The sequence below is a fragment of the Physella acuta genome, unplaced genomic scaffold, assembly GCF_028476545.2.
Source record: "Physella acuta isolate Inbredline_101_S28 unplaced genomic scaffold, ASM2847654v3 ptg000196l, whole genome shotgun sequence".
Taxonomy (NCBI): Eukaryota; Metazoa; Mollusca; class Gastropoda; family Physidae; genus Physella; species Physella acuta.
The window spans coordinates 183,402-327,580 of NW_026731715.1; the positions used below are offsets into that span (position 1 = coordinate 183,402).

Genomic DNA, 144,179 nt, shown 5'->3' on the forward strand with positions numbered 1-144,179 from the left:
TAACGACTCAATAAACTCCACACGATGGAGACATGCGACTAACGACTCAATAAACTCCACACGATGGAGACATGCGACTAACGACTCAATAAACTCCACACGATGGAGCTGTGACATGAACATAACGGCCACTTATGCTGAAAGATCCGCTGAACTGTTGTCTAGTTCCAAAGTTCCTCAAACGGCCACTTAGCTGGAAGATCCGCCGAATTGTTGTCTAGTTCCATAGTTCTATGCCTTAAGGGGGCAGTATCACCCAGACTAAGGGAGGAAAACAAAAATATTCACAAAAAAAAAACTATTCGACATACACATGTCAAAATTGTACAGCAGTAGTAACGGTTCTTCTGCTATAATACAGTATATAAATTGTAGGGTATATGTATAGCAACATATTTGCAAAAAATTATTTTGTTCATATTTTATTACATTTTGAATTTTTTTGTAAACAATTTTCCGAAACCATAAGTAAAGTACTTAAAATTTGCTATAAACCTTCCTTGCGTTAATGGCTATCGTCTGAACTAAAATCATAGGATTCTAATGAGGGATAAATTTTTTAGAAAATTTCTATGTTCAATTTTTTTTTGTTTGACTTTGAAAAATTCTAAAAATTTCAAAATTTGTCACAATGGATATCTTCTAGTTCCAGCGATAGGCTATCCTGTTATGCATCTCCTAGTGTATTTTCAGCAGGAAGGGCCTAAATGTTGGAAAACCGCAGCCACAAATTACTTAGTGAAAAATTTTTGGTTATATTATTTTTAAAAAATGTTTGCATCATACGTTAACTTTCTTTTATGTGCTGTTTTATAGCTCCTTATTAATTACTATTATGGTAAAAAAATTATGTGTGTATGTGTAATAGTTTTTTTTTGGCAAATTTTTTCGTCAATTTTCAAATGTCTGGGTGATACTGCCCCCTTAAGGACGTTGCGAGAAAAGACGAGTCGTTAACAAAATGGTGGAGGGATGTTCTCACAGCTAGACATTAGCGTGGCTTTAATCCGTCAATGTAAAGTTTACATGGAAATGTTAGAAGCACATCATTTATATTTAGTTAGCGTACCCGTCACGCGTTGGTGCGATCGCAGAAGAAAGGACGCAACATTTCAGGAGGATTTCATCAACGCGTTACCAATCGTGTATTTTAGACTAGTGACCTTGTTTTCTAAACCTGAATTATTATATGTAAACAAAGACGGCGCTTCATGGCATGGATCTTAGTTGTTGGGGCATGGGGTTGTCCACAACACGCCTAAGGTGTGCTGTATAAAAAGCTTGAGAGTACGTTGGTGCTACATCTTGGTTTGATTTAGTCATTGATTGAAGTAGCCGATAGTATCCCTAGTGCGTTCTTTAAAACGAAAGTAAGCGCCATAATGATCTAGGGAGTGACCTTGGTACTTGGATCACTAGACCGCCGGCGGACACCATTGGTGCAGGTTCAATGTTTAATCGTACCAATAACTGCTGATATCTTACATTGCCGCCTCTAACTAGCTGATACCTCACATTGCCGCCTCTAACTTGCTGATATCTCACATTGCCGCCTCTAACTTGCTGATATATCACATTGCCGCCTCTAACTTGCTGATATCCCACATTGCCGCCACTAACTTGCTGATATCTCACATTGCCGCCACTAACTTGCTGATATCTCAAAATGTTGACTGACCGTCCTACTGTCAACCTTTCAAAAATTAACACCAATTTAAGTGCACTTTAAAACCTATATGCCGGTAAGATCTATTGACTGAATGTAACAACTAACCCCCCAATAAAACCAATCAGTTCTGGGACCCGTCGACCCCGGTGATGTCAAAGCTAACACCCTTATCACGTGGGTCGCCTTGTCTCGTTCACTGGCAGTCATAAAACAGATAGTGTCGGACAAATGGATTACAAAGTTGGTCGCTAACCTCAATTGCTCGGGGTTGGGGGGGGGGGGAGTTAAACTGACATACAAATCTTAGCCGAGATATTATCTATACCAGAACACCAGCTGTAACACACACACACACCGCTGGAAACATAACGCACACAGAACATCCATACACACGTACACACACACACAGTGTTTCTTCCAGACTTTTTTCTCCGGGGGGGGGGGGGGGGGGGCACTTGAAATTTTCGGGGGGGGGGGGCGGTAGACTTTCTTCGCGGGGGGGGGGGGGGGGGGAGGGGGCAGACACTGTTAAAAGTATATATTTTCTATATAAATTATATAAATTTCATTTCGTTCGGGGGGGGGGGGCGGTAAAATTTTTACGGCAAAAGCCCCCCCCCCCCCCCGAAGAGATGCCTGGAAGAAACTCTGCACACAGAAATATGTATACGTACTGGAATACACACAGCGATACCAGAATGCGTTGACACCCACATACAGATGTTGTTACTGAAAGAAATTACTAACAAACTCAAGTGCCGCACATGAACAACATTTGAAAACAAATCAACCAGCCACCGACTCAGTGTTTCCCAGCGTTTAATGTGACTGATATAGTTCATGTTCCCTCAAAATTTTTGTGTCGCTCATGTTCCCACAAAGTTTTCGTGTAGTTCATGTTCCCACAAAGTTTTCGTGTAGTTCATGTTCCCACAAAGTTTTCGTGTAGTTCATGTTCCCACAAAGTTTTCGTGTAGTTCATGTTCCCACAAAGTTTTCGTGTAGTTCATGTACCCACAAAGTTTTCGTGTAGTTCATGTACCCACAAAGTTTTCGTGTAGTTCATGTTCCCACAAAGTTCATGTACCCACAAAGTTTTCGTGTAGTTCATGTTCCCACAAAGTTTTTGTGTAGTTCATGTACCCACAAAGTTTTCGTGTAGTTCATGTTCCCACAAAGTTTTCGTGTAGTTCATGTTCCCACAAAGTTTTCGTGTAGTTCATGTACCCACAAAGTTTTCGTGTAGTTCATGTACCCACAAAGTTTTCGTGTAGTTCATGTACCCACAAAGTTTTTGTGTAGTTCATGTTCCCACAAAGTTTTCGTGTAGTTCATGTACCCACAAAGTTTTCGTGTAGTTCATGTACCCACAAAGTTTTCGTGTAGTTCATGTACCCACAAAGTTTTCGTGTAGTTCATGTTCCCACAAAGTTTTCGTGTAGTTCATCTACCCTGGATGTTTTTGTTTAACAACTGCCCCTCTTTATCTCCACGCCTCTTGTTGTGTGTTTCTTTCTATTTTTATTCCAGTCAACATTTTCTTCGTGCAGCGTAACCTTGTCCACAGCCTGACCTAACTGTACGTGTCAATCATCATCTTGATGGCCGTGACGTCAGCACCCACTACCTGCCCCAGCTTGCTGCCGTCCTTGTAGAAATGGAAGGTGGGCAGTGAATCCACCCCCGCCATCTCCGAGATCTCCATGCCCTCGTCCACATTGACCTTGACAAAGCTGACGTGGCTGTACTCCGTGGCCCACCTGTCGATGTACGGCGCCACCTTCTTGCAGGGGCCGCACCAGTTGGCGTAGAAGTCCACGACTACCAGTTGCCGGCTGGACCTGATGACGTCATCGAACTCCCCCTTGTCCTGGATCGTGTGGACTCTCAGCTTGCCCTTGTATATCGTCTTCAGCGGGGGGTTCAGCGCCTCTGTCGAGTTGACAGTCACATTGTTGACAACAGAAAAAGTCTAATTGTTAGCATTAAAGTTAACAATTCAATTGTTACCAGCAAAGCTAACAGTCTAATTGTTAACAGCAAAGCTAACAATCTCATAGTTACAACAAAAAATTAACCCACATTTCTAACATTAAAGTTAACAGTCTCATTGTTAACATTAAAGTTAACAGACAAATCGTTAACATTAAAGTTAACAGTCAAATTGTTAACATTAAAGTTAACAGACAAATTGTTAACATTAAAGTTAACAGTCAAAGTGTTAACATTAAAGTTAACAGTCAAATTGTTAACATTAAAGTTAACAGTCAAAGTGTTAACATTAAAGTGAACAGTCAAATTGTTAACATTAAAGTTGACAGTTCAGTTGTTAACAGCAATGTTAACTGTCCCATTGTTGACAGCAAAATCAACCACCCGATCATAAAGAGCAACATTGAAAGTCTTATTTTTTAACAGAACATTTACAGTCCGATTATAAATAACAAAATTAATTAAGTCCGTTTGTTAAATAAAGATTAACATTTGAATTGTTGACATCGAAGTTTACATTCTAATGTATAACATTTGTAATGGACCTACATCCATTGGGACAATAGCCTGGGTCTAAATATTCACGGAAGAGAATATTTCTAAGTCTGTTGATAGTTTATTTTTTGCTGATAAGAATGTAATTGATGTAAAGACCACAACACAAAGTTAAGCTACCCTATCTGATCTGGCAGTCAAGAGGGCAGAAGAAGTAGTTTCTGGTCTCTAGGAGTATGAATAGATAGCGTTGTCAGATTTATACCCAACAGCATGTAATGTATGCATCATGTCAGGTGCCCACTAGAGCTGAGCGGACTGAATGACGTCTTACCGACTCGAACCCTAGATCCGCGATTTTTCCAGCAAGCAGATGCTCTAACATGCCACCACGTCGAAAGATCACATACTGGCTGACAATACTTGAATCTCAAGAAAGGTCAACAAACGGTAGGTCTGGAATCACAGGTCCCTTGACGTGCGAACACCAGCTGTAGTTCAGTAGAATCCCAACCTGTGACCAACCTGTGACCAACCTGTGACCAACCTGTGACCAACCTGTGACCAACCTGTGACCAACCTGTGACCAACCTGTGACCAACCTGTGACCAACCTGTGACCAACCTGTGACCAACCTGTGACCAACCTGTGACCAACCTGTGACCAACCTGTGACCAACCTGTGACCAACCTGTGACCAACCTGTGACCAACCTGTGACCAACCTGTGACCAACCTGTGACCAACCTGTGACCAACCTGTGACCAACCTGTGACCAACCTGTGACCATCATGTGACCAACCTGTGACCAACCTGTGACCAACCTGTGACCATCATGTAACCATCATGTAACCATCATGTGACTAACCTGTGATGCCCACGCCTATGGTGAGATAACTTTTAAGATTGGGTCCTGAAGCTCTATAGCTGTTGATACAAAGTGTTTCATCAAGTTAAACCTAATACGGGATACTTTACTACGAACACTTTAGTAATCATTAAAGCTAATATCTATGCATGGGTAACAGAAAAAAAAAGATTTTTTTTAAGGCAACATATATCAAAATTAAATATCCCAGTAAAAAAAATTCAAATCAAAACATTCTTATAACAAGTAGATCTAGTAGTAATCTCAAGACAAAATAACCTAGTATGAAAAGTCTCATAACACAATATCCCGAAAAAAATATATCCCAAGACAAAATACTCCAGGACAAAATACACCTCTGCACTAAAAACTAGGGAAATGTTAATACACCCCTGCCCCACCTCCAAGGGAAATGTTAATACACCCCTGCCCCACCTCCCAGGAAAATGTTAATACACCCCTGCCCCACCTCCCAGGTAAATGTTAATACACCCCCGTCCTACCTCTCTGGAAAATGTTAATACACCCCCGTCCTACCTCTCTGGAAAATGTTAATACACCCCTGCCCCACCTCCCAGGTAAATGTTGATACACCCCTGCCCTGCCCCACCTCTTAAGAAAATGTTAATACACCCCTGCCCCACCTCCCAGGAAAATGTTAATACACCCCTGCCCCACCTCCCAGGAAAATGTTAATACACCCCTGCCCCACCTCCCAAGAAAATGTTAATACACCCCTGCCCCACCTCCCAGGTAAATGTTGATACACCCCTGCCCTGCCCCACCTCTTAAGAAAATGTTAATACACCCCTGCCCCACTTCCCAGGAAAATGTTAATACACCCCTGCCCCACCTCCCAGGTAAATGTTAATACACCCCTGCCCCACTTCCCAGGAAAATGTTAATACACCCCTGCCCTGCCCCACCTCCCAGGTAAATGTTAATACACCCCTGCCCCACCTCTCGGCGATCGCCCGTGTAACATCCCTGTCGTCACTGGCCATAACCAGACGATCGTCTTTATCCAAAAGTAGGTTGAACCTGGCCTTGACCTCTGCTGCCTTCTCCACGTGCTTCATGACCCGGTAGTAGTCCTGGTCCTGTGACATGAAGTTGCCAGGTCAGTGAACTCGCTCAACATTGATTACATTAAGTACCTTAATGAAGTACCATACAGTACCTTAATGAAGTACCATACAGTATTTTGGTTAAGTACCCTAGAGTACCTTGATTAAGTATCTTACAGTACTTAGGCTAAGTACTCTAGAGTACTTTGGTTAAGTACCCTAGAGTACCTTGGTTAAGTATGTTACAGTACTTTGGTTAAGTACTCTACAGTACTTTGGTTAAGTACCCTAGACTACATTGGTTAAGTGATTGTAGGAAAAAAAGTCACAGGAAAAAAAAACACAGGAAAAAAAAACACAGAAAAAAAGTCACAGGAAAAAAAGTCACAGGAAAAAAAGTCACAGGAAAAAAAGTCACAAATATATATTTGCATGATATTTGTTAATACTTTTATGTATTAAATATTTAGAGAGTGCAAATTAACTTAGGATTAATTAAATGTAATGTAATGTATGTAGGCTGTATACGCATAGGAATTTTTAAAATTCATCTAAAAATATTTATTATGAAGTATGTAGATTGTAATTATTTTAAACTTAAGATTAGTAGCATTTAATAGAATGCTCCTAAGTCCACGGTTTTCATCGTGTTTTTTTTTAAAATACCAATATTAAATTACCGTGAAATGGTGAATTCATCTGACTTGCTGCCCTCAACTCATGGCAACAATAGTTATGTTTAGTTCAACCACCTTTACTGCCCACATTTATCACGCTCATTACATAACAAAACTTAGGATCAAAACAGAAAGCCGACAAGGTTCAAAGGCTGTCATTGACGCGTAACGTCAACAACACAAAATATGTTCGGACAATACCTACTGAGGAGAGGCCGACCAGAGATCAATAGCCTACGGCAAAATGTGCTTAAATTTCTTTTATAATTAACTTTTCTACCGCGTATTTAAATAAATAGGCTACGTAACAAGTTAAGATTGTTGTGTAAATTATCTTAGAGTATTTTTACTTACAATTGTTATAAATCATAATGGTTTTAACGTCTATAAATAATTTATGCTATCAAAAAATAAAACCAACAACAATAAACATACAAAATTTACAATTCTTAACAAATTAATAAAAAATATTTCTAAAAAGATTTTTGTGACTTTTTTTCTGTGACTTTATTTCTGTGACTTTTTTTCCGATAAAATTTTTCCACTGTGACTTTTTTTCTGTGACTTTTTTTCCTAGCAAAAACTGTGACTTTTTTCTGTGTTTTTTTTTCCTGTGACTTTTTTTCCGTTTACCGGTTAAGTACCCTACAGAACGTTGCTAAAGTACCCTAGAGTACCTTGGTTAAGTACCCTACAGAACGTTGCTTAAGCACCCTAGAGTACCTTGGTTAAGTAACCTACAAAACGTTGCTTTAGTACCCTAGAGTACCTTGGTTAAGAACCCTACAAAACGTTGCTTAAGTACCCTAGAGTACCTTGGTTAAGTACCCTACAGAACGTTGCTTAGTACCCTAAAGTACCTTGGTTAAGTACCCTTGAGTACCTTGGTTAAGTACCCTAGAGTACCTTGGTTAAGTACCCTACAGAACGTTGCTAAAGTACCCTAGAGTACCTTGGTTAAGTACCCTATAGAACGTTGCTCAAGTACCCTAGAGTACCTTGGTTAAGTACCCTACAGAACGTTGCTCAAGTACCCTAGAGTACCTTGGTTAAGTACCCTAAAGTACCTTGGTTAAGTACCCTTGAGTACCTTGGTTAAGTACCCTACAGAACGTTGCTCAAGTACCCTAGAGTACCTTGGTTAAGTACCCTACAGAACGTTGCTCAAGTACCCTAGAGTACCTTGGTTAAGTACCCTAGAGTACCTTGGTTAAGTACCCTACAGAACGTTGCTAAAGTACCCTAGAGTACCTTGGTTAAGTACCCTACAGTACCCTAGAGTACCTTGGTTAAGTACCCTAAAGTACCTTGGTTAAGTACCCTTGAGTACCTTGGTTAAGTACCCTAGAGTACCTTGGTTAAGTACCCTACAGAACGTTGCTAAAGTACCCTAGAGTACCTTGGTTAAGTACCCTACAGAACGTTGCTTAAGCACCCTAGAGTACCTTGGTTAAGTAACCTACAAAACGTTGCTTTAGTACCCTAGAGTACCTTGGTTAAGAACCCTACAAAACGTTGCTTAAGTACCCTAGAGTACCTTGGTTAAGTACCCTACAGAACGTTGCTTAGTACCCTAAAGTACCTTGGTTAAGTACCCTTGAGTACCTTGGTTAAGTACCCTAGAGTACCTTGGTTAAGTACCCTACAGAACGTTGCTAAAGTACCCTAGAGTACCTTGGTTAAGTACCCTATAGAACGTTGCTCAAGTACCCTAGAGTACCTTGGTTAAGTACCCTACAGAACGTTGCTCAAGTACCCTAGAGTACCTTGGTTAAGTACCCTAAAGTACCTTGGTTAAGTACCCTTGAGTACCTTGGTTAAGTACCCTAGAGTACCTTGGTTAAGTACCCTACAGAACGTTGCTCAAGTACCCTAGAGTACCTTGGTTAAGTACCCTACAGAACGTTGCTCAAGTACCCTAGAGTACCTTGGTTAAGTACCCTAGAGTACCTTGGTTAAGTACCCTACAGAACGTTGCTTAAGTACCCTAGAGTACCTTGGTTAAGTACCCTACAGAACGTTGCTAAAGTACCCTAGAGTACCTGTGACGTGGGGTTCCATAGCTTTGCATACAGCCGCCCATACGGCAGACCGAGGTCAAGACAACTCCGGACAAGCCGGGCCGTCTGCACGTTTCTGAAGACAACCAAGGCTGCGTTGTTGGCCAGCTGGTACATGGCTTGTACCTGGCCAAACCTGTGGGGAGTGAGGCAAGTCAAGGCTCTAGATGGATGGTTGATGGTGGTGGATGAAGGTTGGGGATGATGTTGATGGTGAGGGATGATAGTGGTGGATGATGGTGAGGGGTGATGGTGGTGGAAGTGGATGAAGGTAGTGGATGATGGTGATGGTTAGGGATGATGGTGTTGGGAGATGGATGATGGTGATGGATGATGTTAGTGGATTTTCATATTATGGTGATGATGGTGGTAAATGATGAATGATGGTGGTGGAAATCGGTGAGAGATGATATTGGTGGATGATGGTGATGGTTGTGGATGACGGTGGTGGATGATGGTGATGGTGGTGGATGATGGTGAACCCAGTCTCATCACACACAGACTAGTCCGTCCTACCCAGCCCAACTTACCTAGACAGATATAGATAGAGAAAGTCCATTGAGAAGGCGGGCACCTCCTTACTGACCCTCCACCTGATCTGTAGTGTAGTCTCACACGGTAGTTTATCCAGCATCTTCTGTAGCTGGTCGACATATTGGCTCCTTGAGTCACTGTTAACACAAGACATGACCTAGCCATCACGTGATAGGATAGTGTTAACACAAGACATGACCTAGCCATCACGTGATGGGATAGTGTTAACACAAGACATGACCTAGCCATCACGTGATGGGATATTGTTAACACAAGACATGACCTAGCCATCACGTGATGGGATATTGTTAACACAAGACATGACCTAGCCATCACGTGATGGGATATTGTTAACACAAGACATGACCTAGCCATCACGTGATGGGATATTGTTAACACAAGACATGACCTAGCCATCACGTGATGGGATAGTGTTAACACAAGACATGACCTAGCCATCACGTGATGGGATAGTGTTAACACAAGACATGACCTAGCCATCACGTGATGGGATATTGTTAACACAAGACATGACCTAGCCATCACGTGATGGGATATTGTTAACACAAGACATGACCTAGCCATCACGTGCCGGGATATTGTTAACACAAGACATGACCTAGCCATCACGTGATAGGATAGTGTTAACACAAGACATGACCTAGCCATCACGTGATAGGATAGTGTTAACACAAGACATGACCTAGCCATCACGTGATGGGATATTGTTAACACAAGACATGACCTAGCCATCACGTGCCGGGATATTGTTAACACAAGACATGACCTAGCCATCACGTGATAGGATAGTGTTAACACAAGACATGACCTAGCCATCACGTGTTGAGATAATGTTAACACAAGACATGACCTAGCCATCACGTGATAGGATAGTGTTAACACAAGACATGACCTAGCCATCACGTGATCGGATAGTGTTAACACAAGACATGACCTAGCCATCACGTGTTGAGATAATGTTAACACAAGACATGACCTAGCCATCACGTGATAGGATAATGTTAACACAAGACATGACCTAGCCATCACGTGCTGGGATATTGTTAACACAAGACATTACCTATCCATTCCCTTTGGACCCGACAGATGAAATAGCGTTTAGATGATTCTGTGACCTTGGCACATGAAGGGCTGGTATGCTCACACTTTGCCCAGCCACCTTCACTTTCCCTAACGTGAGTCAGGTGCCCATCAGAGTGTGCTCTACAATTATTTCGTACACTCTGCCATTCCCCCCCCCCCCCCCCCGCTGTCTCTTTGAGACTGGCCATATAAGACGATGTTTCAGGGAGTCTTTCTTGATCTCACCTGGTATACACTTGGCTAGTCTTGATCTCACCTGGTATACACCTGGCTAGTCTTGATCACACCTGGTATACACCTGGCTAGTCTTGATCTCACCTGGAATACACCTGGCTAGACTTGATCTCACCTGGTATACACCTGGCTAGACTTGATCTCACCTGGTATACACCTGGCTAGTCTTGATCTCACCTGGTATACACCTGGCTAGTCTTGATCTCACCTGGTATACACCTGTCTTGATCTCACCTGGTATACACTTGTCTAGACTTGATCTCACCTGGTATACACCTGGCTAGTCTTGATCTCACCTGGTATACACCTGGCTAGACTTGATCTCACCTGGTATACACCTGGCTAGACTTGATCTCACCTGGTATACACCTGGCTAGTCTTGATCTCACCTGGTATACACCTGGCTAGACTTGATCTCACCTGGTATACACCTGGCTAGTCTTGATCTCACCTGGTATACACCTGGCTAGTCTTGATCTCACCTGGTATACACCTGTTTTGATCTCACCTGGTATACACTTGTCTAGTCTTGATCTCACCTGGTATACACCTGGCTAGTCTTGATCTCACCTGGTATACACCTGGCTAGTCTTGATCTCACCTGGTATACACCTGGCTAGTCTTGATCTCACCTGGTATACACCTGGCTAGTCTTGATCTCACCTGGTATACACCTGGCTTGTCTTGATCTCACCTGGTATACACCTGGCTAGTCTTGATCTCACCTGGTATACACCTGGCTAGACTTGATCTCACCTGGTATACACCTGGCTAGTCTTGATCTCACCTGGTATACACCTGTCTAGTTTCGATCTCATCTGGTATACACCTGTCTTGATCTCACCTGGAATACACCTGGCTAGTCTTGATCTCACCTGGAATACACCTGGCAAGTCTTGATCTCACCTGGTATACACCTGTCTTGATCTCACCTGGAATACACCTGGCTAGACTTGATCTCAACTGGTATACACCTGTCTAGTTTCGATCTCACCTGGTATACACCTGGCTAGCCTTGATCTCAACTGGTATACACCTGTCTTGATCTCACCTGGAATACACCTGGCTAGTCTTGATCTCACCTGGTATACACCTGGCTAGTCTTGATCTCACCTGGTATACACCTGTCTAGTTTCGATCTCACCTGGTATACACCTGACTAGTCTTGATCTCACCTGGTATACACCTGGCTAGTCTTGATCTCACCTGGTATACACCTGTCTTGATCTCACCTGGTAAACACCTGGCTAGTCTCTCACCTGGTATACACCTGTCTTGATCTCACCTGGTATACACCTGTCTTGATCTCACCTGGTATACACCTGGCTAGTCTCTCACCTGGTATACACCTGTCTTGATCTCACCTGGTATACACCTGTCTTGATCTCACCTGGTATACACCTGTCTTGATCTCACCTGGTATACACCTGGCTAGTCTCTCACCTGGTATACACCTGTCTTGATCTCACCTGGTATACACCTATCTTGATCTCACCTGGTATACACCTGGCTAGTCTCTCACCTGGAATACACCTGGCTAGACTTGAGCTTCTGTCTAAATGGCAGCTGGCCGTAGTTGGTGGTAAACTGGTCCCCCGTCTTAAACTTGGGGCGTATCACCCCCATGAGAGACGTCTCCCCCGTGCCCTTCTTGTTCTGCCACCCCACGTGACATGACTCCCGGGCGAAGACGTTCTCGATCCTAGGCATGGCCGCGCCACGTGCTGGGGGTCACGACCTACGAAAGACAATAGAAACTCGGTACACTTGGAGTAAAAAAAAAACGGTTACTAGTTGTCTTGTATGTGGCCACTCGGTGACCTCTATCCGGTGAGTCTGTGACGTCAGATTTTCAAGCTGCAAACAATTTTTCAAATTATTGTATAAACATGCTAATTAAAATATAAATCTTCTTATTGAACTGTGTGACACTTAACTAAAAACTGTTACGGGTCAGTGATTGGTAAAAAAACGCCACAACTTTTCAAAATGGAAAGGGGGTGGTGTGGGAGCGTTTGTTCGCCATTTGGAATAAATATATATAAAGGGCGGGGACACGAACTTCATAGTTGGCCGGGGTGCCGTTGTGGGTAGCTAGGCCTCTGGTCTGGCCAAGTAGTATTGGTAGAGTTAGCTGCAGATCTAGAAATAGAAATGTCCAAACTCGACTGCTCACTAAAACGTCTTGATAAAACCACTGTACAGTGTACATTCTCAATAAATCTTTGAAATATGTTAAACTATATATAACAATCCCATTTTACATGTACAATAAATCTGCTTTTTTTATAGTGTGTTAAACTACATAAAAGAACCAGTTGTACATTTACAATAAATCTGTTTACTGTATTAAAATAAGTTAAACTTTTCTCACCAAAGAAAAAAAACTTTGTTTATAATTTATAATCTATCAAGTTGTGTTGATTCAGAGTTCAGTAGCTTGGTTGAAACTTCCGTTCAGCACTTATGTGTTGGATGCGTACGTTCGAATGGTCAAATCTGGTACACCGTTCTATTGCTTTAAACATGTACTGTCTCATGCCTCTGACATCTAAAGAATTAATAAATATATACAAACGTTTAGAATAACATTATTTTACATATTATGTAGGACTTGCTAAAACCAATAAATGATTTTCTTAATATTTAAATACAAATGATTACATCAAAATAATTATCAAAAAAACGTGAGCTGATCTATTTTGTATCGAAATATTTTTGGAAATACTCGAAGTATGAGAGTTCAAATATTTGAAGAATTCTTTTTAGTATAAAAAAACACGTTGTCATAAAAATGTGTTTTTGTGTCACTTATCAACGCAAACTCCTCCAAAAAGCCATGATTTAAAAGTGGACAATCGAAATTTGTGTTTCAACGACTAGAATAAAATATGTAACAGTTACAGCTGAATGTCTAGAGACAATCGAGAAGGTGGCATCAAAGTAAAAATGACATTGTCCAGCTGTTTGCAAAGTTTATTACATTCATCCTTAAAACACGCCTTTGTTATAAGTCAACAATATTGATTGGATTCCCCTCAGCAAACTTGGCAGATGACCTCTAAGTAAACTTGACAGACGGCATTAAGAAAATTTCATGTCGCATAGCATTGTCATGGGAAGTTGATCTTAGCGTCCTGTTTTAATTAACCAATTTCGTAAAATATGTTTATATTTCGTCTCGGTGGGAGGGGGGGGGGGGGTGGTGGCGATAGACACACACACACAGAGATGCATGAAAGAAGCAATTAACGGAAGAACAAAGAAAGCAACATTTAAGAAAGAATCGATTAAAATAGAAGCTTGCAAAAACAGGCAGAAAATGTAACTCCATTTTACGATACACCAGTTTGAAATCATCAAAAGCTATCTAGATCTATGTGACAAATATTTTCTGGATCCTCCATTTTGTTTTTCTTTTTTTTGTTATAAATATTATAATATAGGACATGTTCTTACAATCCCTTCATATTTTCCACTGACTGCAAACTTATAACAGGAGTTGGTTACTTCTAGTGAAAGCCGCTCTAGCAGTTTACTTCAGGCAGCGCTTAGATCTACATTTTAAAATGAACGAAATTGACAGTACATAAAAGAATCACGAAAGCGGGCAGACAACTCCTGCTAATCCTTGGTATCTTCAGATTACCCTGCTTTAGAGGTTATCTTTAAACTTTTTAAAAAAATTGCTAGCTTGGAAATTTTCTTTGTATTTTATAATTTGAAAAAAATAACACCCGAATTACATATTCAACGTAAACGAACACTCTTCTTGTGCTCCATTGAGAAATATTCAAATTTCCCGCCCCTCAGTGTGAAGTCAAATGAAACTGGCACTTTGAAAAATAAGTCGGCTTTTCAAGTGCCGTCTGGCACCTGAACTTGCCAGACTTTTTGTTTCACCTTGAACACGAGCCGTCTTACGATCCGACTCGTCTGGATTTTGTCACGGTCGCGAGCGCGTTGAGTATTTGTTTTCTGTCTGATCAAACAGTGGCACGGATCCGTTGTAATAGACAGAGATGCGATCGCTCATTGCAATGGGTGAGATAAGTCTGAGATACACAGTTTCATTGATAGGGTTACCGCTCTTGGTTTGGTTGAACGTTAAACCAATCAGGTAGCAAACAAGGCGGATCACTTGGCGGCTACTACAGGCCTGGGTTAAGGTTCAAAGGTGGAGTGTGGGGGTAGGAGGGGGGGGGGGGGCTCTAGAAAGAAACATTTGGGGGCTCCCGCTACTATAAACGTTGTTTTTTTTTTTGGTATCTAAGATTGTTCAGTCTTTTATTAAAGATGTAGAATAATTCAGACCAAGACAAAGAGGCTATAGCAAGTTTTTAATTAAAATTAATTTTCTTTAGCCTTAGTACAAAAAGCGTTCTTAGCAAAAATTGAAAAGATGTTTGTCAACATTATAGGCCTACTATAAAATTCTGAAAGTTTGTGAGAAACCGAAAATAGAGAAAAGCACTATTGCCGGATACTGAAAATCGCTAAACGATATAATGAAATGTTTATATATGTAACTAGGGGAAGTTACCAAGAGACATAACGTGTTACAGTCTGACGTCACAGTGCAGGTGTTGGCTGATGCCAAGGCGTAATATCTCGGGAAGCGATACGAAAGACGGTCTGTCAACTTTGATGTGACAGGATGCAGGTGGCTTATTAAAATCGGACTGTACGACAGAAGCGGCGTAATGCAACGATTACAATTACGATTATGATAGGACCGAATATGAGTACGATTATGAAGGGGAGATAAGAAAGGCGACGGCTGAGCTCGCAGTCAGTCTCTCAGGAAGTCTCTCAGGAAGTCTCTCTCAGAAAGTCGGTCTCAGAAGGTCTGTCAGTCAGTCCGTCAGTCTCTCTCTCAGTGAGTCTGTGTGGCAGTATCAAGTTGGTTATATTGTGTTAAGAAGGACGTTAGACATGTGTATTCAGTTAGATGAAGCCTAGTGAGGACTGTTGGGGGTCCGTTGATTCAGACTATTATTGTGAAACATCTCTCTTGATTCAATATATTATTGTGAAACATTCTTTGATTCATGTAATAAAAGGATCAATAATGAACCTGCATCTTCGAGTATCTATGCTGTGGTCAATGTTGTGTGGAATGAGTGGTTAGACTCGGGAAGGTCACATTTGGCTCTGCGGGCAGGATAAGTCTCGTTACATTTGGCGTTGTCGGCAGGGTAGTCAGAGACTCGTTACATTTGGCGTTGTCGGCAGGATAGACTCGGGGACTCGTTACATTTGGCGCTGCGACCAGGATGAATTCAACGAGACTTGCCGCTTTAGGCACCCATAGTCAACCTAGTTCATAACTGTGTTTAGTGTGTGTGTGAATTCGGACATTCAGGAACAGTGAAAATTGAGGAACGAGGAAAATTTTTTCATACACACACGGTAAGAAAGAACTCTTTTTTTTACTAAAGGAATAAAATGTCTACTCTGGACGAGAAGCAGACCCATATTGTGGTCCTGCCCAGAGAGTCCCACATTAACAAATTTTACGGGGACGGTGATCCAACTTTAACCAACAGGTTCAGTGAGGAGGTCAAAGCGGCCTGGGCCTCGAGAAACATGTCACCAGAGGAAAGATTAAGACTGCTGATGGGCAGTATAGGAGAAACGGTTAGGGCAGAGGTCAAATGCCACGATAAAACCGTCCAATCAGATCCAGATAAGGTGCTGGATCTAATTATGGAGACCTTTGGGGAGAGACGGTCGGGATCGCAACTGCTATCGGGGTTCGTAGGCGTAAAGCAGAGAATGGCGGAGAGTGTGATGGAGTATTCACACCGAATAAACAGGGCCTTTGATTCGGTAAAGGGCAAAACACCTGACATTGATGTACGCCTACTGAGGGACCAGTTCATCGAGGGGCCAGCAACCCCGATCTTAAGGAGAGAGTTGAAAGAGGAGGTCCACAAAGATCCGCAGTTGACCTTCCTTCAGGTCAGGAACTCAGCGATCCGCAGGTCCGAGGATGAGGACCAATCGAACTGTTCGGTAGACCAAATCTCTGTGCCGGAACAGCAACAATCCCCACCCACAGGGACCGGCACGGTGGAAACCATGATGGCTCAACTGTTGGCCCACCTGGATAAGGTTAACCAAAGATTGGAGAGGTTAGAAAGCAGGTCAACAGCTGAGAATCAGGAAAAGAACGGGCCAAAACAGAGACAGGTTGGACGGCCGCGACCCGCCGGTCCATCGCTCCGGTGGACGGCCGATGGTCGACCAATTTGCCTGTCCCTCTCACAACCCGGACATGTGGCACAATACTGTCCGGTGAAACGATCGCCCTCTGTAAGGCAGGTCAAGGCTACAGAGCGGCGAGGTAATGACTTGGTAAACAAAATGACAAAGAAACACAGTAAGGAGAAAAAGAAAGGTAAAACACAACTAATAAAAAAAATGAACTGTGAAATGAACTTGAATGTTGAAAAGTTTCAAGTGAACAATTTGTTGGCTAAGAAAAATGATGATAAGGAAGAAATTGGTAGACTTAAGAATGAGATCTCAATGTTAACCAGGAAACTGGATAGGGAAAGTTCATGCAAATTAAAAGCACAGGAGAAATGTTCATCTTTAGAGTGTCTGTTATCGGAAGAAGTAAATAAAAATAGTAGACAACAGAACAGTGTTGGCAAACTAGAAGAAATGAAAGAGTCTCAAACAAGACTTGAAGAGAAATTGTCCGATATTGAAAAAGAACTTCAAATTACAGCAAGGCTGGGATCCATCGAACAGCGATGGGCAGCAGAATTGGCACTCGTTGACCTAGAGAGAAAACATCGCCCGGGGCGGTCCAATGGCAATGCGGACGCCTTATCAAGGAATCCTTACGAGAAACCGGGTGATGAGGAAGAAACGCTGACAGGAATATGTGAGGTCAGAGCGTCAACAGATATCCCTCATGGGGTACAAGTGATGCAAAACGGACAGACCGGGGTGGAGCACATTTCCACAGAGCCCGGACATAGGGACATTGGTGATTTTAGTTGCCTTAATCACAAAGAGATAAGAAATGCCCAGAGAACGGATAGTGGCTTACAGCCGCTGTTGAAACACGTCCAGGAACAAAAATTCCCAGGAAAAAGGGAACGAGAACAATTTGGTCGAGAAACAAAGAAAATACTGAGTCAGTGGGACCGTCTCAGTATACAGGATGGTGTTCTCATGCGGAGAATTCATGACCAAATTGATGGGACAATACACCAGGTGGTGGTGCCTGGACAATTACGAGAAGAAGTGCTAAGGTTGGCACATGACAGGGCAGGACACCAGGGTCAGGACAGGACGCACAAAATATTACGACGGAGGTGTTACTGGCCCAATATGGAAATGGAGGTCAAACGCCATTGTGAGGCTTGTGTGAGGTGTCAGCATGCGAAAATGCCAGTTGTCAAAATGAGACAGCCATCGGGACACCTATTAGCGACAAAACCACTAGAGATTGTGGCTATGGACTTTACGTCGTTGGAGCAATCATCGGATGGGACGGAACATGTGTTGGTAATGACTGATGTTTTCACCAAATGGACTGTGGCGGTGCCCACACGAGATCAGACTGCCAAAACAGTGGCAAAGGTCTTAATAGAACATTGGTTCATCAAATATGGCATACCAAGACAATTACACTCTGACCAAGGAAGGGCCTTCGAGTCAGAAGTAATTAACCAACTGTGCAGCCACTACGGGATCAACAAATCTAGAACAACCACATTTAATCCGAAAGGAAACGGACAGTGCGAGCGGTTCAACCGCAGCATGCATGATTTGCTGCGTACTCTAGAACCTGAACAGAAAAAACGTTGGCCTGATTTTCTCCCAGAGTTGGTATATCTATACAACTGCACACCCCATGCCACAACCGGCTTTTCGCCATACATGTTGCTGTTCGGACGGGAGGCTCGACTCCCCCTTGACTTGTTCCTAGGAAAAAAGGAGAGTATGACTGGCTCATACACTGTACTGGAATATGTGAATGAACATATGAGACGAATTAGAGAAATGTACAGGGTAGTACAGGAAAGACTAGAACATGAAGCACGGCGAAGGGAACCGCCGGTACAGACAAAGGACCCGCCACTCAAACTGAACGACAGGGTATTACTGCGTAGCCACCCGTTAGGCAGAAACAAAATCCACGATCTCTGGGGACAGGAGATATGGCAAGTCGTGGAGATGCCTAAAGTAGCAGGTGGCCCCTTTAAGATAAGACCCATCGATCACACCAAACCGGATCGGTGGGCGAATATTGCTCAATTAAAGAAATATTGTCATAGTCAAGAAGAGCAGTTACACACAAGGAAACCCAAGACAATTAGGGAACCGGAAACTATAACGGAAATTCACATACCCATCCCGGAACCATGTCACCATCAACAGAGCAACAGCGACACACAAAGGGAGGATACCGGCAACAAGGAGGATCCCGGTCCCTCCAAAAGCAGAGAGACAGTAGACCATCAGATAAGTGGTCCGCGGAGAAGTTTGAGAAACAGAAAGAATACGAAATTTTTTGTCAGCAACCATCAATTCTTTCATGGTCGCGCTGGTATGAAAACAGACTGTTCAAAAAGTCATAAAAGTGAACTGGTGAAGGCACCAAACGAAAAAAGGTGGATGTGAATTCTAGAACTGTTTTGGGTCTGAGGAAGATGATGTAGACACATTGGATATGTGAAATAGGGATAACTGTCAATCTTATACGAATGTGACGACATTGACAGTGAGTGGAACAATGGATTTTTTTTTACGGTGGTGCGATGGACTTTGAAGGACTGCACCTGCCAAGCGTTGTTTGTGGTTGATAACACACAAAAAAAGGCAGGGGTGGATGTAACTAGGGGAAGTTACCAAGAGACATAACGTGTTACAGTCTGACGTCACAGTGCAGGTGTTGGCTGATGCCAAGGCGTAATATCTCGGGAAGCGATACGAAAGACGGTCTGTCAACTTTGATGTGACAGGATGCAGGTGGCTTATTAAAATCGGACTGTACGACAGAAGCGGCGTAATGCAACGATTACAATTACGATTATGATAGGACCGAATATGAGTACGATTATGAAGGGGAGATAAGAAAGGCGACGGCTGAGCTCGCAGTCAGTCTCTCAGGAAGTCTCTCAGGAAGTCTCTCTCAGAAAGTCGGTCTCAGAAGGTCTGTCAGTCAGTCCGTCAGTCTCTCTCTCAGTGAGTCTGTGTGGCAGTATCAAGTTGGTTATATTGTGTTAAGAAGGACGTTAGACATGTGTATTCAGTTAGATGAAGCCTAGTGAGGACTGTTGGGGGTCCGTTGATTCAGACTATTATTGTGAAACATCTCTCTTGATTCAATATATTATTGTGAAACATTCTTTGATTCATGTAATAAAAGGATCAATAATGAACCTGCATCTTCGAGTATCTATGCTGTGGTCAATGTTGTGTGGAATGAGTGGTTAGACTCGGGAAGGTCACATTTGGCTCTGCGGGCAGGATAAGTCTCGTTACATTTGGCGTTGTCGGCAGGGTAGTCAGAGACTCGTTACATTTGGCGTTGTCGGCAGGATAGACTCGGGGACTCGTTACATATATATATACAATTTTGTCAACGGACTTTAACGGAAACGGTAAGGAAGTTATGGTGTTCACATAGACATACAGACACACACAGACACACACATACAAACAAGATTGCAATGTTATGTTTTTCCTACTTTGGACGGTGCTAAACATCGATATTTTTCAAAATCTTGATTTCATTTTTTTTTTTGATGATTACAATATTTCACCATATACGCCTACTCCGAATATAAGACGATTGCTATAAGGCAATTATAACCGACAATAATTTGACCCGTATTGGCATTCGTTCGGTTCTAGAACTTGCAAACAACATTCTAGAACACTAGCTCATTAGACCTGAGACTGTTCCAGTGAACACCACATCATAAGTAGACATAGGCTATGTCCTGTGTGATTTTGTAACATAAAAAACGGACCTAATGTTGAAATTGAGATTAATGCATGCCAATTTTAATTATAATGAAAATAAAATCCCCATGTTTTGTTAATAGGTGCATTAAATGCGCTTTAAGCGTGAGTCGCTTCCTAAAGCTTTTCTTTATAATTTATTTAAATAATAGTGTATAATTTATTTTCTACTTTTTAGTGCATTATTACATAAAAGCTTGTTATTAAAACGTTTTTTATTTTAAAAAAAAAATTCAGCACTTTAAATTTTTAAAATTTACATTAAATTTCACTTAATCGGTTACCTAATTAGTTTTTTAAAGATTGAATTAATGAAAATTTTGATTAAATTAAAAGACATTCTTATCCAATTACTCCATACTATTATACACGCGTCATCACGTTATTTAGATGTGCAATGATTTTTAGTCCAACCACGAAACGTATCTGTCTGTTAGAAGTGTCTGTAATTTCGCTCGGGCGTTTCGATCTAGACTGAGGACAGAGACAGTGAGTTAAACAAAAACTTGTAAAAGTAATATACATCATTTAAATGCAGACGATTGACAAGTATTATAGATCTACTTTAAATACGTGTAAAAGTATATGGTTAAGACATATAATCAGTGTTTCTTCCAGGCATCTCTCCCCCCCCCCCCCCCCACGAAAGTCTACCGCCCCACAAACGAAATGGAATTTAAATAGATATAGAAAATATATACTTTACCAGTGCCCCCCTTCCCGGAGAAAAAAGTCTGCTGAAAGAAACACTACATATAATATAGGCCTTAACTGGCCTAACCATTTCTTGCTAATTCAAAAAGCAGTCACACAGGCTGTCAAAGGGGAAAAACTCAATATTTTAAAAGTTTTTGCTCTCTATTTTGACACCATAAAAATTACTATCTTCGTAGTCACTTTATGAAAAGATTGGAACAAATTACATAAAGCTTAATTAACATTTTCTTCTTCTGCGTTTTTAATTCAGTTTATGCTGGAGGATTTAAACAAGTCCAACTTCGTGGATAAACTTGGACTGTGTTCTCCAGAATTGCAGGTACCCTATAAAGTTTTTCCTTGAGTGGGGTGTATATAGGGCCAGTGTTTGGATCGCGCCTGGTTGTACAAGGAACAATCCTAAAGAATGTGCTGTGTATTCTATGGGGCCATGCCACAAGGACAAGCTATGCCCGACTCAACTTTTAGTTTTTTATACATGTGTTGTTTTAGTCTGTTGTGGCTGGAGTCTGAAGATAATGACAATGTGTTGTTTTTTTGCCTGTTAATTTGTAAAATCCGTCGTCTTTTTTGTAGCTTGGGTGCGTCTCAGAACACATTTGAGATTTATTTATTTTATTTCTTTCAATTCTTATACTTTCTTTTGGGTGTGGCAAGATTTGTGGTTATTTTTTCTAAATCAGACTGTTATTCGCTAACTTTATAAGAATGTAATTTTACATAGAAATCTAGATCTAGATCTTGATCTACATGACCTGTCTTTTTTTTTTTTTTTTTTTTTTTTTAAAAAAAAAGCATACTGAATTATAAATAAAATAGAAATCTAGATCAGATACAAAATAACTCATGTTTGATAATTTAAAACTTGCCCTCAGAAATTTAAGGTATACGTTTTTTTTATACATATGACTAGATTTTAGTTTTTTGTTTCTAATGTTAAAACTTTATTTATAAATATTTAATGTAGGCCTATTACTAGTATTACGGGTAATTAGACTTATCATTAGTAAATATTTCCATTCTTAGCACTTAGTCGTGAAGATAGCTGCTTCCGGTTGACAACCAAAGTTTGAAAATGGCGTCCTCGAATGAAAATAACCAACGTGGCATCAAGCAGTAGATCTATTTTGCTTTCCTTCATTTAAAAAAATATAAATCTTTGTATCTGTATACAAATTAACATAAATACCAACATGTCAGCTGTAACTGAAGTGCCCGGTGTCAATAGTGCTGTGGAAAAATTACAAGAACTTGGTCAGTAGGCCAAAAAAATACAAATAGGGGCCTTTATAATTAATTTTAATATGTTGTAGGCCTAATAGAGGGGTCTATTTAAATAAATATATATTTTTTTTATGCTAGGGCCTAAATACTTAATAAATAGTTAAATAACCTCGGGTAGATGAGGTTCGTTAGCTGGACAAAGGCTATGGAAGCAAATCCAAAAAGAAAAGCAGGCTGAAATTGGAGTCAATGGCCTCAACGGCGCATAACCAGTTGACATGTATCCTTAATTTTGATGGAGGCGTGGTCGAGTCGGCAAAAAGCTCATGGTTGTTAAATTCGAAAAAGTCTCGAGTTCAAATCAAACCCTCTGGCAGAGAAGGCTCGATCCCTTCCAACACTAAAAATTAAGAATGAAGAAGAAGTTAAATAATATTAAGTTTGTTAGATTGATGATAATTTAATGTAATCTGTATGGTAGCTAACCTATGGCGGTAATCTCACGATATAGCGTAGGAAATTATCTGGTAATGTTTGTTTTGTTTTGGTAACATTCGTTACTGTAACAGTGTAAACCATAGTTTATTTGACCCTTGAAATAGAAATAAAGTCGTGTATTAAATTAATGTTATAACTTAATTTAAAGTTTAATTGACAGAAAATTAGCAAAACAATTAGGCCTACTAAATCTAAATATGATTAATAAAGTCGAGTGCAGTAGTTAATGTTTTTTTTTAAGAAACACGGAAAAAAAACTTGCAGAAGATTTGCAACAACTAGATCTAGTCTTAAGTCTAGATTCTAGATCTAGTAAAACAAGACGATTAGATTTACTAAAGTTAAAAGTAGTAAGAAGAACTAGAACAGTGTTTAGTAGCAGCAATAATTAGCACATACACTTAAAATAATTAGAAATACAAAATAATTATCAAATAAGTATTTAAAATGCAACTAAAATCAATCCATGCACATTTTTAAACATTATGATAATCATTATGTATTAAAAATATTATGGCGACAAATAAATGATTGTTTACAGTATTTCTGGTGGTTTCCGGAACGGCTAGACAGACTATGCCATGGTTTTACTGTTTTTACTTCTGTACAAATCCGGAATAATAACTGACTCTATATCATGATTTTACCCCTATGATTATGTCTATGTAGTATGACAGTTGTAGCTGTAGGTAATTGTTTAATTTTGTTAAGAATAAAATGTATAAATATATATTTTTTTGTTTTAGGTGCGCGTTTGAAGACAGAAGATGTCAACTTTAAAGAAAAGGATATTAATAATCTAACTAGGATTGTGGAAGCTCTTAATGAACTGGTATAAAATTTAGCATTAAAATAGAAGGCTATCCTATCCTTGAAAAATAATTGTTTTGTATATCTACATAAATACATACCTAAAAATATATTTCAAATGTTTACCTAAGTGGAAACAGAATCTCATCTACAAGCAACTACATTGAACTAAATATGCCTGGCAAAGAGTGGACCAGATCAAATGTTATCTAATAATAAATCATCTAAAGTGTTGAAAAGATTCTGAAGATGTTAGGTTTAGGCCTACACCCAGTACCAATACAATTTCTCTTTCTTTAACCAAAGAGAAGGGTGTACCAAAAAGGCTTGAAAAATACTAAACTCTAAGATTTTAGTCAATAATTGAACTGCTTTATATTCAGAATTTTATCTGATTTCACCAGGAAGAAGAGAGGAAACTAATGCACGAGAAGCTGGAAATTGAAACAATTAAGTCCAGTATCTTGAGGCATGAGCTAAACTTCCTGCCAGGGCAGATTAGAGATGAAATTATGAGTATGTTTATTAATGTCAAGCAAGTTTTCTTGTGTTGAATAACAATTTTAAGTTTCAGAATTGGATTTGCTTGAAAGTTTCAGAAAAGTATTTTAGTGTAAAGCAATATATTATCTTATTTGTCTCACCTTTTACTAATCAAGTGTTCTTTAAAAATAATACACTTTAAAATGCTGACAATGCAGATGCGGTGAATGCAGCACGCCAGTCTAATGCTGATGCCCTGAAAACTCTCCAAGAGAAGCTAGAAAACATAAATAACAACATTGTGCAGAATGAGAAGATAGCTCTGGAACTGGAAAATGAAAATGCTATTCTTCAGTAGGTTTTCTTTAATTAATGGAATCTTTAATATGTTTCACAAATTAAATGTTGATTGATACTAAATATTAATAAAAATACATTGAGCCTTCTTGATTAATGTCATATTGATTCAAAGAACAATAGTAGGTCATTTAAACTGTGGAATCACAGTTAAGACTAAAGTTCAGTCATAAATAAATCAAACTGTGAAATTATCTCTAGGAAAAAGTGTGCAGTCATAAGTCAATGAGCTGTGCTGTCATGTACCCATTCTTCCAAGCTGCACTGTTAAAATATCCTTGAGAACTATCTTTTCTTCATACTGATCTTTAACATCTATGTTTATAAATAAATACAAACTTGTTAAAATCAATTTTTCCAGCCCAGAAAAAGAATTGTTACATCAGCAACATGAAGAAATTATCTCCCAACTGAATCAGAAAATGGCTGACAAAGCAATGTAAATATATTTATTTTAATTTTTTTTAATTTTCAAAAGTTGAATTGTAGTTAAGATGTCTATTTGTCTTTGGCCATCACAATTCTTGTGTCTAAATGTCTGCTCTGATTGTCTGCCCCAATTCCCCCTGACCATCAGGACACAGATTGCATTGAATGAAACAAGGGACAAAGTCAGACAAACTAATCAAGATGTAAGTCATAGGTTTTTTTTTAGATGCAACTTCTTTCAAATTGTTTTTCTGATGGCCAATGTCCAACATGTAGTCTTAACAGTTTAAAAATCCTGTCCTGGTATGTCCAACATGTAGTCCTAACAGTTTAAAAGCCTGTCCTGGTATGTTTAGATGGAAGATCTGGAGGATGGGATACTTCAACTCAAAGAGGAATTGATACAGGAGAGAACTGAGGCTCGTGTAGAAAAAAAAAGACTGAAAAAAGCTGTCGTAAGTAGAGCTTAAATCTTAAATGATTTCGTACTGATCTTTTGATACATATTCACATTCCTGCAAGTATGTTGTTTATGTCATCAACCTAAAAGCTAATTGTGTCATTATATATTTTGACCTTCACTCTCTCACCACTGACCATTTTGTGACTTCTAACCTTCACTCACTCACCACTGATGATTTTATGACCTTTGACCTACACCCACTCACCATTGTTGGTATCTTGTAGATTGCCACCCAGACAAAGACCAAAGAACAGAGAGAACAGAACATAGAAAAGAAAAAGTAAGCTGGAACAGACTAGAAAACTATTAGAATAAGTCATTTGTTGATTCAGCACTTTTCCACTGTTAGATGTTGTAGGCCTTGTGAAAATGTATTCTAAAGAAATGTAAAATGTATTTTTAAAAACTTAAGATTAAATAATTATTTTATTCAGTTAAAAGGTTTTGGCATAATTCATGTTTTTAATCTTGAATAATCTCCCATTAAAATCTTGTTACAGTGAGTTAGATTTACATCAAGAAAAGCTGTTGGACAGCCAGGGCAAGCTGGATGTATTGAAAAAGGTAAAAGTTTCCAGGAGTAAACATTGCACAATTGGTTGTACAAATGTTCTATCTAGTATTCGCCAATAACCTTTAAATTTTATTTGAATGTTAGCAAATACACATTGATTTTTTTGTTCCATTTTTTAAATTTAATTTTTATTGAGAACATGTTTTTTGTTTCTTGCATGATAAATTCCAACAACAGAGCATTCAGCGTTACGAGGCGTCAAGGAATAAACTAGAAACAGACGAGACAGCACTCATCTCTCATCTAGAGCAACAGCACAAACTCATGGAGCATCAGAGGAGGAAGGGGTGAGCACTGATCTAACTTAGCTCACAATCATGTTTACTTTAGATCATTTCATCAAACTAAAATATTTTGTTCACTCTCATAGACATTTTGATTTATTATCATTTCTCAATATTTAAGTAGTATTTTGATTGAATTATGGGACGGAGTGGTCTAGCGGTAGAGAGCTGGACTGCTAACCCGTAAGTCTCGAGTTCGAATCCGGGTTAAAGTCAGTAGACCGTCCCTGAGTCCACCCAACTCTTATGGGTACCTAACTCACGTTAGGGATAGTAAAGGCGGCTGGGCATAGTGCTGACCACATTATCTCTTCATATGCCGAGGTCACAGAAACAAGTGAACTCTACTTCACTTGCCCCTTAGACCGTCAGGTTTGAAAGGGAAACTTTACTTTACTTGATTGAATTTATTTTTCTGTTTTGTGTTCTTTATTTTCTTTGATTAGTAAATTTTTGTCTTTTATTATTTTATGACTAATTTTTTATTAAATAATGTTTAAGTCTAACGCCATGTTCTTTTTGTTTGTTAAACATGATATTTGTGGTGGGTGGGGTGGTGCCTATACTACTATTGATGATTTCTCTGTGTGGTGTTAGGGCTTATGTGGGTGGGGTGGTGCCTATACTACTATTGATGATTTCTCTGTGTGGTGGGTGGGGTGGTGCCTATACTACTATTGATGATTTCTCTGTGTGGTGTTAGGGCTTATGTAGGTGGAGTGGTGCCTATAATATTATTGATGATTTCTCTGTGTGGTGGGTGGGGTGGTGCCTATACTACTATTGATGATTTCTCTGTGTGGTGTTAGGGCTGATGTGGGTGGGGTGGTGCCTATACTACTATTGATGATTTCTCTGTGTGGTGTTAGGGCTTATGTAGGTGGAGTGGTGCCTATAATATTATTGATGATTTCTCTGTGTGGTGGGTGGGGTGGTGCCTATAATATTATTAATGATTTCTCTGTGTGGTGTTAGGGCTTATGTGGGTGGAGTGGTGCCTATACTACTATTGATGATTTCTCTGTGTGGTGGGTGTGGTGGTGCCTATACTACTATTGATGATTTCTCTGTGTGGTTTTAGGGCTGATGTTATCAACCAAGGCCTGAGGGAAGAACAAGACTTTGAAAACAAACAAAAAACTTTACACAAGAGACTCAAAATTGTGAGCCACTGTTTACCTTAACAGTTGATGTTCAAGCATATTCTTTGTTTTTAATTCATAAAATGTTATCATTTATTTGTTATCTTAAAAATATTGAACTAAAAAGCCAGTCCTGTTGGAATGATTTAAACTTAATTTATGTCTACCACCAGCTGAAAAGTGACATCACTAGAGAAACAGAGAGAACAGATGTTTTGGAACAGAGGAGAACTCAGCTGTACATTGGTAGGAGCTTCTTCTCTCCCTTTAGTTAGTCAACATTAGTAGGAGCTTCTTCTCTCCCTTTAGTTAGTCAACATTGGTAGGAGCTTCTTCTCTCCCTTTAGTTAGTCGACATTAGTAGGAGCCTCTTCTCTCCCTTTAGTTAGTCAACATTGGTAGGAGCTTCTTCTCTCCCTTCAGTTAGTCAACATTAGTAGGAGCTTCTTCTCTCCCTTTAGTTAGTCAACATTAGTAGGAGCTTCTTCTCTCCCTTTAGTTAGTCAACATTAGTAGGAGCTTCTTCTCTCCCTTTAGTTAGTCAACATTAGTAGGAGCTTCTTCTCTCCCTTTAGTTAGTCAACATTAGTAGGAACCTCTTCTCTCCCTTTAGCTAGACAAAATTGGTAGAGACTTCTCTCCCTTTAGTTAGTAAACATTCAAATACTGGTGATAGAAAAGCCTTATGTTTCTTTTAATTAACTAAATAAAATAGATAAAAAAAAAGTTAAAATCCCCAGCCAAGAGCATCAAGTATAAATAGATCTAAATTCAGGCTGCATTTAAAAAATATTTTTAACTCAAAATATTTTTTTTTAAATTTCAGATGTACAAGAAAAACAAAAGATAACTGAAGATGAAGCTAAATATGTGGAGCAATTAGATCTTAGGTCAGTAATTTCTACATTAAATATTATTTGAGTTATAAATATAGTTTTATTTCTATCTTTTGTAAAAACATTTAACCACAACATGTAAGCATGAAAAATATTTTGTATGGTATCTATTGAATATAGCACAAAAACAAATACATATGGGCCCAAAAGCTTCTGTTTTTTTTTTAATAATAGTTGTTTAATTAGGCATATATTTTTTCAATAATTAACATTATCAGTGAGCAGATAGGGTCAGAAAAATACTTTAAAAGCTAATTTTTTGCAAAATTTACTTATTCTTAATATATTTGTCTATTACAGAAATATTGAACACATTCAAAAATATTAAAATTCAATAATGATGAAAAATCCATATTTTCAACTTTATCCACTGCCCACGTTCTTTAACCTTAAGATTTGAAACAAAATTTATAAATATTTACATCTGATGAAACCAGATGAACTGATGTAGTTTTGTAACTCCACAGGCTGCAAGCTGCTAAAGAAAATTTGAGTGAGAAAGCTGAAGAGTTTGGCCGAATGCAAACTGAAAATACACAAATGGCAGATGAACTGATATCTTTAGAGGGGTCTCACAAGTAAGTGGTTCTTTAGGGGTCTCACAAGTAAGTGGTTCTTTAGGGGTCTCACAAGTAAGTGGTTCTGTAGGGGTCACACAAGTAAGTGGTTCTGTAGGGGTCTCACAAGTAAGTGGTTCTGTAGGGGTCACACTAAGTGGTTCTGTAGGGGTCACACTAAGTGGTTCTGTAGGGGTCACACAAGTAAGTGGTTCTGTAGGGGTCACACAAGTAAGTGGTTCTGTAGGGGTCACACAGGTAAGTGGTTCTGTAGGGGTCACACAGATAAGTGGTTCTGTGGGGGTCACACAAGTAAGTGGTTCTGTAGGGGTCACACTAAGTGGTTCTGTAGGGGTCACACTAAGTGGTTCTGTAGGGGTCACACAGGTAAGTGGTTCTGTAGGGGTCACACAAGTAAGTGGTTCTGTAGGGGTCTCACAAGTAAGTGGTTCTGTAGGGGTCACACAGATAAGTGGTTCTGTAGGGGTCACACAGATAAGTGGTTCTGTGGGGGTCACACAGATAAGTGGTTCTGTAGGGGTCACACAAGTAAGTGGTTCTGTAGGGGTCTCACAAGTAAGTGGTTCTGTGGGGGTCACACAGATAAGTGGTTCTGTAGGGGTCATACAGATAAGTGGTTCTGTGGGGGTCACACAGGTAAGTGGTTCTTTAGGGGTCATACAGATAAGTGGTTCTTTAGGGGTCATACAGATAAGTGGTTCTGTGGGGGTCACAAAAGATTCTGTAGGGGTAGACAACGTTTTCTATGACAGTCCGACAACATTTTGTATTACTGTCAGACAACATTTTGTATGACTGTCAGACAACATTTTGTATGACTGTCAGACAACATTTTGTATGACTGTCAGACAACATTTTGTATGACTGTCAGACAACATTTTGTATGACTGTCAGACAACATTTTGTATGACTGTCAGACAACATTTTGTATGACTGTCAGACAACATTTTGTATGACTGTCAGACAACATTTTGTATGACTGTCAGACAACATTTTGTATGACTGTCAGACAACATTTTGTATGACTGTCAGACAACATTTTGTATGACTGTCAGACAACATTTTGTATGACTGTCAGACAACATTTTGTATGACTGTCAGACAACATTTTGTATGACTGTCAGACAACATTTTGTATGACTGTCAGACAACATTTTGTATGACTGTCAGACAACATTTTGTATGACTGTCAGACAACATTTTGTATGACTGTCAGACAACATTTTGTATGACTGTCAGACAACATTTTGTATGACTGTCAGACAACATTTTGTATGACTGTCAGACAACATTTTGTATGACTGTCAGACAACATTTTGTATGACTGTCAGACAACATTTTGTATGACTGTCAGACAACATTTTGTATGACTGTCAGACAACATTTTGTATGACTGTCAGATAGCATGTTGTATGAGTGTCAGACAGTTAAGAGAGCTTATTAGTAGACATGTAACATTTATATTATATGTAACATTGTTTTTATATGTATACACATATTTACCAGTAACAGAAGCTATGTATATGTTTCAGGGCTGTGTTGGCTCAGTTGAACAATCAAATAGAGGAACACAGAGATCAATTGGCTAGAGAACGTAATGAAAGGTTAGTTAGTGTCATAGGTCAGTTAGAGTGGTAGGTCAGTTAGAGTGGTAGGTCTTTTTCTGTGATAGATCAGTCAGTGTGATAGGTCAGTCAGTGTGATAGGTCATTTGGTGTGTTAGGTCATTTAGTGTGTTAGGTCATTTGGTGTTTTAAGTCAGTCAGTGTGATAGGTCATTTGGTGTGTTAGGTCAGTCAGTGTGATAGGTCAGTCAGTGTGATAGGTCAGTCAGTGTGATAGGTCAGTCAGTGTGATAGGTCAGTCAGTCTGATAGGTCAGTCAGTCTGATAGGTCAGTCAGTGTGATAGGTCAGTCAGTGTGATAGGTCAGTCAGTCTGATAGGTCAGTCAGTCTGATAGGTCAGTCAGTGTAAAAAATTATTCAGTGTGATAGGTCAGTCAGTCTGATAGGTCAGTCAGTGTGATGAGTATTTGGACATTGAGTGCCATAGGTTTTAGGTCATTCAGAGTCTGCAGGATAAGTGTTGAATCTGTCAGAATATATGGTATTTTATATTTAGAGAGTTTATATTTAGAGTTTATATCTACCCTCCCCATTTGTAATCTCTTTCTGACCTCTATTAAAAAAATTTCTCTTTGGTTTTGTGATTTTGTTAGAATTGAAAACTTTCTACTTAATTTTGTGATTTTGTTAGAATTGAAGACTTTCTATTTGGTTCTGTGATTTTGTTAGAATTGAAAACTTTCTACTTAATTTTGTGATTTTGTTAGAATTGAAGACTTTCTATTTGGTTCTGTGATTTTGTTAGAATTGAAAACTTTCTACTTAATTTTGTGATTTTGTTAGAATTGAGTTACAGCGTAACAAAGACGTGGTGGGCAGCAATTTACAAAACATCAAAACAGACCAGCAACAATTTATTATGGCCAAAACTGCTGAAATACAAGAGGGGAAGAAAAAACATGTGGATCTCTCGAATGAAGTAAGTTGCATCAGTTCAATTTAAGGCACTGTAAATGCATTTTATTTCTTAAACCAATAAATTGTGTAACACATTCTTAATGACCGTAAAAAAAAAATTCTTTTTCTTTATGCCATAAAACTATTAAGTTAAACCTGATAATATTAATTGTTTCAGGGGGTATCACTCCAAAATGAAATAAAGAAAGATGAAGTAGAAATTCAAGCATTAGACACAAAATTAAAAGCTCTAGAAAAATCGTATGAGGAAATGTTCACCAGTTGTCAACAAAAGGTGGACACCCTGCAGGTACAAGGGAAACCTTTAGCATTCCTTCTTCATTATTTCTCATATTTTTACATAATGTCAATATGGAGAAATATATCCATTGCTTACCTAAAAATTATAAGTCTCACAAAATTTATTTTGGTATGGGAAAACTTTCTTTTCGCAATGTCAAATTTTGATTGACAAGCTTATGATGTTTTGTTTAATCATATTTTCATATGTAGAGTGAAATAGGCTCAATGGAAAATGAGATTTCTCAAAAGAAATTGACTTTGTTAGAGAAAATCCCAGAATTCCAAGAGTATGAAGAGTTTTTTAATAGAAGAAATGAAGAGTATGATACAGTCAAGAAATCTATAGTTGGTAGGTTCTTAAATCGTTTCTATACCTAACACATCTTTACCCTGTATTTTCATTAGTTTCAGTCATTTCTTATTTTTATGTTAAAAGAACAAACCAACGTGAAATTAAAAAATTTTGAGGCTCATTAACCACACATAAAAACTCAATCATTGAAAGGTCTTGTTGTTTTTTTTAAAGTAAAAAGTGTTAAGAAACTCTGAAAAATCTATTTAATATCCTGAATGTTTACTGAATGTTGAAGGATCAATGGACTGTCCAGCCTCCCTTCGACAGTTAGATTCAAGGACATCCATAGACTTCAGTATAACTGATTCAAACTTTACCCCACTCCTACATTTTAAAAGCTACCAGCAATGAAAAATTTAAATCCTTATTTTGATTCCTCTTCTTGTTTCAGTTCTCAAGAATAAAAAGCTGAGTCTGGAGGATACCATGAAAAGAACCAAACGAGAACAAGAAAGTCTTAAAGTTCCTCAGGTAAAACTGGAGAGTTTATTTCTTGGGTGATTTTTATAAGAGCAACCTGGCTGAGCACATAGTTGCTAACCCTGGCATGTCCATCAAACTGTATATCTGACTCAAGCTAGGGAAAACAATGGTGGGACATGGTGCTGGACCCAACCTTTTATCTTTTATATGCTGAGTCAAAGAGACAGATAAATCATAATTAATTTGCTCTGTATAGTATTCATGTTTCAAAATGCTTAATTAACATGTATGTTTTTTTAATTAAAGATATGTTCTTTAAATTGTTCTCAGGCAACACTACTGAATGATCTGAAAGAAAATCGCAGCCTCGTAATGAAACAGATTCAGTCTCAAGCAGACGTGACCAATGAGATGGAACAACAAATATTTCTTGCTGGCTGTCAGCTTAGAATGGTAATGGAAGAGAACCAAAGATTTGAAAAGGTATCTTCATCACCTCACCTGCATGCTAATTGTTATATCATTTTTAAATGAGCAGAGCAAAAATTAGGAAAATAAAGGACAGTAAATTTATTCTAATTGTTCAGCTGGGTGGACTTAGGAATATATCCCTTGGTCCAAAAGCTTGGCCAGTAGTTGTACATGTATTGATGGCATGAGGCTGGGCTTACTGACCACACTATCCCCTTATATGCTGAGGTCACAGAAACAAATGACCATCTGGTCTGAAATGGTCTCCTTACTTTTTTTCTACATCCCATGCAACTGTTTGCTGTTTTAGAAAAAAGACCTTTAAGAGTTATTATTTAAATCTTTACAGTTTACAAACAATATTTTTACCCTTTTCAACACTCATGCAGAATGACAATTTAAAAAAATTTGTTTCAAGTTTATTCTTTGTTTTTATTTTGTTTCTTTTATTACATTTTTCTAACCTTCCCAGGCATGTAAAAAACTAGAAGAAGAATTAGCAGAACTAGAGAAACAAAAGTTGGAAAATGAAAAAGTAAAACTGGCATCTGAAGAGAACTTGATCACACTGAAAAGTAAATAAAAATTAGCAAATCCTTAACTTACTATATAGCCTACCATGTACATCTTAACATTTAAAAAATTATTACACTCTAAATTTTTATAAGATTTTATTTTACATAAATGTTTTAGGAAATCTTTCAAAAAGCATCTCATTGTTTTCAAATATTTTTAGATGAACTGACAGAGAAATGGGAAAAAGATAAACTAATGCAAGAGGTAAGAAGAGCTTGGACATTTTCTTGTAGATTTATATCTACATTTTAGTCATTAAAAAGAAATCAATCAAGTTTTTAAATGTAAATCTTTTTCCAGTTTTTTGCCATACGGGATGAAAAAACTGCTGAAGCGTTTGGCTGTTTGATGGAAAAGACTGGTAAACGTGAAATGAAAATTGATGGTATTGCTGTTAAAATGAAAGCAGAGTTGGAAGTTTTATCAGACTTTCTAGATACCATAGCAACACGGCGACCACATGGTAATTATTTAAATTTGCACTAACTTTTTATTCTACTTTAATAAACTATTACAAAATATTTTATTTGGTATACATTATTTTGAATTGAATTTGCTTCTTTATATTATAAACACATTTAAATTTAAGATTATAAGTTTTTGGTGTTGGGCTATTAAACCAAACGTAAAATAGAGAGAAATTTAATTTGCACAAAGCTTATAAATTTTGCACAAAATAATGTTTTTTGTTTTAATAACCAAATAGATTTAAACAAAAGGTTGAGGTTTATGTTATCATTTATTAAATTTCATGTGACTAACTTTTACAAAAACAGGATCTAAAAAACAGAAAAGGTAACATTAAAAAATCAAGAGTTGTGTGTGCCTTTTTGTGCATTAATACTAGTTATGTCCTTGTGTGATAACAAAAGTTATTTCCCTTTACTCCTGACAAACATTCTTACTCATTTCACTAAGGCTTAGTTTACAACTAGTAAAGCTATTTGTTTAAATACTTATCTGCTTTCATATTTTTGGTATTAAATAGCAAATAGCTAGTTTATGTTTACTGACGTGAAATGATTAAACCATTTTCTAAAAAATAAACTTTAAATGATTTAGTGATAGTCCTACTAATAAAAAGTAGCATGACTTGATTACCCAAATTGGTTCCAAAAGTGAAAACAATAATTTCAGCTCAGTGTCAAGACTCAAGTTGTTAGTGCTAGTTCAACTATCACGTATTAACCTACACTCTGAATGTTTTCCTTTAGTTATGTGTGAAATATAGAAGAAAAAACCACCATGTACTAGTCCAGTAGTTCATCAGTAGTAATCACACCACTAACATACCATGTTAACATTCTTCATCAACTCAGGAATGATTGTACAATAATGATTTGGTCAACATAATTCTTTAATGAACATCTAGAGAATTGTTTGTCATTTTTAACCCAAAAATAAAGTTAACATTAAAATAGATTTTAATTTTTTTTGAATTATTCTCCTTTAACATTATTATTTTCAAAATGTAAATTTTGTTTAAAGACTAGATATTTCATTTTAAAATTTTCATTTGTAAAATGTCCTATAATAATTTTACAAGAACTGAGTTCACAGCTGTCCACAAAAATTTTCTTACCCCACTTTTTAAATGCCTGACCAGAAAATCCACATAAAAAACATCTCAGCTGTCATGATCAAGTCTAGCCCTACATACACATGTTGTATATTTGTGTTTTATTTCAGATATTTATTTGGGTAACTATGCCTTGAGCAATTTTAAAAAACTTTTTAAACCTTATCATTGACTTATACTAGAATGACTTATAAAAATTTATATATATATATATATATATATATATATATATATATATATATATATATATATAGCTGCTTTTTCAATTACCACGAGTATTATTTACTAGGGCATAGAATGGCTTTTGTAATATACTATACAAGCTGACCCTTGCCGTAAACATATGGTCTCGTAAGCATACGCAGCTGTTTCGTTGTTTTATCTTCTATTTTTCAGTAATTCATAATTTACTACCAATTTTGCTTTAAAATACTATCATTAGCTGGTAAAGACGATTATCCTTACCCTCCCTCCCCACCCCACACGAACTCCGAAAAAGCAGCTGTCAGTGACGACAGTTTACAGACGACAATGAATAGTTATGGTAGAAATTGTTATTACCTCCCCTTTTCAAATCTAAATTATCTGCCCCTAATAGCTGACCCGGCTCTACGGTTGTAAGCATTCAGGGTGAACCACAACTCACCTGACAGGTGGGGATGAGGGTGGTGGCTAAGCTGCGTGGTGTCTTCCATGGTCTCCATGAAGAGAATTATATATATAAATTTTCAACTTGATTGATTTTCAGTTTTCTTGGAGTAACTAAGCCCCCAAACTTTCACCAGACAAAGAAGTACAAAGATAGCAGTCTTACACCTAGACAACAGTGACAGCAGACAAGGCTTGTTACCCTACAAGCTTGAAGAATGTATTGGTGGCTTGAGAAGAGACTTGTCAAATAAAATTTGCTCATGATCGGTTGGGGGGTGGAGGAATCAGTAACGTGACAGTATTTTTTTGTTTTAGTTTTTAAAATGTAATTAATGAAACTAAGTTTTTGCAGCTATTTGTTTTTAATTTATCTTGAGAATTGTAATACAATGTGATAAATGTACATAATTTTGTACATAATTTACTTAACTCATTTAATATTTTAATATCTAGAAACTCCAGTTTTTAAAGGTTCTATCAGTTGGGTGTAGGGAGGACAAGGGGGTGTGATTAGATTTGATAGGAGGAAGAAAAGAATGACAAAAAGTATGTCATTCATCTATCAGCTTATTTTACTTTTAAAGTTCAAGATCTATTGTTTTGTCATGGATAGTTACTTCCCTTAATTGTTGACCTAAAAAACCATTTAAAATGTTCTATTTTAATGACAAATATTTGTTAAATAAAGCTATTTAACATCTAAGTTCCCATTTAGTTTATGCATGTCATTTTGTATGTACAATCAAGATCCCTTTTGGTGTAGAAAAAAAAACTTACTTTTAAAAATCAACCAGGCAAGTCAAGAATAGTTCAGTATTTTATTCAAATTTGCAAAGTAACAAATACAATATTTGAACAGATGTACACTATCATAAATAAGATTGATATCACATTACAACAGAAACTAAAAAAAAACTTTGCTTTTTAGGGCAGTGCGCCTCTCCGTATATAAACTATTGACTTCCCAAACAATTCATTCAATGGTCACATTATTTTCACTTGAAAACTCAAATCTAGAAATTGAATACAGCTCTAACAATTGCATAGGGCAAAATTAAATGACTATACCAATAAAAAAATATCAAAGCAGCAAAACTGAAAACACAACAACTAGACATCATTTAACATTATAAACAGCATGAAAGCAGTTGCCAATTTTAACAAACAAATTTTTAAAAATGTATTGTTCACATTAAATTTAAACCATTACTTCCATTTTTGCTAAATGTAAAATCAATGGTAGTAACATTTTTAAAAAATAACTATACAGAAATTATCTTCCCAATTATTAAAAATTTCTTGGTGTGAATAGTTGAATACATTTCTCTGAAGTTACAATCAACTGAAAATCATGTAGTTTAGTGAATAAATTGAACCAAATAAAAATCTATAAATAGAACTAGACAAGTGAAATGTATGGACAGTGTTGCAGCAAACCTGTCTACACAAGCTTCAAGGCAAAGTGATGTATTGCACATGTTCTCAGACCATTAAAACACACTATTTGCCTATTGGAACAGAACAAAACAAGAATGCTATAGTTACTTCAGTATGCTGTGATGCTATATCAAACATGCGGTAGTGATTGTAAATAAAAATATGGCAGAAAGGAAAATCTAGGAGGTCATAAATTTCAACAGGTGAAAAATTCTTACAAAACTAAATGGGTAGCAGAGGACAGGGCCATTTTATGTACATGGAATGTCATTTCAACCCACAGCTAAAATAAATAATGAGCCTAATTAATGATGTCATCTGGAGAAACATCAGTAGCACATTAGATGAGGGTACACTGACAAAATAGATCATTTGACATAAAACACACCAACATTTCAACCAGGCAGATAAAGGGGAGAAAAAATCTTCAGGTCAAAAGTTCAAGGTTGAATGAACTGACAAAAATAAAAGGTTGAGCTCTAGAAAAAATACTGACAATTAGAGTAGATGTATTTGATAGTTGTCATGATGATATCACAATTTCTTCTGCGATGCTACACTGACACAAGCATCTAAAACATTCAAATTTAAAACTAGATGTCGAATGCTTGAGCTTATAATAATTTTTACAAGTTCTCTTTGAACTAGTGGCATAACATCACAATACATGGTTAACATTATCCAAAACTTTATATCAAATAAACTTCTGTCATTTAGAATTATATAACTGAACAAATGGTCATTTGTCCATTAGAATTGTCATACTGAACAAATGCAAGCATCCTAGAAGAAAATAACTTTCATAACAAAACCCTTTCATTCTTCCATCTACACAACTAAGATTAGAAAAAGAAATGAACAACGTTAGTTAATTGTTGTGGACTTCCTAACATGGCTATCCCACTGAGGAGCATGACCAGTTAAAATGTAACCAAAGGATCACAAAGTTCTCATGTGGAAGGTTCCTCAGTTAACAAGACTACACAAACTTAAGTTGACTGTCTACATTAAATAAAATAGATTTTGCAATGTAAACCCAAATCCATGGCTTTTGATCATAAATCTGTACTGATGTTTAAGCTATTAACTAGACATGCCTGTGCAAGCAAAAAAAAATGGATTATGGAAAGAACTGTTTCTTTTCAGTACATTTTTTTTCTTTTAAAATAACTAAAAGTTAAATTACTTTTAATTACAATTTACAATCAATAATTTGTGATTAAATTATTTACTATTCAAAAGCTGACATTGAGCTGTCAGCACAGGCACGCAGTTATTCCTCCTTGTCCTGCAACGCTGTGATACAATTCTTTAGTAGTTGCACTTGAGCCTAGTCACACAAAAAAACATTTTATCAGATTTTGATCTTCACTACAAGACAACATGAGATTAAAGATTTGAAAAATTCATAAAAAACATTTTAATAACAAGCTTTTATGTAATAATGAACTAAAAAGTAGAAAATAAATGATTTTCTTTCAATATATAATAATAATACACTACTATTTAAATAACTATAGAGAAAAGCGTGGGTCACTAAATTATTACAGTTACCAATATCTAGGAAGAGACCCAAGCTTTTCTTTATAATTATTTAAATAGTAGCGTATTATTTGATTAATTCATAAAAAATTATTTAGGCAACCAATAAAGTCAAATTTAATGTCAGATTGCATTGTCTTCATGTCTTGACCCACGTGCCAACTTTAAAACGAATCTGTCAGAACTGACCAAAATTTTGCTCCAGTGTTTCGATCTATGACGACAGATAGACAGACATACTAGACGAGGAAGCAAGTTAAATAAAAGCTTGTAAAACTCACCTTCGCATGCTTCATTTCTAGCTCCACAAGTTCTACCAAATGTTTCCTAAAGTATATAATTCTTCTGCTCTTGAATTCTTGAATTTCTATTTAAATAAAAATTTGAAATCGTTTCATAATTTCTAAACATATTTTGTCTTTAGCAAACATTATTTCTAAGGCATTATTTTATATGTGAAAAAAGTATATTTCGAAATCCTAAACTAAACTAGACAGAAATGACAAAATTGAATGTTTAGTATCAAGAATTGCTATAATATCACCCCCACTCCCCTGATTTTAAAAATGTTTTCATGTGCTGCTTTCTAAAAATGGTAACTAAAATGTGTAAACATGATTTAAGATGTTATTTCTTGTTTATAAAAAGATCACATGATCTTGCTTTTAGAAACCTCTAGATTAGTAGGGTAAAGCTAGAGTTAGAAATTGGTTTGTGGTAGTGTTCATTCAGATGTTATTCATTTACTGTTTAAAACTAATGCTGGCCACATCTCTTATTAGTATTACAGATGTGTAATAGCTAATTGTCTAGGTTATATATTATGGTGAAAGTACATAAGGCTGACTAATTACCTTTTTTGGCAACTTCTGAAATCTTTTCAAACTTTTTACAACATTGTTCTTGTGCTTTCTCAGCCTGAATAAGATAAAAAAAAAATTGATGGCTTTGTTTTAAAATCTGAAAAACAAGAAATTGTGTTTGTTGATGAGAGCAACATGATACATACAGCAGCAACCTCCTTGTTTTTTGTTCGAGCCTTCTCCAGAGCTTTGTTGGCATTCTCGTAGTCGACCAGAGCCCTCATGCGCCTGTACAGCAGGTCCTTGGCTGCCATTGAGTCCCTCATGTAGTAGCGCAGTGTGTCACTCAGCTTCAGGTCTTCATCTGATGCCACACGACCTTCTAGTTTCTGGTGACATCAAGTTACAAAAACACTTCGATCAACTCAGCTGTAAAGGTGTAATATGTAGACAACACTGACACATTTTGCACCTTTGACACTTCATACACCTGTGGCACATTAGGTACACCTGTGATACATTAAAAACTACACTTTTGACACACCACTTACCCGAGCTTTCTCTAAAGCCTCAGCAACTTTACTAAATATTCTGAAAGATGAGAATAAAATAATTTCAAATATTCATAAATGTAAATTACTGGGTTGATCATTGAAACAACAAAAATACCACTTGACTACACTTGACACTATTTGTCAAGAGTCTAGCTAGTTCAGCTATAAGGTAAACATACAATGGATGAGATCAGACCATGAAATTTGTTCTACTAGACACTACACTTTTTGCAGCACTTCATTTTATAAAGTAAAAAACCTTATTGTAATTTTACTTTATGTGATACACAATGAGTGACTAGAACGGCTGAAATTAAATAGTGCTCATTAGTTGTTTTTAAAAAAAAATTTATTTGGAAAGAACTGCCAACTTGAAAATATAAAACATTTGAGTCAAAACTAATCATTCTGATATTAACAACATTGTTATTTTGCTTTTAAAACAGCTTTGTCTACAACAAAAAAAATTGAAGGTATCATATTTCTATTTCCCCAAACTAAACAGACTCAAGGGGTTTCTCTCAGCTGAGCTCACATAAGCTTAGTAATCAGCAGGCCTAAAGCAAAGAAGCCAAAAATGATAGATCTTGAGGGAGTAGCTAGCACCAGATGTTTAAAAAAAATTGGAAACTGTACAGAAAGTACTGGAAGTTTATACCTATCATGTGCCTCATTAGAGCCCCGGAGATGTACATATAAAAAAATAATTTCTTAAACTTTTAACTCTTTAAGACCGTAACGACGCTCCCAGCGGTCGGCCTGCCGGCCTGCCATACCGTAACGCCCACAGCGTCCGATAAAATTTTCTCTATTTAATTCGTTGTTTTTCGAAATCCAAGTTTTTAATCGTAAATCTAGGTCATGATAACGCTAAAGCGGCCATTTTTCGTTGTATTTACTTTTTATAGTTTTCTCGTCAGATCGATTTTGTATTTTATAGAATTTTTTTTGTAAACCAACTCGAAAAACGGCATTTTTAACACTGCGTAATGCCGTTCAGCTGCCGCGTCCAAACGTTTACGTCGCCGCATTATAAAATGAACAAATATTAAAGTTTTTTTATAAAATTAACGAAAATTAAAGTATTTATACTAAGACTAATCCGATCCATGATTTTTGTAGATAAATGGACGTACTTTCATTTTCTATGAATAAGAACTCATGAAAAGTTATTCTTATTATTAATTTTCCCGACAGAAGCGTAATTTTTGCACGAAAAAAAACAACTCTTTATTTTTTCTTCTTTAAAACTAAGTAATTATCTTTCTTCAATAAATAAATAATTCCTTAAAATTTATATCAGTTTTTTAATTAATTTTTTTTTTTTATTAATTTTTATCAATAATCCGTGGGGTTTAAATTAACGGGTAAAAAGATATGGGTCATTTAGCCGCAGGGGTACTGATAAAAAAATGAGGGGAAAAAAATAATTCCGGTAAAACGTGAAAATAATTACGGGCTTAAAGAGTAAAAATAAAAATATGTAACTAATTTAACTGAAATATGATGAAATCAGACTGAAAATACAATTTCTGATAAATCCACTGAAAATACAATTTCTGATAAATCCACTGAAATCTGGAAAGATCACGCCCCTACATACAATTAAGAAAAATGTGTTATATAAGAAAAAACTGTTTATATTATAGATGTAGTTATATTATTATAGTGTATATTACTTTATCTGATGAATTCGTAAGCAAAGAGTTATTTTCAGTCAGCACACATTTCTGTGGCATGATTCTTGGAAGCAGTAAGTTACCTGTCTAGTTCTGTGTTCTCTATTGTTGCCAACTGTACTAAACCAGTGGATATCTGGATGTAAGAATCAGCTACATCTGTAGGGACATAGAATTAATTGTATCAAATATCTTGTAATCAATATTATTATTTACAATTAAAAATGAAAAAATGTGCTAATATCAACTCACTTTTGTGCACCTTTGTCATTCTATCAGCTTTGCCAGTGGCATCTTTGATTTTGTTGTGATATTCTATAAGAAAAACTTTCTCAGACTCAAAGAATTCATCGACATCCTAGGGAGAAGACATAACTTAATAAAATCTTGTAGACACCAAAATCTGACTCAACACATTACATATTTGGTATGTGGTATAACAACTCACTTTCTGTCCTGATATTAAAACTTCATCTGCAGTTTTTGTAATGCTCTTGAAGAAACCACCAATTCTTTCCTTCTTATTTTTTCCTCTTACACTCATCTGTAAGAAAATTTATTTCTGTGCTAACTAAATAATTGCTGCATTTAATTCTATTCTTTAACAGACAGCTTTTTAAACAGAACTGAAACCCCATTAAATTGAATCTATAAAACTATTAAACAGATAAAAAAGTAAAAAGATTTAAGCAACAGCATTACATGACAAGAATATTAGCAGTATAAAACCAGCAATTGCAACAGACATAAAAATCTTACATCGCCAGCGTATTCTAGAAAGACTTCAAAGTTCACATCATGCCGCAACACAGGGTGAGCAGCTATTCTCTGAAGGAACACTTCATGCATGGCAACTGTTTTCTTGAACGTTGCCAGGTACTCACTGAGGACAGGATCAAAAGATTTAACATCAAGCTCGCAGCTTTACTCTCTCATAGGATCAAAAGATTTAACATCAAGCTCACAGCTTTACTCTCTCATAGGATCAAAAGATTTAACATCAAGCTCACAGCTTTACTCTCTCATAGGATCAAAAAATTTAACATCAAACTCACAGCTTTACTCTCTCATAGGATCAAAAGATTTAACATCAAACTCACAGCTTTACTCTCTCATAGGATCAAAAGATTTAACATCAAACTCACAGCTTTACTCTCTCATAAGATCAAAAGATTTAACATCAAACTCACAGCTTTACTCTCTCATAGGATCAAAAGATTTAACATCAAACTCACAGCTTTACTCTCTCATAGGATCAAAAGATTTAACATCAAGCTCACAGCTTTACTCTCTCATAGGATCAAAAGATTTAACATCAAACTCACAGCTTTACTCTCTCATAGGATCAAAAGATTTAACATCAAACTCACAGCTTTACTCTCTCATAGGATCAAAAGATTTAACATCAAGCTCACAGCTTTACTCTCTCATAGGATCAAAAAATTTAACATCAAACTCACAGCTTTACTCTCTCATAGGATCAAAAGATTTAACATCAAACTCACAGCTTTACTCTCTCATAGGATCAAAAGATTTAACATTAAGCTCGCAGCTTCACTCTCTCATTACAATCTTATAATCTAAGTCAATCATATTTTAATTCACACAAGATTCTTTTAAAGTGTAAAAATAAATATATCGTACGCTTCAAGCTCCTGTTTCATCTTAGTGAATTCCTCTTTAGTCATCGTACCCTCACCCTCACCAAGTCTTTGTAACTTCTCTCTGGAGGCGTCAAAATCTGGTTTAGGAGGCGCAGGTGGAATCTAGAGACAGGGTCAACAGTTGTCAGTAAATACAATAATTGCCACAAAAGTACAACTTTAAATTATCTAGTGTTTACATCTGTTACTCACAATTATGCCAGCATACTCTTCATTTTCAACATATCGATCATGGAGCCACACAAATTCTTCATGCTGTCTAACAACTGACATCTCAGAGTTCTTGAAATGCTGCAGTGTTGTCTAAATCAAACAAAAATAGTGCATGATAAAAAACTAAGAAACTCAAAATATTTTGCAATAGTTGTGTATTCATAAAGGACAATACCTAGAAATGTTTTTTTTTAAAATACCTTGGTATGTACGGTAAATTTGACTTTTTCTCTCTCACTCAGGGCATCAGAAATGTCTACCATCAGTGATGTATCTGTAAGGTCAACAGTATCTGACCTTGTCTATAAAAATAATGAAGAATTATTAACAATTAACCTGTGTAAAGATCAACTGATAACATTATGTTAATATAAAAAGCCTTCATAAAAAATCAAAGTTAAATTAAGCTCATTTTAAAATATTTCCACTTTACACTGTTCAAAAATATTGCTATTTAAAGTAACCTTTTCCCTTTGCATTTAGGGCCTACATCATTCCACTAAATAATATGTCTGAATAGATTTCTTGTGTGGCTATACTGAAAAAATCTGCAGTTTAAAATATTTACTTGAGGAAATTATAATGGCACTAGCAGAAACTCAGTAACTTAGGCAAGGTTTGGTTTTCTAAACTAGTGTAGAGAAAGTAGGCCCAACCGACTGAAAGGAGATTGTTTATATTATTGTTTTTAGTTTATATTTCACTCAATGCAACAAGCCTGCGGTTGGTTGAGGCCAGGCCGGGGGTTCGTACGCCAGGTATACAAAGTGTTGACCTGAAACATGGTCCAAGCCACCTTTTTATATTTTATTTTTTGGTAAATTATAGTTAGAATTTCAGGAAAAACCACTCTAATTTACAGATGGTCGCTGTTTATATAATAGCCTTTATAGTCACATTTATAGTGTATATAGCAGATCTTGCTCTCAAACACTTCTATTTAAAGTCCATTTTTGGCCTATTGATATACATTGTTATTGCATTTGCTTTATTATTCAGTTTGCTTATGTATTAATTATAAACAAATTATATCACAATGATAATTCAATATAGATCTAGTAGGCCTATATAGTATATACAGTATATAGTATATAGTATATAATAGGCCAACTTGTAGCCATAATAAAAAGTCAACTTTCAGTTTCACGCGATTTTACAGTTCTAAAAGAATAGATTATCTGACCATTAGGCCTACATTTAACTACATTAATTGTATAGATCTACTACTACTTTTATACTGGTAGTAGGCCCTGCCTTAATTTAATTATTAATTACCGAGTAGATCTATATTTTAATTTTGCGTAGGCCCTAACTAAACCTCTATATTTATCCTATTCATTTTTTAAATAGAATCTAGGTCTGCTGCGTAGCCCCAAACCTCAATTAATAAATCTTAAATCAAAAGTATCCACCAGGACGACAAAAAAAAAAATGGAATTCGTGAATTCTGATTCGGTGAAATCACCCGGTCATTTGTCAACAAAAACTCATTGAATTTTTGATTTTGTACTGAATTATTGATATTTTTTAATGACTTTTAAAAAAGTAAATAAGAAGTACCTTATTTTCCTGGTCCTCCGCCAAGAGGTCAGGGCTGTCGTCAATTCCATCCTGTAAATTTTAAAATAAAATAAAGAATGAAATTAATATACAAATATTTTCATTAGCAGGTACATAACAACAACAAGAGTCCACCCACCATCATGGCTGCAATTTCTCCTTATCACGTGATCGCAAAGGGAAAGAACTATCATAACTTTTAGTCCGATTCATTCAGTTGATTTTAGATTTGGAATCGAGATTCGATAGCCAATCTAGTTTAGTTTTATTAACAAGTTTTTATTTTCTTGATTCCTCTGTATGTCTGTCTTCAGGTGCAGAAACTGGCAAGCGAAACTGTCACCAGTTCTGATAACTAACCAAATTCTTTCTAACTTAAAAACTTGTTGAAACATTTTGTTTACCTGTGGACTTTACCCACCTCCCCCCCCCCCCACCCGAGTGTTAGCTTGGAAAGGGCCGTTGGGGCGACATCCCTAGGCGCAGTGGCGTAGCGAGGTCGGGTGTCACCCGGTGCGGCACTTAATGGTGTCACCCCCCCAGAGGCATAGAGACCCTTCCCAGGGACAAACTTTCAAATTTTCGATTTGCACCCCCCCCCTCAAACTTTCGATTTGCACCCCCCCCCCCTCAAGTTTTCGATTTGCACCCCCCCCCCCCTCAAACTTTCGATTTGCACCCCCCCCCCCCTCGAGTTTTTCTCTATATATTTTGCTATTTTTTGCCTTGGTGTCACCCCCCTAAATGGTGTCACCCGGTGCGGTCCGCACCCCCCGCCCCCCCCCCCCCCCCTCGCTACGCCCCTGCCTAGGCGCAAAACATAGGAGGTCGCTAGACCGGGTAAAAATAAAATAAAAGCTCATCCTGAGCTGTATTGCATAAGTATACATATTAGGAGTATTACGAATAAAGACAGCTACTTGGCTTTGGCTTTAGTTATAGGCGGCTAAACTGAGGGGGCGCAAAATCGATAGTTCTCCTCGGGCGCCAGAATGGGTCTCTACGCCTTTGCGTCTATCGCCTCCTTCATTTCAGGACAACATGTATATATATATATATATATATATATATATATATATATATATATATATATGCCCCCCCCCCCCCCCGTCCACCCCTGAGGAAAAATGTCTAAAAGAAACATTAAGACACGGAGTATAATATATAGTAGTTATTCTAAAAAAAGATTGCATTCATTACGATGCCAAATTTAACTTTGTGCTTTTAAAAAGTATTTAATATAATAATTTTTAACCTGAGATTTCAAGTAAGGGGTCATCCATAAATGACGTCACGCTTTTTTGACGATTTTTACCTCCCCCCTCCCCTCCATCACACGTCGTCAATAATTGCCAGACCCCCCCCCCCCCCTAAAATGACGTCACACATCAGCCTACAACCCCCCCCCCTCAAAATTGCTGTTGAATTTTTCTAAAAACATCGATATTTTTCAAAAATCTTTTCTGAACTCTGTCAGCATAGAGCACTTTGATCAATTCCTATTACAATTTATTAAAACCGTTTTCTAAAACGTGAAATAACGGCTAAAACTCGTTTTCTAATATTGCTTTTTTATAGTGCAAAAAGTGACGTCACACCACCTGAACCCCACCCCTCCCCCTCACCACACACCAGAGGCGTAGCGACCCTTCCCGGCGCCCGGGGACAAACTTTTCGATTTGCACCCCCCCCCTCGAGATTTTGATTTGCACCCCCCCTCAAACTTTCGATTTGAACCCCCCCCCCCTCGAGATTTTGATTTGCACCCCCCCCCTCAAACTTTCAATTTGCACCCCCTCAACCTTTCAATTTATTTTTCCAACCCATTTTGGCGTCCCCTAAGCTCGGCGCCCGGGGACATATGTCCCCCCGCCCCCCCCCCCTCGCTACGCTACTGCCACACACCGTCAGAAAATTACGGACCCCCCTCCCCCCATGGAGTGTGACGTCATTTATGGACGACCCCTAAATTATGAGAATAACATAATTAATGTGAATTACCTGTAACCTCACGAGTCATCTATAAGAAGATGATTAGAATTCGTAATATTGTTTACTAAATGTAAGTCTAGAATATAGGACTATAAGGACGTAGGTTCATATGTAGGACATTTCTCACATCGGTCATTGTTACTGTAGGCTCACGTGTACGATATTTCACATCCAGGAGATTGTAAGCTCATATGTAGGACATTGTAACTGTATGTTCACAAGTAGGACATTGTAACTGTATGTTCACAAGTAGGACATTGTAACTGTATGTTCACAAGTAGGACATTGTTACTGTATGTTCACAAGTAGGACATTGTTACTGTATGTTCACAAGTAGGACATTGTAACTGTATGTTCACAAGTAGGACATTGTAACTGTATGTTCACAAGTAGGACATTGTAACTGTATGTTCACAAGTAGGACATTGTAACTGTATGTTCACAAGTAGGACATTGTTACTGTAGCTTCACACAAAAGACATATCAAATGTGTATGTTTAAACTTGGACAGTAAAAACTCCCAGATATTACAATGAACATTTAATGCATACTCGCAATAAAAACACAAGTAACACAATAGAGGTTTTATAAGGTTATTTTTTTGTAAATATATTGTTTATTTTTAAAAAGCTACATAAAGTCAATATGAAATACAAAATCACAGCATGGTAAAAAATAAATGCCCATGCATCAAGTAAAAATTTTGATTTTACTAGCGTCACAGAAGTCCATTGTGCTAAGTCTATAGACATTGAGAAATAAAAAATTATTAACATTCAGACGTTTGTATAAGCTATAAGGCCTACACCGGCATATAATGTAAAGACAATAACATCCCCATTGTGCAGTAATATAAACACACATGCTATAGGTTATCAAACAAATAAATAATTTGATTGAAATAAATTATATACAATTTGTATAAAGAAAAGTAGCTTATATATATGAATATTTGAAAACAGCATTAATTATAAAAACACAGTAATATACATTGCAATTTACGGTGCTTTCTAGAATGCTGTCGTGTGAATTGTTGACAAAAAAAAATTCACGACCCATCATTGAATGCCTTGATCTCGGTCTGGACTTGAGTCTGCAGGACGTCCCTGAGTCAACCCAGCCAGACTGGTACCTAGCACGCTACTAGACTTTTTTCTCCGGGGGGGGGGGGGGGGGGGTTATGTATAGGCCCCCTACTGTGTTATATTAGGTTTATACAGGATGATTTTTTTTTTTAGAATGCCTTATACGGGATAGATGTAGCATAGACAATGTAATAAATATAGACCTTATATTTTAAAATCTTATTTTCTGCTTTTAAAAACAGTCACATGAAAACTTCAACACATTATAAGCTTTTCCTTCCCATTGTAGACAGTGTTTCTTCCAGACTATTTTCTCCGGGGGGGCACTTGAAATTTTCGGGGGGGGGGGGGGGGCGGTAGACTTTCTTCGGGGGGGGGGGGGGCGGACACTGTTAAAAGTATATATTTTCTATATAAATTATATAAATTTCATTTCGCCCCGAAGAGATGCATGGAAGAAACTCTGATTGTAGATTGACGCGAAGAGCATGATTTATTTGAAATTCTTTTCACAATATATTTTTAAACATGGAAACAATGCAAAAGCAAAATCGAGAGAAAGTATTAACTTCAGACCTACAAAGACTTGAGCAAACCGATATTTCACTGATCAAACCAGAAAACCTGGCTAGTTCAATACATGAGATGGTAGTTAAAATATAAAAACAGCACAGCCTGCACTGTTTAGCGTTATTTAATCAGCTGGACGATGAGCATGATTCCACCAAAAGCGTAGAAGACTGTTCCAGCAATGGCCACCCCCATAGACCAGCCAACTTCCCTCCCCAGGCCCCATATGTTCTCCACGTTCTGTGAGGACCCAAACATGGCGTATCCAATGCTTGAAAACAGGACTGAAAATAGGATACAACGAAATAGAGTGTTGTATTTTGTCTTAAGAGAGTTGCCTTCACAGTCACTTATTATAGCTTCTTGGGAAAGTACACTAGGTACGTAGGGCCAGTCGACCTCAGAGATCGACCAGTAACTATACATTGCAGTTGCCTCGAAGGTCTAGGTAAAAAATATCATATATTAGACTCCACCTAGGAGTCGGCGTGGTCGAGTCGGAAAAGTCTCGCGTTCGAACCCTCGAGCAGATGAGACTTGTTAGTTTAGGGATGGGGGGCGGGCGGGGGGGGGGGGGGGGGGGAGGGGGACGGACGACGACGACGACAGCAACTCTTCTAGGAGAGACAATTCCAAAATCAAACAACTGCTGTCTTGTAGTTTGTTATTGGAAGCCTCAAAGGGGTCATCCATAAATGACGTCACACTCGTAGGGGGGAGGGGGGTCCGTAATTTTGTGACGATGTGTGATGAGGGGGAGGGGGGGGGGTCAGATGTTGCGACGTCACATTTTTGCATTATAAAAAGCAATGTTGGAAAACGAATTTTAGACGTTATTTCGCGTTTTAGATAACTGTTTTAATAAATTGTAATAGTTTAGACAAGATTTTGGAAAAATAACGATGTTTTTAAAAAATTCAACTGCAATTTTGAGGGGGGTTGTAGGTTGAGGTGTGACGTCATTTTAGGGGGGGGGTCTGGCTTTTTGTGACGACGTGTGACGGAGGGAAGGGGGGAGGTAAAAATCGTCAAAAAGCGTGACGTCATTTATGGATGACCCCAAAGGCGCATAACCAGTTGACACATATACTTAATTGTGTTGGAGGGGATCCCTTCCAACACTAAATTTAAGAACGAAGAAGAAAGAAGCCTTCACCTTATTAGTCAAAAGCACAAACATTGACCGTACAAATTTGACGTGTAAGGCGATTTTATTTTTTTATTGTTCACAAATGGCTCTATATAAGTTCGTCGGGTTTAAAGACTAGAGTTCCGTTTGTTTATGCCATCCTCAATGATTACACCTAGCAACTAGTGGCTGGTAAAACAGAAATCTACTAAAAAAAGTTACCTCCCGCAAAAGCCAGGGCCACTGTAGCTTGCAAGAAATCCTTACGACGGCACGAGTCAGCACAGATGTACAACAGCAGCACCAAGAGGGCCAGGAAAAATCCGATCAGTCCTAGACACTCCATAGCTTGGATGGCTCGGTGGTAGTCTGTCAGACAGACAATTTAATGACAGACAGACAATTTAATGACAGACTGTCAGACAGACAATTTAATGACAGACAGACAATTTAATGACAGACTGTCAGACAGACAATTTAATGACAGACTGTCAGACAGACAATTTAATGACAGACTGTCAGACAGACAATTTAATGACAGACTGTCAGACAGACATTTTAATGACAGACAGACAATTTAATGACAGACTGTCATACAGACAATTTAATGACAGACTGTCAGACAGACAATTTAATGACAGACAGACAATTTAATGACAGACTGTCAGACAGACAATTTAATGACAGACTGTCAGACAGACAATTTAATGACAGACTGTCAGACAGACAATTTAATGACAGACTGTCAGACAGACATTTTAATGACAGACAGACAATTTAATGACAGACTGTCATACAGACAATTTAATGACAGACTGTCAGACAGACAATTTAATGACAGACTGTCAGACAGACAATTTAATGACAGACTGTCAGACAGACAATTTAATGACAGACTGTCAGACAGACAATTTAATGACAGACTGTCAGACAGACAATTTAATGACAGACTGTCAGACAGACTTCAAAGTCTATAGACGTCTCTATCTTAGGGCATTATAGTACATATCATACATATTAATAAACGTCGAGATTTCAGGAATACAGCTCAAGGTTCAAATTAAAAATCGGTTCATTAATAGCCCAAATAACTTAGTTCAACTTTGCCGTTCGATATCTCCAAAAGTATTTAACATTTTTTCCCCAAGAACCTTGAGCGTTATACGTGAACATTTAATCTATTCTTCTACCAAGTTTCACTGTTGTAGTACGAAAACTCGAAGAGTCTATAGACTCTAAGTAACACCCCTCTTTTAAAAAGGTGAAAAAGCCTCCCCCCTAATCGGCACGTTGCCGCGGGGGGGTAAAAAATGCGATTAAATCGGCGATTTCTTCAACGTCTGAAATAATAAAGAAATCAAACTTATACAGTTAAAAAGGTTGTTCAATTACGAACAGAATGATGTATAACATGTTAACATAAACACAATAAAAGCATGCAAAAAACAGAGTTAAACATGCAGGGGGTAGGGAAAAGCCGATTTGTCCGATTTTCTCGGCAGCGGCATTGGCCTAGCATAAACATGGAGCATATATAAATCTATGTTGTAGATCTATAACTTACACGACCTTGTACAAGCTAAAAAAAAAAAATTTCCTCCAATGTTTATGTTATTAAAATTGTAAAAATGAGCAATTTTTTGTGTTTAAAAATATTACAAAATTATCATAAAGCACACTGATTCTGATAAGACACATTTGTAACTAGACTAATTCTATAGAAGAAAGTTGTATCAATGAATGGTATGACATTTAAAGTAACAAGAAATATAAATATAATAAGATATGCCTATATTTTTGGAATAGATTAGGCCTGTACGATTGCACATAGATTACATAACATATTTTAAGAAGTTACATCATCACAAATATACTATTGTTATAGCATCCTTCTCTTTGTATTAAAACTGTATTAGTTATCTTTTCTTTAAGTAGGCTATTCACTTAAGTTAACTGACAATGAGCAAAAGAGATTTTAAAATAAATACATGGTAAATTATGAGCAAAAGGTGCGAATTACATAACCTGACCTTTATAGTTTTGTAATAATGTTCGACCATTTTAAATATCACCATTAGCTTCAGCATATACAAATGTCATATTATGGTTTAAAACAGTGTTTAATTTAAAGAATGACTTCTTATCACACGGATTATCAGATGTTGTAAAAAAAATTGAAGGGGGGTATTACATAATCCATGAAATAAGTCTGTTATGTAATCAAAAGACACTTTTTAAAATAGCATCATTGGATTCGGCATACAAAAATCTACAAAATATCATGAAATGACATCAATTGGTGAAGTCTGCTTGCTTTTATACCACTTTTAGTGAAAAACTCTTAAAAATTTGGTCCATACCCTCCCAGTATTTTTCCTCTTTGAGGGTCTACCCCGGTTGTCTGAAAAAACTGCTGTTTTTTAATGACAAAAAAATTCATAACTTTTTTGTTTATGGTCAGATTTTGAAAATTCAAACTGATCTGTAATCAGATTGACAGCCCCTATCCAAATATGTAACTATTATATTGTTTTACTGAAATTAATTTTTTGCATTGGCCTAGCTAAATTACATCTAGTGGAGGTGGACATTTTACATTTACTTACGTCATCTAGTTGAGGTGGACATTTTACATTTACTCATTACATCTAGTGGAGGTGGACATTTTACATTTACTTAGGTCATCTAGTGGAGGAGGACATTTTACATTTACTTAGATCATCTAGTGGAGGTGGACATTTTACATTAACTCATTACATCTAGTGGTGGTGGACATTTTACATTAACTCATTACATCAAGTGGAGGTGGACATTTTACATTTACTCAGGTCATCTAGTGGAGGTGGACATTTTACATTTACTCATTACATATAGTAGAGGTGGACTTTTTACATTTACTCAGGTCATCTAGTGGAGGTGGACATTTTAAATTTACTCAGGACATCTATTAGAGGTGGACATTTTACATTTACTTATTACATCTAGTGGAGGTGGACATTTTACATTTACTGAATTGAAGTAAAGTACTACTTCCGGTTTTTAGACTTCACTCTAAAACTGCATGTTATCAATGTATAAGATCTAATACTTGTATAAAGCTTCGTCTACCTAACTTAAACAGTACTCAAGTTATTGAGTTCACACTGATGTGAATAAACCGCTTATGGTTACCAGAAATCATTCAAAAGGTCGGCGTTTTCGAGTCGGTAAAGCTCATGGTTGCTAAACCGAAAATTCTCGAGTTCGATGTTTGAACCCTCGGGCAGATGAGGCTCGTTAGCTGGGGACAGCCACTCTTCTATGAGAGACAACTCCAAAATCAAACAACTGCTGCCTTGTAGTTTGTTCTTGGTTGAACAAAGGCTATGGAAGCAAATCCAAAAAGAAAAGCAGGCTGAAATCGGAGTCAATGGCCTCAATGGCACATAACCAGTTGACACGTATCCTTAATTGTGATGGAGGCGTGGTCGAGTCGGCAAAAGCTCATGGTTGATAAATTCGAAAAAGTCTCGCGTTCAAACCCTCTGGCAGATAAGGCTCGATCCCTTCCAACACTAAAAATTAAGAACGAAGCAAAAGAAGAAAGTTCAAAACTTGTAATAAACCAGCGCGTACAATGTTTATGTATTTTTTGAATTTCGCCAACTTAAGTTACAGGCCTTTGAGAAACTGGAAGTAAAATAAGTACCACTTCCGTTTATTAGAAATCGCTAAAAAAAACAACAACTAAGAAACTGTATATAATACTTATAGATCTATATAATATTTCGTCAACCTAACTGAAACTGTACTCCAGTTTAAAGCGTGTTCTACAGATGGACAGGGTTGCAAAATTAATTTTTCCGGCTCTGGAAGATTATACAACATTACATTTGTCAAACTATCGACTTAGACGTTTCGCATAATTTCAATACATCATTTATATTCCGCAAACAATAAAGTAGAGAGCTGCAAAACGGCGAATTTTTTTCAAATTATCTGTTAATTATTCAGCACGATTACAATATTTTCTCTATTCTTTGTCTACGAGAAAGTAAAAAACTGTACAGAAGTGAATATGGTGTTGTATTTGTGTCAAGCAATTACAATGTGCTTTAGTTCTCCTAATTAAAACTAATTAAAACCAGATCTCGTTAACCATATCTGCAAGCACATTAACAAGACTTACCCCAAATCATAAAAAAATTGCTACCACTACTTTAAAAACACTAACAAATGGTGCTAAGTCTTTAAAATTATCAAGCAACATGGTACCTTATTATAAAATAATAATAATGTTAATAATAATGATAATAATAATAATAACGATAATAATAAAAATAAAAATAAAAAATAAAAAAAATAATAATAATAACAATAAAATAATAATAATAATAATAATAATAATAAAAATAAAAAAAATAAAAATAAAAATAATAATAATAATAATAATAATAATAATAATAACAATAATAATAATAATAATAACAATAATGAAAAGAAAATGTTGCATACAAACAAACGACCTACAGATATTTTTGCAACGTTAAGCAATTTGAAAGCAAAAGTACTCAGGAAAAAATATCTTTCTCTTAGTACGCAACAGTTACTATCTAACCCTACACATTCTTCCCGCTCCACACTTTCTGTGAGGGATTCCCTGTGTGTAGGGTGGGGTGAGCGCTGATTGGCCAAAAGAATGTTTGTGCCAGCAAAATATTCTCGGCCTGCTGGTAGAATTTGGGTCAGATCTTCCACTGTGGTACCTGCCAGTGGTTCTCAAACGTCGGGTCCTAGATCAGCGGGTCTCAAACGTCGGTTTCTATATATATATATATATATATATATATATATATATATATATATATATATATATATATATATATATATATATATATATATATATATATATATATATATATTATATTACATGTAGAGCACTGTGTCTATAGATTACATGTAGGGCACTGTGGTGGCTATAGGTTACATGTAGGGCACTGTGTCTATAGATTACATGTAGGGCACTGTGGTGGCTATAGGTTACATGTAGGGCATTGTGGCTATAGGTTACATGTAGGGCATTGTGGCTATAGGTTACATGTAGGGCACTGTGGCTATAGATTACATGTAGGGCATTGTGGCTATAGGTTACATGTAGGGCACTGTGGCTATAGGTTACATGTAGGGCACTGTGGCTATAGGTTACATGAAGGGCATTGTGGCTATAGGTTACATGTAGGGCACTGTGGTGGCTATAGGTTACATGTAGGGCACTGTGGCTATAGGTTACATGTAGGGGACTGTGGCTATAGGTTACATGTAGGGCACTGTGGTGGCTATAGGTTACATGTAGGGCATTGTGGCTATAGGTTACATGTATGGCACTGTAGCTATAGGTTACATGTAGGGCACTGTGGCTATAGGTTATATGTAGGGCACTGTGGCTATAGGTTACATGTAGGGCACTGTGGTGGCTATAGGTTACATGTAGGGCATTGTGGTGGCTATAGGTTACATGTAGGGCATTGTGGCTATAAGTTACATGTAGGGCACTGTGGCTATAGGTTACATGTAGGGCACTGTGGCTATAGGTTACATGTAGGGTATTGTGGCTATAAGTTACATGTAGGGCACTGTGGCTATAGATTACATGTAGGGCACTGTGGTGGCTATAGGTTACATGTAGGGCATTGTGGCTATAGATTACATGTAGGGCACTGTGGCTATAGGTTACATGTAGGGCACTGTGGTGGCTATAGGTTACATGAAGGGCACTGTGATGGCTATAGATTACATGTAGGGCACTGTGGCTATAGGTTACATGTAGGGCACTGTAGTGGCTATAGGTTACATGTAGGGCACTGTGGCTATAGGTTACATGTAGGGCACTGTGGTGGCTATAGGTTACATGTAGGGCACTGTGGCTATAGGTTACATGTAGGGCACTGTGGCTATAGGTTACATGTAGAGCACTGTGGCTATAGGTTACATGTAGGGCACTGTGGTGGCTATAGGTTACATGTAGGGCATTGTGGTGGCTATTGGTTACATGTAGGGCACTGTGGCTATAGGTTACATGTATGGAACTGTGGCTATAGGTTACATGTAGGGCACTGTGGCTATAGGTTACATGCAGGGCATTTTGGTGGCTATAGGTTACATGTAGGGCACTGTGGCTATAGGTTACATGTAGGGCATTTTGGTGGCTATATGTTACATGTAGGGCACTGTGGTGGCTATAGGTTACATGTAGGGCACTGTGGCTATAGGTTACATGTAGGGCACTGTGGCTATAGGTTACATGTAGGGCATTGTGGCTATATGTTACATGTAGGGCACTGTGGTGGCTATAGGTTACATGTAGGGCACTGTGGCTATAGGTTACATGTAGGGCACTGTGGCTATATGTTACATGTAGGGCACTGTGGCTATATGTTACATGTAGGGCACTGTGGCTATAGGTTACATGTAGGGCACTGTGGCTATAGGTTACATGTAGGGCACTGTGGCTATAGGTTACATGTAGGGCACTGTGGTGGCTATATGTTACATGTAGGGCACTGTGGCTATAGGTTACATGTAGGGCACTGTGGCTATATGTTACATGTAGGGCACTGTGGCTATATGTTACATGAAGGGCACTGTGGCTATAGGTTACATGTAGGGCACTCTGGCTATAGGTTACATGAAGGGCGTTGTGGCTATATGTTACATGTAGGGCATTGTGGTGGCTATAGGTTACATGTAGGGCACTGTGGTGGCTATAGGTTACATGTAGGGCACTGTGGCTATAGGTTACATGTAGGGCACTGTGGTGGCTATAGGTTACATGTAGGGCACTGTGGCTATAGGTTATATGTAGGGCACTGTGTTGGCTATAGGTTACATGTAGGGCACTGTGGCTATAGGTTACATGTAGGGCACTGTGGTGGCTATAGGTTACATGTAGGGCACTGTGGCTATAGGTTACATGTAGGGCACTGTGGTGGCTATAGGTTACATGTAGGGCACTGTGGTGGCTATAGGTTACATGTAGGGCACTGTGGCTATAGGTTACATGTAGGGCACTGTGGCTATAGGTTACATGAAGGGCATTGTGGCTATATGTTACATGTAGGGCATTGTGGCTATAGGTTACATGTAGGGCACTGTGGCTATAGGTTACATGTAGGGCACTGCGGCTATAGGTTACATGTAGGGCACTGTGGTGGCTATAGGTTACATGTAGGGCACTGTGGCTATAGGTTACATGTAGGGCACTGTGGTGGCTATAGGTTACATGTAGAGCACTGTGGCTATAGGTTACATGTAGGGCACTGTGGCTATAGGTTACATGTAGGGCACTGTGGCTATAGGTTACATGTAGGGCACTGTGGCTAAAGGTTACATGTAGGGCACTGTGGTGGCTATAGGTTACATGTAGGGCACTGTGGCTATAGGTTACATGTAGGGCACTGTGGCTATAGGTTACATGTAGGGCACTGTGGTGGCTATAGGTTACATGTAGGGCACTGTGGCTATAGGTTACATGTAGGGCACTGTGGCTATAGGTTACATGTAGGGCACTGTGGTGGCTATAGGTTACATGTAGGGCACTGTGGCTATAGGTTACATGTAGGGCACTGTGGCTATAGGTTACATGTAGGGCACTGTGGCAATAGGTTACATGCAGGGCACTGTGGCTATAGGTTACATGTAGGGCACTGTGGTGGCTATAGGTTACATGTAGGGCACTGTGGCAATAGGTTACATGCAGGGCACTGTGGCTATAGGTTACATGTAGGGCACTGTGGCAATAGGTTACATGCAGGGCACTGTGGCTATAGGTTACATGTAGGGCACTGTGGTGGCTATAGGTTACATGTAGGGCACTGTGGCTATAGGTTACATGTAGGGCACTGTGGCTATAGGTTACATGTAGGGCACTGTGGTGGCTATAGGTTACATGTAGGGCACTGTAGTGGCTATAGGTTACATGTAGGGCACTGTGGCTATAGGTTACATGTAGGGCACTGTGGCAATAGGTTACATGCAGGGCACTGTGGCTATAGGTTACATGTAGGGCACTGTGGTGGCTATAGGTTACATGTAGGGCACTGTGGCAATAGGTTACATGTAGGGCACTGTGGTGGCTATAGGTTACATGTAGGGCACTGTGGCTATAGGTTACATGTAGGGCACTGTGGCTATAGGTTACATGTAGGGCACTGTGGTGGCTATAGGTTACATGTAGGGCACTGTGGCTATAGGTTACATGTAGGGCACTGTGGCTATAGGTTACATGTAGGGCACTGTAGTGGCTATAGGTTACATGTAGGGCACTGTGGCTATAGGTTACATGTAAGGCACTGTGGTGGCTATAGGTTACATGTAGGGCACTGTGGTGGCTATAGGTTACATGTAGGGCACTGTGGCTATAGGTTACATGTATGGCACTGTGGCAATAGGTTACATGTAGGGCACTGTGGCTATAGGTTATATGTAGGGCACTGTGGTGGCTATAGGTTACATGTAGGGCACTGTGGTGGCTATAGGTTATATGTAGGGCACTGTGGCTATAGGTTACATGTAGGGCACTGTGGTGGCTATAGGTTACATGTAGGGCACTGTGGCTATAGGTTACATGTAGGGCACTGTGGTGGCTATAGGTTACATGTAGGGCACTGTGGCTATAGGTTATATGTAGGGCACTGTGGTGGCTATAGGTTACATGTAGGGCACTGTGGTGGCTATAGGTTACATGTAGGGCACTGTGGTGGCTATAGGTTACATGTAGGGCACTGTGGCTATAGGTTACATGTAGGGCACTGTGGCTATAGGTTACATGAAGGGCATTGTGGCTATATGTTACATGTAGGGCATTGTGGTGGCTATATGTTACATGTAGGGCACTGTGGCTATAGGTTACATGTAGGGCACTGTGGCTATAGGTTACATGTAGGGCACTGTGGTGGCTATAGGTTACATGTAGGGCACTGTGGCTATATGTTACATGAAGGGCACTGTGGCTATAGGTTACATGTAGGGCACTGTGGCTATAGGTTACATATAGGGCACTGTGGCTATAGGTTACATATAGGGCACTGTGGCTATAGGTTACATGTAGGGCACTGTGGTGGCTATAGGTTACATGTAGGGCACTGTAGCTATAGGTTACATGTAGGGCACTGTGGCTATAGGTTACATGTAGGGCACTGTGGCTATAGGTTACATGTAGGGCACTGTGGCTATAGGTTACATGTAGAGCACTGTGGCTATAGGTTACATGTAGGGCATTGTGGCTATAGGTTACATGTAGGGCACTGTGGTGGCTATAGGTTACATGTAGGGCACTGTGGCCATAGGTTACATGTAGGGCACTGTAGCTATAGGTTACATGTAGGGCACTGTGGTGGCTATAGGTTACATGTAGGGCACTGTAGCTATAGGTTACATGTAGGGCACTGTGGCTATAGGTTACATGTAGGGCACTGTGGCTATAGGTTACATGTAGGGCACTGTGGCTATAGGTCACATGTAGGGCACTGTGGCTATAGGTTACATGTAGGGCACTGTGGCTATAGGTTACATGTAGGGCACTGTGGCTATAGGTTACATGTAGGGCACTGTGGCTATAGGTTACATGTAGGGCACTGTGGCTATAGGTTACATGTAGGGCACTGTGGTGGCTATAGGTTACATGTAGGGCACTGTGGTGGCTATAGGTTACATGTAGGGCATTGTGGCTATAGGTTACATGTAGGGCACTGTGGTGGCTATAGGTTACATGTAGGGCACTGTGGTGGCTATAGGTTACATGTAGGGCACTGTGGCTATAGGTTACATGTAGGGCACTGTGGCTATAGGTTACATGTAGGGCACTGTGGCTATAGGTTACATGTAGGGCACTGTGGCTATAGGTTACATGTAGGGCACTGTGGCTATAGGTTACATGTAGGGCACTGTGGCTATAGGTTACATGTAGGGCACTGTGGTGGCTATAGGTTACATGTAGGGCACTGTGGCTATAGGTTACATGTAGGGCACTGTGGTGGCTATAGGTTACATGTAGGGCATTGTGGCTATAGGTTACATGTAGGGCACTGTGGTGGCTATAGGTTACATGTAGGGCATTGTGGCTATAGGTTATATATTGGGCACTCTGCTGTATAATCTATGAGAGGACATAATCGACTTCATACTTGAACCAAAGATGTTCTGCTAATTTACAATCAGCAAACATAACAATATTCATCATTACCACACCAAAAAAAAAGACTTAAACACCGTAATAAAAGTTTGTACATACTTTCTTTAATATGTGTAAATATTTTGTATATTTAGAAAGCTACGTTAAGTAAATAAAGAATATACAAAAAGCACAGCTTGGTAAAAAAAATGTCCATGCATAAAATTAAAATGTGTAAATTGGAACACACGCAATTGCACTTCCTTTTTCACACTACACATCTTGATTTAACTACTGAAGTACATTAACTTGACCGTAATTAAAAATAGCACCTGTCTCAATTAGTACACCCAACTAAGCCTACTACTACTTTTTATGCCTACGACTACTTTTTTATGCCTACTACTACTTTTAATAAATTTATTTAAAAAAAAAGTTAAAACCACCGAAGGCGAATTTTGCCCAACGATCAACAGACTAAGTTGTCTCACGTCCTGATCATTTCGTCGCGTCTACTGTTCGTGTTAAATGTCCACAAACCGGAATAAAACATTCAGCACACAGGGAACTTCTCCATCCTGTAGTGCCGAACTGATGCCTGGGCAGACTGGGCAGTTCGCTAGGGGCATCGCCTGCAGTACCTAACTGACATCTGGGCAGACTGGGCAGTTCACTAGGGGCATCGCCTGCAGTACCTAACTGACATCTGGGCAGACTGGGCAGTTCACTAGGGGCATCGCCTGCAGTACCTTACTGATGAGTGGGCAGACTGGGCAGTTCGCTAGGGGCATCGCCTGCAGTACCTTACTGATGCCTGGGCAGACTGGGCAGTTCGCTAGGGGCATCGCCTGCAGTACCTTACTGATGCCTGGGCAGACTGGGCAGTTCGCTAGGGGCATCGCCTGCAGTACCTTACTGATGCCTGGGCAGACTGGGCAGTTCGCTAGGGGCATCGCCTGCAGTACCTAAGTGACATCTGGGCAGCCTGGGCAGTTCGCTAGGGGCATCGCCTGCAGTACCTAACTGACATCTGGGCAGACTGTGCAGTTCATTAGGGGCATTTACATATTGAGCAACATACTCCCTTACATTCTTGGAACAATTTCCAGTTAAGTTTTAGGTGAAGTATGTTTTCAACCATCAAACAACTGCAATGTGTCTATAAATCCGATCTCACCTCGACCCTTCGCTATCAACGCCCACCCCTTCCCCCCACCCCATCCACACTTTAACTCTTACCTTAAGAATCACAAGCCAGCCACTCATGTATTAAATGTAATTATTAGGTAGTTAAAAACAACTGCAAATAAAATAATAGAATTTTAAAAAATTAACATAATCCTAAATAATTTCTAAAAGCCACGACTATTTTGCTAGATACTACGACATTTGTAGGCAGTCTATAGGCAGTCTATAGGCAGTCTATAGGCAGTCTATAGGCAGTCTGTAGGCAGTATGTAGGCAGTCAACCATTAATGTAAACACAAAATCACATCTATTGCGCAATAGTCAGGCTACACGGAGAAAGATTGATGACAGAAAATATCCAACAAATTTGATAGATATATACTCATAAAGAATTTGTATATAAAAACTGATATATGTATATTTGAGCACAGCATAATACACAGACATACACATTGTAAGTCACTCTCTATTTATTACAGTCACGGTTAACCTTGTTAAATATTGAAACCATCCTATTCATTTAAGCCATTATCTTATACAAGATTGTTATACTCGTACAGTTATAAGCACACCAAATGTAAACAGTACAATGCAGTAAATCAACTATTGCGAGGTGGGGATATCCGTAAAACAGTTTTATGGATAAAATCCAAACCTCGACTTTTCGAAGGTTTACTGTATATTAAAGGAGTAGCTAACTATGGCAATCGTATTACAAATATTTAGATGATAAAAAATGCTACATTTTAGTATATTAATACGTCTATTCATTATATTTGGAAACATAATATGATGTTGTTTTCTTTTAAATTTGGTAGATATAAAAATAAAATAGAAAGAAAAACACAAAGGATTAAATTCACGATGTCTGGTCAATATGTCGTGTGAGATAGTCAAGCTTTTCTAACCGTCATATAAAGTTGACATAAAGAATCACATAGATCGTAAAGCTACACACATATCGCTGATACAAAAGAACCTTTCATCCTCTAAACCAAGTCAAGTTTTGTTTCACGTCCCGTCCATTAATATTCATCCAGAAGCGAAGCTAAAATTTGCATAAATTACATCAAACATTACAAAAGTCTGATAGCGTTTGCGATGTGAACGATCTAGTGACTGGGTCTACGACTTTTAAACATCCCAACTTTTTATAAACTTCTGGAATTGTCCCAGAGGTCCAAATTATTAAATGATTCTATTTGTGGGCGTGGTTACAGATATCCAAAATAGACCTACCATAAACAAGCCTAAAAGGGTAAAAGATCCACACATTTTTAGCGACCCAAAATTATAAAGAGAGTAGGCGGTCCCGACGACCTTACAACACAGACAAACATTTCCCAAGACGCACGCACTACAGAGACTTAAGTAGTATGGTGATTCCCCGAGTGAGAAAACCAGGTAGTTCAATACATGAGATAAAATGAGAGTTGAAATACAAAAATAGCACAGCCTGCATTGTTTAGCATTACTTAATCAGCTGGACGATGAGCATGATTCCACCTAAAGCGTAGAAGATAGTTCCAGCAATGGCCACTCCCATAGACCAGCCAATATTTCTCCCACGGCCATATAAGTTTTCATTGTTCGTTGAGGACCCAAAGATGGCGTATCCAATGCTTGAAAACAGAACTGAAATTTTACAATGTTTTTATTTTAAAAGAATGCAGCATTTTGTCAGAGGAGTGGGAAAGTTTGTACTTGAACTGGCTCAAGTCAACAATGTTACGGCTTCAAACTCAGTGAATTAAAAGTTAGTGAATTTCTGGGAAGTTTTCCGTGTTAAGTAAAAAGTAAAAATTTGTCATCTGTAAGTAGTTTTCCAAACTATGTGAATAAAACGATAGTTAATTGATGTTTTTTTGTATTTTTTATTTTCACTTTCTTCCTTCTCTATTGTTTGTTCTTACAGGCGTCAACTTTCTATTCATGCAATTTTTAGATTTGCTTTCTATCAATCGTATTCATTATATCAATAAAACGCTAAAATGAAAGTATTTAAGAAAGTCTTCTATGTGTTTACTTAAGTTTAGTAAATATCTAAAGAAGTTTGGTAAATGTATTTAACTACAGCGCTGAAGTTACTAGTAATCTTAAAAGTCCAGCAACTCGTGCAATTAAAAATATTTTAAATATGTCAAGTTACCTCCCGCAAAAGCCAGGGCCACTGTAGCTTGCAAGAAATCCTTACGACGGCACGAGTCAGCACAGATGTACAACAGCAGCACCAAGAGGGCCAGGAAAAATCCGATCAGTCCTAGACACTCCATAGCTTGGATGGCTCGGTGGTAGTCTGTCAGACAGACAATTTAATGTCAGACAGACAATTTAATGACAGACTGTAAGACAGACATTTTAATGACAGACTGTCAGACAGACAATTTAATGACAGACAGATAACTTAATGACAGACAGACAATTTAATGACAGACAGACAATTTAATGTCAGACTGTCAGACAGACAATTTAATGACAGACAATTTAATGAAAGACTGTCAGACAGACAATTTAATGTCAGACTGTCAGACAGACAATTTAATGTCAGACTGTCAGACAGACAATTTAATGACAGACTGTCAGACAGACAATTTAATGACAGACAGACAATTTAATGACAGACTGTCAGACAGACAATTTAATGACAGACAGTCAGACAGACAATTTAATGACAGACAGACAATTTAATGACAGACTGTCAGATAGAGAATTTAATGACAGACTGTCAGACAGACAATTTTTTGACAGACTGTCAGAAAACAAAGTACGGTATGTCAGACAAAAAAATTAAGGATTTATGACGTGTATAGGTTTTTTTTTTAAATTAAGTTTCTAATAAAAAAAATACACACCGTTCGGATAAGTGTCACCTCCCTGACATGTACTACCGGCACAAAATTTATGTTGCCACAACCCGGACTCCATATGTTGGTTGCGATAGTTGGAGGAGACCATCCAGCTAGACGTGGCGAACCCGATGACAAACAGAATGAGCCCCAGAGAAAAACATCCCAAGGCAATCTTCAGCCAGGTCGAGGCTGCTCTCAGTATGTTGGCCATGGTGTCCTGTAGAGAGTGGACATAGGACATTTACTCAGGTCATCTAGTGGAGGTGACATTTGACATTTACTTATTACATCTAGTAGAGGTGGGCATTTTACATTTACCCAGGACATCTAGTGGAGGTGGACATTTTACATTTACTAATTACATCTACTGATGGACATTTTACATTTACTAATTACATCTAGTGGAGGTGGACATTTTACATTTACTTATTACATCTGGTGGAGGTGGACATTTTTCATTTAGGCTACTCATTACATCTACTGATGGACATTTTACATTTACTCAGGTCATCTAGTGCAGGTGGACATTTTAAATTAACTCAGGTCATCTATTGGAGGTGGACATTTTAAATTTACTCATTACATCTAGTGGAGGTGGACAGTTTTAATTTTGCATGGGCGGCCTTCGGCAGGATGCGATTTGGCGCCCTGGTCTTTCCCGTGAACGCTATGACGACTTCGTTCGGCCAAACAGTGTGATAGACAATGGATAGGATGGAGCGTTACAAACACTCACTAAACTGAATCAGGCGTATCCGCCGGCTTCCTGGTAGGGTGCGATTTGGCTGCAAATAAAAATGTCTGTTTCGGCCCCAAAGGCTCACATGGGCCGCTGAGAGCCATGTAATACGATTTATTTTAATAATCAGAAAAATTAACCAAGGTTAGATTATTTACTGGGATGTTTATTTTTGTCCGTAAAAAAAATCCAAATAGTTTAGTCACTTTGCAAATGATGCAATTAGTATCTATTTTTAGACAATTCAATCAGAAATTGAGACCGAGCATCTAATAATAGACCATTAGTAACGCTAACACATTGCATCAGTCACATTGATGTTTAAAACACGTTAATAATTTTTTTACGTGTCAAAGAAAAAAATCATGATCATTTGTGTCACTTTAGCGAATGACGCAATCAGCATCAATGTTAACAGGATGATATTTAGCACTCTGGGTTATCCTATGAGCACGATGGCGCCTATTAGTTTTAATAAGGAGCCAGGGGCCGTACTCGGCGCCTATGCGGTAGTGTAGATGGGGGCTCCCAAGAGCCCCCACTACGTCTTTGACACATGGGTGATCACCGAATTGTATTCTACCTCATTATTTCGGTGAGTGATTAGTAGTGTAGGTAAACCAGTTCCCCGATGATTATGATCCAAGCGCAGGCATTGTTTACATTTAAATAACTCAGTTTTAGAAAACAAGGTCTCGCGTCTTAGAACATAGGATTGGTAACGCATTGATGAAACCCGTGTTATATATTCCGTCAGACTTCTACCCCGCATCTATGCGCGGGGACGGGTACGCTAGTAGTGAGATAACCCTGTATAGTTCAAAGTCAGTAGAAAAATATCTTTTAAAAGTATTTATCATACGTTAGTCACTCTCTAACCCTAACCCCCCCCCCCCCCCACACACACACTCTGTGAGGGATTCCCTGTGTGTAGGGTGGGGTGAGCGCTGATTGGCCAAAAGAATGTTTGTGCCAGCAAAATATTCTCAGCCTGCTGGTAGAATTTGGGTCAGATCTTACACTGTGGTACCTGCAAGTGGTTCTCAAACGTCGGGGCCTAGATCAGCGGGTCTCAGCTTATCATCATATCTCAGTGGATCTCAACCTAAACTAGGAGATCTCTCGCATGTTTTATAACGGCCCGACTCTTAGATTGAGTTAACATTACAGCATACACATTTGTTGTTGTTAGTTAACATTACAACATACTCATTTGTTGTTGTTAGTTAACATTACAACATACTCATTTGTTGTTGTTAGTTAACATTACAACATACTCATTTGTTGTTGTTAGTTAACATTACAGCATACACATTGGTTGTTGTTAGTTAACATTACAACATACTCATTTGTTGTTGTTAGTTAACATTACAGCATACTCATTTGTTGTTGTTAGTAAACATTACAACATACTCATTTGTTGTTGTTAGTTCACATTACAGCATACACATTGGTTGTTGTTAGTTAACATTACAACATACTCATTTGTTGTTGTTAGTTAACATTACAGCATACTCATTTGTTGTTGTTAGTTAACATTACAGCATACTCATTTGTTGTTGTTAGTTAATATTACAGCATACACGTTGGTTGTTGTTAGTTAACATTACAGCATACACATTGGTTGTTGTTAGTTAACATTACAGCATACACGTTTGTTATTGTTAGTTCATATTACAGCATACACATTTGTTGTTGTTAGTTAATATTACAGCATACACGTTGGTTGTTGTTAGTTAACATTACAGCATACACATTGGTTGTTGTTAGTTAACATTACAGCATACTCATTTGTTGTTGTTAGTTAACATTACAGCATACTCATTTGTTGTTGTTAGTTAACATTACAGCATACTCATTTGTTGTTGTTAGTTAATATTACAGCATACACGTTGGTTGTTGTTAGTTAACATTACAGCATACACATTGGTTGTTGTTAGTTAACATTACAGCATACACGTTGGTTGTTGTTAGTTAACATTACAGCATACACATTGGTTGTTGTTAGTTAACATTACAGCATACACATTTGTTGTTGTTAGTTAACATTACAGCATACACCTTGGATTTTGTTCGTTCACATTACAGCATACACGTTTGTTGTTGTTAGTTAATATTACAGCATACACGTTGGTTGTTGTTAGTTAACATTACAGCATACACATTGGTTGTTGTTAGTTAACATTACAGCATACACATTGGTTGATTTTAGTTAACATTACAGCATACACATTGGTTGATGTTTATTAACATTACAGCATACACGTTGGTTGTTGTTAGTTAATATTACAGCATACACGTTGGTTGTTGTTAGTTAACATTACAGCATACACATTTGTTGTTGTTAGTTAACATTACAGCATGCACATTTGTATATATATATATATATATATATATATATATATATATATATATATATATATATACACCTATGTATATACACCCACAAACGGAATAACTAACTAGATATTACCTCTAGTGAGTCCGCTGAAGCTTATTCCACTGCTCCTGTATTACAACACGCGTCTATGGTGTGGCAGGATGCCAGGTAAGAACGTTTGAGCTCCAGCACATCCTACTGCCTGCCCGTGTAGCCGCTCACCCTGACCCCATTACTCGCGATGCCAGCGGTAACTGCCTGGACCCCCTGACACGACATGGCTTGTGCGCCTGAGGAAGATTTAATTCTGGCACCACAATATCTTCTGAGATTTGTATGTCATCAACGTAATCTTTTACAGTGTCATTGATGCAGGGGTACATTTGATTTCTTCAATTTAAGGTGGCTAAATTTTGTTGGATGATTCAACACATATTAGAGAATCCTGAAATATTCAACCACTCATGTTCACAGAAATTTTAGACTAGAGAATTTGACATTTTTCAAAATTATCAAAAGGCTGGGAATTTTTTTTTTTACAAAGTACAAAAATAATAGCGTTTCCATTAGGAAACTAGAAACTGCTAAAAAAAAGTATGAAGAAATATTTGCTCATTCTAAACAAATTCATATAAAACTGTTGCCGTGCCCAGCAATATGTTGTGCTAATTGAGCATTAATAAACAGGAATAAATTAAGCATGCACGCTACTGGATACAGTGGACAAATAGCAGCAGGGACTAATTAATGCACTAACAGACCAGTGTTGGTGCACATGGTTGGTGAAGTCATGGTTGGTGAGGTCATGGTTGGTGAGGTCATGGATGGTGAGGTCATGGTTGGTGAGGTCATGGTTGGTGAGGTCATGGATGGTGAGGTCATGGTTGGTGAGGTCATGGATGGTGAGGTCATGGTTGGTGAGGTCATGGCTGGTGAGGTCATCGATGGTGAGGTCATGGTTAGTGAGGTCATGGTTGTTGACTGAGTGAATGGTGGTCAGGGAATGGTCTCATTACCCACAGGAGTCATTAGTCCCACTACAGTCACGAAATAGTATCACAACCGGAGAGTCATACAATAGCCTCACTACCCACAAGAGTCATCAAATAGTCTCACTACCGTATATTCATGTAATATTCTCACTATAGTCATGTAATAGTCTCACTAAAGTCATGTAATAGTCTCACTAAAGTCATGTAATAGTCTCACTAAAGTCATGTAATAGTCTCACTATAGTCATGTAATAGTCTCACTATAGTCATGTAATAGTCTCACTATAGTCATGTAATAGTCTCACTAAAGTCATGTAATAGTCTCACTAAAGTCATGTAATAGTCTCACTATAGTCATGTAATAGTCTCACTATAGTCATGTAATAGTCTCACTATAGTCATGTAATAGTCTCACTAAAGTCATGTAATAGTCTCACTATAGTCATGTAATAGTCTCACTATAGTCATGTAATAGCCTCACTAAAGTCATGTAATAGTCTGACTATAGTCATGTAATAGTCTCACTATAGTCATGTAATAGCCTCACTAAAGTCATGTAATAGCCTCACTAAAGTCATGTAATAGTCTCACTAAAGTCATGTAATAGTCTCACTATAGTCATGTAATAGTCCAACTATCCGAGTAATCTGATTGACTATCTATCTGATGAAGCATTCAAGTGACAACCATCTGATGAAACATTCAGAGAGTGTCAGAGACTATTGCGTCACCTTTAACCTGGACTCTAATAACAGCCACACCCTCGTGAGCTTCACCCATGAGAATCTGATTGGCTCATCCGTGTGGGCGGGCACCCCACCCACCACACCAACCCCACCCCGGTACCAGCCTGAGTTGCAAGCCACACCTGCACCTAGCTACACACGTGTAAGCACTGGTGTGTTCTGGGTCACGCATCATCTTTGTCTAGCTACAACCATCACAATAATCACACACAACTCACACCATTTTAGATAGCACAAAAGACACAATCACTCACACCATTTTTCCAACCGATGATTTTTATAGCTGTTACTTTTAGATTAGATAGAGCTTAATTATTTTCATAAATCGTTCATTAATAGCCGTCAACACAGCTATCATTATGTGTGTAACTTCAATGTGGCTTAAAATAGTGCAGGTGGGGGATAGGTGGGGGGGGGCTTATCTACTGGCCTCGTTTCGTTTGTTGTTGGTTTTGCAGCCAACGATTGGATGATTGCAGTGGTTCCCAACCTTTTTCGAGTGGCGACCCCCTTTCATAAAACGTAAGTGACCCGCGACCCCCATATAATTAACAAGTTGAAATTAGTAAAGAAAATAATAAGCACTAAATTAATATTTTCTAGTAGACTTTCAATATGAATTATTCTTGATAACTGTTTTAATACGATGAGCATAATTACATGCTATTAACAAGCATTAACTAACATTAACAATTAAATTTCGCAAATTTAAGAATTCATCTTGTTATTCATCGGCAATGCTTGTAACATCAACGAAAGCAGAGAATGGGTGACAATGCAGATTCTTCTTCTTTCAGCTCGGGGAAAATAACGCCGCAGTTCGTTGTCAAGAGATTCAAGATGCACAGAATCCTTTAAAATTTTTATCTATCACACCACACTGCAGAGTTTCTCAAACATAGCAGTATTTCAAATATTTATTTTTTCTCGCCAATTTTGCAGCTTTGATAAAAATGCCAAGAGATTATCATGAAAAGAGATAATATTCGTTCCTTTATCAGGTTAAGCTTATGTTGATGTTCGAATATATCTGCTAGGTATGATACTCTCTCCAACCACACCATGTCGTTAAAGTATATCAAAAGGTCTTGTTTCCTTGCACTTCCAAGAACATCTTGATTTCATCTTTCAATTCAAAAACACGATTGACATTTCCTATTGACAACCAGCGTACTGAAGTGTAGAACCTCGTGATCTTTATTCATGTCTGTGCACAGTTCATGAAACAGACAGGTGTTTAGGACTCCAGATTTAATATGATTTACGACTTTTATTAGCAATGGAGTCGGATAAGTCTTGCTGGCGAGGGCATATGTGAATCATGCAGCTAAATCTTTTACCTTTTACTTTTTTCTGAAACCCCCATTTTGACCCAAACACGACGCACCATCCGTACAAGCCCCACAGCCGTTTTCCCATTTTAATCCTCCAGTTTCAAAAAACTTATTTATTTTCTCCATGATATCTTCACAAAACATTAACTCTTATTTGCTAACATCTGAATGAATATATTTCACAAAGACAAGCAACTGCGAACACGAACTCACGTCTGTCGATTCGTCAACTTGAAAATCAAACAATGGTGAAAGCTTCATTTCATTCTAAATTTTTCTTTTAACATAAGCCGCTGCATAGTATTATTAGACAGAGATATTTGTTGCATCTTTACTGCACTGGAATCCCCAAGAATTAATTTTACCATCTTCAGCATACATGGTTTGATAAGATTTTCTCCTTTGTGTGAGAGGTTTTTTGCTTGGCAATTTCTAATACTACTTCATATGATGCTTGCACTAATGCTGTGTTTTCTTGGTGAAAACGTTCTGTTCGATCAAGTCTCTGACGTTTGCAACTATCTTCATGCCGAAGAAAGAACTACATATCTTTTTTGGTGTGTTCCGAATGACTCGTCTCAAATTGACGTTTGAAAGTTTTCATAGACTCCTGACTAAGAACAACTTTGCACAGTACAAATTGTTTATTCTCTATTTCATTTCCAGTGATGCTAGTAATGCCGAATTTCAAATATTTTTCTAAATATTTATGTTATTTATTCATTGCTAGAGTTTAGTCTACCAGTTGGCGACCCCCCAGAAAGCCCTTCGCGACCCCCAAGGGGGTCGCGACCCCCAGGTTGGGAACCCATGATTTAATATAACCATCGAAACGGCAGGGTAACACATAGAAACTTGGGAACCCAAGAGGAGATAAGCCCAACTCTCAGGGTGCAAGACACACGTTTTTCTCCTAGATCTAAGGTTCACGTTGTATCACGAAATTAGTAATTAAAAACTTACATACTATAGCACTATAGCACGTCATTCTTTCTTGATTCTGTATAAATTTCAAAATTTTACTACTTCGTTTCAGGGAGGGGCAGAGATGCCTCAAAGAAACACCACAACAAACATTAACTTTACTGTGAGGCAAAACTGTCATTAAATTGTCTGTCAGTCTGTGATTAAATTGTCGGTCTGTCAGTCTGTGATTAAATTGTCTGTCTGTCAGTCTGTGATTAAATTGTCTGTCTGTCAGTCTGTGATTAAATTGTCTGTCTGATTGACTGTTATTAAATTGTAAGTCGGTCTTGCAAGCTACCGTAGCCTATACTTTTGCGGGAGGTAACTTGAAATAATCTTTCAAAATTTGTAGTACATGTTGGAGTTATTGTTCCTGATACTTCAACAAGGATGTTTGAGCAACATTACTTTATCAGAGGGGGTGTATTAATCATGGCAGTGCTTTACCAGAGGGGTGTATTAATCATGACAGTACTTTATTAGAGGGGAGTATTAATCATGACAGTGCTTTATTACTGGGGTGTATTAATCAGGACAGTACTTTATTAGAGGGGTGTATTAATCATGGCAGTACTTTATACGGGGGTGTATTAATCATGACAGTACTTTATTAGAGGGGTGTATTAATCATGACAGTACTTTATTACTGGGGTGTATTAATAACGACAGTACTTTATTAGAGGGGTGTATTAATCATGACAGTACTTTATTAGAGGGGTGTATTAATCATGACAGTACTTTATTACTGGGGTGTATTAATAACGACAGTACTTTATTAGAGGGGTGTATTAATCATGACAGTACTTTATACGGGGGTGTATTAATCATGACAGTACTTTTCCCCACCAACCACGTAGCTCACATAGACATCACGTCTGAGTGTTTTCTTCCATTATAAAAGTAAAATAAAAACATTTCGCCACATCCTGAAGTCAAAGTTTACTTCTGGAGTAGGCTGTACTCTAGTTATATTTCGTCCACTTAAGTCATGAAGACTGCTATTATCTCAGCACATACCAGCTTTATGTAAATTGTTCTACCAGGGATGATGCACATTTTAACATGTATTTGTAGGGCAATTAAGGACTGACATCTTATTTATTTGTAGGCAAGTCTTTTTAATCTCTCTCTATATTTATTTATACTGTTTGCCTTTTATTACAATAGGGCTGGTAAGTAGGTCACCAACCCGTTCTATGGCTCATGCAGGTTTTATTGAGCTGTAGAACTGGTTGGTGACCTACTTACCAGCCCTATTAACGCATTCCAATTTTGTATATGTTAAAATATTCCTCGAGTGGTCTGAAAATTATTTGTAACAAAAACAAATAACCTCAGACAAAATGGCCACAGCAGAGTAGCACCCTGTCTAGACTGCCCTAACGAAATTGTCCGATTTATAGACTCAACAAAATGTCTGATGCAAAAAAAAGGACTCTCGACAAAAAGGCCCCTTTAAAATGAACACAGAAACTAGTCCTAAGACAAAATAGCCCCTGACAAAAGGATCCTCCGGTGTCGATATTATTGTGAAGCATTTATTCGAGTGCTTTTTAAAGCGCTGTTTCAGCCAAATATTAAGAAAAAGCAGGGAAAACCACCAAGCGCTAAATGTACGCCTTCTTCAATGAGTGTTATCTAGCTTGGAACAAGCAAAAAAAAAAATGATAATAAAAGATAAATGAGCTTAAAGAAGAACATGTCTACTATTGAAAAGAATTTTTTTTGGTTCCAGGTCACTTTCCACCATGGCAGACTCTCTGAGCCAGAGCCTAGATGCCAGCCCTCGACGGGTGAAGGTCACTAGATGGGTGAAGGTCATGCTGCTCCATCTCGCGCTGGGTGCTGTACTCTTTACCGTTGGCTTTGGCACGGTCCACTGGAAGGTTCTCCCAGGCCAGCCTTCTGTGGGGTTGTGGCACAGGCAGCTCTGTATCAGCCGTGCACGTGAGTGTCACAAACAACATCACCAGGATGTCAATCGTGAGTTGTTCAAGTACAGGGGGGGGGGGGGTAGTTGGGGGGAGGTGAGGGTAGTTGGGGTGGGGTAGTGGGGTGGAGTAGTGGGGGAGGTGAGGGTAGTGGGGGTGGGGTAGTGTGGGTAGAGGCGGCGTCCATTAATGACATCAAGTATCAAACGAATCCGGCTAAATACTCCCAGGTGTCAGTACAAAAAATACCTTAATAAAATGATCTTCATATCAATCCTTCCGTTTTAATTAAGCTCACCAATAATTGCAATGTCACGCCCCACCCCATTTCATCCTTGGCCCTCCGTAACTCAAGCTATGTCAAGTCATATCCGGGAGAAAAATAATAAAAGTCAAGTTTTTCAGCCAGCCATAGAAATAATACCTGCAATCTTACGGGCGCTAAAGAAAAAAACGTCAACGTTAGCGTTTGTATTACTTACATAAGCACATCGATTACATAGGCACATCGATTACATAGGCACATCGATTACATAGGCACATCGAGTGGTTTGAGCAGGGGGAGAGGTGAAAGGCTTCAATATTTTTTTGTCAAAAGGGAATTTTTTTTTTAAAGCTTGACAACTGGCCCACTGGTTTCAAATAATCAACTAAATAAAACGTGACAAGTTTCCCAATGTTTCAGATTATCACCGAACTAAAACGTGTCGAGTTTCCCGTTGTTTCAGATTATCACCGAACTAAAACGTGTCGAGTTTCCCATTGTTTCAGATTATCACCGAACTAAAACGTGACAAGTTTCCCAATGTTTCAGATTATCACCGAACTAAAACGTGACAAGTTTCCCATTGTTTCAGATTATCACCGAACTAAAACGTGTCGAGTTTCCCATTGTTTCAGTTTATCACCGAACTAAAACGTGTCGAGTTTCCCAATGTTTCAGATTATCACCGAACTAAAACGTGTCGAGTTTCCCATTGTTTCAGATTATCACCGAACTATCCAAGCCATGGAGACAATGGCCCTCGTGTCTTTCATCGCCTCACTCGTCGGTTTACTCGTCTACATCTCGGTCCAAAGATTCCGTACAGAGAAAACATTACAGATGGTAACAGCCTTGACGTGTGGGGGAGGTAGGTGGTGGAGGATATATTCATCATGGTTTCACTCCTCAGATGATAGGTTGTTATATTTTGTTTTTTATTTTTCTAATTTCTGTGAGCACGTGGTTAGCACCATCATCTATCCGTGGTTAGGGAGACACCCTCCTTAGAGCAGTCAAATAGATAAACTTCGAAGTGAAATAGAAAATATATACTGGAACAATTTTTTTATAATTACTGTCCTCCAATTTGGAAGTGTTAAATCCCCCCCCCCCCGCAACGAAAAATCCCTAGTAGATTTATTAGAGTTCCAGAATAATGCATGCCTTAGCCACGGAATTTCTTTCAGGCATCTCTTACTTTTACTATTTTACCAGTGTCCACCCCCCAAATTTCCCCCCCCCCCCCCCCCTCCCAGCGAATGTTAAACCTTGCATGTGTGAACTCTATGGCAGCGCCGTTACTGAATCCAGACGTTTTACTTTCAGTCGTGTTGGCCACCATAGGATTTGTGATGTTCGGTTGGACCAACGAGTACAACGTCCACGGGTCAAGTGGTCACGTGGGATGGTCAATGGGCGTGGCTGTGACTGGCGCCATCTTTTACGCTATTGGTGCAATTACCTTGATTATTCACCTCATTAAATAATTTCATACCAGTAATTGCCCTCATTAGGTGTTGTACAGTTGGTGAGTTGTCATTGCAATGTGGCTTGGTCTGTTCCTTGTAGCTCATTCAATGGGATACTGTCATGTGACATTAGCATGTCATGTTGATGTGACATTGTCATGTCATAATGTCATAATACAGTCATGTCATATTGGTATGATGTCATGTCATGTTGATGTGACAATGTCATATTGTCATGTGACATTGTCATGTCATATTACACTGTCATGCCATATTGGTGTGACGTTGTCATGTCATGATGTGACATTGTCATGTCATGTGGCAATGTCATATTATACTGTCATGTCATGTTGATGTGACATTGTCATGTGACACTGTCATGTCATGTTGATGTGACAATGTCATGTCATGTAAACTGTAATTTAGTGTAATATTTACTAATATCACAAGTTAAACCACCAGTTCCCATCCACAAGTTGCCCATTTTCCATCCACCCGTTAAACCAGGAGCAATACATCAAAGAATTTGCTGAACTTTTTTTATTCACATTATGTGTGGGCCTACAACAATTATTTATTACACACAATAATTATTTGCTCTTTCTTGTGCCTACAAGTCAAATGCTGTATTCCATTAACTTACTTCCATCAAATAATTCCCAATTTATATCTAACAAATACATTAGTAATTTATATCTAACAAATATATAAGTAATTTGTATCTAACAAATATATAAGTAATTTGTATCTAACAAATATATAAGTAATTTGTATCTAACAAATACATCAGTGATAAAGTCAATAAAATATCTCTACATTTGTAAAAAAAAACCTTTCTTTCTATAACAAAAATATCAAAGGTCATCAAAGGTCATGTAATAAAACCCAAATCACAGAGCTTGAATAATAAATACAATGTAAACAACAGAAGGACAAGTAAACATGGTGATCTGAGAGAACACTGGGGGAATACACCACCCTAGGACATTTCAGGTGATACACAGGACATGACATTTACTTTTTTTGTTTTATAATAGTGGAAATATGCCACACTAGGATGACATTTCAAGTGATACAATAGGACATGACATTTAAAGTTTTTTGTTTGTTTTATAACAGAGATAGGCTAGGACATGACATTTAAAAAAAAAATTTGTTTTATAACAGAGATAGGCTAGGGCATGACATTTTAAAAAAAAATTTGTTTTATAACAGAGATAGGATAGGACATGACATTTAAAGTTTTGTTTTGTTTTATAACAGTGGATACATTGACATTAGCTATGACAACAATATCACATTTTCTTTAAAATAAATGAATCTAAAGTGTAAGTAGCATTTACATGCTGTACAAAGTGTTAACTAAGATAATGTTCTGACTGAAGTAGTTCAACTACTTTAATTTAAAAGTTATCTCAAGCATGGTGAAAGACAAGGTGAAATCATAACTGTAACATTCTGAAAAAAGAAATGTCAACATTTTTTTGAATAAATTCAAAAGTTTTAAAAATTTTAAAACTGAAAATGTATTTAAACGTAAAATATAACCTCAGGTAAAAAGACAAAAAATAATTTAAATTCCAAACATGAAAAGAAAATGTTAAAAGAAAACTCACTAACTTGATTTAAATATATGAATAAAGGAAAAGAATGAACACAAACTTTGGAGTATCATGAAAAAAAAGAGCTCTACCATTTATTAAAAAGCTTACAAAAACGTACACATTTTTCCTTTCTTTCCTTTTTTCTCAACTTCATTATCTTTCTTAGTTTTGTCATTGGAAGGTTTGGACCCTGAAGCCTCCTGAAGCTCAATCTTCTCATGTTCAGTCTTCACAAGCAGCTTTAGCTCTTCCTGTACAACACACATGTCAAACCAAAAGATAGAAACAACTTTCTGCTATTTTACTGACATTCGAAAATAATAAAAATGTCTAACTACCAACTGAATTAAAACTAGCAGTAGTTCAGATATCGAATTAAGTGGATATAAGTTTGGATAAAAGAAAACCATAAAAGTGTTTCCATCCATATCAGATTTTTGTCGTTTTTGTTGTCGGACCTTTCTCATTATTTGCATATTTAAATATTTCCAACCACTGATCTTAAACTCCACAAACTCAGCCACCCCCCTCCCCCCAGCAAAAATTAGCCAAATAGACTCCTCCCTCCCCCCACCACAGTCCAACAAACTCACCCCCCCCCCCCAGCCCAACAAATCAGCCACACAAACTCACAAACTCACCCCCCAGCCCAACAAATCAGCCACACAAACTCACCCCCCAGCCCAACAAATCAGCCACACAAACTCACCCCCCCAACCCAACAAATCAGCCAAACAAACTCACCCCCCAGCCCAACAAATCAGCCAAACAAACTCACCCCCCAACCCAACAAATCAGCCAAACAAACTCACCCCCCAACCCAACAAATCAGGCACACAAACTCACCCCCCAGCCCAACAAATCAGGCACACAAACTCACCCCCCAGCCCAACAAATCAGGCACACAAACTCACCCCCCAACCCAACAAATCAGCCAAACAAACTCACCCCCCAGCCCAACAAATCAGCCACACAAACTCACCCCCCAGCCCAACAAATCAGCCAAACAAACTCACCCCCCAACCCAACAAATCAGCCAAACAAACTCACCCCCCAGCCCAACAAATCAGCCACACAAACTCACCCCATCCCCCAGCCCAACAAATCAGCCACACAAACTCACCCCCAGCCCAACAAATCAGGCACACAAACTCACCCCCCCAGCCCAACAAATCAGGCACACAAACTCACCCCCCAGCCCAACAAATCAGCCACACAAACTCACCCCCAGCCCAACAAATCAGGCACACAAACTCACCCCCCAGCCCAACAAATCAGGCACACAAACTCACCCCCCAGCCCAACAAATCAGCCAAACAAACTCAGCCCCCAGCCCAACAAATCAGCCACACAAACTCACCCCCAGCCCAACAAATCAGCCACACAAACTCACCCCATCCCCCAGCCCAACAAATCAGCCACACAAACTCACCCCCCAGCCCAACAAATCAGGCACACAAACTCACCCCCCAGCCCAACAAATCAGCCACACAACCTCACCCCCCAGCCCAACAAATCAGCCACACAAACTCACCCCCAGCCCAACAAATCAGCCACACAAACTCACCCCCCAACCCAACAAATCAGCCACACAAACTCACCCCCCAGCCCAACAAATCAGCCACACAAACTCACCCCCCAGCCCAACAAATCAGCCACACAAACTCACCCCCAGCCCAACAAATCAGCCACACAAACTCACCCCCCAGCCCAACAAATCAGCCACACAAACTCACCCCCCAGCCCAACAAATCAGCCACACAAACTCACCCCCCAGCCCAACAAATCAGCCACACAAACTCACCCCCCCAGCCCAACAAATCAGCCACACAAACTCACCCCCCAGCCACACAAACTCACCCCCAGCCCAACAAATCAGCCACACAAACTCACCCCCCAGCCCAACAAATCAGCCACACAAACTCACCCCCCAGCCCAACAAATCAGCCACACAAACTCACCCCCCAGCCCAACAAATCAGCCACACAAACTCACCCCCCAGCCCAACAAATCAGCCACACAAACTCACCCCCCAGCCCAACAAATCAGGCACACAAACTCACCCCCCAGCCCAACAAATCAGCCACACAAACTCACCCCCCAGCCCAACAAATCAGCCACACAAACTCACCCCCCCCAGCCCAACAAATCAGGCACACAAACTCACCCCCCAGCCCAACAAATCAGGCACACAAACTCACCCCCCAGCCCAACAAATCAGGCACACAAACTCACCCCCCAGCCCAACAAATCAGGCACACAAACTCACCCCCCAGCCCAACAAATCAGGCACACAAACTCACCCCCCAGCCCAACAAATCAGGCACACAAACTCACCCCCCAGCCCAACAAATCAGCCACACAAACTCACCCCCCAGCCCAACAAATCAGGCACACAAACTCACCCCCCAGCCCAACAAATCAGGCACACAAACTCACCCCCCAGCCCAACAAATCAGGCACACAAACTCACCCCCCAGCCCAACAAATCAGCCACACAAACTCACCCCCCAGCCCAACAAATCAGCCACACAAACTCACCCCCCAGCCCAACAAATCAGCCACACAAACTCACCCCCCAGCCCAACAAATCAGCCAGACAAACTCACCCCCCAGCCCAACAAATCAGCCACACAAACTCACCCCCCCAGCCCAACAAATCAGGCACACAAACTCACCCCCCCAGCCCAACAAATCAGGCACACAAACTCACCCCCCAGCCCAACAAATCAGCCACACAAACTCACCCCCCAGCCCAACAAATCAGCCACACAAACTCACCCCCCAGCCCAACAAATCAGGCACACAAACTCACCCCCCAGCCCAACAAATCAGGCACACAAACTCACCCCCCAGCCCAACAAATCAGGCACACAAACTCACCCCCCAGCCCAACAAATCAGGCACACAAACTCACCCCCCAGCCCAACAAATCAGGCACACAAACTCACCCCCCAGCCCAACAAATCAGCCACACAAACTCACCCCCCAGCCCAACAAATCAGCCACACAAACTCACCCCCCAGCCCAACAAATCAGCCACACAAGCTCACCCCCCAGCCCAACAAATCAGCCACACAAACTCACCTCCAGCCCAACAAATCCGGCACACAAACTCACCCCCCAGCCCAACAAATCAGGCACACAAACTCACCCCCCAGCCCAACAAATCAGCCACAAACTCACCCCCCAGCCCAACAAATCAGCCACACAAACTCACCCCCCAGCCCAACAAATCAGCCACACAAACTCACCACCCAGCCAAAAATCAGCCACACAAACTCACCCCCCAGCCCAACAAATCAGCCACACAAACTCACCCCCCAGCCCAACAAATCAGCCACACAAACTCACCCCCCAGCCCAACAAATCAGGCACACAAACTCACCCCCCAGCCCAACAAATCAGCCACACAAACTCACCCCCCAGCCCAACAAATCAGCCACACAAACTCACCCCCCAGCCCAACAAATCAGGCACACAAACTCACCCCCCAGCCCAACAAATCAGGCACACAAACTCACCCCCCAGCCCAACAAATCAGGCACACAAACTCACCCCCCAGCCTAACAAATCAGCCACACAAACTCACCCCCCAGCCCAACAAATCAGGCACACAAACTCACCCCCCAGCCCAACAAATCAGGCACACAAACTCACCCCCCAGCCCAACAAATCAGGCACACAAACTCACCCCCCAGCCCAACAAATCAGCCACACAAACTCACCCCCCAGCCCAACAAATCAGCCACACAAACTCACCTCCAGCCCAACAAATCCGGCACACAAACTCACCCCCCAGCCCAACAAATCAGCCACAAACTCACCCCCCAGCCCAACAAATCAGGCACACAAACTCACCCCCCAGCCCAACAAATCAGCCACAAACTCACCCCCCAGCCCAACAAATCAGCCACACAAACTCACCCCCCAGCCTAACAAATCAGCCACACAAACTCACCCCCCAGCCAAAAATCAGCCACACAAACTCACCCCCCAGCCCAACAAATCAGCCACACAAACTCACCCCCCAGCCAAAAATCAGCCACACAAACTCACCCCCCAGCCCAACAAATCAGCCACACAAACTCACCCCCCAGCCAAAAATCAGCCACACAAACTCACCCCCCAGCCCAACAAATCAGCCACACAAACTCACCCCCCAGCCAAAAATCAGCCACACAAACTCACCCCCCAGCCAAAAATCAGCCACACAAACTCACCCCCCAGCCAAAAATCAGCCACACAAACTCACCCCCCAGCCCAACAAATCAGCCAACTCCTGGCAGCCCTCATCACATGTTGCCTTCTTAAAAACATCCCTGTGTAGCAAAAACATTTTCTCAGCAAATTAATATCAAGTAATTCACAAAACTAGATGAATGTTTTTTTACAGATCTTTACAGATTTAAACAATAATAAATATTTAAATTACAAGAGTTCTCAAATGATATTGCAGATTTTATCATTAATTTCTAACAGTTCTACAAACTCAAGACAACCATGGAGAGTAACTGTGCATTTTAGGATGAAAAAAAGTGTTTACAAGTTAGTTCCCTTACCTGTAGTTGTCTTCACCATCAAAATTAAATCCTCCTCCAAACAGCAATACAGCAATAGGATCACTCTAAATAACAATACAGCAATAGGGTCACTCTAAAATAATTATACGTAAAAAAGATCACTCTAAAATAATTATATATCAATAGGATCACTGAGTTACAGACAATGAGTTTTTAAAGTTCTCAATGTAGTATTTGTTAATTCACAATTTAATTTTTACTGAGGAAAGATATTATTTACTTACAGAACTCATTCCATTTTCCAGGTTGATGTAGAGCCTGGGTGTTTGATCAGGAACTCTACAATACAAAGTATCAAATGATTAGAAAACAAACAACACAGATAACAAAAACTTTGACAGAAGGAAAGTTCACAAAAATAGATTTACCTGTGGACAAGGGAAGCAAATGGCTGTACAGTGAGTGATGTCCCCATCACAATCAACAGATCACATTTTTTAAAATCCTGCACATTTTATCAGAACAGTAATGTATGTTTAATGTTCATCATTTAGAGATCTCTAGCACAATAATTCAACACAAACTGATACAATTAACAGAGTCAATGTTCTAGTGGCAAACCAGTAAGTTAACTAAAATTAAAATGTCTTAATCAAATTGATAGCTATTTCTGCAGTGAAATATTTTTTGAAATTGTAAAAAATGATCTTACAGACTGGATAAGTTGTCCGAATCGAGGAGGCAAAGACTCACCAAAAAATACAATATCTGAAAAAAAAAAATGAAATAATTCTTTTTATTTACTTATGTTATTATTACCTTAACAATCAAACTGCAATTTATTTTAATTTAATGCTTAATCTATTTTTAACCTACCCCTAGTCACATATGCTATAAAATATTTTTAACTTAACTATGTGTGCATGGCTCTGATTATCTAAATTTTAAAAAATTACGACGTGATACAATAATGGTTAAACTAAACCTTAGACGAACTATCACAGCTTGGTGGAGGAGTGACATCTATCAGTACTGTTACATTGTTACAGTGGCATATATCAGTACTGTTACATTGTTACAGTGGCATCTATCAGTACTGTTACACTGTTACAGTGACATCTATCAGTACTGTTACACTGTTACAGTGAAACTACATGAATGTGGCATCCAACAAAGCATTGATTTAACCTAAAAAGTTGCTACCCACACCTGGTTTTACAACTCCTTCACATTTAGCCTCTGTGCACTTTGGTACTCTGTCAGCAAAAATTTCATCTAGAGGGACAAAAAACAATGTAGCAGTTTTATTTCATAAAAATTGTTTACCTGTTAAAAATATACACAGATATACAACTTTAAATAACAAGAAAAAGTTGATAAATCTCACCTTTCATCCAATCCAACTTATATTCCTTGTTACACTCAAGACAGTGGGAAGTGTAAAAAGTGCCATGGGCCTCAACCAGTTTATCAGGGTCAAGACCAGCAACTCTTTCCAAAGTATCAATATTCTAATCCAAAAAATAAGCTGTAGGTAACTCTTAAGAAATGTTATTCATTTACCAGCTATAAGATATTTATTTTAAATCTATTAAAATAAGTTTTAACGATTACCTGAGTGTAGTGCCTCAACAGCTTTCCTTTATCATTCAGCAATTTGATAAAATAATGACATGGAGTTGGCTGTGTTGATGAAAGGCAACAATTTAAAACAATCAAAAAACATGGAGCATTAGTAATTTTTAAAAAGAAATTGTATTGCAAGTTTCAAGTACACAGCAAAGTTAAGTTCATTAAGTGTAACAACTCACCTTAAAAGAACCTGGATAAAGTTCTTTAGCCAAGACAAAGAAAGGTTTGGGATTTTTCTGTAAAAAATGTCAACACTCTTTATGAGAAGTGTTAGAAGTGTTTTACTGAGCAGCTGAGACTAAACATTTTTAAGTTAACGCAATTTTATTTTTAAAATGGGTGCTTTTTTTTAAAAAAAAATTATTTATAGTTTTATGTTATAAATTATATAATTACAAAATAAATTAAAACATTTTGAAAGCTACAAATTTGTTTGACACTGAAATTTTTTAAATGTTTACATTTTCTTCAACTGTTACTATTAATAAATGTATTGGTCACTACAATATATGGAAAAGTTTGATTAAATATATTTATTTGACATAATATACATAATTGCTGATTCCTACACAAAATATTTAAAAAGACATTTAAATTTTAGTGGATTGTGTTTCAAAATAAAATTCATATTAACAATATGACATGTAATTTACAGAGTATTTTGCTTTGCAATGTTTGCTTAATAAAGTTTTACAGTTTTCTTCATCAGCTAGTGAGGACTGATACAGATTTACACTATAAATGGTTTACTTATGTATAATATAAAACAATACAATAATGTCAAATTGATTTAAACATTAATTTTCTAACAATCAATAGTCTACACATATATTAAAAGCCACTTTCTTCTAAGGGTAACTTATTCTGTCATTGAAATAAGTAATGATTGAAATTTAATTGTTATCACTTTAAATTTGACCCTGTTACCATTTACTATGTAATCAAACTACACAACTTAAATAACTAAAACTGATTTGTTAAAAAAGCTGACAACTGAAATGAAATCTCATATTACAGACATTTCAATGCTGCAATTATCTCCCCTTTATAAATACCAACCTGTAATCTAAGAATCCTTACAACATTAGAGTGGACCACAACTCACTGATCCCTAGTTACTTGCCCTTTTACTAGTAATGTAAATAGTGATCTTTAAATTAGTATTTAATACCTAGCCTAATTAGCAAATAGGTTGAAATGTATAAATATTTGTCATCTAATATATACATATGAGCAATCAAAGTGATATTGGTCAACTAAAGTGGATGAAAAATGGATTACAATTCAACCCACACAGACAGGGAAATCAGGTGAAAAAAAAACCTTGTAAAAACTCTTACATGAAAGAAACTAATATCAAATATAGCCTGTGGATGGGGTAGATCATACGCCGCCAAGTTCTCATATAGACCAGTACCTGGGCTACGGAAATCTGGGATGCCAGCAGCTATAATCATAAAGAGTAATTAGTTAGATGAGTACCCTGAGTTTTACATATAACAGACATGACATTACTGATATGTTACTTCCCTTGCAAGTATAGATCATAGACATGACAGGTTACCTCTCTTAGTTTTATATATCATGGAAGTAATAGGCTATGCCTATTAAGGGTCTAGGACATTTCCCCCTACCATTTAATCCCCTGGGGAATCACCCCACCCCAAAGCTCAAGAATCCTGACTCCAACTCTAGAGGCATAGCGATGGGGGGGGGGGACTTTAGGGGGCGCCGGGATTGGATAAAGTAATCGAAAAGTTTGAGAGGGGGTGCAAATTGAAAGTTTGAGGGGGGGGGGGGGCAAATCTAAAGGGGTTGCTACGCAGCTGTCCAACTCTAACTCTAGACCTATATGTTACTTTAATTTTAATGGCCTTGTTCTGTCATTAGTTGTCTATACACATTGAGATGCTAAGAGTAAGAGAAGTAAAAAAAAAGATGAGGTTACATGTAGAGATGCCAGCCCCTGCCATAGTGATAACATTCTTGCAATTATCACTGACTAAGTACTGTGCTATTCCCTCAAAAGAAACTATGCCAGACCCATCTCTTATATTCAGTGAATGTGCTAGTTGATCACCAAGGCTGTTGGCTGTAACAAAAAACAAGTTAGGATTTACATTAACTATAATGCCACCCTGTGAGGTTTTTTTTAATTTAACAAAAATAATTTTTCTAAGAGTTGTAACTAAAGCAGGGGGGGGGGAACCATGTTTGGCAGAAGATATGTGATATAACTTTAAAGGTTATCGAACATTCATTAATAAAACAAAATGAAGCTTGTGATTAAAAAAAACTGTAACTAACCTTGTTTTTCTCCATCCTGTTCCTGTGTACACATTAGAGAGTAAAAAAAAAAAAAGCTAAATTCAAGCCAGAGGCAAAAAAATATTAACACAAAATTAATGTAAACACATTAATGTTTTCCACATACCTTAGTATTTTTGTCAGAGGATGATTTGCTCATATTTTACTATGCTTTCGTTCAATGAACAATTGACTGGGAAAAAAAGGCATATAAATTATTTAACACTTTGTACATAGACCTGTAAAATGTTTGAAAGAAACATTGCGTATTAGCGAATGTTTACATTTATTTTTTAAAAAATGTGTGTGTGTGTGTATATATATATATATATATATATATATATATATATATATATATATATATATATATATATATATATAGGACTATCTATAGTTGCAATTGCAGTCACCCCACTCCAATTTGGGGTCATCCATATATGACGTCCCACTCGTAGGGGGGAGGGGGGGGTTCAAAATTTTGTGATGATGTGTGATGAGTGGGAAGGGGGGGGGGGGGGTTCAGATGGTGCGACGTCACACTTTTGCATTATAAAAAAGCAATGTTAGAGAAAACTGTTTTAATTAATTTTAATAGGAATTGATTAAAATACTCTATTTTGACAAAGTTCAGACAAGATTTTAGAAAAATAATGTTTTAAAAAAATTCAACTGCAATTTTGAGGGGGGTTGTAGGCTGAGGTGTGACATCATTTTTGGGGGGGGGGGGGTCTGGCTTTTTGTGACGACGTGTGACGGAGGGGAGGGGGGAAGGTAAAAATCGTCAAAAAAAAGTGTAACGACATTTATGGATGACCCCTTTTGCCTAATGGCGTCAATTATATTAATCCAACTATTAATTCAAGTGGCAAAATCTTTTCACTAGATTCTGGTGTCACCCCCTCACCGGTCGTTGATTGACTTATCAGTTATTTCAAATACTCAACAAACCCTTCTTTCCTCTGTAAATTTTGCAGTTAATGTGACCCCCCCCCAGTGTACAGGTAATAGTAAAGATGTTTATCTACAGTCAATTATTAATACATGTGGATTAACTCTAATTAACCCTTAATTGAGCAGACAAAAAGCATATTGGCTACCGACAAAATGACTCCCGACATATTGGCTCCAGACAAATGAATGGCATGACCACTATTGGTATAAAAGTAACCATTTTGTCCTACCTCCACTACTACTATAACCTCTTTTTAATGCCTGAATGAAATTGTTTTTCATGAACCAACATCAAATCACAAACAAATCAAGCTTGTAACAGCTAAAATCTACCAATTCTAAAATTTTGATAATGTTTAATTTACAACAGTAAAGATCTGTTGCATAAAAGCGAGCACAGAAGTGAAAATGTACGATAGAATACATGATGTTTACAGGATAACGACATTTTGTTTTGATAACCTACAAGCATACTGCAGGTAGGAAGGTACAGCGAGGACCCTTCTCCCCACACACTGAGTTAGAACAGCCTAAAGCCGACTCAATTATGGATGTCATAGATAGATGACCCTTCAATTATGGAAGTCATAGATAGATGACCCTTAAATTAAAACATACTATATTTTATAATAGATAAACTAATATAAAAATAAGGTCTGCCGAACAAGATAAGCTAACTGTAAAGAATATTGATGAAGGGGTCCCACTGGCAGGTGTCATTATCAATGAGACCACTTTGCCGGGAGACTTAGTCTCTACAGAAACGGTATTGTCAGTGGTCCTTTTGTCTGGAGCCAAATTGACTTTTTGTTGTGAGCCAAAATGACGCTAGCCTATTTGTTGGGAGTCGTAATGACAGGGGCCGTTTTGTGGAAAAAACTAAATGACGGGAGCCTATATATCGGGAGCCAAAATGACAGGAGCCTATTTGTCAGGAGCCTTATTGACTGGAGCCCTTTTGTCGGGAGCCTATTTATCGGGAGCTTAAATGACGGGAGCCTATTTATCGGGAGCCTTTATGACGGGGTCCATATGTCGCTGGCCATTTTGACGGGGTCAATTTGGCGGGGCCCTTATGTCGGGGCCGATTTGTCGGGGTCGTTTTGACGGGGCCGTTTTGTCATTGGACGTTTTGATGCTGCACGGCCTATAACTATTGCTTGGCCCTATAAAAAATATTCACAGTAACTATAGTTATATAAGTTATAGGACTCATCGGCCTACTAGTCTGATTCTATTTATATTATAATAATTAAATCTGGATCTAGATCTAGGCCTATTTAGTTTATTTACAATATTTATTTTGGCCTACAATAAATTAGTAACAATAATAGTATAGGCTTAAAAAACCATAAGATCTAGTATATAAGTATTATTAAGTATTTAGTATAACTATAACATGACATAAAAGTTGCCATTAATGATTAAAACCAAACTGTAAAGAGAGTTAAACTCACTTTTAACTTATTTGTTTATAAGTACAAGTAGGCCAGGGCCTAAACTAGATCTGAGACAAAAGAAAGAGAGATTGAAAGAGTATGAGTCATGAGATGAGACTATCTAGTCTAGATCTAGATTTAGATCTAGGTCTCTAGCTGAAGAATACTCGGAAATCTTCATTGAAGGAAAAGTGGAAACAGAATGTTACACTTAATAAACTTAGGCCTAGAAAACGGACGAGAGTTGAGGTTACTGTTAGATTTGCAGTAGATCTTGTGTCAACAGTGAGTACTGAGTAGACTACATTCTAATGTACTAGATATATTTAAACTAACCATTTTATCTAGATCTAGATCTAGGTGTAGGTAGCTGGTAGAGTGTATGGCCTAGTGTACTGTTGGTTGTGGGCTATAGCTATTACTATTTACTATTTACTATCAACTTAGTTAGATTTAAGCAAAAGAGAGGTATACTAGTAGTAGTAGACTAGATCTAGATCTAGTAAAGTATTAAACTATTAATCTACTACAAGAAAATAAAATAGAGACTATATCTAGATCTAGACTCTATAGCATGGGTTCCCAAACTGTCGGGGGGGGGGGGGGGGGGGGGTCGTGAGAGTGAGGGGCTTTCTGGTGGGGGGGGGGGGGGGTCGCCAACTGATAGACTAAACCCTAGCAATGAAAAAAAAAACATAAATATTTAGAAGAAAATCTGTAATTCGGCTTTACTTATCACTGGAAATGGAATAGAGAAGAAGCATTGTGTGCTATGCAATGTTGTTCTCAGTCATGAGTCTGTGAAACTTTCAAAACTAAAACGTCATCTTGGGACGAGTTATTCGGAGTTATATGGAGTTCTTTCGTCGGCATGAAGCTAGTTGCAAACGTCAGAGACTTGATCGAACAGGAAGTTTTCACCAAAGAAACACAGCATTAGTGCAAGCATCATATGAAATAGTATTAGAAATTGCCAAGCAAAAAAAAAAACCCTCACACAATATGAGAAAATCCCATCAAACCCTGCCTGTGGAAGATGGTGAAATTAATTCTTGGGGATTCCAGTGCAGCAAAGATGCAACACATATCTCTGTCTAATAATTCTATTCAGCGGCTTGTAGCAGACATGTCTGTAGATGTTAACAAACAAACTTTGAATGAAATCAAGCTTTCACAATTGTTTGCTTTTCAAGTTGATGAAGCAACAGACGTGAGTTTGTATTCGCAGTTGCTTGTCTTTGTGAAAAATATTCATTCAGATGATAGCAAAGAAGAGTTGCTGTTTTGTGAAGATATTATGGAGAAAATAAATACGTTTTTTGAAACTGGGGTGATTAAAATGGTAAACAGCTGTGGGGTTTGTACGGATGGTGCGCCATCTTTGTTTAGGTCAAAATCGGGCTTTTAGAAAACTGTAAAAGATTTAGCTCCCTTACCAATGGGAATCCACTGCATAATTCATCGGTATACCCTTGCCAGCTAGACTCTTCCGACTCCATTGCCAATAAAAGACATAAATTATATTAAATCTAGTCCCTTAACACCAGTCTGTATAAAGAACTGTGCAAAGACATCAATAAAGGACACGAGGTTCTGCTTTTCTACACAACAGTACGCTGTCAAAAGGAAATGTTGTGAATCTTGTTTTTGAATCTTGGAGGTGCAAGGGAAATAATACCTTTTGATATACTTTAATGACAAAGAGTGGTTGGAGAGTATCTTACCTAGCATCAGCATCAACATAAGTTTAACCTGAAGCTTCAGGGAAAATTAACGAATATTATCTCAGGGCATTTTTTAAAAATCTAAGTTTCAAAATTGGCGAAGAAAAATTAATTTTGGAAATATTGCAAAATTTGAGAGACTCTGCAGTGTGTTCGATGAATCTGACTGTGAGATAAATAAAAATATAAAGAGGATTCTTGGCATTTTTAAAACAAAGTGCGGCGTTATTTCCCTGAACCAAAAGAAGAAGAATCTGCATTGACACGTTACCCATTTTCTGCTTCCCCTGATGTTGCCAGCATTCCTGGTGAATTGCAAGATAAATTCTTAAATTTGCCAAATGATTCCGCGTTATTTAATGTGTTAAATGAAAAACCGCTCACACAATGTTGGTGTTGTATGCACCATTCAAACCCAAACATGAAGTTGATTGCCTTTTGAGTGTTAGTTCCTTTTGTGTCTACATATCTTTGCAAGAATAGATTTTTATCACTTCTCCAATTAAAAAAAAACAAAGAAATAAATTAAATGTTGAGAATGACATGACGTTTTCATTAACAAAAAATCAGACGCAAATGTTAATAGCATTTAATTTCACTCATCATACGGTTATCAAGAATAATTCATATTAAAAGTCTATGAGAAAATATTATTTTAGTCATTAATTTCTTAATAGCTTTGACTTTTTAATTCTAAGGGGGTCGCGGGTCACTTAAGTTTTATAAAGTTTGGGAACCACTGCTCTATAATATACTTAAGACTTAAGTATACTAAGATACTACAACTACGAGATTATTTCAAATTTAAAAAATGGTAGTCACCTAGTGATGAGGAACAGTATTTTTTTAAGTATCTTTTTTGTAGTTGTTACTATAATTTTAAAAGTTATAACTATCTTTTTGTTACACTTTTGTCTGATACTAATATCATTAATTTTGTAACAGCAAAAAATTATGCTGGATTTTCAGTTATTTTAATATTTTTTCTTTTCAGAAATGTAAACAATGTCAACACTAGGCCCTACCAAAGCTGAAGATCCAACACATCTAGCACCTCGTTTACAAACATCTCTATTCATTGAGAGGGTTATCTGCCCAGATAACTCACAACAAACCATAGACAAGACACCCCAGTATCTGCTAAGAGAATCTTCCCCCACTAATGCAGATTTACCACGACCTGTAGCCAAGCCAGCTCTCACCCCTGAGGCTCCTGTTGAGCAATCTTCACAAGTCCACAAACAACATGCTTTTACTATGGATAAACCATTTACTACTTTACAAAAAGAAAGTAGAAAAGCTTTCAAATATTTTCATTGCTCTAGAGGGTAAATATTAAATTTTTTTTAAAACTTTAAAATGTTCAGTTTGTGTAGCATTTATTTTTCATTAAAATCTGATCAAAACCAAACTGTTGTTTTCATTTCCAGGCTCCAAGAAAATAAAGCCACAAATCTAAAGCACACATTTCTCTCCAGCTATAGCCCTGTCAAGCCAGTCTTACAGAATGGCCCTATGTAAGAATCTACCTCTCAAACATTAAATTTAATCCAGAACAATTGACATTTATTATTTTTTTAATGCTCTTTATCATTAATATTTTCAGCTTTCACTTTTTGCTCATCTTCTCCGCAGATGTGGTTTTGTAGCCTTGGCTATGGCAGCTCAGCTTACCCACGTTAAATCTGTCACAACAGAAGAAATATTTCTGGAGGCCAAACATAAGGGCTTCAGTAAACAGGGAGAAATGTTTTCAGGTACATCCTTCCTACACTCTATATTTATAGGGAGTGAATGTTTTCAGGTACATCCTTCCTACACTCTATATTTATAGGGAGTGAATGTTTTCAGGTACATCCTTCCTACACTCTATATTTATAGGGAGTGAATGTTTTCAGGTACATCCTTCCTACACTCTATATTTAGTCGTATAGGGAGTGCATGTTTTCAGGTACATCCTTCCTACACTCTATATTTATAGGGAGTGAATGTTTTCAGGTACATCCTTCCTACACTCTATATTTAGTCGTATAGGGAGTGAATGTTTTCAGGTACATCCTTCCTACACTCTATATTTAGTCGTATAGGGAGTGCATGTTTTCAGGTACATCCTTCCTACACTCTATATTTATAGGGAGTGCATGTTTTCAGGTACATCCTTCCTACACTCTATATTTAGTCGTATAGGGAGTGAATGTTTTCAGGTACATCCTTCCTACACTCTATATTTAGTCGTATAGGGAGTGCATGTTTTCAGGTACATCCTTCCTACACTCTATATTTATAGGGAGTGCATGTTTTCAGGTACATCTTACCTACACTCTATATTTAGTCGTATAGGGAGTGCATGTTTTCAGGTACATCCTTCCTACACTCTATATTTAGTGGTATAGGGAGTGCATGTTTTCAGGTACATCCTTCCTACACTCTATATTTAGTCGTATAGGGAGTGCATGTTTTCAGGTACATCCTTCCTACACTCTATATTTATAGGGAGTGAATGTTTTCAGGTACATCCTTCCTACACTCTATATTTATAGGGAGTGAATGTTTTCAGGTACATCCTTCCTACACTCTATATTTATAGGGAGTGAATGTTTTCAGGTACGTCCTTCCTACACTCTATATTTAGTCGTATAGGGAGTGAATGTTTTCAGGTACATCCTTCCTACACTCTATATTTAGTCGTATAGGGAGTGCATGTTTTCAGGTACATCCTTCCTACACTCTATATTTATAGGGAGTGAATGTTTTCAGGTACATCCTTCCTACACTCTAGTCGTATAGGGAGAAATGTTTTCAGGTACATCCTTCCTACACTCTATATTTATAGGGAGTGCATGTTTTCAGGTACATCCTTCCTACACTCTATATGTAGTCGTATAGGGAGTGCATGTTTTCAGGTACATCCTTCCTACACTCTATATTTAGTCGTATAGGGAGTGAATGTTTTCAGGTACATCTTACCTACACTCTATATTTAGTCGTATAGGGAGTGAATGTTTTCAGGTACATCTTACCTACACTCTATATTTAGTCGTATAGGGAGTGCATGTTTTCAGGTACATCCTTCCTACACTCTATATTTAGTCGTATAGGGAGTGCATGTTTTCAGGTACATCCTTCCTACACTCTATATTTAGTCGTATAGGGAGTGCATGTTTTCAGGTACATCCTTCCTACACTCTATATTTAGTGGTATAGGGAGTGAATGTTTTCAGGTACATCCTTCCTACACTCTATATTTAGTCGTATAGGGAGTGCATGTTTTCAGGTACATCCTTCCTACACTCTATATTTAGTCGTATAGGGAGTGAATGTTTTCAGGTACATCCTTCCTACACTCTATATTTAGTCGTATAGGGAGTGCATGTTTTCAGGTACATCCTTCCTACACTCTATATTTAGTCGTATAGGGAGTGCATGTTTTCAGGTACATCCTTCCTACACTCTATATTTAGTCGTATAGGGAGTGAATGTTTTCAGGTACATCCTTCCTACACTCTATATTTAGTCGTATAGGGAGTGAATGTTTTCAGGTACATCCTTCCTACACTCTATATTTAGTCGTATAGGGAGTGCATGTTTTCAGGTACATCCTTCCTACACTCTATATTTAGTCGTATAGGGAGTGAATGTTTTCAGGTAGCTTCTTTCTACAGCCTATATTTAGTGGTATAGGGAGTGAATGTTTTCAGGTAGCTTCTTTCTACAGCCTATATTTAGTGGTATAGGGAGTGAATGTTTAAACCTTTGAACCCTGAGCTCCTGAAGCTAAAACCCCCATTCTTCTGAGCTCTTGAGTTAAATGTACACAATAGAGACTCTCAATTAAAAAAACCATGAATATAACAAGATTAATTTTATTGTTTTAATTAACATTTGCACATGAATTATCGCCAATATTTTGACTTAGTATGCCAGTCGTCCGTTTAGATAGACCCTTCTTTTAAACATAGGTTGATGTAGACATAGGTAGAAAGCCGGTTTTGGAATTTTAAAATTGTCTTTCTATGGTCAATTGTAAATGATAAACATAATAAAAAAATGACAGATACTTACACAAGTCGAACAATACCAGTTTGGTAATTTTCAATATCGCAATATTATGTACAGACTGCCGATCTGAGGTAAGGTGTCTAATTCCGTATTTATCTGTAACTCAGGGCATGGAGATTTAAGACTCGGACCGATAAAGCGTTACCGCAGGTTCAAAGGGTTAAAGCTTGCTCATTAAAAATGGTAGCTGGCTAACAAATCACCTGCTACAACTATTTTTTCTGTTTATAGCTTAAGTCTTATCACTTTAAAATTAAAATGTTTAACAAATTTCAGCCCAATCAATGCAAGAGATGGCATCCATATTTCTAGCATGCAAGGTAGAGCATGTCCATCAAACCCAGGAGAAGCTCACCTGGAAATACCTGGTCCAGCACCTGATGAAAGGGAGCCTGCTGCTGGTACCGTATCCTTCAATCTTTAGCTGTCACAATTGTTGGTCGTCCCCAGTTCAATCTTTAGCTTTCACAATTGTTGCTGGTCCCGTATCCTTCTGTCTTTAGCTTTCACAATTGTTTCTTGTCTCCAGTTCCTTAAAAAATAAAGATAAACCTACCCCTTTGTTCTGATCTGGTAATCCATGGGACAGAGTTCACTTTTTTCTTTGAGCCCGGGTATATGATGGGATAGTGTGGTCACCACTAGCCCAGCCACCTTTACTTTCTCTAACATGAGTCAGACATCCATCAGAGCAGGGTGTACCCATGGATCTGAATGTGAGACTTTTGGATTAGTAGTCTTGTACTCTACCATCTGACCATGACATCTTTTATTCAGTTCCATATTGAAACATGAATGCGACACTGTAGTGTTTAGAAGAAAGGTTTTTGTGAGAGATGTATAACAGTTTTTCCTTAACCTGCTCAAGCTACGATGCAGATAGAAATCACTCACCTTGTCAGAAAAAAGGCCACAAAGCTCACTGGGCACTCATAACAGGTATTAAATTCATTCAGTCTGTACATGTTAAATTTTATGTCAGGGTTGTCTAACCTTAGGTGTGTGTTTTTTTGTATCATGGAACAAGTGTAAATAATATCTTTTTAAGTAAACTTTAAAAAAAAAACGTGAAAAATTTGTTGTACTTTCTACACTAAGTGTGGCTAAACTGTTTTTTTTATTACTGATTCCAGGATTTTTTGCTGCCTTCAAGTCTAGTGAAGTCCCTGAATGGCTGACCAGTGAGTGTGAGAGGGACGAGGAGATGTCAGCGCTGTACTTCTGGCCTGAAGGGGTAAAAGAAGACCGGTGTGAAGAGTTGACCAGTGTCCTCTCCCCTGATGACCTCTTTGTGTTTGGTCACCATGGCAAGAGCAAGTACCCTGGCGTCTGGTCATTTCAGGACCTGCTGGTCAGCAATGGGAACCTAGTGGAGGCTGGGCCTGTCAGGAACTCAGAGGACTATGTCCTACCTGCTGAGGGCTTGGAGCGTGCCTTAAAATCTCAGCTCATTCTACTGCACAAAAATATAGTTCAGTGACATGCTTAACCAATTCACATTTTCATATCATTATACCAGCTTTTTGCAAAGCACCCTATTTATTAGATTTCTATATAAGATAATTAACCTAAGTGCAATTTTTTAAAATATAGTTATGCCAGATTTCTAAAAAAAAAAACACCATATTTACATCTGCAATTTTTTATTTATGCTAGCGCTCCAAAGAAAAAAACAACTATATTTGTATCATATCATTACTTTATTACTTGCTATATAAGGACAGTCCATTAATGACATCAGTGTAATTTGTTACTCCACAACCTCACCTCCATTCACAAAGAGCTAACCCCACCTCCATTCACAAAGAGCTAACCCCACCTCCAAATTATCCTTAATGTCATAAAACTCACCCCCCCCCTCTTCCCCTTCTTGTTAAAATAACCACATTTGTTACAAGAATATTTTTTAAAAATGCATGAGAAATACAAAATGTTTCCTATGCCATATTTGAACACCCCTTTTGTCCACATCATATCACAAGTGATGTCATTAACATTAACATTAACAAGTCATTAACAAGTGATGGCATCATTGATGCCAATGTAATTTTGCTAGTCCTCTGCTTATTACTGTAGAACTCCTTTAAGCAAGTATCTTGGAGACTGCATGATACCAGATTATCAGGCAGATTTACATGCACAAGTATGAACATCCCAGTCTGTGTAGGAGGTAAAGTCATCTGATGACCACTTATTGTGGCTTGATCTAAGGCTCTTGTATAGGACAGTAGAAACATTTTGTAGGACAATGTACTGTACAGCCTGATTTAATGAGTCACCAAAGGCCTCAGTGTTATAGAAAAACATGATCTTTCTGTCTCTGATTACCATCAACCAATGCTACAGACCACAGGCACATATTCTTCTTCTTCATCACTCATTGTAGGGTCTTCTACTAGTGATATTTCTCTTTAAAACTTTCCTTGCTTCAGAACATATCAGATCTATGCAGGATTACTTTAAAAACCTACTTCCTACAGAATTTATCAGTACTATTCTGGATTATTTTAAAACTTTACTTCCTACATAATATATGAGTGCTATTCCAAATTACTTAAAATTGTACAGAACATATCAGAGGCTGTATGTATGTTGAACAACTGGTTGTTGGATTAATGGAGTTTACTGCATTCAACTATGCTTTCTGTTGCATTGCTTTTGTGTTCAAGAATTGTTAACAATTGTTGTCAATCAGTATTATGAGAATATGTATACCAAATTTTTAAAAATGTCACCTTACGATCCTTTTTTTGTAATTTATTTTGGCTTTATCTGTAATCTGACGATCTCATGTACCTGGCCACTGTTTCAACACTGGCTGTAAAATATCTTTGGGTTATCCCAGAGCATGACAAACATTTGGTCCTTGCTAAATGTCTGGTCTCATGTCACACGATTATGTTTGAATGTACCAGCAGTGCTGCTGCATACATTAAACTTGTACTTTAAAGTGTTCATTTTGTCATATTTTACACATGTGCTGTTTATATTGACAACAGCAGTTTCCAATGGCTTTAAACTATGGGGTAATTTTATTTATACATGTACTTTTTTATATTTTTACCAGCACCTTGTATTTAAAACTCTATTTAATTACAGATGCTAGAAAAGGTTTTGTAATTTAAGTTATATTTTCATGTTGAAGAAATGTACTGCATGCTTTGGCAAAATAAAAATGCTTACCACTCTTGCATTACCATTTTCTTTTACAACTATTTTTGCCTGAATCTAATATAAATCAGTGATTTCCATGATGCACACAATAATTGTGTTGAAGAAGGTGAACAAATTCTACAACTAAATATCAGGGGTTAAACATTTTAATTAATTACCAGCAATTCATTTAGCTTTGACATATTAACATATTTACAAATAGTTGAACACAAATATTTCACATTAAAAAATATTTTTTACTGACGGTTTATTGAATAAAATATTTAAATAAACCTTTGATGAATTTTCCAAGCCTATAGTTAGAAAGTCTAAGATATTAAAAAGTATAAAATGAAACAAAAGTTCGAATTCAAGAATTCTTATCAATACAACTATAACAACAATAGCTTTAATATAATAAAAAATTGTTGATTTTAACGCATATTAAAAGTCTAGTTATTAATTTGTTTTTATTGTTAATTCATTCATTTTATCCCACCAAAATTAACAACAAACAGTTAAAAATTTGCTGTTGAATAAGAGAAAACACAGTTTAAATAAACATTCCTCTAATATAGACATGAACTGCATTTACATAATTCTATATTTCAAATAAGTCTTTGACACAATTAAATTGAGCATCCACTCAAAGAAAAAAAAAAACACCAGTAATGCAAAACATAATGGTATAAAACTTCAGATAGCACACTGGAATGATAACTCACTAATTATTTACACAACTTATTTGAACATTTATGTTAAAACCGGTGACCCGTCAAAAGAGCGCACGACAAAAGAGCGCCGACATAAGAGCGCAGACAAAAGAGCGCCGACATAAGAGCGCAGACAAAAGAGCGCCGACATAAGAGCGCCAACATAAGAGCGCACTAATTTCCCGACAAAAGAGCGCCGACATAAGAGCGCAAACTAAAGATCGAAAAACCATATTTAATAAATAGGAACAAGAAAATTAACTCAGATCAGAAGGTATTGTTTGATGTTAACTCTTTATTGTTTCATTCAAAAACTAATTGTTCAGTTTCATTAACTAAAAAACTGGTATTGACGATTGATAATATCCATTGTTCCGAACATCATCGTCCTGTAAACGTGAGTCGGTCCGGAATCCCACAAGATGAAATTTTGCCCTCTTGTTGTCGTTTGAAGAAGTTCAGGAATTATCTCTGCAACGTTCTGCGGATTTGGGTATGGCAGCTGCTTGCGTTTTCTCTTTCTTTCTATTGCTTCAATTTTAGCCGGATCTGGAGCGTGATTGTGTTCCGATGATGACAGAACTACATCGTTCAGCATTTTCATCCGTGCTCGGCAGCCATCTTTCTTGCAGCATCTCCATGTCGTACTTCCATCAGCATTTGCTTTGTCCTTTCAATATCTGTAGCCTACGACCAATATAATAACCTCCCCTTTCTTTGATTTGATCTTCTCCATGTTACTTGGGTTAGAAATATTTTCAAACTGCATTCATAACATATTATACTAATATATAAATAACCACATGTCGTTTTATCGTACCGCCGATTGTTTAATTAAAACAAGTGTTAACTATGTCATATTCGTTAAGCATACAACATGTATTTTTTTAATTGACTGCGCTCTTATGTCGGCGCTCTTTTGTCTGCGCTCTTATGTCGGCGCTCTTTTGTCGTGCGCTCTTTTGACGGGGTGCCGTTAAAACCAATCATAACACCAATTTGGCCAAAAAAATGTGACCAACTTAAAGTTAGAGAATGAATAAAATCATGAAACATTAAAATAATGAGCAACCATGTTGGAGACAGCTGAAGCAAGTCATGAATAAAATGTTGATGGTGAAAGTGTCAGGTGGGACTATGAGCAGACACATGAAGCAGAGTTGTCCCAGAAACTAACACTATGAGCAGACACATGAAGCAGAGTTGTCCCAGAAACTATCACTATGAGCAGACACAAGAAGCAGAGTTGTCCCAGAAACTAGCGCTATGCGCAGACACAAGAAGCAGAGTTGTCCCAGAAACTAGCGCTATGAGCAGACACAAGAAGCAGAGTTGTCCCAGAAACTAACACTATGAGCAGACACAAGAAGCAGAGTTGTCCCAGAAACTAGCACTATGAGCAGACACATGAAGCAGAGTTGTCCCAGAAACTATCACTATGAGCAGACACAAGAAGCAGAGTTGTCCCAGAAACTAACACTATGAGCAGACACAAGAAGCAGAGTTGTCCCAGAAACTAGCACTATGAGCAGACACATGAAGCAGAGTTGGTAGAAAAGCTCCAGTGGTTGTCCCAGAAGCCAGCACACTCAAACCCTCCTGGACCTTTCAGGCCAATGTCTGGTCCTGTGATGACAAAATCTGGCAGCAAGTTGGAGAACTGTGGACAAAATTGTTGTAGCTTTAGTGGATAGTGTTGAGGTTATATAATATTCGAGTTGTTCATCCATAAAATAGTTATATAACAAATCTAATACATAAAGATGATGTTCAGATGCTCAATGTGAATGAATTTATGCCACAAACAAGCTCATGTTGCAGTTGTTCAAGTGCCAAATGACGAGAAGATAACGTCATTAAATATTTGGTAATTATTAACTGTATAATTGGCTGCAGAAAACATAGGTCTTAATGTTGAAGTTGAAGTTTGAGATTTCTGAAAGGCGAATTTTTCACTATAGTTTTACTGTGAAAAAGTTGTAGATTTTTTTGCGGAACTGATTAAAAGTAAAGTTTCCCTTCCAAAACCTGAGACTGTGGGACAAGTGAAGTAGAGTTCACCAGTTTCTGTGACGTCAGCATATGAAGGCATAGTGTGGTCAGCACTATACCCAACTGCCTTTACTTTGCCTAACATAAGTTTGGTACACATCAGAGCTGGGTGGACTCAAAGACATTCAACTGAGTTGAATTTGGATTTAAACTCAAGACTTTTCAAATTAGCAGTCTAGCTCTATACCACTGGAAATGATGATGAAAGAGCAGCTACTCCCACCTGGCTACGCCCCTGCCTTAAACCTTATGAGAATGTAAAGAGAGAGGCTTAACTTACTGGAGATCTTGCCATAGGTGGTATAGTGGGTGTGGCTAAGTTGACAACATCCTCTAGACCCTCTGGAGATGGACTCATCATGAGCAGAGCTAGCCCTTGTCCATGAGGTGCCAGTGTAAACAAGCCAGTCCTGTCAGCAGAAAACAAACACAGGCTGCCAAGTTGGACGGTCATTTTATTGGAGCCTGGAGAGAAGAAAAAAAAATGTTAAAGTTTAAAAAAAATTAGGGACCAAATTGTAAGTTACTTCCCTTGATCAATTTTAGTAAGTACATTTTCTAAATAATGAGAATATAATTGTTAACTATCTATCTTTAAAATAAGAAATAAATTTTTGTAATTATTGAAATCCTCCAGTACATACCTGAAAATAAATTATAGTGATTAGACTACAAAATTTGATATAAAACTAAACTTGCCTTGATCATAAGATATATGCAAATCTTTAAGTCGATTTAAATATTTTTCAGTCCAGGAATTTTCTTTAGGACTCCCTAAGATGATCAAATTCATGGGCTCTGAGAAATAATAATTATGTGAAACTATTTTAAATGTTTTCAGGGTTAGGATTAGGATTAAGGTTCAAGGGTAGGGTAGCAAAACAAAATTCAATACACAATCTTAATTAATTAAAGTACCTACAATTATTTTTTTACTTTAATTTATAAAAAGCTTTCAAGTCCCAGTCATCAGTACAAGAAAAAGATAAATCTATTGACAGGTAAAAGTGGAAGTACCAAGCTGAGATTCATCTAGTGTTGTATCTTCTTTGATGGTCACCACAGTATCAGATGTGAGAAGAAACTGGTTGGCGATGTAGGCTGCGTGTCTGGTCAGCAGCTGGGTTGTCAGCTGGTCACTTTGTGTCCCTGAAGTCAGAAGTCAAAAACATTTACATATGCCCACAACATTTACTCTATGGGACATTTCTATTCCCCTATGTCAGAGGTCACACGTTTACATATGCCCACAACATTTACTCTATGGGACATTTATATTCCCCTATGTCAGAGGTCACACGTTTACATATGCCCACAACATTTACTCTATGGGACATTTATATTCCCCTATGTCAGAGGTCACACGTTTACATATGCCCACAACATTTACTCTATGGGACATTTATATTCCCCTATGTCAGAGGTCAAACACATTTACATATGCTCACAACATTTACTCTATGGGACATTTCTATTCCCCTATGTCAGAGGTCAAACACATTTAAATATGTTCACAACATTTACTCTATGGGACAATTCTATTCCCCTATGTCAGAGGTCAAACCAATTTAGATATGCCCACAACATTTACTCTATGGGACATTTATATTCCCCTATGGAAGTAAATAGACTGACCAATAATAATGACAAGCTGGCGCTCTGCGATCCTTCTGGCAGGGCCCAAGTTGTGGGGACCACGGACGGAATCGTTGGAGAAAAGATCAGGTACATGCCTCCAGTGGCCTCCCTTGCTCTCTCGCACACTAAAAATATTTTAAGTTTTAGATCAATATTACTTCATGAGGTATTGAACAATTTCTGTGATAATAAAGTCATTAGAGTTTAAAACAATAATGATAGGTTTTCTTAATGGATTTCTGAACAAAAGTACAGAACAAAAAAGGTATATTAAAAGTATGTAATCTTGTTTTCAAACAACTTCCTAAATTCAGTTGCAATTATCTATTCTATCTAGACTTATTTTTAAAAAAATTGTATTGGAGATGAAAATGTTCCATTAAATGAGCAGTATACAACAATTGATATAAAAACATAAGCCAAACTTACAAACAGAAAATAAAAGGTGCATTTGTTTTCTTTAGATCTAGTACATCACCATCTATCTGAAATATAGCATTGCCTTTTGTATACAGAACTTTATAATACAAACAAGATCTATAAAAAGTTGTTTCAGTTATTCTGTTGGAAAATGAACTTGTGAGCTTTGTACAAGATTTGTAGTTACAGTGTTTTAGATTGCTGTAGCTGTTTCATATATTAACCGTTAAAGATCATTTTTCAATACAGCTTTTCACAGTCCAAAATGTGAAAACAAACATCAATGTCAAGGCCATGTAGGCTGGTCTATACATTTATTGATAGACTATTTGTTTCCAAGTAAGAATGAAAACAGTTTGAACAATTCTTACTCAGCTTAAAAAGATTTTTAAATACATTTTTTAAAAATGGTTCTTAACTACTTGTTGCAATGCTCTAAATCTTGTGATGTGTAGAAGCATGATTGTGAAATTGGTATGAGATAACTTACAACATAAACTTCAATATTCTCCAGTTGTTTGTTTCTGTTGGGGATGTCTTTAGTTATTTCAAGACACTGAACATTTTTTGTTGTAAGGCCCACACTCCCATCTTTGAGGCTGATCTGGAAGTATAGTACACATATGTAAAGATATGAAGGCTGTCTTAATCGCTACCACAGTACTTACAACCATTAATTTGTTGTACTTGATTTAGATGGAACCATCTGTTGCAGGTCCCATCCCCCCACCCCTAGACATGATGGTATCACTCACCCCCACAGTACTTGCTCTAAATGGAACCATCTGTTGCACGTCCTATCCCCCCACCCCCCAGACATGATGGTATCACTCACCCCCACAGTACTTGCTCTAAATGGAACCATCTGTTGCAGGTCCCATCCCCCCAGACATGATGGTATCACTCACCCCCACAGTACTTGCTCTAAATGGAACCATCTGTTGCAGGTCCCATCCCCCCAGACATGATGGTATCACTCACCCCCATAGTACTTGCTCTAAATGGAACCATCTGTTGCACGTCCCATCCCCCCAAATATGGTTGTATCACTCACCCCCACAGTACTTGCTCTAAATGGAACCATCTGTTGCAGGTCCCATCCCCCCAGACATGATGGTATCACTCACCCCCACAGTACTTGCTCTAAATGGAACCATCTGTTGCAGGTCCCATCCCCCCAGACATGATGGTATCACTCACCCCCACAGTACTTGCTCTAAATGGAACCATCTGTTGCAGGTCCCATCCCCCCAGACATGATGGTATCACTCACCCCCACAGTACTTGCTCTAAATGGAACCATCTGTTGCACGTCCCATCCCTCCACCCCCCCCCCATATGGTTGTATCACTCACCCCCACAGTACTTGCTCTAAATGGAACCATCTGTTGCAGGTCCCACCCCCACCCCCCAAATATGGTTGTATCACTCACCCCCACAGTACTTGCTCTAAATGGAACCATCTGTTGCACGTCCCATCCCTCCACCCCCCCCCCATATGGTTGTATCACTCACCCCCACAGTACTTGCTCTAAATGGAACCATCTGTTGCAGGTCCCACCCCCACCCCCCAAATATGGTTGTATCACTCACCCCTACAGTACTTGCTCTAAATGGAACCATCTGTTGCACGTCCCATCCCCCCACCCCCCAAATATGGTTGTATCACTCACCCCTACAGTACTTGCTCTAAATGGAACCATCTGTTGCACGTCCCATCCCCCCACCCCCCAAATATGGTTGTATCACTCACCCCTACAGTACTTGCTCTAAATGGAACCATCTGTTGCACGTCCCATCCCCCCACCCCCCAAATATGGTTGTATCACTCACCCCTACAGTACTTGCTCTAAATGGAACCATCTGTTGCAGGTCCCACCCCCACCCCCCAAATATGGTTGTATCACTCACCCCTACAGTACTTGCTCTAAATGGAACCATCTGTTGCACGTCCCATCCCCCCACCCCCCAAATATGGTTGTATCACTCACCCTTACAGTACTTGCTCTAAATGGAACCATCTGTTGCACGTCCCATCCCCCCACCCCCCAAATATGGTTGTATCACTCACCCCTACAGTACTTGCTCTAAATGGAACCATCTGTTGCACGTCCCATCCCCCCACCCCCCAAATATGGTTGTATCACTCACCCCCACAGTACTTGCTCTAAATGGAACCATCTGTTGCACGTCCCATCCCCCCACCCCCCAAATATGGTTGTATCACTCACCCCCACAGTACTTGCTCTAAATGGAACCATCTGTTGCAGCACTCTAACACCTTTAAGACCCTCACCAACAGCTGGGTTTACTGTCACAAGGGTGTACGTGTCATGGTGCTTGTACATTCCTGTATCAGAGCTGCCCCAGCACCCCTCCCCATCTTTAGAACATGACCCCTCAATGGGGGAGCTCACAGAGGAGAGAGTTGTGGAGATAAATGTCCTGACTTGCTCATCATTCACACATCCACCATCATTTGTAGCTCTGAAAGATGTTAAACATTGGTAGTGGCCATCAGAACAAAGTCTTGGTGGTATATGTAGTATCTACATTTACAATCCACTACATTGGAGCTAATTAAATTATAATACACTCACCTAGAGGTAATTTAATTACAATGCACTAAATTGGTGGTAGTTTAATTAGAATAAACTCACTTAGTGGTAATTGAATTAGAGTCCACCCACCTTGTGGTAATTTAATTAAAATCCACTCACCTGGTAATAATTTAATTAGAGTCCACTCACTTGGTATCCCACCACCAATGTTCTTGGCCAGGTAACTCTGAGTAGGTGACACTGATGTCTTGTTCTGTCAGTAGTCGCAGCATACGTCTGACATAGTACGGGTGAACTGTGCGATCTTCTGCTCCAATCCTGACCAGTACTGGAACACCCTGTAACAAGACTGGACTCAACTGACCAGTACTGGAACACCCTGTAACAAGAGACTGGACTCAACTGACCAGTACTGGAACACCCTGTAACAAGACTGGACTCAACTGACCAGTACTGGAACACACTGTAACAAGAGACTGGACTCAACTGACCAGTACTGGAACACCCTGTAACAAGACTGGACTCAACTGACCAGTACTGGAACACACTGTAACAAGAGACTGGACTCAACTGACCAGTACTGGAACACCCTGTAACAAGACTGGACTCAACTGACCAGTACTGGAACACCCTGTAACAAGAGACTGGACTCAACTGACCAGTACTGGAACACCCTGTAACAAGAGACTGGACTCAACTGACCAGTACTGCTAACCAGAGTCTTGAGTTTGGACCAAAGGTCAGTGAACAACTAACTAACCAACAGGATGTCATAAATGCTAGATGACATTTTGACATATGCCTCACCTTGAGGTTGCTGATGTGTCTGTCGGCGTCATTCTCACCTACACAAGCCTCCATGACAGCTTTCAGTGAGGGGTCAGTGTGGCTAGTGGCTACATCATGTCTAGAGACAAAATGTTGGTCAAGTCAGGGGTCAGTGTGGCTAGTGGCTACATCATGTCTAGAAACAAAATGTTGATCAAGTCAGGGGTCAGTGTGGCTAGTGGCTACATCATGTCTAGAAACAAAATGTTGATCAAGTCAGGCGTTAATGTGGTTTGTTAACTAACAAAGTGATGAGCTCAGTTTCTCTTTAAACTTAAACTATTAAACATAGACTAAAGCTCGTTAGATATCTTGAACCTACTTGAAAAACAGATTGCTATCTCCATATTCTTCCTTCTTGATCCAGCTGGCTAAAGATATCAGACCAATGGCCCTGTCTGGGTAGTGTGTGGCCAGATGCCACGCCCCATGGCCACCCATGGAGTGACCTAAAGAAAATTCAGCCATCTTTCTTATATATGAATATAAATATATTAAAAATATAAAAATTCTTTTTAAGAACTCCATTTTTATGAGTTTGTATCTAAAACTAACAAGTAGAATTTTTTTACATTATTCATTATTGAATTATTTGCATTAAACTTTGAATGTAGAACCACTATGAACACTGAGTACTAAAAATGAACAATGAGATGTGGGTAAACACCTGCAAAAAGAACGTGAGTAGGGTCAGCTGTGGTCTCAAGCCAAGTAGAAGCTTTGGTCATGTCGGACAGTGACGTCAGTGCTGACATGGCAGTCAGGGCACCAGGCCCCTCCCAGTTATGTGCCCCATGCCTGTGGGAGAAGACTTTCTTACTCGTCTGATAAACAACCAATCAAAACACTTGGTTCACTGAGGTTAGAGTTAGGTTGAGTTTAAAAGAACATTAGTCACCTTGTTGGGGCCAGGAGCCACATCTTGTGGACACCAAACTGGAACTCTCCCTTGACCATCTTCTTGTAGCTGTCCGCCTGGTTCTGGGGTGGAACTGTGGTCCCATGTAGCGTGAGAAATGTAGGGCACTGGTGGCCAGCACAAGTTCCGATTGGCTCAATGGCCGCGGCGTGCTGGATGGAACCATCGTGGTCAACAAATGTAAACAAAAAAGAGTTTTTCTTGTTGCGGCACCTCAGAGTTACTGGAATATTCTCCTGGCCTTCGGATGTCTTCATCAGGATGTCAATGGTGACATCATGACAGTGGGATGTTAGCTGGGAATCCTGGGACGGCTGACTGAGTTTCAGGTGCAGTGCTATGACTTTAGTTTGACCAGGGGCTATTTCATTCATTTTGTTCAGCAGGTTGACCTCCAGTTTTTCCCCATCCGACTGACTTTCAACCTTGACCTTGATAATCTTTAACCACCTGTTGCCCATTTGATTAGAGACTGGCACAGGTAAGAAAGCATTGCTAGGCAGGTGACCCCACTGGATGTCTGGCAGAAACATGGGGGAGTTCACTGTAAAGTTGGGGACTTTTAAAACAGAGAATCTAAATTTAGCAGTCACCTTTGACCTCAATGGAACAAATACAGAATGAACTCCCCTTGGTAAAGCAACAGGAAATTGAAAATCCTTCCTGAAATAGAGATCTCCAGCGATCAGAGTTGGACCAAGAAAACACCTGGCCACTCCCAAACACTGGTAGGAGAGTAGCATGTCCTCATTGACCAACATCTGACCAACTGCCCAGCCCTGCCACTCTGTAATCCCCAATGACCCCAGTGCACTAATGAGCTCATTCCAGTCCACTTTTGGACTGACAACGACAACATCGTTGGCTGCTTTCTGTTTCAAGCCACTCCAACTCACCCCACCCCCTTTAACAATCTCGCTATAAAAACTCCCTGCAGGCTTGGTCTGGTATCTGTATTTTGACACATTTCTGATCCCTCCATAAGCAGCCAATGGATCCCCATCAAACTCAGACTTGCCAATGGGAAATGGCCCAATAAAAGACCAGTCAGCTACAAACTGGGAGTGTCTCCCTGTCAGTTTTGTGGCCTGTCTGAAAGAAAAATCTCCTTTGGTTTTCTCTTGTCTGTTGTCATGCCAACTTCCAAGCAGAGACCAGGCCCATCCCTCGGCTGGGTTTTGTTCCAGATATTTCAGGATACAGGTTTTGGTTTCTGGTGATGCCTAGAGACAAGGCAGACGTTACTAGTGAATATTGATCCACAGTATTAACTGATATCTTAGTAAATTATATCCAACTATCAAAAATGCAACAATTTTAATTTGAAATCGGTAGCAATTATTTTGGGTAGGTCTACTTCAATGATAACTTGCAGAGCTATCCAGGCATCTTCAGCCACAGGGTAGGTTCAGAGCTGTTAGCAAAAACAGTTACCCGAAAGGTTAGGGTAGTATTGTCAGATAAACTGATTTTGATATGCCTTACTAGCTAAAAAAAAACATGTTTTTAAAAAATAATGTATTACATGACATAGTTTACTAAAATTTTCAACCAGCCAGTGAGTATTGAAAATGAAAAGTTTTCAAACTTTAGGAAAATCTAGGACAAAGATGATCAAAATAAGCACAGTCATGTAGGACCTACTTTTCTACTTTCAATATCATTAGAACTACTGTAGGTCTTCCTTTCAATAATAAGTCCTGAATATGAATACCTTTTTAATTCCTATAAATGCCAACTTAATAAAAAAAACAGTTGGCATTAAAAGAAACTAGAAATAATACCTGATCAATAAGCCATTTCCCCTGTACTTGAGCCTTTGTTAGCTTGGTCAGTGAGCAGGCTGGAACTGCTGCCTCTAGTTCTTTTACTAAAAACTCTGATACTGGTATCTGTGGACGATAAAATATTGGCCATTAGATCTAATAGCAGTGTTTCTTCCAGACTGTTTCTTTCTCCAGGGGGGGACGGGACGACCACACACTGGTAAAAGTATATGAAGAAACTCTGTCTAATAGTAAGTTGAGTGGTGTTTAGGCGTATACTTCAAAAATAACAAGAAAGCAGGTTTGCAGATAACAAAAAGAGGCCATGCTATTGAAAGCGCAGATTGCTAAATATAAAAAAATTGCGACTGAAAAAACCTCTGATTCTAGCCTTGGTTGTTGAAACAGGTAAACTCTTCTTCATCTGCCCATGTGTCTTGGGCACAAACGGAAAAAGATGATGAACATTTGCAATTTACAATGGAGGCTGCCGAGTTAGACAAGACAAATTCTATAATTATTGTTGACCTGAATAAAAAAAAACCTTTTTTTTATTTTTCCATCATAGAGGTCGAAAAAATATTTAAAAAAAACTTAAGCCTGAAAAAAGCCTGCTACTTTACTATTTATTTTCATCTTGCCTAAAATATAACTTGAAGGTTCAATTTTCATAAGACAGACATTTATTGGCTGTACAGTACAGGAACTCTGTTATCGAACTTCTAAAAACCCCACTTTGAAGTAATAAGTAATCAAAATTTAGCAGATGAAATTTTAAAATAAAATTTATAAATTTTAAACCACATGATTAATTATGGCATTTTTAATGACTAAATGAAAACAACCAAATTGTTTTCGGCTTTTTAAAATTTTTATTTATCTAAAGAAAATATTAACAACATCCAATGTATCCAATCTTTAAAAGTGTCAACCGCATCCTCGAACAAAAAAGAATTTAATTTATATAGAAAACATACTTTTACCAGTGTCCGCCCCCTCCCCTAGAAAATGTATATAACGGAAAAGTAATGTACATAGTAAGCCTTAGTATCAGGACTAAGGTTAGGGTTATTAGGTATTTTATTTCAAGTGAAATTTTCAAATCCAGTTAAAATGCAGATTCTTGATAAAAATCTGTTTTCAATTACATTTTTTGTTTCCAGCTAGATCTAGATCTAAATTTGAAGTTGGGGTTGTGATTTTGATTGATATATTCCTAACCTACACACTCCTAACTCAAGTATTACCATAGGGCGCTTAATATTTATTTGAAATTTCTGTCCATGAAATTGACCTGATATGGATTACATTTGTAGTAGGCCTACTAATAATAAAAATCATTAAATAATAATAATAGGCCTAATAATAATATAAAATAACAATATTTATATGCTAAATCCTAGTTTGGAATTATTTTTTATCGGCATTGTTGGCATTGTGTGATCGTCTAGTTACTAGAAATTAGAATCTAATCTAGTAATAAATAGTAAAATTACTTATTACTTAATACTTATACTTAAATAAAAAATACGCCGATGCTAGCCGGAGAGAAACTACGACTTGCCATCGCGGCAATGTTTTGGATGGTACTGCGCATGCGTGTGTTTACAACTGCAGAACCCTAACACCAACCCTAATCCTATCCCTAATCCTAACCCTAGCCAAGGTCACTGCGCATGCGCAGAGCTATCTTTTGCCGACTAAGTGGAGACGTTGGGGAGAAAAATCTTCTTCCGAGTAGTCACACTTCGTAAAAAATATACTTAACTTAAAAGTTAACAACTTAAAAAGTTAGTGTCTCACTCTGTAGGTCTGTAAGTAGTCTGAATGTCTGTGTTAGACAGTAGAGAGTGTTTGACTGCATTGTCTGTTAGTTTAAAAGTTAGTAGAGAGTAGTAGATCAATCTAGATCTAGTACTAAGTAGTACTAGATCTAGTAGTAAGTAGTTTTTAGATCTAGATCTAGAAATCTAGATGTAGAATCTAGATCTAGTAGAGTAGAGACTAGGACTAGGCCACTAGAATGATGACTAGAGTAGAGTTAGAGCTAGAACTGCTGCGTTTTTTTTTTTTTAGACGGTCGTCTTACCTCTGATTTTTTACTGTAAGATACTTTTAAAAAGTAAAAAACACAAAATATGAGTTTGAATGTTTGCATGTTATTTAGGGAGCTAATAATACCTATAGAATTATTACAAACTTAACGGTACACGGTGCAGTAACTAACTCAAGTCTTTACACTACACTACTCAACCTAGCCTAAACATTTGTGAATTAACTGATAACGAAAGTAGAATTATTTTTAGTGACCTCCCTTGTATTATAGATTTGAGTCACTTAACAAATATATATTTTGTTCTGCAATTTAAATAACGCAATGAAAGTAATCCCAACATTAATTTAGTACACTTGCCAAAAACAAATTGTTAATTTTTGAGAATTAAATTGTAGACCTACAATTGAGCTTAATTGTTTAAAAATAGCCTATAAGGATCGTTTAATCTGTAGAGACTGTAGGTAGAAGAGTTATTGACTATCACTATTGTTTTATCATTTTGTTTGATTAAACTGAGTTAAGTAATATAGATTAGGGATTAGAATAATGATAAAACTTTAAAAATCTTATTTTTGCTAATTTCTCTATTTTTGTATGAGTGTTTTGAAAGCATGAGTCAGCAGCTTGCTTCAAGAGATGGGAGAGGGAGAGGGTGAGAGGGGGGGGGGGGGAGTTCTAAAAGTGTGGGGACGAACCATTACAACGGACAAAAACTACAACATTGATGACATGTTAATATTCAAATTTCGTCAACATAAAAGAAGTCACTCATGTTATCGTGTTTACAGACACACAGACACATGTACAAAGTTGCAAATCCAAGTTTATCCGACTCGGGAACACGTTAAACGTCGAGTTTTGGATTGATCTTGATCAGTGTTACTTTAGGATTTTTTTTCTCCGGGGTGGGGTAGGGGGGGGGGGGGGATTTTCGGGGGAGGGCGGACTAAATTTTTCGGGGGGGGGGGGTGGTTGGGCGGACATTATTAAAAGTAGGCCTACATATTTTCTATGAAAATTATGTTTCGTTCAGGAATCTGACAACTGTTTGTCAGTAAACAAAATGATCTGACACACATCATGCACACTATCATGTAGGCCTACAGAAACCACATTTTGCACCTTTAAAAGTATCTGCAATATATACAAATTCAGCAACATTTTATTCCTCAGAAATGGAAATCGTTTGTGAAAATTTTTTATGTGGTTTAATTAATAGGTTGCATAATGTCTGCCATATGTTAGCGGTAACCCATTAATGTTTCTTTTACTTCGCTATTGATTTGTTAATCTTTGTGTTTCAAGAAATCTATGTAATCTCAGCTCAAAATAATTGAGTTGCCTGCCTTAGTCTAGACCTATTCGATATATTCGACAGATATGGATTCGCATATTTTGTTGATGTTTACAAGTTTAAAAAGTCCACGTCAAACAAAAACACAATCAAATATGTTAATCTAGCGGCTGACGTGGAATATGATGCCCGGCGCTTTAGAATGATGTGCTTCTGTAAACAGTTTTTAATTAATACTCTTCCGGCATGCTTAAACGATCCCTGTAAAATAAAAGTCATTTTTCGCTTCGGCTAACATTATTCTACTTCTCGCTCGGAATAAAATTCCGCGCGAAATAAATGGTCACCAGACGTTGAATTATTTGTTCGGTGGCTTCCCCCCACGCCTCCCCCACCCCCTCGCGCGAAGGCGGCATTTATTTATCGCGTCCTCCCATACACCCGGCCGGAGCAGCGCCCTCTTGGCGGCCATCTATTCAGCGCCATTGTTTGCCGATTGTTTTCTATGACAACGGAAGATCGGTGGGTGCAAAACGGTGGCGCCACCCAGTGTTTCGTTAGCTAATATTGAAGCATGCCAGTCTTCCACCTTCGCGTTTACTTCTTAACGTGATACAAATATTTGCCAGCGATGCTTTTTTTTTCAAGACGGGAATTTAATGGTGAGATTGTAAGAGATGAGACAGAAAGAGTACAAGTGGCGCCCCCACCTTCTATCCATCTAGCCACCCCACGATACCCGCCCTCCCCTACTAAACATACACTCGCCGCTAACACGAAACCCTAACTTTTCTCATTCGAAATTAAAATCACACCGCTATTCCTTGTCTATTGACGAGGGGAAAAAATAAATAAAAATAGTAAGCCAAAATGAACAAAAGTGGCGTCGAAGCTCACGATTCGTAGTCTGTTTACTAGACAGCTTGGGTTACCCGGCCCGTGCGGGGACGGGGGCTTGAATGGCGGTGGTGGTAACTCGAGCCCCGGGTTTTTTGGTGACATGTGCCACTCAGCTACCGCCAGCCATTGTGTGGGGGGACATTGTCACTCGTCTTCGACCAAATCCCAGAGTTATGTCCCCTCGTTCTGGGAATCATGTCCCCTCAATCTGAGAGTTATGCCCCGTGTAACACAGCAAGTCTCCACCTAACCCATTTGGGCCGTCATCCACTGGGCCACCGACCCGGCACAGGTCGTTATTTCCGCCTCCCCCACCATCCTTCACTGCCACATCCTCCCCTGTCAGGCATTCAGTGAATGATGGGAAATCTCAAACAATCGGAGAAAAAAACCGCAGAGAAACAATGGAATCAGACCGGTAAACAACAAAGCCGGTCATCGATAGCAATACATCATAACAACACGGATTATATTTCCCCACCTCACCAATACGCTTGGACATGATTAAATATTATGTGTATATGTGTATATATATATATATATATATATATATATATATATATATATATATATATATATATATATATATATATATATAAGGCCACCTTTCCTTTCTACAGCTAGCACATCCCGGTATTATGCACATTTAGTCATTACCCCCCCCCCCCCACCCAAACTCCACCTGTGCACATTTAATCCCACTCCAATATTTAATCTCACCCGCAACAAATTTATCCCCACAAATCCCTCACACAAATCCCCCTCCCCCCACACGTGCATGGTTTCCCACCACCTTTTTAAATAGCAAACTTTAAACAAATTTCAACCAACTTATCCCACACTCACAAAGGCAAATCATTCAGATTTAAAAACAACATTTTAATCTTCTAATGTTATATATTTACAACAGATTATCCATTTACAAACAAGTGTCCCACACATAACGGACGTACAATGAATGGAAACTAACCACCCCCTCCCACCTACACATAACATTTTACCATGAAGCCAACCACTCACACACATAAAGCACGTACCATGAAGCCAACCACTCACACACCTAACGCACGTACCATGAAGCCAACCACCCACACCTAACGCACGTACCATGAAGCCAACCACCCACACCTAACGCACGTACCATGAAGCCAACCACCCACACATAACGCACGTACCATGAAGCCAACCACCCACACATAACGCACGTACCATGAACCCAACCACCCACACATAACGCACGTACCATGAAGCCAACCACCCACACATAACGCACGTACCATAAACCCAACCACCCACACATAACGCACGTACCATAAACCCAACCACCCACACATAACGCACGTACCATGAACCCAACCACCCACACATAACGCACGTACCATGAAGCCAACCACCCACACATAACGCACGTACCATAAACCCAACCACCCACACATAACGGACGTACTATAAACCCAACCTCCCACACACCTAATGCACGTACCATGAAGCCAACCACCCACACCTAATGCACGTACCATGAACCCAACCACCCACACATAACGGACGTACTATAAACCCAACCTCCCACACACCTAATGCACGTACCATGAAGCCAACCACCCACACCTAACGCACGTACCATGAAGCCAACCACCCACACATAACGCACGTACCATGAAGCCAACCACCCACACATAACGCACGTACCATGAAGCCAACCACCCACACACCTAATGCACGTACCATGAACCCAACCTCCCACACACCTAATGCACGTACCATGAACCCAACCACCCACACACATAACGCACGTACCATGAACCCAACCCCCACGCATAACGCACGTACCATGAACACCCCCCACACACCCCACACATCCAACCCGCACATGACGTGTCGGTGTGTCATAGCCGACTGACATCCATCCCCCAGCAGATGTTTAATTTCGGCGTGGTTTCAAAGCCCGACCGGCCCGAAGAAATTACTGCGCCAGTTCCCGACACAAGACGGGGTAAGGGAATACTTTAAATGCCAGACTTTGGTATTTCTCCCCGGCCACGCCAACATGTAATGGCTTTAAAAGTATGTTGACACTAAACGTTTCCATCGTTACCACAAACTTGATACTGCTAGAGTTATCTGCTCATGTCATCTTGGTACATACGTCTTTAGGTACTCAACAGTACTCATTTAGGTGTTCGCGTGACTAGCTAGTCACTAAATGTTCGTATGTTCAGTTAGGTCATACAATTTTGTTACGCGTAGCACATTGCATTTTACATGTAATCAGTTTGTCAAAATGTGGCTAGGCGTCCAGTTAAAATGTCCATGTAAACATTGAGTCAGGTAAAATGTCCATGTGTCCAGCTAGCCTATTATGTGCATACCTGACCAGTTTGTCGATAAGTCGCACATCTGCACAGTCTCACTCCCTCCCCCCCCCCCTCTCAGTTAGCGGAACAATATTTCCACAAAAGGTTGACTGGGGTATGCTGGGTACACCAAGTCCTGACATTGTTTTTGCTCGCTACAAATTACAGTGTAATCTAACACTGGGCACGTGGCGAATATAATCAGGGGATATTTTATGCGAGACCCTGATTAACAGGCCCAAAGGTGAGATTTCAAGGCCATGTCAACTTGTTTTATCGACAAATTATAGTTAGTCTAGTAGGTCTACGTCGTTAATAAAATGTTCTTATTTCACCATATCGCTTGGTCGTCACTTTGTGCTCAAATCTTGTCATCTCAATATGGATGAAGTCATTTCTTTTAAACTAAATCTTGTCATCTCACTCAATATGGATGAAGTCATTTCTTTTAAACTAAATCTTGTCATCTCACTCAATATGGATGAAGTCATTTCTTTTAAACTAAATCTTGTCATCTCACTCAATATGGATGAAGTCATTTCTTTTAAACTAAATCTTGTCATCTCACTCAATATGGATGAAGTCATTTCTTTTAAACTAAATCTTGTCATCTCAATCAATATGGATGAAGTCATTTCTTTTAACTTAAATCTTGTCATCTCTCACTCAATATGGATGAAGTCATTTCTTTTAAAGTTTGGAGATAACCATTACCACTGACAGTGCAAGAATATATACTTTTCAATCGAATTACTTATTAAATTTGTAATTAAAATACTTTTAAAAAGACTAGATTACAATAGTTAATCGGTTGGTTGTATCAAGGTGTGATGGTGTTGGTGCTGATGTTGATAATTTCTGGAGCCAGGACCGGATGCTGTACGGGCAGATAGGGGTTATATAAGTGGCAGTTGGTGGTTACACAAGGGGCAGATATTGGTGACATACGGGGCATGTAGTACTCACACAAGGGGCATAAAGTAGTTAGTTAGTATTACAACATCGACACATACTGCTGGAGTTAAAAGAAAATGTTTCTAGTCAAGTGGGATTTCGAGCTAAATAAGAATGATCAGATAACGTATTAAAGTTAAAGCGTGAAGAGATGACGCTTTCAACACACTTTATAAGCTCATCTAGAAAGATAAACGTTTTTAATTCATTTAAATTTTAAAATAAAGGCGTTCAAAAATAAGATTTAGATTTAAGCAAGAAACGGAACTTATGTTTGTAGAAACAGTTTTTTGAAACAACACAAAGTTTGTTGACACAAACATACAAAGATTGTTGGGGAACAATCATGTATGTTCGTTTTGGGCAACCATATTGGACACACAAAATATAGGGCCCACATACACAATATATGGCCTACATACAAAATATAGGGCCCACATACACAATATAGGTCCTACATATAAAATATAGGCCCTACGTACACAATATCAGCAATATACACGTGTATCGATACAAGTAGGCACAGGTTTACTGCTTCGTTAAATACTTCAAAAGTCTTGTCAAACATATTTCACAGCACATTTTTAGCGTGTGTCATTTCAATTAAATTTTCAAACTACCATCTTAAACAAGTTTTTTGAGAAAGAAAAACCCCCAAGAATCCTAAAACTTAAACTGGCACTTGAAGAGAATGAGCGATGTGAAGTCTCCACAATTGCAAGTGTAAGTGTTCGAGCAGACCGTTGTCCTGTGAATTGAGTTAGAGAGAGAAGAAAGAAAAGGTGTCCTGGCGCTCGTGTAATGGATAAGGTGATGTCTTGATGGCCCTGACAAATGGAATGGAACACTCTAGACTCGCTCATAAAGATTCCAAATCAGACAAGTAACGGCAACTCTTCCTTGGTGGCGCTCATCTGGAGTTGTCTTTCTTTCAGCACTGTTACTAACTGCGAGTGAGTTATTACCCCTAGGAAAAAAAAAGGTTCACCACGCTCCATCTTTTAGCCATATCTCCATTCGACCTCCGACGAAAGGGCTTTGATGATCTTAAAACGGCATGTTCATAGGTATGAACATTTTGACCCTTGACATCCCACAAAACGAGGCCACCTAGCCGAGGCGTTTCCGATTGGCTGGGAGAAGACTTCCGCAGCAGGAGGGGGCGTCGGCAGTCATTACCCGCCCGCGGCTTTGATAGCGACTCAATCTAGAAACCACAGCGGGGGCGAATATCAACTGTCAAAAAAACTGGAAATTTTCTGGAGGAAATGAGGAGAAGTTTGTAGCTGGCAGCAGATAGACTGAGCCATCAACATCGCCACACACGGTGTTTTCAGCGGCCATGCGAGACCTGAGTCTGGCTTTGATCACGTGACCGACCTACCGACGATGAGTGATTCTTGTGTAGAGATTGCACGAGCAACTGTCTTGGCGATTGTGCCGTCAGGTAACCAGCGCCAGAAGTTACCTCCCTGTTCTTCTCACTTCCCCGCTCCTGGACCCCCAACTTTCGCATGCTCACAATGACCGGCCCTGTTAGAGAGAGATAAGGCGGCTCACACGAAGAAAGGGGATCGCTGGAATGCGCACTGGATTCGAGGCGTTTCATATGAAAACAATTTCATCTTCACTGATACCGCTTGTTATTTCGTGTGGTCTGACGATCACTCAGTTTCACAAGTTCTTATCAGGGGACGAAACTCGGCTCGTCAAAAAACAAGGGGGGTAACCGATGAAGGCAGTGATGGCTGGAGGTGACGAGGGAAAGTATAATGATGTGGAGCTAATGCTTGCAGCCAGGAAACTCTGGAGCTAATGCTTGCAGCCAGGAAACTCTGGAGCTAATGCTTGCAGCCAGGAAACTGGAGCTAATGCTTGCAGCCAGGAATCTCTGGAGCTAATGCTTGCAGCCAGGAAACTTTGGAGCTAATGCTTGCAGCCAGGAATCTCTGGAGCTAATGCTTGCAGCCAGGAAACTTTGAAGCTAATGCTTGCAGCCAGCAAACTCTAGAGCTATTGCTTGCAGCCAGAAAACTCTGGAGCTAATGCTTGCAGCCAGGAAACTCTGGAGCTAATGCTTGCAGCCATGAAAGACCAAAATAGAGAGAACGGGAGAGAATAAAATCTCATCACCAAGAAGATGTTTTTTCAACTGACTGTCGAGATTCCATCTTTCCTCTTAGACCGCTGCTTTGTTTATTGTGACCACGCCTTTTTTCTTAGCTAGGACACGCCCACTTCTCGAGGGACGCCCATGAAGTATCGCTGTCAGGGTAGAAAAAAGTCTTAAAACTAATATATGCTAATATCAGTCTCTTAAGAAGGGGAAAATATGTTTGCATTGATCTAGCGAGATAAGTATGTGTATAAAAATTTATCCAGTTGGGGAAAATACATCAATCTCGCGGTAAAATACGTATACATCAGTGGAGAGATAAGGGGAAATATTGTCATCAATCTATCAGGAAAATTTGTGGACATGTAATCTATAAGGAAAATATGTGTACATGTACACCAATCTATCAAGAAAATATGTGTACATGCACATCAATCTATGCATCAGTGATCCAGCAAGTCAGTGATTTAGTTAATGCCATGGGTTAGTGAGTTAGTCAGTGATTAAGTTAGTCAATGGGTTAGTAATTCAGTCATTTAGTCAGTCAATGAGCTAGCGAAACAACATGATACATAATGAATGTAATGACCCACCCCCACCCCCTACAGGGGGCGGAGTGTTCTAGCGGTAGAAAGCTGGACTGCTAACCCGTAAGTCTCGAGTTCGAATCTGGGTTCAAGTCAGTAGACCGTCCCTGAGTCCACCCAGCTCTGATTGGTACTTAACTCACGTTAGTAAAGGCGGCTGGGCTGACCACACTATCTCTTGTGAACTCACTTCACTTGCCCTATAGACCGTCAGGTTTGAAAAGGGAATTTAACTTGACCACCTCCTACCAGACTACATGTCGCCCCATATATATGTCACTTATCCTATGTAGCTGCCTTCACTCCTCACGAACCGTACACCCTGTATAAGCTAGCACCCCTAGATTATCCCCCACATAAGCTGACCGTCCCCCAATCCCCCACATAAACTGACCGTCCCCCTACCCCTAACATAAACTGACCGTCCCCCTACCCCCCCCCCCCCCACATAAGCTGACCGTCCCCTACCCCCCACATAAACTGACCGTCCCCCAATCCCCCACATAAACTGACCGTCCCCCTACCCCTAACATAAACTGACCGTCCCCCTACCCCCCCCCCCCCACATAAGCTGACCGTCCCCTACCCCCCACATAAACTGACCGTCCCCCTACCCCTAACATAAACTGACCGTCCCCCTACCCCCCCCCCCCCCACATAAGCTGACCGTCCCCCTATCCCCCTCATAAGCTGACCGTCCCCCCCCCACACACATAAGCTGATCGTCTCCCTACCCCCACATAAGCTGACCGTCCCCCTATCCCCCTCATAAGCTGACCGTCCCCCCCCCCCCCACATAAGCTGACCGTCCCCCCCCCCCCACACACATAAGCTGATCGTCTCCCTACCCCCACATAAGCTGACCGTCCCCCTACCCCCACATAAGCTGACCGTCCCCCCCCCCCCCCCCCCCACATAAGCTGACCGTCCCCCTATCCCCCTCATAAGCTGACCGTCCCCCCCCCCCCCACATAAGCTGACCGTCCCCCTATCCCCCTCATAAGCTGACCGTCCCCCCCCCCCCCCCACACACATAAGCTGATCGTCTCCCTACCCGCCAGTGACCACCAGACCTATGTATCTACAAGTATGTTTTATTTACCAACAACTTCAATCTACAGCCTTTGATCAAATACGTCAGTTCCCTCTAGAATCAGCTCACAATTGGAAACTCTATTTTCATGGTTATAGCCCTTGGTACACTGTTGTTCAAGTTGGCTCTCGTTCATTTGGTGGAAGGGGAAGTAATCAACTGCTGTAAGGGCAGTAACAATGAAATTTTAAAATCAACTCAAGTTGAAGATTGTGATAAAACGGTTTGAAAAAACGTCGTGTTAATTTAAGCAGATAAAACATATTTTACACAACCAGATTATATCGGTGGATTAAAAAAACGTTATTGTAATGTTTTAAGTCTTTTGTGTTTAGTCAACTCTACTCTCAAATCTTGTCTTTTCAACTCTAATCACAAATGTTGTATTTTCAACTCTATTCACAAATGTTGTTTTTTTCAACTCTAACAAGGATAGTACGTAAGTCTGGCCAACTATAATAAAAACCTAACAAACGCATTAGCGTACGTACAAACGTTTCACATTACATTAAACATTGGTCGATGCTTTTAGGTTATTGTAAATGTTGATATCACTGTAGAATGTTTTGTTTACAATGAATACTATTATCTCCCCTGATAATTACACACATTAATTCTGATGGTCTGGTTAGTCCCGACAGTCTTTGATGTAAAAACAAAATAGATTTGTGGGTAATTTGGTAACAGTTTAAAGCGTTGTCATTAGTATTCGATTCAACGAGGCATAATCTTGTGCCAATACATTTCGCTTTGTGTTTTAAATATCCAATTGTTTTGTTTAGGCTTCGTTAGGGGACGCTAGAGTGTCTGGTGAGCTACATTGTCTGGTGGAGCTAGAGTGTCTGGTGGAGCTAGAGTGTCTGGTGGAGCTAGAGTGTCTGGTGGAGTTAGATTGTCTGGTGGAACTAGAGTGTCTGGTGGAGCTAGAGTGTCTGGTGGAGCTACATTGTCTGGTGGAGCTAGAGTGTCTGGTGGAGCTAGAGTGTCAGTCTGGTGGAGCTAGTGTGTCTGGTGGAGCTAGAGTGTCTGGTGGAGCTAGAGTGTCTGGCGGAGCTAGAGTGTCAGTCTGGTGGAGTTAGACTGTCTGGTGGAGCTAGAGTGTCTGGTGGAGCTAGAGTGTCTGGTGGAGCTAGAGTGTCAGTCTGGTGCAGCTAGAGTGTCTGGTGGAGCTAGAGTGTCAGTCTGGTGGAGTTAGACTGTCTGGTGGAGCTAGAGTGTCTGATGGAGCTAGAGTGTCTGGTGGAGCTAGATTGTCTGGTGGAGCTAGAGTGTCTGGTGGAGCTAGAGTGTCATTCTAGTGGAGCAAGAGTGTCTGGTGGAGTTAGATTGTCTGGTGGAGCTAGAGTGTCTGGTGGAGCTAGATTGTCTGGTGGAGCTAGAGTGTCTGGTGGAGCTAGAGTGTCATTCTGGTGGAGCTAGATTGTCTGTCTGGTGCTGCTATGTCCATGTCTAAACATACAAATGGACAATGTAAATTCCCATCTAAGCTTACAAATGGGCCATGTAAATATCTAAAGACACTACAGGACCATGCAAATATCCATCTAACCATACAAATGGGCCATGCAAATGTCCATCTAAACATAAATTTAGGCCTTGTAAATGCCATTCTAAACATACCATTGGGCCATGTAAATGTCTATCTTAGCATAACATGTGCTCATGTAAATGTCTATCTTAGCATAACATGTGCTCATGTAAATGTCTATCTTAGCATAACATGTGCTCATGTAAATGTCTATCTTAGCATAACATGTGCTCATGTAAATGTCTATCTCAGCATAACATGTGCTCATGTAAATGTCTATCTTAGCATAACATGTGCTCATGTAAATGTCTATCTTAGCATAACATGTGCTCATGTAAATGTCTATCTCAGCATAACATGTGCTCATGTAAATGTCTATCTTAGCATAACATGTGCTCATGTAAATGTCTATCTCAGCATAACATGTGCTCATGTAAATGTCTATCTTAGCATAACATGTGCTCATGTAAATGTTTATCTCAGCATAACATGTGCTCATGTAAATGTCTATCTTAGCATAACATGTGCTCATGTAAATGTCTATCTTAGCATAACATGTGCTCATGTAAATGTCTATCTCAGCATAACATGTGCTCATGTAAATGTCTATCTTAGCATAACATGTGCTCATGTAAATGTCTATCTCAGCATAACATGTGCTCATGTAAATGTCTATCTTAGCATAACATGTGCTCATGTAAATGTCTATCTCAGCATAACATGTGCTCATGTAAATGTCTATCTTAGCATAACATGTGCTCATGTAAATGTCTATCTTAGCATAACATGTGCTCATGTAAATGTCTATCTTAGCATAACATGTGCTCATGTAAATGTCTATCTTAGCATAACATGTGCTCATGTAAATGTCTATCTTAGCATAACATGTGCTCATGTAAATGTCTATCTCAGCATAACATGTGCTCATGTAAATGTCTATCTTAGCATAACATGTGCTCATGTAAATGTCTATCTTAGCATAACATGTGCTCATGTAAATGTCTATCTTAGCATAACATGTGCTCATGTAAATGTCTATCTTAGCATAACATGTGCTCATGTAAATGTCTATCTTAGCATAACATGTGCTCATGTAAATGTCTATCTTAGCATAACATGTGCTCATGTAAATGTCTATCTTAGCATAACATGTGCTCATGTAAATGTCTATCTTAGCATAACATGTGCTCATGTAAATGTCTATCTTAGCATAACATGTGCTCATGTAAATGTCTATCTTAGCATAATATGTGCTCATGTAAATGTCTATCTTAGCATAACATGTGCTCATGTAAATGTCTATCTCAGCATAACATGTGCTCATGTAAATGTCTATCTTAGCATAACATGTGCTCATGTAAATGTCTTTACAAACAGGACAAGAGCCGGGAGGGGCCACATGGGGAAGTCTCCAAGATTCCAGATCGAGGGCAGAAGATGAAAGTGTGGGCCAACAGACAACGGAACATGACAAGTAAATAAATAATCGCCAACAATTAGAGTCCCGTGTGAGGGCACCTGCCATAGGCATCCACCAGAGCTAAGCAAACTCTGGCCAGGAAAAAACTCATTCGCATGCTGGAAGGTATTGATGTCTGCTAGAGTTACACCCCGGCCCGGGGGTGTACAAACACTGAAGGCTGGGACCGGGCAGGGAAAGAGAACCGCTTTGATCGTGTTTTGAGAGGTCTAATTGATAAAGGTTCGGCCACAGGCGGGGTACCTATCGTTAGGACTTCACAGGCCGTATTTTAGTTTGGACAGAAAACATTGGCAGACTTAGTTTTAAACGAGAGCTCAATTTATTTGCCCTCCAAACCACCTCAAATTACCGCCCTTGAGCAAAAGCTAAAAAAAAAAACGAAAAAAAAAACCGATTGTATTTGTTTAAAAGATTCTTAAATAAAAGATTTTTTTTTTTACGCAGGCAGCTTTTGAGTTTCCTGGTTGTGAATTCTGAACTTGGCCGTGTTGTGAAGCAATACCGTGCGACCTCCCGTGTAATCAAATGTAAGCCACTTGTATAAGAAAATCTTCCCCGCCTTTTGCTGTTGGCTGGTGTTACACTGTGTCGGTGTAGGGATCTTACTACGGGGTTTAGGTGTAGGGATCATACTACGGGTTTAGGCCGTCGGTGTAGGGATCATACTACGGGGGTTAGGCCGTCGGTGTAGGGATCATACTACGGGAGTTTAGGTGTAGGGATCATCCTACGGGGTTTAGGCCGTCGGTGTAGGGATCATACTACGGGGGTTAGGCCGTCGGTGTAGGGATCATACTACAGGGTTTAGGCCGTCAGTGTAGGGATCATACTACGGGGGTTAGGCCGTCGGTGTAGGGATCATACTACGGGGTTTAGGCCGTCGGTGTAGGGATCATACTACGGGGTTTAGGCCGTCGGTGTAGGGATCATACTACGGGGTTTAGGTGTATGGATCCTACTACGGGGTTTAGGCCGTCGGTGTAGGGATCATACTACGGGGTTTGGGCCGTCGGTGTAGGGATCATACTACGGGGTTTAGGCCGTCGGTGTAGGGATCATACTACGGGGTTTAGGCCGTCGGTGTAGGGATCATACTACGGGGTTTAGGCCGTCGGTGTAGGGATCATACTACAGGGTTTAGGCCGTCAGTGTAGGGATCATACTACGGGGTTTAGGCCGTCGGTGTAGGGATCATACTACGGGGTTTGGGCCGTCGGTGTGGGGATCATACTACGGGGTTAACAGATTGATAAAACCATTTGATGAGAAGCTCGCGTAGATGCCCTGCCCCTCTCTACATACAGGTTACATATAATCTACAGATGTTAAGATACTGGACTTGAAGACTTTAGGAACCAAATTAGCTAACGTGGAGAAGCGTGTACTATTTTTAATTAATGCTATTCAATTCAGTGGCGGAACTAGAAAAAAAGGGCCACCCCGCAAAATTTTTTTTAGGCCCCCCATATATATATATATATATATATATATATATATATATATATATATATATATATATATATATATATATATATATATATATATATATATATATATATATATATATATATATATATATATATATACATACATACATACAATCACAAAATACGAAGATTAGGATACTCATTGCTGGCCTGTTCGGGATTTGAAAAACATCGATTAAAAAAATTTTAAACATTATTCATGTGTGTAAGTGCATCAGTGTGTTTTGTGAAAATCAGTTTTAATTAATTTCGATAGCAGCCCGCTTGGCTTATTGTCGGTCTAAATTATATAAAATATGAAAGCTTTGTATAAGTAATGGTGTCTCGCGTTATGTTTATTTTTATGTTTTTTTTTGTAGTTATATTATAAATGTTTTAAATATTATTGATTTAATACATTTCAATACATTTCCCTTTTATACAATATTATTCTTTAGTAATTTCTTATAAAAAATAACAATTAAGAGAAGTAATTGCTTTTTAATTTGTTTAGTACAAATCTATTAAAAGGAGCTTATGATCACACCTATTTCACTATTTTTAAAAGAAGGGAAATAAGTCATGGAAGTGGTTTGAACATTTGCTTAACTTTGATAAGTTTAATTGTAGGAGAAAGACTCGGCTTTCACAGTTGTTTAAAACAAAGGGAAAAAAGAAGATACGAGAGCGTGGGGTGGTGTCTATAGAATAAAGATAATCCAACCGCAGCTACGGTAATTTTTTTACAAAACCATCAATTCAAAAATGAAAGAAAATTTACTTTTTTTTAACTATAATTTTTTTTATTATGGTCGGCTCTGGGCCCCTAAATCGCGTGCCCCCCCCCCCCCCCCCCCGCCCCCCCCCCCCCCCCCGCATTGCGGTGTCTGGCGGCACTGTAGTTCCGCCCCTGATTCAATTGTTTTTGTGTGTTCTTATTAATGTTTTATATTTATTTATTGTTTCGATATTTTTCTTTTTGAAAATGCTTTGACTAAAGTGTCGCTGTTACATGTGTATTGATGTATTGAACATTGCAAGAGTTTACTATTACCAATGATTAGTTCCAGGCTATTGAATATTAAATACTAAGACTAGAAATTTAGCTATACCACTAGGAAGGTGATTTCTATAATATAAACACAAAAAGAGAAAAAAAAACACAAAATGAGAAAAAAACACTAAATGAGAAAAAAAAAACACAAAAATAGAAAGAAAAAAAAATTAAATGAGAAAAAAAACACAAAATGAGGAAAAAAAAACAAAATGAGAAAAAAAAAAATGAGAAGAAAAAAAGCAAAATGAGAAAAAAAAACACAAAATGAGGGAAAAAAAACAGAATGAGAAAAACCGGATGGATTAAAAAAAATTAAGGTATATTTATTAGTTTAATTTATTTTAATCTTTATTTTTATATTTTTGTAATAATTGTTTCTTCTATCTATTATTTAATTTCATTCATTTTTTTAGAAATAATATTTTATTTACGTTTTTATTATTTAGTTTATTCATTATTTAATATATTTAGTAGGCCTATATTTTATTTATTTTACATATTTAATTTATTTTATTCTTATAAATATTTTTTTTATTTTAAAAGCTGTTCTCTGTTATATGTATTATTCATTTAATTTAATTAATTAATTAATTAATTATTTTTTTTTCAAAGTTTGTTTTCTTTTTTCTTTTAATTTTTTAATTAACTGTATTAAATTATTTATTTTTTTTCTAATTATTTGTATTGAGTTAATTGATTTAAATTAGTGAATAGTTTAAATAAATCAAATTATCTTTAATTTGCTATTTTAAAAAAAATTATTTGATTTTTTATATTTTTAATTGGATTAACGAGATATCATTTTTTTATTTTAATATATCTTATTTAATTTAATCTTTAAAAAATAATTTTATTGAATTAAATTTTTGTATAATTAATTGAATTGATTTAATTGAATTAATCGATAACATCGATTAATTGATTCTAGTTTATTATTTATTTATTTATTTAATTTGATTTTTTAAAATTATTTAGGTTGAAATTTTAAAAACAAATTAATTAATTTTATTTTATTTATTTATTAGTTTTAATTTTTTTTGCTTAGTTTTTAAAAAATAATAATTTTAACTAATGTAAATCATTATAATTTTAAAATTTTATTTATTTTAAGTATTGTATTTATTTTTTATTTTTCTATTTATTTAAATTGTGTTATTTGGTGATTAATCATTTATTTATGCATTTCCTTTTTCCTATTTACTTAATTTACTTGTGTTTATGTATAGGCCTACATACTTACATACACACATACACACACACATATCACTATGGCTGTTGTCTCACTATGGCTGTTATCTTATTATGGCTGTTGTCTCTATGACTGTTGTCTTATTATGGCTGTTGTCTCACTATGGCTGTTGTATCACTATGGCTTTTATATCACTATGGCTGTTGTCTCACTATGGCTGTGGTCTCACTATGGCTTTTATATCATTATGACTGTTATCTTATTACGGCTGTTGTATCACTATGACTGTTGTCTTATTACGGCTGTTGTATCACTATGGCTGTTGTCTCACTATGGCTGTTGTCTCACTATGGCTGTTGTCATATTTTGGCTGTTGTCTAACTGAGGCTGTTGTATTGTATTTATTTTTAATTTTTCTATTTATTTAATTTATGTTATTTGTTTATTAATTATTTATTTATGCATTTACTTTTTCCTATTTACTTAATATTTGTGTTTATATATAGGCCTACATACTTACATACATACACACACATATCACTAAGACTGTTGTCATATTATGGCTGTTGTCTAACTGTGGCTGTTGTCTCCGTACAGCCGGCTGTCAAGCACACCGCTAGCGAGGCCACCCAGCTCCAACACTTACGGAAACATTCTATCTTTCTCCACGTCAAAATCGTTTCAATGTTCTTTGCCAATCAATTCAGCGCCAAGCTCCAAGTTTAGAGATTAAGTCCCGCTTGGATCTACACCCTTCTTATCTGAGGCCATCGCGTCGGTGATTGACTGGCGGGAATTCCCGCACACTTCTATCAGGCTGTCAATCTCCGGTGTGTGCTGAAGACCAGTGACTCGAGAAACAGGTGACCACCCGGCTTGACGTGCTGGCTTCAGCAGGTCCGTCTTGGTCCCCACCCCCACCCCCAACATATGACGTCCTGGTCCACCCCCCACCCCCAACATATGACGTCCTGGTCCCCACCCCACCCCCAACATATGACGTCCTGGTCCCCACCCCCACCCCCAACATATGACGTGCTGGTCCCCACCCCCAACATATGACGTCGTGGTCCCCACCCCCAACATATGACGTGCTGGCTTCAGCAGGACCGTCGTGGTCCCCACCACCACCCCCAACATATGACGTCCTGGTCACCACCCCCAACATATGACGTGCTGGTCCCCACCCCCCAACATATGACGTCGTGGTCCCCACCCCCAACATATGACGTCGTGGTCCCCACCCCCAACATATGACGTGCTCGTCCCCACCCCCAACATATGACGTGCTGGTCCCCACCCCCAAACATATGACGTCGTGGTCCCCACCCCCAACATATGACGTCGTGGTCCCCACCCCCAACATATGACGTCGTGGTCCCCCACCCCCAACATATGACGTCCTGGTCCCCACCCCCAACATATGACGTCGTGGTCCCCCACCCCCAACATATGACGTGCTGGCTTCAGCAGGACCGTCGTGGTCCCCCACCCCCCACCCCCAACATATGACGTGCTGGTCCCTAACTTTAATACCTAACTCCATCTTCTGTCCTTATCCGTCATTAATACTCAACTCCGCCATTAATGCCGAACTCCGCCATTAATCCTCAACTCCGCCATTAATTCCAAACTCCGCCATTAATTCCAAACTCCGCCATTAATCCTGAACTCCGCCATTAATGCCGAACTCCGCCATTAATCCTCAACTCCGCCATTAATCCCGAACTCCGCCATTAATCCTGAACTCCGCCATTAATGCCGAACTCCGCCATTAATCCTCAACTCCGCCATTAATCCCGAACTCCGCCATTAATCCTCAACTCCGCCATTAGTCCCGAACTCCGCCATTAATCCTCAACTCCGCCATTAATCCCGAACTCCGCCATTAATCCTCAACTCCGCCATTAATCCTCAACTCCGCCATTAATCCTCAACTCCGCCATTAATCCCGAATTCCGCCATTAATCCCGAACTCCGCCATTAATCCCGAACTCCGCCATTAATCCTGAACTCCGCCATTAATCCCGAACTCCGCCATTAATCCTCAACTCCGCCATTAATCCCGAACTCCGCCATTAATCCTCGCCTGTACCCCAGCAAACGGTCCTGTGTTATCGGCCGAGCATCAGATGCAGATTTGAACATGGTGACACCTCCTCGTCTGCCCCGTTTCTCTCCCCTTGATTGCTTGTCACGCCGTCTAGACGGCCTCTTGCCCCGTCGCCCCCACCTCCCCCTGGAAACCTGCGAGCGATCAGACGATAACTTGTCCCCCCCCCCCCCCAACCCACCCCCACCCCACGCTTGATACGGCCCAGGTCGTTCCTGCCTTTTTTATTTCCTTTTCTGGTGCGGAGACAGCTGGGACAGGAACATTGGGGTCAGTCAACAGGGGTCACTCGACTGGGGGGTCAGTACATGTGTCATTCGACTGGGGTCAGTCAAATGGGATCAGTCTAGTTCAAGTACATCAGACAACAATTGTAGAAAAAAAGTCACAGGAAAAAAAGAACAGAAAAAAAAAAAATCACAGAAAAAAAAAAGTCACAAGAAAAAAAAATCACAAATATATATTTGCATGGAATTTGTTAATACTATTATGTATTCAATATTGAGAACGTGCAAATCAACTTAGATTAATGAAATAAAATGAAATGCGTAGGTTTTATCAGAGTTTCTTCCAGGCATCTCGTAAATATTTAGTGTGAAGTATTTACGTTTTAATTCCCTTATACATGTAATATTTAATAGAGTTTAATAGAAAGTTTCCAACCTTTTTTTTTCATCGTGTCTTTTAGTTACTAACTAACAATAATTCAACCATCTGTACTGCCCACATTACATAACAAAGCAAAGGATCAAAACAGAAAACCGACACGGCATAAAGGCTGTCATTGACGCAAAACTTCAATACACAACAAGGTCGGACAAGGCCGACCAAGGAAACAGTTTCTTCCAGGCATCTCTCCAGGGGGGGGGGGGGGGGGGGGGGAAAAAAGAAGATAGTCTACCGCCCCTCCCCCCCTCCCCCCCCCACCGAACGAAATAGAATTTATATAGAAAACATATACTTTTAACCACTGTCCACCCCCCCCCCCCCCCCCAAATATCCCCTTTGGAGAAAAAACATACTAAACACAAAAGATGTGTCAAAACTTTTATAATTAATTTTTCTACCGCGTATTTACCTAAATATATATTAAAAGGTTGAGTTTGCTGTATAAATTATCTTCAGTATTTTTTACTTATTTTCGTTAAAAACCATTATGCTTTTATATTTTGTAAATATGCTACCCCAAAAAAAAACTCACATTAATAAAGACCCAAAATTTTTACTATTATCAACAGTTAAAAACATATTTCTTTAGAAGACTTTGTTTTTCGTAGCAAGAACAATGACTTTTTTATGTATTTTTAACACGTTTTTATTAACTCAGCTTCGCGTGGATGTGTTTGTTGTTAAAATTGACATCGAAAATTAGCCCACTTCTGATTGTTCTATAGTTCTGAAATTTGGCATGCAGGTTACTTTCGCCTAACAATTTCAGATGCAATCATAAAAACTAGCAATTAGAGACCGTAATTAGCTTAATTTAATTACGCCCCAAGGACCATAAAATTGAGGACATGATTTCTAAAGATACCGACAAGACTGGAGGCCTATAGACACAGTTACTTCGGCCCCAATCGATGTGAGCGCGCTGGCCGTGATCGTATAGTGGTTAGTACTTCGCGTTGTGGCCGCGACAACCCAGGTTCGAATCCTGGTCGCTCAAGATTTTTTTAGTCCGTGTATTTATAAACACTTTTTTAAAAACCACGTTTTTCATGTGTAGCAACGGACTAAAAAGGAGAAAATAAAATACTTAAAAAAAAACTTTTTAAAAAACCACGTTTTTCTTGTGGACTAAAAAGTAGAAAATAACTATTTACATACATTTTATGACAAAAAACGTGGGTCGGGCAGATGGGTCGGGAAATTGGATGGTGAACGTACCCACGTTTTTTGTCATCAAATGTATGTAAATAGTTATTTTCTACTTTTTAGTCCACAAGAAAAACGTGGTTTTTTAAAAAGTTGTTTTTTAAGTATTTTATTTTCCTGTGACTTTTCCCGTTCACCCACTACTCACACTACCCGCCCTACCTTACAGTCAATACCCAACCTACCCACACTAACCACCGTACTAACCACTACAACACCATTCACTCATCCCTCCACACTATACACTCTACCGATATTACCCGCACTACATACACTACAACACTTCCTATACTATCCCACTAACTTGCCACTATCCCACTATCCCACTATCCCACTAACAACATGGTCCACTACTTGCCACTATCCCACTATCCCACTAACAACACGGTCCCCTACTTGCCACTATCCCACTAACAACACGGTCCCCTACTTGCCACTATCCCACTAACAACACGGTCCCCTACTTGCCACTATCCCACTAACAACACGGTCCCCTACTTGCCACTATCCCACTAACAACACGGTCCACTACTTGCCACTATCCCACTAACAACACGGTCCCCTACTTGCCACTATCCCACTAACAACACGGTCCCCTACTTGCCACTATCCCACTAACAACACGGTCCCCTACTTGCCACTATCCCACTATCCCACTATCCCACTATCCCACTAACAACACGGTCCCCTACTTGCCACTATCCCACTAACAACACGGTCCCCTACTTGCCACTATCCCACTAACAACACGGTCCCCTACTTGCCACTATCCCACTAACAACACGGTCCACTACTTGCCACTATCCCACTAACAACACGGTCCCCTACTTGCCACTATCCCACTAACAACACGGTCCCCTTCTTGCCACTATCCCACTATCCCACTATCCCACTAACAACACGGTCCACTACTTGCCACTATCCCACTATCCCACTAACAACATGGTCCACTACTTTCCACTATCCCACTATCCCACTATCCCACTAGCAACACGGTCCCCTACTTGCCACTATCCCACTATCCCACTAACAACACGGTCCACTACTTGCGACTATCCCACTATCCCACTAACAACATGGTCCACTACTTGCCACTATCCCACTATCCCACTATCCCACTAACAACAAGGTTCACTACTTGCCACTATCCCACTAACAACATGGTCCACTACTTGCCACTATCCCACTATCCCACTAACAACACGGTCCTCTACTTGCCACTATCCCACTATCCCACTAACAACATGGTCCACTACTTGCCACTATCCCACTATCCCACTAACAACACGGTCCCCTACTTGCCACTATCCCACTAACAACATGGTCCGCTACTTGCCACTATCCCACTAACAACACGGTTCACTACTTGCCACTATCCCACTAACAACATCGTCCACTACTTGCCACTATCCCACTAACAACACGGTCCCCTACTTGCCACTATCCCACTAACAACATCGTCCACTACTTGCCACTATCCCACTAACAACACGGTCCCCTACTTGCCACTATCCCACTAACAAGACGGTCCTCTACTTGCCACTATCCCACTAACAACATGGTCCCTTACTTCCCACTATCCCACTAACAACACGGCCCCCTACTTGCCACTATCCCACTATCCCACTATCCCACTAACAACATGGTCCTCTACTTGCCACTATCCCACTAACAACACGGTCCTCTACTTGCCACTATCCCACTATCCCACTAACAACACGGTCCTCTACTTGCCACTATCCCACTAACAACACGGTCCTCTACTTGCCACTATCCCACTATCCCACTAACAACATGGTCCACTACTTGCCACTATCCCACTAACAACATGGTCCTCTACTTGCCACTATCCCACTATCCCACTAACAACACGGTCCACTACTTGCCACTATCCCACTAACAACACGGTCCACTACTTGCCACTATCCCACTATCCCACTAACAACACGGTCCACTACTTGCCACTATCCCACTATTCCACTATCCCACTAACAACATGGTCCTCTACTTGCCACTATCCCACTAACAACATGGTCCCCTACTTGCCACTATCCCACTATCCCACTACCAAAATGGTCCCCTACTTGCCACTATCCCACTAACAACATGGTCCCCTACTTGCCACTATCCCACTATCCCACTACCAAGATGGTCCCCTACTTGCCACTATCCCACTAACAACACGGTCCACTACTTGCCACTATCCCGCACCCCAGGAAGGACCAATCACATTATCCCAAAGCACGAGCGACTTCGTCCTTCCATTTGTCGCAATAAATTTGGTAGCAGTCCCGACAGACTAGCATAACTTCCGTTATCCGTCCATTTCTCTCCGCTCAAGCTAAATAAAAAAACACAGGACATTAAAACTTGTTGATAAAAATCACAGGACGGCTGGATCGGGTCGAGGACAGGCCAATAATGAGCAATGATTCTCCGATGGACTGATATTCCCGCTCGGGAAATAATGACGACTCAGTCCGGGCGGTATCGTGTGTATTATCGGCTGCTCGGCGCTGGCAAGAAAATTGAGTTTTGATTAGGGCCGGTATCAGCCCTTGGTGCTGACCCTATCGCATACACAGGTCAATTGTCAGCGACGACTCCCCTAAATTTCCAAACTTTCGCCGCTACTCGCCCGGCCCGGCCGCCGTGAGAAATTGAAATCGGCCACCCCTGTGATTTCTACGATACCCGGCTGTAATAACGCCTCGAAACGTTTGATCCTAGTATCGATAGCTCGGCACACATCGGGTACACTCGGGTCAACTCGGCCACATAAGTTCCGTCTGGCCGTCGTTTGCCGGAAAATAAGTCGCCCCGGTTGACTCCCATGACAATCCATCAACTTCCGGTTCGGGTTTTTGGTTTTTTATTTTCAATTTTGGATTGTGCGGAACGATAACTTACAAAACATTAAACAGTCCAGAGATGAATTAGAGGCGGTGTAAAAAAAAAAACATTAAAATAAATTACGTGAACTCGGTTGAATAACCAGACCAACAGATTTAGTAAAATTTTGTAAGCTATTCTAACTTCTGGCGTGTAGTAGTAGTAGTGTGTGTGTGTGTAGTGTGTGTTGTGTACTCCAGTATATGCGCGAAGTGTATGTGCATGTAATTTTAATACCTGTGGTTACCCTAATGTATCTGTATATGTTGGTACCCCAGGGAGCAGGACATTCCCCCCCCCCCCACGTTAATTATCGCGGGTTATTACTCTCCATTCGTCATTACGCAGGATCAATTACATCCAGTGTTACTCTAGTGTGTGTGTGTGTGTGTGTGTATCCTACTGTGTGTGTATCCTACTGTGTGTGGTGTTACTCTAGTGTGTGTGTGTGTATCCTACTGTGTGTGGTGTTACTCTAGTGTGTGTGTGTGTGTATCCTACTGTGTGTGTATCCTACTGTTTGTGGTGTTACTCTAGTGTGTATGTATCCTACTGTGTGTGGTGTTACTTTAGTGTGTGTGTGTGTGTATCCTACTGTGTAGTGTTACTTTAGTAAAGTTGTTGCGTCGGTTTAATTGTGGTTGACAACAAAGATCCATTAAGATCTCATACTGGAAATATAAATTTATCTCTCTATGAATGATTAGTATGTCTATCTGTATGTGAGATTATCTGCCTGTATGCATTACTACACTTATAATCCGACTGCCATGAAACTTTGGGAAGATGTTGAAAATACTCATTAGAAGGTTTCTGCGATTTAAAAAAGGGCGGCGACCCGGCTGTAAGATAATAGTTGGCGCCCAAAGTTCCCCAGCGGCTATCTTAGCACCTGTAATTTGTTGATTGGGCGTGCAGCGGTATTACTTGATTAAACAGTCAAATTGCACAAGGAGCACCGGTACATCGCGCCCCGGCTGTCGGGTAACTTGGAGCACTCTGGGGCTCTGCCATGAGCATTATGGCACCTTTATTAGTTATGAAGAGCACCCTACACCATGCTCTCTACATGACTAAACCAAACAGTGGCGTATTAGAACGGACCGCGACGCCCCTGACACCTGGGCAGTCGTCAAGCGATGTTCTAATTTAATATTACGTAGGGTGGTCAACGTACACTCAAGTCGTTCATATAACACACCCAGGGGCGTCTGGGCGGTAGTGTGGACAAACCAGCGCCCCTACAACCAATATGCAATAAATACATCGCCGGCGTAGTCTATCTACATTTAAATAATTTAAAAACAAGTCATATGGGTAAAATACACAACTGGTAGCGCGTTAATCAAACGTTCAGAAAATGTTGCGTCAGATGGGTGTATTGGACTGGATTGCAGCAAGTTGCAACGGGTACGCAAGTTCAGAATAAAACAATTTTTAGCAAGTGTCATAAACCTCTTCAACTAGGAGAAAAATAAAACGATATAACAACCGCTGAAAAGGGACGAAAACGGATGCTTTATTGTACTCTCATTTAGATATTATAAATGAAAAAAAAATATTTTAATTTCATTTTCTAAGCATACAATTTTTAAATGTTTATTAAGCTAACTTGGATTGTGTTATTATAGTGTGCTAAAGCAGAACCAATTTGGCTCAATTGTCCATGTATAGGCTATATATATACCAGCTACCTACCCGTGCTCCGCCACGGTAAATCTTTTTTTAAATGTACCAACTTGGGAACAGAACAAAACTAAACACAACACATACGAACACAAAAAAAAACGCAAAAGAAAAAACAAACACAACACTTATAACATAAACACAATTTAAATGCAATCATAAAGGCATATTGCTCACAATCTAGCCCGTAGCGCCAAATCGCGCCCTTTCCGAGCGCCGGCGGACGCGTCTAACTCAGTGAATGACTAAAACAGAGGCATAGCGACCCTTCCCGGCGCCTGGGGACAAACTTTTGATTTGCATCCACCCTCGAACTTTCGATTTGCACCCCCTCAAACTTTCAATTTCCACCCCACCCCCTTAAACTTTCGATTTGCAACCCCCCCCCCCTCAGACTTTCGATTTGCACCCCCGCCCTCAAACTTTTGATTTGCAATTTCCCGCTCAAACTTTTGATTAGCACCCTCTCCCTCCCCACCCTTAAACTTTCGCTTTGCACCCCCCCCCCCCGCAAATTTTCAATTTGTTTTTCCAATCCGGTAAGCGCCCGGGGGCATATGCCCCCCCCCCCTCGATACGCCTCTGCTATAAAACCCCTAGCTTGTCCGCAAACCGAAAGAGAATAATAATTAGTAAACAGTAAGTTCAGTGTATAAAATAAATAAAAGGCAGTATTTAGAATATCCGTGTTTTACCGACCATATTGCACTTTATAAATTCATGTATTTTTTCAGTACTTTTTAAAATTTACAATAAAGTTTCATGACTAAAACCATTGCGCACCTAATAAACGTGATGACTTTATATAATAATGGGGAATAGTTGATTAAAAATTATAATTAGTAAACAGTACGTTCAGTGAATAAAATAAATAAAAAATAGCCTTTTATCAATCAATGCTAATTATAATATTCCAACAATAATGTACTCTTACACGTCTGCCTAATTTTCATTTACATTTTGCTAATTATGTTATTCCAACAATTATTCCGTCTTGTAGATTTTGCATTCACATTTATTTTTAAATTACCTCCCTTGGCAAAATTACTAAACAGTTTAATTAGATTTTTCTACCCTACTGTTATTATGTTATTAAAATGTATCCACTTTTTCTAGGAATATAAACGAAAATAATATTTGACATTGATCCTTTTAATATGTTTTAGCAATGTGTGTGTATTTAATATTTTCTTTACGTTATGCAAAAGAGTAAAAACAGTGGCAACTATAAAATAAAATTATTTCGTTAAATAAACAAACCCTACTCTATTAATTATAATAAGACGCTGCGATGCACTGAAAAGCACTACAAAGTGCGATGTTTACTTTTATGGTTCCAAAATCTATAGCGATGACGGAAGGAAGGTAGGACTGAATAGATTACTTTTCCAATTAAATGTATTTATGCAAATATATAAACCTAAACCTAACTCAAACTCTAAACTTAATCCTAATAACTAGCAACCACAACAAAAACAAAAACACATACTCAAACGCAAACACGAACGCAAACGCAAACACAAACGCAAGCATATACGCAAACGGAAAAACAAACACAAACAAATGTAAACTTACCGCAAACAGAAGCGTAAATGCCAACGCCAACATAAACACAAACGCAAATAAAAACGCAAACATAAGTACCATATGTAATTGGTACGAAGGGACGTGGTTTGTAAAGGCTTTTTTTTCAAACAATATTTGAATTTTTTAAATATATAATACATTTGGTATTATTTTGTTCTTTGCATATTACTTTGATCAAAATTATAAGATTTAAAATTAAAACTTAGTATGAAAATAATCAACATTGAGTTTTTTAATGATCAATTTAGATATTAGTACAAGAATGAACACTTTAAAAATATTACACAATGGCTATGAAGTGTTTTTTTTTTGCGTTCCACAATTCCGTTCTCCACCACACTGGGCAAGGATGTCCAATTGAGCTTTATATATTAGAATTTATGTTATAAGTAAATTATATATATATATATATATATATATATATATATATATATATATATATATATATATATATATATATATATATATATATATATATATATATATATATATATATATATATGCACTAAATCGTTTTTCATCCGTAAAAAATGATTCAACTTTTTATGTAACACAACGTATGTTTTCCATATCTTGAAAGACAAAGATGAGAACGATAAACGTTGTATTGACTCTGATAACTAGATTTAAAAATTCCAGAATTGAAACGAGAAGAAAAAAAAAACCTTTAAAAAGTCGGGACTTGAAGCCAATTGGATTCCCTGTGAAGCCCCCATTCCCTCTGTTTCATCAAAGTTTGCTACTTATTTTCTGCTTAAGGCGACACAGCCTCGAGATTATTTGCTGAATTACTCGACAAGATAGCAGCTACAAGCAGTCCCTCGCCAGTTCAAAGGGGCGGGAACCGGTCTCCTATCCTTTATCGTATTAAGGCGGGACGCACGTGAAATCCGTGGACCCTCTTAACTCAAGTGCTCACCATTAAGTCTGTGCGTTTAGGAGGCAGCGTCGTGTGAGGCAGAACCGTAAATTTGGCGGTTAAAAAGCTCGCCTTTCATCTTTCGTTTCTCTCCTAACCACCACTCGCTGGGGCAAACTGGTCCACGTCCCAGGCGAGCGTAACATTGGATCGAGCCTGAGCCGAGCTTCTGATGGGCCAGGAGTTACCGTTCTTAACTTTATTTACACAATTAGGATTCAAAATTGAAGAGGCGGCGCTGCATGTTGGTGATAATGTGGTTCAAAACTTCGCATTTCTGGTCAGCGGGGGCTCACGTGGGGACCATAAACAAATCTCCCACAGTCAGGCCTGCAGGCTGGAACACCCACAACAATGGGAGGGAAATGGGAGATCAAGGTTGCTGGTGTCACATCAGCTCAGGTAGAGGGAAAATATGGGAGGCAAGATCATGGTTGCTGGTGTCACATCAGGTAGAGGGAAAATATGGGAGGCAAGATCATGGTTGCTGGTGTCACATCAGCTCAGGTAGAGGGAAAATATGGGAGGCAAGATCATGGTTGCTGGTGTCACATCAGCTCAGGTAGAGGGAAAATATGGGAGGCAAGATCATGGTTGCTGGTGTCACATCAGCTCAGGTAGAGGGAAAATATGGGAGGCAAGATCATGGTTGGTGGTGTCACATCAGGTAGAGGGAAAATATGGGAGGCAAGATCATGGTTGCTGGTGTCACATCAGCTCAGGTAGAGGGAAAATATGGGAGGCAAGATCATGGTTGCTGGTGTCACATCAGCTCAGGTAGAGGGAAAATATGGGAGGCAAGATCATGGTTGGTGGTGTCACATCAGCTCAGGTAGAGGGAAAATATGGGAGGCAAGATCATGGTTGGTGGTGTCACATCAGGTAGAGGGAAAATATGGGAGGCAAGATCATGGTTGCTGGTGTCACATCAGCTCAGGTAGAGGGAAAATATGGGAGGCAAGATCATGGTTGGTGGTGTCACATCAGCTCAGGTAGAGGGAAAATATGGGAGGCAAGATCATGGTTGGTGGTGTCACATCAGCTCAGGTAGAGGGAAAATATGGGAGGCAAGATCATGGTTGGTGGTGTCACATCAGGTAGAGGGAAAATATGGGAGGCAAGATCATGGTTGCTGGTGTCACATCAGCTCAGGTAGAGGGAAAATATGGGAGGCAAGATCATGGTTGGTGGTGTCACATCAGCTCAGGTAGAGGGAAAATATGGGAGGCAAGATCATGGTTGGTGGTGTCACATCAGCTCAGGTAGAGGGAAAATATGGGAGGCTAGATCATGGTTGGTGGTGTCACATCAGGTAGAGGGAAAATATGGGAGGCAAGATCATGGTTGCTGGTGTCACATCAGCTCAGGTAGAGGGAAAATATGGGAGGCAAGATCATGGTTGCTGGTGTCACATCAGGTAGAGGGAAAATATGGGAGGCAAGATCATGGTTGCTGGTGTCACATCAGCTCAGGTAGAGGGAAAATATGGGAGGCAAGATCATGGTTGCTGTTGTCACATCAGGTAGAGGGAAAATATGGGAGGCAAGATCATGGTTGCTGGTGTCACATCAGCTCAGGTAGAGGGAAAATATGGGAGGCAAGATCATGGTTGCTGTTGTCACATCAGGTAGAGGGAAAATATGGGAGGCAAGATCATGGTTGCTGGTGTCACATCAGCTCAGGTAGAGGGAAAATATGGGAGGCAAGATCATGGTTGGTGGTGTCACATCAGGTAGAGGGAAAATATGGGAGGCAAGATCATGGTTGCTGGTGTCACATCAGCTCAGGTAGAGGGAAAATATGGGAGGCAAGATCATGGTTGCTGTTGTCACATCAGGTAGAGGGAAAATATGGGAGGCAAGATCATGGCTGCTGGTGTCACATCAGCTCAGGTAGAGGGAAAATATGGGAGGCAAGATCATGGCTGCTGGTGTCACATCAGCTCAGGTAGAGGGAAAATATGGGAGGCAAGATCATGGTTGCTGTTGTCACATCAGGTAGAGGGAAAATATGGGAGGCAAGATCATGGTTGCTGGTGTCACATCAGCTCAGGTAGAGGGAAAATATGGGAGGCAAGATCATGGTTGCTGTTGTCACATCAGGTAGAGGGAAAATATGGGAGGCAAGATCATGGTTGCTGGTGTCACATCAGCTCAGGTAGAGGGAAAATATGGGAGGCAAGATCATGGTTGGTGGTGTCACATCAGGTAGAGGGAAAATATGGGAGGCAAGATCATGGTTGCTGGTGTCACATCAGCTCAGGTAGAGGGAAAATATGGGAGGCAAGATCATGGTTGCTGTTGTCACATCAGGTAGAGGGAAAATATGGGAGGCAAGATCATGGCTGCTGGTGTCACATCAGCTCAGGTAGAGAAAACATATCAGCAGCATTCGATCTCGGTCTAGGTCTTACTGTCGAGTAACTTTAGTGTAACTTTAGTGTAACTTAAGTGTAACTTAAGTGTAACTGTAGTGTAACTTTAGTATAACTGTAGTGTAACTTTAGTGTAACTTAAGTGCAACTGTAGTGTAACTTTAGTGTAACTTAAGTGTAACTGTAGTGTAACTTTAGTGTAACTTTAGTGTAACTGTAGTGTAGCTTTAGTGTAACTGTGGTGTAACTTAAACTTTGGTGTAACTTTAGTGTAACTGTAGTGTAACTTAAACTTTGGTGTAACTTTAGTGTAACTGTATTGTAACTGTAGTGTAACTTTAGTTTAACTTTAGTGTAACTGTAGTGTAACTTTACCTTTGTTAGAACTTTAGCCCGACTTGTTCCAAAAAAAATCAAGTAAAAAAATCAAGTGTTGGCTATTTTAGAAGAACTAATTTGATACATATACACAAATATAAACATGATACATAGACCTAATTTGATACATATCTTAACATTATAAACGGAACATATTTGATACATATACACAAATGTAAACATGATACATAGACCTATTTTGAAACATATATACATATATTAAAATGCAACATAGAACAAAACATACACTAACATGTTACAAACAATTTATACCAGTACTAACATAAGAGATATATCATGCACACAAGCGACATAGATCAGATACCATAAATGATAAATGGGCTAAAGTCGAGCGAGAGGAAGTTCTGTTGTGCAAATAATAACCCGTCTAGAACCGCATCAGCAATTGGCCCGGACAGGGACTCTGGTTGGGGGAGGGGGGATGTAGCATCAACTGGCTCCCGCTGAACAAATTTCTGGAAGTTTCCTCCCAGTTTGGTGTGACTGAGTCCTAACCCATAATTGTAATCACTACGGGATGGAGCCATCATGTCGCAATGCAACTCATTAGGTCCTCTGGGCGGCCGTACATAGAGGAGCTGGACCCACTAAACCCTCGCCTCCCCGCCTATGGCTATCTTTATGCTGGAGTTATAAAGATCTTGTCAGGATTTCTGCTTGCCTCTGTTAGCTGGTATCTTTATTGCGGGAAAATTGGTTTGCTACATCATAGTTAGTTTATGTCCACGTCTGCTCATAAAGGAGCGCGTGCCGAGGCCAGAGCGAGGGTGAGTGGAGTGCAGAGGTCAGCCGGTACTTGAGGACGTTTCCAGACAATCCATACATATGTATGTATAGAGGCAATATATATATATATATATATATATATATATATATATATATATATATATATATATATATATATATATATATATATATATATATATCTATATGAACGGCAGTATGCTAAGTTTATGACCAGGCCTTGAAAATGTTTACAATCATTTTCTGGCTATTCTGCTACATTTGTTAATGGACTGGCACAAAAGGGCTCGTTAAAAAATGTGCCTGAGAATAAATCTGATATTTGTCTTCATAGAAACTTGATAATTATAGTTCAAAAGGGATTCTATTCAAGTTTTTTGATTCTATAATTTCAAATAGGCCTACTTCTCACATTAAAAACAGTTCTAAAAAAATGTTTCACAAAACATCTTAAACACCTCAAGGAACTCGATGAGTAAACTGCGAAATGTGCGAGGTGTATGTCACTGTTTACTGTTCGCTTACAGTTGACCCAATGCCGCCATATTTTGTATGCATCAGGAAACTTCTCAGAACTTTAAAGACTTCTCATCTAAGCACCTTCGATTTTTTTTTACAGATTAAACCCTATGATGTGGGCCTTCTGTTTATAACTTTATTCGTTCATAATGAAAGCACTTAGAGAAAATACTATTTATTATTTATGCTTCATAGATTTATTGATGTTAATAAATGTGTTTTTGTGTTCGTATATATAATATAATGATTTATAGGCATACTTTACGACAACATTATATATATATATATATATATATATATATATATATATATATATATATATATATATATATATATATATATGTCTATATATATATATATATATATATATATATATATATATATATATATATATATATATATATATATATGGTAGTTCTTCTATTACAGCAGGTCTCTCTTGTTTAACATTGCTTTCTCCTAAAGCTCTCCTGTAGACAGAGTTTAACATTGCTCTCTCCTAAAGCTCTCATGTAGGCAGAGTTTAACATTGCTCTCCTAAAGCTCTCATGTAGGCAGAGTTTAACATTGCTCTCCTAAAGCTCTCCTGTAGGCAGAGTTTAACATTGCTCTCTCCTAAAGCTCTCCTGTAGGCAGAGTTTAACATTGCTCTCCTAAAGCTCTCCTGTAGGCAGAGTTTAACATTGCTCTCCTAAAGCTCTCCTGTAGGCAGAGTTTAACATTGCTCTCCTAAAGCTCTCCTGTAGGCAGAGTTTAACATTGCTCTCCTAAAGCTCTCCTGTAGGCAGAGTTTAACATTGCTCTCTTCTAAAGCTCTCCTGTAGGCAGAGTTTAACATTGCTCTCTTCTAAAGCTCTCCTGTAGGCAGAGTTTAACATTGCTCTCCTAAAGCTCTCCTGTAGGCAGAGTTTAACATTGCTCTCCTAAAGCTCTCCTGTAGGCAGAGTTTAACATTGCTCTCCTAAAGCTCTCCTGTAGGCAGAGTTTAACATTACTCTCTTCTAAAGCTCTCCTGTAGGCAGAGTTTAACATTGCTCTCCTAAAGCTCTCCTGTAGGCAGAGTTTAACATTGCTCTCCTAAAGCTCTCCTGTAGGCAGAGTTTAACATTGCTCTCTTCTAAAGCTCTCCTGTAGGCAGAGTTTAACATTGCTCTTCTAAAGCTCTCCTGTAGGCAGAGTTTAACAGTGCTCTCCTAAAGCTCTCCTGTAGGCAGAGTTTAACATTGCTCTCTCCTAAAGCTCTCCTGTAGGCAGAGTTTAACACTGTTCTCTCCTAAAGCTCTCCTGTCTCAGCAAGAATAAGTCTGGCTCTCTCAGACGATGCTTCAAATAGCGCGCCGCTTAGCGAGGGCTTAAAGTGGCCGTGCAGGTAGGGTGGGAGGGCTAGAAGAAATCAAATTTAATGATGTGTTGATGTTTTCTCTTCATCCTTCATTTGGATCTAATTAGTTTTTGAAAAGCCCAGGGAGAGGCAAGACGTACCGTTTTACAATGGCTACCAAATACAAACCTCGTCAGGCCCTCAGAGTGTAAACAACAGGAAATAGGAGAGCTTTTAAATGCACATCAAGCTTTCTCTTAAACATCACAAGTATAAATAGGCTGCACATATGTATGGATACTTGTCTCTCTCTACCTATTTCTCTCTCTATCTCTCTGTATATATATATATATATATATATATATATATATATATATATATATATATATATATATATATATATATATCACATCCTCCAGGAAGTGCGTGTGTGGTCGTGTGGGGCTGACTTGTGTGTTTGTGTGGGGGACTGATGTGTGTGATTGTGGGGGCTGACGTGGTGATGTGGGGGCTGACGAGTGTGATTGTGTGTGCGGCTGATGTGTGTGGTGGTGTGGGGGCTGACGTGTGTGGTGGTGTGAGGGGCTGATATGTGTGGTGGTGTGGGGGGGGGGCTGATGTGTGTGGTGGTGTGGGGGGGGCTGATATGTGTGGTGGTGTGGGGGGGGGGGCTGACGTGTGTGGTGGTGTGGGGGGGGGCTGATATGTGTGGTGGTGTGGGGGGGGGGCTGACGTGTGTGGTGGTGTGGGGGGGGGCAGACGTGTGTGGTGGTGTGGGGGGGCTGACGTGTGTGGTGGTGTGAGGGGCTGACGTGTTTAGTCGTGTGGGGGCCGACGTGTTTAGTCGTGTGGGGGCTGACGTGTGTGGTGGTTTGGGGGTGACGTGTGTGGTTCGTGTGGGGGCTGACGTGTTTAGTCGTGTGGGGGCCGACGTGTCATCTACCCACTGTTCTCTACCAACCTATTATGTTTTCCCCATCAAATTTTCCCGTTTGAAACCACGTCTTGCCCTCGAGTCGGTGTATCTCATCTAGGATTTAATTTTGAGAAAATCCTGTTGATGGCTACCGTGGATAATGACGTCAGCGATGGCGCGCCCCACTCTGCCAACTATTAACTTTACCTTGAAATGATGCTCGTCTTGTTAGAGGTCGTCAGAGCTGTAATGAAGAGCAAAAATTTTGGAGCCAAATGGACCACAGCATTAGCGGAAAATTGAACGCTTAAAAGCCCTAGATTTAATTGAAAAACAACATACGGCTGGAACTTCTCTCGAGAAAATAAGAAAACAAGATGGAAGACAGCAAGGAAATTAGCTTTTCCCCCCAATCCTCCGATAAAGGGGAGACCACCCAGAATTTTCACACCTTCTCTAACTCTTCTTTTGGGAGGTAGGAACTCTCTCGTCTTCAGCAATTGTGCCGGCCTTTGTTTCATATAAATGTCGAGTTGCCTGTAATGAACCTGACAAGGGAGGTAACGTCGGGTAAATTCATATCAGCACTAGGACGTGTGGGCGACTGGGACGGTAGGATGCCGGGTCGTCTGCCCGACACCCACCCCCAGCCTGGAGTGACGGGCGAGCCCGGGGAAAGTTTGACTTTACGAGCTGCTAAAGGGCCGAATAAACTTGATCCTAATTTTGTGGTTACCGAGGCCGCCGTGATTGATTCCACCCGGCTGAAAGACCTGGTTTTGTCCGACCAACACCAGGGACTCACCTTGGCCCTACCCAGAGGGTGCCAGCCCTAGCAGCATGAATGGACGTGTCACCTGCTGTAGATTTAGCGTGATGTCATGTCGGCACACAAGAAACACTTCCGTGACACTTGCCTTGGCGTCAGTGGGCTTTTATTTGGTCGCTTGTCTTGGCGTCAGTGGGCTTTTATTTGGTCACTTGTCTTGGCGTCAGTGGGCTTTTATTTGGTCACTTGTCTTGGCGTCAGTGGGCTTTTATTTGGTCGCTTGTCTTGGCGTCAGTGGGCTTTTATTTGGTCACTTGTCTTGGCGTCAGTGGGCTTTTATTTGGTCACTTGAATGGCGTCAGTGGGCTTTTATTTGGTCGCTTGTCTTGGCGTCAGTGGGCTTTTATTTGGTCACTTGTCTTGGCGTCAGTGGGCTTT

At 39.1% G+C, this 144,179-nt stretch overlaps 9 protein-coding genes across 15 annotated transcripts; 3 read left to right on the forward strand and 6 right to left on the reverse strand.

The window, feature by feature from the left end:
* Nucleotides 1–2,751: 2,751 nt before the first annotated feature.
* LOC131936931 (uncharacterized) lies at nt 2,752–21,413 on the reverse strand. 2 transcript variants are annotated; one of them, XM_059294069.1, is made up of 8 exons: nt 21,398–21,413; nt 13,073–13,249; nt 12,221–12,436; nt 9,357–9,497; nt 8,809–8,962; nt 5,983–6,122; nt 5,023–5,081; nt 2,752–3,601 (listed from the first exon to the last, which is right to left on the reverse strand). In XM_059294069.1, the coding sequence occupies exons 3-8, from the start codon at nt 12,406–12,408 to the stop codon at nt 3,243–3,245; spliced, it is 1,041 nt and encodes a 346-aa protein (XP_059150052.1). In that variant the 5' UTR covers nt 12,409–12,436; nt 13,073–13,249; nt 21,398–21,413; the 3' UTR covers nt 2,752–3,242. The 2 variants fall into 2 exon arrangements, with proteins under 2 accessions (XP_059150052.1, XP_059150051.1); XM_059294068.1 differs by having other exon boundaries at nt 13,044–13,249.
* A 1,039-nt stretch (nt 21,414–22,452) lies between these two features.
* LOC131936924 (trichohyalin) lies at nt 22,453–36,728 on the forward strand. Of its 2 annotated transcripts, XM_059294053.1 has the most exons (25): nt 22,453–22,662; nt 23,877–23,962; nt 24,345–24,456; nt 24,642–24,777; nt 25,142–25,219; nt 25,358–25,412; nt 25,566–25,664; nt 25,897–25,952; nt 26,173–26,236; nt 26,424–26,533; nt 27,612–27,693; nt 27,846–27,918; nt 28,499–28,562; nt 29,036–29,146; nt 30,679–30,750; nt 31,556–31,691; nt 31,848–31,979; nt 32,183–32,321; nt 32,719–32,798; nt 33,081–33,233; nt 33,694–33,796; nt 33,958–34,001; nt 34,098–34,260; nt 34,574–34,592; nt 36,125–36,728. In XM_059294053.1, exons 1-25 carry the CDS (start codon nt 22,602–22,604, stop codon nt 36,204–36,206), a joined length of 2,310 nt encoding a protein of 769 aa, XP_059150036.1. In that variant the 5' UTR covers nt 22,453–22,601; the 3' UTR covers nt 36,207–36,728. The 2 variants fall into 2 exon arrangements, with proteins under 2 accessions (XP_059150036.1, XP_059150037.1); XM_059294054.1 differs by lacking the exon at nt 34,574–34,592.
* Nucleotides 36,729–36,831: 103 nt separating this feature from the next.
* LOC131936926 (sorting nexin-6) lies at nt 36,832–45,688 on the reverse strand. 2 transcript variants are annotated; one of them, XM_059294057.1, is made up of 15 exons: nt 45,619–45,688; nt 45,480–45,530; nt 44,120–44,221; nt 43,899–44,009; nt 43,687–43,808; nt 42,802–42,925; nt 42,491–42,586; nt 42,295–42,400; nt 42,126–42,201; nt 40,361–40,400; nt 40,016–40,198; nt 39,861–39,924; nt 39,288–39,373; nt 38,697–38,794; nt 36,832–38,561 (listed from the first exon to the last, which is right to left on the reverse strand). In XM_059294057.1, exons 1-14 carry the CDS (start codon nt 45,622–45,624, stop codon nt 38,738–38,740), a joined length of 1,224 nt encoding a protein of 407 aa, XP_059150040.1. In that variant the 5' UTR covers nt 45,625–45,688; the 3' UTR covers nt 36,832–38,561; nt 38,697–38,737. The 2 variants fall into 2 exon arrangements, with proteins under 2 accessions (XP_059150040.1, XP_059150039.1); XM_059294056.1 differs by having other exon boundaries at nt 36,832–38,794.
* Nucleotides 45,689–49,147: 3,459 nt separating this feature from the next.
* Nucleotides 49,148–54,870, reverse strand: LOC131936936 (uncharacterized). 2 transcript variants are annotated; one of them, XM_059294073.1, is made up of 3 exons: nt 54,765–54,870; nt 50,478–50,624; nt 49,148–49,410 (listed from the first exon to the last, which is right to left on the reverse strand). In XM_059294073.1, exons 2-3 carry the CDS (start codon nt 50,599–50,601, stop codon nt 49,247–49,249), a joined length of 288 nt encoding a protein of 95 aa, XP_059150056.1. In that variant the 5' UTR covers nt 50,602–50,624; nt 54,765–54,870; the 3' UTR covers nt 49,148–49,246. The 2 variants fall into 2 exon arrangements, with proteins under 2 accessions (XP_059150056.1, XP_059150058.1); XM_059294075.1 differs by having other exon boundaries at nt 54,750–54,824.
* A 5,642-nt stretch (nt 54,871–60,512) lies between these two features.
* Nucleotides 60,513–67,747, reverse strand: LOC131936934 (uncharacterized). The gene is made up of 4 exons (XM_059294071.1): nt 67,652–67,747; nt 64,443–64,656; nt 63,740–63,886; nt 60,513–63,225 (listed from the first exon to the last, which is right to left on the reverse strand). The coding sequence occupies exons 2-4, from the start codon at nt 64,648–64,650 to the stop codon at nt 63,062–63,064; spliced, it is 519 nt and encodes a 172-aa protein (XP_059150054.1). The 5' UTR covers nt 64,651–64,656; nt 67,652–67,747; the 3' UTR covers nt 60,513–63,061.
* Nucleotides 67,748–72,556: 4,809 nt separating this feature from the next.
* Nucleotides 72,557–82,778, forward strand: LOC131936935 (uncharacterized). The gene is made up of 5 exons (XM_059294072.1): nt 72,557–72,704; nt 73,332–73,579; nt 74,514–74,660; nt 75,119–75,244; nt 81,694–82,778. Exons 2-5 carry the CDS (start codon nt 73,345–73,347, stop codon nt 81,696–81,698), a joined length of 513 nt encoding a protein of 170 aa, XP_059150055.1. The 5' UTR covers nt 72,557–72,704; nt 73,332–73,344; the 3' UTR covers nt 81,699–82,778.
* Nucleotides 75,782–87,876, reverse strand: LOC131936930 (NAD-dependent protein deacetylase sirtuin-2). Its single transcript, XM_059294067.1, has 16 exons — nt 87,736–87,876; nt 85,455–85,520; nt 85,328–85,349; nt 84,969–85,112; nt 84,361–84,467; nt 83,200–83,256; nt 83,003–83,071; nt 82,776–82,899; nt 82,598–82,663; nt 82,101–82,156; nt 81,817–81,893; nt 81,673–81,727; nt 81,428–81,492; nt 81,121–81,187; nt 76,984–77,116; nt 75,782–76,719 (listed from the first exon to the last, which is right to left on the reverse strand). Coding segments are annotated over exons 2-16 (1,077 nt in total). The 5' UTR covers nt 85,488–85,520; nt 87,736–87,876; the 3' UTR covers nt 75,782–76,717.
* LOC131936929 (actin maturation protease) lies at nt 87,868–96,693 on the forward strand. Of its 3 annotated transcripts, none has more exons than XM_059294064.1 (7): nt 87,868–88,002; nt 90,436–90,769; nt 90,872–90,958; nt 91,077–91,198; nt 93,777–93,906; nt 94,369–94,439; nt 94,634–96,693. In XM_059294064.1, exons 2-7 carry the CDS (start codon nt 90,447–90,449, stop codon nt 94,978–94,980), a joined length of 1,080 nt encoding a protein of 359 aa, XP_059150047.1. In that variant the 5' UTR covers nt 87,868–88,002; nt 90,436–90,446; the 3' UTR covers nt 94,981–96,693. The 3 variants fall into 3 exon arrangements, with proteins under 3 accessions (XP_059150047.1, XP_059150048.1, XP_059150049.1); XM_059294065.1 differs by having other exon boundaries at nt 87,925–87,966; XM_059294066.1 differs by lacking the exon at nt 87,868–88,002 and adding an exon at nt 88,172–88,185.
* Nucleotides 96,694–98,346: 1,653 nt separating this feature from the next.
* On the reverse strand, nt 98,347–109,708 carry LOC131936940 (uncharacterized). The gene is made up of 15 exons (XM_059294077.1): nt 109,640–109,708; nt 107,569–107,676; nt 105,764–107,007; nt 105,533–105,663; nt 105,188–105,314; nt 104,845–104,944; nt 104,227–104,375; nt 103,708–103,963; nt 101,967–102,080; nt 101,486–101,541; nt 101,054–101,181; nt 100,436–100,567; nt 100,118–100,216; nt 99,699–99,883; nt 98,347–99,026 (listed from the first exon to the last, which is right to left on the reverse strand). Exons 1-15 carry the CDS (start codon nt 109,706–109,708, stop codon nt 98,889–98,891), a joined length of 3,036 nt encoding a protein of 1,011 aa, XP_059150060.1. The 3' UTR covers nt 98,347–98,888.
* Between the last annotated feature and the right edge of the window lie 34,471 nt (nt 109,709–144,179).

Bases quoted from the DNA above. Each gene is read 5' to 3' on its own strand.
- LOC131936931 (XM_059294069.1), bottom strand. From the start codon at position 12,408: ATGCCTAGGATCGAGAACGTCTTCGCCCGGGAGTCATGTCACGTGGGG. The intron at 5,082-5,982 runs GTGGGGCAGGGG...TTGTATCAACAG, and splicing joins ACACGGGCGATCGCCGAGAG to CTATAGAGCTTCAGGACCCA. The intron at 3,602-5,022 runs GTTAGTCACATG...TCAACTCGACAG, and splicing joins CATAGGCGTGGGCATCACAG to AGGCGCTGAACCCCCCGCTG.
- LOC131936924 (XM_059294053.1), top strand. From the start codon at position 22,602: ATGTCAGCTGTAACTGAAGTGCCCGGTGTCAATAGTGCTGTGGAAAAA. The intron at 25,413-25,565 runs GTAAGTCATAGG...TGGTATGTTTAG, and splicing joins TCAGACAAACTAATCAAGAT to ATGGAAGATCTGGAGGATGG. The intron at 32,322-32,718 runs GTAGGTTCTTAA...TTCTTGTTTCAG, and splicing joins AGTCAAGAAATCTATAGTTG to TTCTCAAGAATAAAAAGCTG.
- LOC131936926 (XM_059294057.1), bottom strand. The intron at 44,010-44,119 runs GTATTTTAAAAA...TGTTTGATTTAG, and splicing joins AATTTACCGTACATACCAAG to ACAACACTGCAGCATTTCAA. The intron at 42,202-42,294 runs GTGAGTTGATAT...ATGTCCCTACAG, and splicing joins AATGACAAAGGTGCACAAAA to ATGTAGCTGATTCTTACATC.
- LOC131936936 (XM_059294073.1), bottom strand. From the start codon at position 50,601: ATGGAGTGTCTAGGACTGATCGGATTTTTCCTGGCCCTCTTGGTGCTG. The intron at 49,411-50,477 runs GTAACTTTTTTT...TCCTATTTTCAG, and splicing joins GGCCCTGGCTTTTGCGGGAG to TCCTGTTTTCAAGCATTGGA.
- LOC131936934 (XM_059294071.1), bottom strand. From the start codon at position 64,650: ATGGCCAACATACTGAGAGCAGCCTCGACCTGGCTGAAGATTGCCTTG. The intron at 63,887-64,442 runs GTGTGTATTTTT...TCTGTCTGACAG, and splicing joins AGGTGACACTTATCCGAACG to ACTACCACCGAGCCATCCAA. The intron at 63,226-63,739 runs GTAACTTGACAT...GTAAAATTTCAG, and splicing joins GGCCCTGGCTTTTGCGGGAG to TTCTGTTTTCAAGCATTGGA.
- LOC131936935 (XM_059294072.1), top strand. From the start codon at position 73,345: ATGGCAGACTCTCTGAGCCAGAGCCTAGATGCCAGCCCTCGACGGGTG. The intron at 73,580-74,513 runs GTGAGTTGTTCA...CCATTGTTTCAG, and splicing joins ACATCACCAGGATGTCAATC to ATTATCACCGAACTATCCAA. The intron at 74,661-75,118 runs GTAGGTGGTGGA...TTTTACTTTCAG, and splicing joins AGCCTTGACGTGTGGGGGAG to TCGTGTTGGCCACCATAGGA.
- LOC131936930 (XM_059294067.1), bottom strand. From the start codon at position 85,487: ATGAGCAAATCATCCTCTGACAAAAATACTAAG. The intron at 83,072-83,199 runs GTGAGTTGTTAC...TCATCAACACAG, and splicing joins TTTATCCAGGTTCTTTTAAG to CCAACTCCATGTCATTATTT. The intron at 81,728-81,816 runs GTAAATCTATTT...TTTGTATTGTAG, and splicing joins TTTGCTTCCCTTGTCCACAG to AGTTCCTGATCAAACACCCA.
- LOC131936929 (XM_059294064.1), top strand. From the start codon at position 90,447: ATGTCAACACTAGGCCCTACCAAAGCTGAAGATCCAACACATCTAGCA. The intron at 90,959-91,076 runs GTAAGAATCTAC...TCTTCTCCGCAG, and splicing joins GTCTTACAGAATGGCCCTAT to ATGTGGTTTTGTAGCCTTGG. The intron at 91,199-93,776 runs GTACATCCTTCC...AACAAATTTCAG, and splicing joins ACAGGGAGAAATGTTTTCAG to CCCAATCAATGCAAGAGATG.
- LOC131936940 (XM_059294077.1), bottom strand. From the start codon at position 109,708: ATGCAAACATTCAAACTCATATTTTGTGTTTTTTACTTTTTAAAAGTA. The intron at 100,568-101,053 runs GTCAGTCTATTT...TTCTGACTTCAG, and splicing joins CCAGCTTGTCATTATTATTG to GGACACAAAGTGACCAGCTG. The intron at 99,027-99,698 runs GTAAGTTAAGCC...TTTTGTCCACAG, and splicing joins CACCTATGGCAAGATCTCCA to TTCTCCAACTTGCTGCCAGA.